The sequence below is a fragment of the Urocitellus parryii genome, chromosome X, assembly GCF_045843805.1.
Source record: "Urocitellus parryii isolate mUroPar1 chromosome X, mUroPar1.hap1, whole genome shotgun sequence".
In the NCBI taxonomy this organism is placed as follows: domain Eukaryota; kingdom Metazoa; phylum Chordata; class Mammalia; order Rodentia; family Sciuridae; genus Urocitellus; species Urocitellus parryii.
The window spans coordinates 37,971,938-38,109,949 of NC_135547.1; the positions used below are offsets into that span (position 1 = coordinate 37,971,938).

A 138,012-nucleotide genomic window follows, 5' to 3' on the forward strand; every position below is an offset into this window, starting at 1 on the left:
GTCAACTTTTTAGTTTTGCTAATCAAATTCAAGAATTCAAATCAGCCTGTAACTAACAGTATTTAACAATAAGTACAGTTTAATTTTTCTTCATACGTTTTTGTTTTTATTGACAGTGGAATCCATTTTGACATAATTATACAAGCATTGAATATATCTTGTTTTAATTCAGTCCCCAGTACCTCTCCTTCCCCTTCCCTCCCATGACCTCCTGCTCCCTTCCCTCTATGGATCTTTCTGCCATTTACCATAGTTATTTTTAAAAAATAAATGACAGTGGAATGCATTACAATTTTATTGCACATATATAGCACATTTTTAATATCTCTGGTTGACCATAGTTATTTTTTATTAATTTCTAGTGAATGTACATGATGGTGAGATTCACTGTGATATATTCACATATGAACATAGCAAGGTTATGTCAGATTCTTCCACTGTCTTTCCTTTTCCCATTCCCCCTCACTTCCCTTCATTCCCCTTTGTCTAATACACTGAACAATAAGCCCCTGCTTATTGTGGGTTAGCTTCCACATCAGAGAAAACATTCGACCTTTTTTCAAATCATATTTACTTGACCATACTCTTAATTATTACCTTTTAAAGGTTATAATATTATGCTTAGAAAACAAAACACCCATATATGTTTCCAGACTATATAAAATTATGATGTAAAATGTAGTATTCTTTATCTTTCCGTTTATTTAAAATATAAATGTTGTTTATCTGTATTAATTTTGAAGAATGGTTTTAGATTCCTAAGTTTAAATTTTTCTTTTTTTAAATATGTTTTAGTTGTAGGTGGACACAATATCTTTATTTTCTTTATTTTTATGTGGTGCTGGGGATTGAACCCAGTGCCTCACGTAAGCAAGGCAAACATTTTACCGCTGAGCTACAATCCCAGCCCCCTAAGTTTAATTTTTTATTTAAACATTTCCTTTTATATTATTTCAGATAAGCAGCATTTGATTCTTAACCAGGACACACCAACGAATCAAGAAATTTGTCTCAAAACAAAAGGTTCTTTTCTCCAAAACCTTTGGGGAAGGAAGGAGCTTATGTAAGTGTTTTTAGGACTTGCCACCATCCCTACACAGCAGCCTGAATTGCTATGGATACTTTGACCAGCAGAACTTTGTTGAGTCATAAAGCCTAGATGACATAAATGAGGCAAACCAGCCAAGTTCTGGCAATATTTTGCCCACTGGGACAGTGTGATACCAAGGTTCCTTAGGACTGGGTTGTGATACCGATCCAGAGAATTGATCTACCTCTGAATTAAGATGGTAAGAATATACGGATGTTAGAAGGCTATACTTAGGATACTTAGGATATATAGTGAGGGTAAACAAATGAAAGTAAACTTTACTGTTTCTTGGTTACTAGCACAGAGAAAAATATCAGATAGTAACTGTATATCAGTTTCTAAGTTGTATTTATTTATTGAATTAAAGATACCCTTATCTGAAGGAACTGTTTATAATTGGAATTATCATCATGATCATGAAAATCTACTGTCATTTGCTAAGTCTTAACCCATCCCAAGTGGGGACTTAATGAAAATGTGATAAAAACTACTACCCTTATATATTTTAATTCTTTTAAGGGTGTAGTACTATCTATTCCCACCTCAAGGTTATGGACTTGCTTTGGTAGACTTTTTTTTAGTATACTAATTTTTTGGAATTTATAGTATTTCAACTTGTAGAGCTTTGAGGAAATAATGAGTTCAGTTTTTGTTCAATAAAAAGAACTTAGACCCACTCTAGCATACTAAATCTAAACTTTTCTAATAAGCATAATATATGTGATGATTTTGACAAAGTCTAAGATTATTTTCCCTTATTCCTTTAGGCTTTTGTCAGTAAATAGTTATAAAACCTTATGATTATTTTAGTATATAATATTTTCCCTTTTGGGGGTAAGGCTTTGAACGACTTCACATTGGGTAATACTGGGATCTGACTCTTGTTATAGGTCTGGAGAACAGTAGATTGATAAAGATGGGAGACAAGGAGAACCGGAATCCATTACTTGGTGTCTTATCAAGGTAGGACAAACTTTGTCATAGCAAGTGGGCTGCTTCTGCTGACAGGAGTGATTCGCTGGTGTTTTTGAATTCAGGATACTTAGTTTATTTGAAATAAACACAATGTTCCTATTCCAATACATGGAGTCTCACTTTACCCCCATAAATGCCTTAACACTCATAGAAGTGATTGGGAGGGATTGGAATTCAACTTATGTTGTAATTCAACCCCATGGAAAATTGGACACTGTGTCTGATTCTAGGTTTTGAAGTCTGACTACAAAATATAAGATTAGTTAAGGGAAGTCATAAAAAGTTCTCTATTCTTGATTGTGCCTAGAGCTGAGAACTTTAACCCTGACCATGCTACATTATTTAAGACTCCAGCACACTCAGAAATAGCCACACTGCTCCACAGATTTGATAATCATCATCAAACTCTGCTGCAGCAGCCATTTGGACTTTCAAAACTTTGCCTTCAAACTCAACTAATTAGATAAGCAATCACAGAATACCATCCTTGGTGGTCTGTTGCCAAAACTTATTTCTGGTTTAAACACTTTAATTCTCAGGAATCAGTTGTAGAAAACAGAAGTGATTCAAGCTATTTTAAGAACAAGGGATTTAATATAAGAAACTAGGTCCTTAGAAAATTGATGGAAGGGCTGGAGGATCAGGCTGTCTACTTATTATTAGAATTCTGAAAATGTATGACTTTTATTACATCAGGAAGAGGCTCCTTCATTATATCAGCAGGCCATTAAGACCAGTAATATATCACTGATGGAAGGGATCAAAAAGTCACTATTGTGGGGCTGGGGTTGTAGCTCAGTGGTAGAGCATTCGTCTAGCACATCTGAGGCCCTGGGTTCGATCCTCAGCACCACACAAAAATAAATAAATAAAATAAACATATTGTGTCCAACTACAACTAAAAAAATATTTTAAAAAGTCACTGTTGTAATAGCAATGGCCTTTTAGAAAATATTTTTAATCATAGATGTACTCGTCTTTATTTTATTTGTTTTTATTTTTAAGGTGTGTCAGGGATGAAACCCAGTGCCTCATGCATGATAGGCAAGCACTTTACCACTGAGTCACAACTCTGGCCCCGTAGCAATGTCCTTTTGATACTCAAAATATTGTTGCTGGATACTGCAATGCTGTTGGAGAAAAACGCTGGCTTTCCATGATTATATTGCTGTCAGGGGCAATATAATCAAAGCAGCAGGAAGATGGTCCCAGCCTTGCTGCCCCATTCTAATCCCCATGCAAATATGTATAATCGGAGGAGCTTAAGTTACTTAACAAATGTAGTTTTTCAGGGTGGGGATGTTGCTCAGTGGTAGAGCACTTGGTTGGCATGTGGGAAACCCTAGGTTCAATTCCCAGTACAGAAAGAAAAAAGAGAAAAAAAATCTAGTTTTCATCTTTCCAAACTCTCCAATTCAAAGAGGCAAGCTTAGAAGGATGTTGAATGGATGCTAGAACCAATTCACCATAACCACCACTTAAACTTAGCTCTCCTTTATTCTTTTTCACTGTTTATGGTATTCTAATCAAATTAGTATGTCAAATTACTAATTACTAATCAAATTAGTATGCCACTGATTGGCTTTTTGTTGCTTTTATTTTTTTCAATATTTCAAATAGTACTTTATTGAATATACTTGTTAACTGTCTCCTTCAATACATGTATGAGAGTTTTGCTAGAATGGTATCTTATTCTGCCACTGCTGCTATAACAAAATACCACATAGTGGTAATTTATAAATATTAGAAAGTGATTTCTCATAATCCTGGAATCTGGGAAGTCCAAGATCAAGGCATCTTCATATGTCTACTGACATCTTCTGTGTCTAGTGATGGGTCACTCTCAGCTTCCAAGATGGCACCTTATTGTTGCATTCCTACATTGTAGAAGGTAAAAGAGCAAAAAGAAACTGAGGGACTTGCTTCAGTCTTTTTTTTAAGAGTAATAATTCCATTCAGAAGGAGCAGGAGGGAGTGCTTATGACTTAATCATTTACCAAAAGGTCCCATCTCTTAAAACTTTACTTTGCATATGAGGTCCTAAAATATAAAATTTGGAGGGGCACATGCATTCAATCCCTAGCTCATGGATACTTAAAAGTAGAATTCTGTATCAGAGGCTGATGTGCATTTTCAACTTTGCTAGTTACTGGCAAAATCTGCTGTCCAAAACTGTACTGGTTTATGTACCCTTTAACAGCATGAATTCTAGTTGTTCTTTGTTCTTACCTATACTTGTTTTCCATGCTTTAAAAATTATATCAATTTAACGGTTGTGAAATATATAATTGCTGTTTTAACCTGTATTTCTCTAGTTATGTGTGAGGGTGAGCTTATTTTCACATATTTGTTTGCCATTTAGAGTTTCTTTCTCTATGAATAATTTGGACATTCCCTTTGCCTATTTTTTATATTGGAGTTTACCTTTTAATGATATTATATAACTTTATATATATGTTAATATATATAACTTTATATATCTAGTTGTATGTATATAACTTTACATATGTGTGTATGTGTGTGTATGTATATACACACACACACACACACACACACACAGAAACACTAATCCTTTATCAGTTATATATGTTTCAAATACTTTAAGTCTATTGTTTTTTTTCAGGCTTTTAAAATGGTTTTTATTTTTTAAAAGTTAATATGTGCATTACAGGAAAAATAAACACACAAGCAAAGAACAGTTATCCAATCACAAGCAGCTTAGTTAGATGTGTCTCTCTAGGTTGTGCGTATATATACACAGTATCTCATTTTGTGTGATTGAGATCATAGTGTGTATCATGCTTTTGCATAAGGCTATTACTTTTTAACATTTTGATTCTTTTTCCTTCAGAAGCTTAGAATTTTTACTTAACCAAATTTACAAATATTTTCTTATAAGAGTTTTGCTTTTTGTGTGTAAGAAAATCTTTACCACAATAATTTAATGATAATTTTTTAAAAAATTATTCTAATACTTTTAAAGGTTTTGTTGTTGTTGTTGTTTGTTTGTAGTACCAGAGATTTAACCCCCGGGTGCTTGACCAGCGAACCACATCCCCAGCCATTTTTATTTTTTATTTTGAGACAGGGTCTCACTAAGTTGCTTAGGGCCTCACTAAATTGCTGAGGCAGGCTTTGAACTTGGGATCCTCCTACCTCACTCTTTGGTCACTAAGGATTACAAGCGTGGGTTACTGCACCCTGCCTTAAAGTTCTGTTCTTTATATTCAGGTGTTTAACATATCTGGAAATTATTTTTATGTATGATGTGAGGTGGGTTACTAAAATTTTTTCACATGAAAGTCATGTTAATACCATCTACTGAATACTCCATACCTTCCTTACTCTACACAATTCAACAAAGTGAAATTCAAAAGAAATTCACCAAAGTAAATTCAGAAATTTGGAGTGCTGTGTTGGGAGAGAAGTGTAACTTTATTTTTTTTCCTTTAATTTTGAAGTATAACTTTAAGTAGGACAATCTTGGTTGTCTTGCTCTGAGGAGTTGACCTTGGGGGAAGTCTTGGAATAAGTTGGGGAGTTGGAATGTGAATATTTGTAGGATTGTTAAAGCTAGTTTTTATATTATGCTTAATATGTGTTAGGGTCTTTTGTATATTTGTTCACTTAATCTTCAACACAACTGAGATAGGTTGTTATTTTCATCACTCCTGTGTAACAGATGGGTGAACTGAGGCACACAGAGATTAATTAACTGACCCAAGGTCACCATCTAATAATTAGTAGTCAGAATTTGAACCCAGGCAGTCTGGCTACAAGTCCAGGCTCTTACAATTATATTATTCTATAGCAAGATGCCATTGATGTTGATATCTGTTCCATTCCATTGATCTGTGTCCTTTAGTCCTACATCACATTACCTTCATTCCTAAATTTTATAATAAATCTTGGTAGGGTAAATCTCAACTTCTAATTCTCCCTTTTTATAATGGGCTTGATTGTTCTTTGAGTTCTATATTATTCCATACAAAATTAAAATTCCATAAAATTTTGACATCAATTTTGAGGTCTCACAAACTCCTGTTGGAGTTTTTAACTGGAATTTCTTCATATTTATAGACTTCTTTGGAAATAATTGATACAACATTGTATCTTGCTATCCATTCTCATTATCTGGCATTAATTCACAGCGTCTCTTATGTTCTTCAGTAATTTTATTTTGACAAGAAAGATCTTACATATTTTTAAATTTATTCTTAGGTTCCTTGTAGTTTTTTGATCCACCTAAAAAGTTTATATATTGTTCTTACCTCTCTTGCTATTTGCTTAGTTGCCACATAACAGATCATACTCTGTTCTTCTGATATGTTACAATAAACTAACACTTTGTGTGTGTGTGTGTGTGTGTGTGTGTGTGTGTGACAGAGAAGAGAGAGAGAGAGAGAGAGAGAGAGAGAGAGAGAGAGAGAGAGAGAGAGAGAGAGAAGGTTTATTTCCTGATCTTGTTTGTTGGTCTGAGTTTGATTAACCCAGAATGTAGCATGTCAAGAGAGATCTAAGCCCTTCTCCTTCATGATTTTTGCAAGGCACATAGTTCTGTCCTGTCTTCTCCATGTGTCCTCAAGCTTTTCAATGGGTAGTGATGGATGTCTCCTACTCTGTATCTTGCCTGTAGTATTGGGCACATAGTAATTACTTAAAGGATCTTAGTGCTGCATTTCCCACAATGGTTTTCTATTCTTTTCCTTCAATCTGCTTACTCCATTGAGCTTTTGACAATGACTCTTCCTTGGTCCTTAAATTGATTTCCATATTTAAATGCACTTGAGACCTTTTCTTCTGTCAGTGGCCCTTTTCTTCTGAGGAAGTGAAGAAAAGGGCTTTAGTGACAGCTGAGAGTTCTTTGAGAAGACATATCTTTGTGAGATAATCTAGACCAGTTGTTGCAAAAGTCCCCCCCACACACACACTAATCATTAGATTGTGGCATGCTTGGTGGGAAAATAAAGGTTCTGATCTTAAAAAAAGAGGGAGGGAAGGCTTTTATACTAATTTTTCATCCTAGAGAATGTGCCATATTTTAAGTATGTTAAAGGCTCTGATAAGTTTTATGATAAAGAAAAGTAACTTCATATTTAGCCCATCACTTTTTCAACATTTTTGACCACAGATTTTGTTTTTAAAAAAATGTTGGTCTTGTCTATCCCTGTTATATATAAAGCAAAGTCATTTATCCTAGGCTGTCTACTAAAGACATCAGTGGCATCTAGTGTTGGTGCAAAGCCTTTATCATGAGGAAATTGCCTCTACAATCTATTCCAAATCATTCATGTTTAAGTTTTATCATCTCATCCATTCTTATATCCTTACCGGAAATAAAGCCATCTTGAGTTCTGATGCAAAATCAGTTGCAGCATACTTACTTGAGTACATACAATGTGTAAGAAAGGAGTTTTAAAGCACTAACTTTGCTGGGATTCTCATATTTCATGCTCTTATTCCTTGATATTTCTCTGCTCTTGACCTGAATAAGTCTGATTTTTCAAGAGGTGTCCACAATGTAAGGCAATTTCATATGAAAGAGAAAAAGAAAGACACATGGACTCCCCTGAGATTCTGATAGAATAACCAGGAGACCAGCAGCAAGGTGTTAAGGGGACTCTAACTGGATATGATGTTGCACCCTTGAGGCTGTCCACCTGACTTACATACATAGTTTAGGCTTTTCTGAGCTAATAGCTTTCAGAGAAGAAAGATGATCATTTTTTAAAAAGTCTCACTTGGAAGCATGCTTTTAGAGCTGAATTTCCTGGAAGCCAAGCAAAAATGGAACCAGGATAGTTTTAGCCTTCTATACATTAATGTATGTAGTCTCAATTGTGAATATGATAGCACCCCCCATTTAGTTTCTCATCTTTCTCTTCTGTATTATAGTTTGGCTTGATCAAAGGAGTTCAGTTTTGACGCTTCCTTGTTCTTGACAACATACATGATATAAAGAAGCGAGTTAATGACATATAGACAGTTTGAGGAGAGACTTGTTAATATTTATGTTGTAGATAACAGATTCACTTCCCATGGAAAGATCTATGGGTTGGATTTGAACTCTCAAACTCTTAAAAGAAAACAAAACAAATTTTATTAAACAAATTCTTATACCAACCAAAAAGGTTTTAGGTGTCCTTTTCCACGTTTACCTTCCATGCAATTCTACAAATATTTTCTCTTGTCATTTTCCTATTTCCTCTTAGTCTACTTCACTGAGTTCATATTAAAAAACAATCAGTTGTTGGATGTCTGAACTAAAATGCCTTAAAGAATTTGTAGATTTGATTGTTGTCTCTCAATAGGGTAAAAGGAAGAGAGCTACAATTTCTATGAAGCCTGGTTTGGCTGTCAAGTCTGGCCTCCAGGCAGATTAGGCCAAGGTTTTGGCCAAGTGAAATTGCCAATTTTCTAAAAGAAAGGGCTAGCACATTGCTCATTAGAGCATTCTGAACTTGCCTGTGCAATCTTTTTTGCTACCCTGCAATTTCCTGTTGGTTATAAATGAAACCTTTCTAGCTGTTAATGCAGGCTGTGAATTGAAAAAAAAAAGCATGTAATTAATCATAGGAGGTTGGTGGGGGGAGTGGGATTCACTAAGCCTGAATAACAGGGGAGAAGCTGGACAAGGCACTAGGACCTAGAAGGCATCTATCCACCCTGGCAGGAATTTCTTGCTTGGAGCTCAGACAACAAAGGCATAGAGAGATTGGTTTTCTTTCTCTCAGCATCTCCACCCAACCAGCAGAAAACCGGTGAGTGGGGCTTTCGAGTGATTTTCAGCAGAATGTAACAGATGTCAAAGGGGGAAAAGCACAAGGCAAAGTGCTCTCTCTCTCTCTCTGTCTCTGTTTCTCTCTCTCTCTCTTCTCCTTTTTTGCCTTATTCTATTGGATTTTTTGCCCTAAGCTTCTACCTGGGATTTTTCCTTTGGAAAAGTGAGTTTGATATTCCTTTGTTTTCACTATAATGTTAATATAAGATAATATCATCTCTGATCCTAAAGCAAAGCAAAGCATTATTGGCTCACCTGGGGAAATGCTTACTACTTGTCTAGAGGAGGTGGGGTCTTACTACTGTAGGTGGTCTGACAGAGACAATGCTGAGCTCAGCGTAGGTCACGGTGACATTGGAAAAAAAAAGGGGACTGAGCCTGACAAGCCCACTAGGCACCAGTCCCCCTTTATCTCCTGGTCCCTTGCAAATATTTCGATGTGGCAGTGTATAGCAGCTGAGCCCTGCTTGCTTTGTGAGTCCTTTTATCCCCATCTGTGAGATGCATGTTAATAGTTTGGTTCCTAGAATGTAACTACCTTTTCTAGTGTTTGGCTCTTTGGTTGTGTTTGGTTTCATGTTTTCATTGTTTTTTTTTTTAAATATTTTATTTTGAGGTTTTGTTGGGGGGGAGGGTTCAACAGAAAGGGAAAAATCAAAGCCTGACAGATAACCGTTTTTAACCTTTGCAAATGCACCTGGGCAAATAGACAAGTTTGGGGTGAATTGTCTACTATGAAAGCAAAATGCCCCTTCGGTCAGGGTAGAAGCCCAGAACAATGAGAGGTGTGCTTGCTTCTAAAGTCCCATATGTTGTTCAGGGACTCGTTTGAGAATCTTTCAACAATTAAATTATTCCATTAAGAAATATTGCTGCATTGGTGGGGAGGGGTTGAAGCACCTGGGGTGGGGGAAAGGGATTTTGTGACCAAATGGTTACCAAGAGGAAAGCAGAGCTAAAAACTTGTTAAATAACTGATTTTTTTAATCCTTTTTTTTTCAGCATATTTCTTCTTATGAATTTTGATAACTGCACCAGCTTGGTAGGGAGAGGGTTTGATGAATAGCACAAAGACACTGGGTATTCCCTAGAGGCTGTCCCTTTAAAAGAGAATTCTAGTTTATTCTGGGGGAGGGGATGCACACATTAGAGTAGGAAAAGGGATTTGGAATAAAATTAAAACACCCCCTTCATAGTCATTGTACTGAGGTGTAAAGACTGCTTCTTAATCTGGAGATGCTAACCTTGGCTAGCTCCTTCTGTTGTCTTCAAGGGGAATTTTGTCAGGCTATGGATTCATTTACAACTGTTAGTCATGTGGGCTTGTGTGAGGAAACAGATGCCAGTTTTAATGTATTTAGCCCGAAGTTACAATTTGATAGGAGCCACTGTTAGTAAGTTCCAGGATTTTAAGCTATTTCAAAATCCCTCCCTCTTCTCTGTTTGGAATAGCGCCAAAAAGTGCCTCCCTTTCTATCTCTTAGTCCCAACCCCCACACCCACCAGCACCCCCGCCCAGCCCCTCCTTCTTCTCTATTAAGATCAATATTCCTGCAGGTCAGGGGCAAGCAGCAGATGGGTCACAGCCTCCCTTCAACCAGTTCTTTTCACAAGCAGCAGATTGCATATCTGAATCTGGCTAATATTTGAATTCTCTTCTTTTTTCTCCTTACCCCTTTTTCTCTGCCTCTCCTTATCCCCACCCCTTTCTCCAACACTCAGGTCTCTGAGGTTTTTTCAAAATATGGAACTTGATTTTGGACACTTTGACGAACGAGATAAAACATCTAGGAACATGAGAGGCTCACGAATGAATGGGTTGCCCAGTCCAACTCACAGCGCCCACTGTAGCTTCTATAGAACCAGAACCTTGCAGGCATTGAGCAATGAGAAAAAAGCCAAGAAGGTACGTTTCTACCGCAATGGGGACCGCTACTTCAAAGGGATTGTGTATGCTGTGTCTTCTGACCGTTTTCGCAGCTTCGATGCTTTATTGGCGGACCTCACGAGATCTCTGTCTGACAACATCAATCTGCCTCAGGGAGTGCGTTATATATACACCATTGATGGATCCAGGAAAATTGGAAGTATGGAAGAACTAGAAGAAGGTAATTCAAGTAGTGGGTGGTCGTCCTTAGTGGGAAAGGGCATCCTTGGTTGTGATTACATTCCTGGATTTCATTGAAAGAAATTAGGCAATGTGTTTCTCCAAACATTGGGCTGACTGATGCTCAGACTTCTGATCCTATAGGCATCAACAGAGCCATTAGCTATCACTATTCATGAGCTTTAGTCTCTGCTAGCATTGAAATATGTAGATGGTGGTGATAATGTGTGGTGCTTATCTGCCAGTCTATACAAAGGAAAATCTGAATTGTGGCATTTAGTGAATCTTGTTCATAATTAACTCTGAGTGGCATTATTAAGGCAGACTATGATATCATCAGGGGAGTAACAAGGAAGGACACATGGTTGGGTTAATAGAGAAATTATTATGTCCAAATTTCCTTTGAACTACTGTAAAATTATTTGTGAATTGCAACTCACTGGAAATATACACCCTAAAAACAGGACTTTCTGGACATACAGAAGATTATACTTTTAGGTAAGTTGTCACTGCTCAGCTGTTGCTTCTAAAAAGCCCACTTCAGGGTGTGTCCCTAAGGCTGAGATCATTGGGAGAAATACCAAAGGAAGCTGTAGGTATGTCTGGTATTTTAATACAAAAAATTCCTATTAGAATGGGAACTGACTCACTGTACCTCAATCCTTTTAAATCCTCTCTAGATGTGGGTATTGCAACTGAATTTTCTGACTAGATTGCTGAACATGCTGACAACCTGTGTATCCACCTGAAAACAGGGGGAACCCCAGCTCTTTACCAAAACTTACTCAGCCATAAAGTCTTCTTTGTGATCATTTAGAAAATAGATCGCAGGTTATGTTGTTAATATTACATTATTGGATGAATTATATTGATGATATTTCCCCACCCCTACTTTTAAATTTGTGGGTATGACATATGTTATTAATTTGAGCTGATACAGTGCATTAGTGCATTAAAGGACAGCTTCAAGGAATGATGATAATGAAAATATTCCTCCTCAAACCCCTCCCCCATTATCCAGTCCTCCCTCCTCCCTCCCTTCATTCCCTGAGCAAAGGTGAGTTTAGAGCAAACAGATCTCTAGGGAGACCATATTATGAAATGGCCAACAAAGCAGGAGAAACCACATACTTAATGACTTGGTGTGGGAATAGCCTGCCTCTGCTTCACTGCTTCTAGGTTTCTTGTGTTCCTAGACAAAGGAGCATGAGAGCTTCCCTTGTACAAGATTCCATTTCTCTTGAGTAGCTGCTATTTCCCAAGTAGTCAGGCAAAGTGATTTGGGCCAGTTACTTAGAGAAAGAGAAAGTGTCCATATGGTTGTGACATCTCAGTCTCAGGATTCAAGTCTGAGATCATTTACATAGATGACCTTGAAAAGCAATTCCAAGGAGGTTTAGATCATTTGATCACATGCAGAATGGGCAGGCAGAGGTTAATCTTAGGCCTTTCCTGACCATCAAGGGGTTGGAGGTTCTAGTACATTTCTTAAAAGAAAGGTGAAGCAGGACAGACTCAAAGAGCTTGAAGCTAGGTTGAAGGAGCTGTCCAACTGAGTAATCAATAGGATGTGTGTCTTTGTTACTGTAAAATTCAAAATTCAGTCAAATTTGAGGATTTCTCTGTAATAACTTTCATGAACAAAGCACCCTGAATCATTCAATTGGCTTCATTTCTACTAGCTATGATCTTCTAAAGACCATCATAGATGCTAAGGAAGAATTCTGAACCAAGTGATACTGTATTTGGAACAAGGATTGGAAATATTGTTTTACCTGATCTTAGACAGGTGTTAGGCACAGATTTCCCCCCAAAATCCATTTTCACATTTTTTTTTCTTTCTGGATGTGTGTGTGTGTGTGTGTGTGTGTGCGCGCACGCGTGCGTGTGCACACGTGCATGCATACGCGTGTGCAATGTTTTAGGAGAGGTGATAAATAATCTCAGTTCAATATAGGTATGTATCAAATGTAATTTTGAAAGGACTGCAGCTTTCTCTTCACCTGAGTCCTCTTGAATCCTTGATAGATTGGATTCCTCTCATCTATCATCTCTGGGCCACTTTGGGTGCAGTGTTACTTCCTGATTAATTCCCAGATAATGTAGACTATAAATAGGGCTCAGTTGAATTTATTCACATGTCATCTATAAACATAAGTCACGATGGATGTCAGTGTTCCTCCAGTCCTGAGTACTGACCATTCTGTCAAGTAAATTCAGGGGTATCTCTGGGTTAATGTTGATAAATGTGATCAATTTTCCTACTGCTGTAGAGACAAATGGGCAAGGGTACTAGGAGGGGAGAATAAAGAAAATGGCTCTTTTCCTCTTCTAATTTGTTCTATTCATCTAGGAAAATTGGATGCTTTCCCCTTTCACTTTATTTACCTTTGGAAGAGGTTAAATGAAAGTTTAAAAATCATGCACATTGTTTTCTGTTAGCTTCAAATTGAAAAAGTTTGGAAAGATTCCTGCATGAAGAATCAGGAGTACTGGGTTCTAGTCTTAGAGGCAGCAGGTTATAATGGGAAGAGAAGTATTTGGAATTAGATTTAGTTCAGATTTGGGGTCTTCAGATGCTAGTGTGTGTGAACTTTGGGAAAGCGTTAGAAACACTGAGCTTCAGTTTTCCATCTGTAATATAGGAATAGCTGCTTTGAGAATTAAATAAAATAATGGATATGAAGTGCTTACAGAGTGTCTCTGTGCCAGAAAGGAACAGTAAGTACTTCATATCCATTATTTTTGAGTCTTTCTAGCTTGTAACTGGTTAGCTACCTGAGCATAGATTTGCCATTATCATCAATGTGATGAATGTTTTCTTTTTCAAAAGGGTTTTTTTTCCTTAAAAAAACCTTTCAAAGCATAATTTGCATATCAAAAAACATCGTTTTAAGTTACAATTCAATGATTTTTAGAAAATTAACTAAGTGATGCAATTATCACTGTAATCTAATTTTAGACCTTTTTCATCTTTTGAAAAAGAAACCCTGTACCAATTAGCTGTCACTGCCTATCCTTCTAGCCTCTGCATACCTAGGCAATCATTTATCTAATTTCTGTCTCAATAGATTTACCCATTTTGGACATTTCATGTAAGTTAAATCATACAATATGTGTTCTTCTGTGCTTCTTTCTCTTAGAATAATGTTCTCAAGCTTTGTCCATGTTGTACAATGTATCAGCACTTTGTTCCTTTTTATTGTGGAATGATGTTTCATTGTGTATCCAGATCACATTTTGCATATCTCTTGTGAGTAATATTCATAACTACAAAGGGAGACTTGTAACACCTGCCTTTTCATTAGGGTGATTGTGAGGATAAAATTATATATGGTATGGTAGAATAGTGACAAGGTACAACTATATAAAGTGTCATTATCATTAATGATGAAAGACTAATAATAATGAAAACAATAATAATAATGAGAATAATGATGCTAATGAGGGATCGTAATGGCCAGTGATCCCCAAACCTGGCTACCTTTAAAAATCTTTCAGAGCTTTAGAAAAATATAGATTCTTGGGCCACACCTCAGACTTATTGTATAAGAATCCCCAGGGATAACACCCCAGAATTTGTTTTTACAGATCTTGATGGGTGATTCTTATGAGCACTTAGAATTGGGAAGTATTGGATTAGGTGATCTTGATAATGTTAGGAATTACTATGAATGCAGAAATCATTTTTTGTTGTTGTTGTTTGCTTTGTAGATCTTAAAGATGTTTTCAAGAGTCCACACTATTAAATCGTTAATCTAAAATGAAATGAAATAAATAGTAACTGCTTAATAATCACTGTGACCTTGTGTTCCCCTTTGTCTAGTGTCTCTAGTACACTGTCCTCTGCCAGATGCTGAAAGTATCAAGGGAAGTAGGTAGCACAAAAGTTGGGTTTTTGATGTCAGCTTTTCCACAGGTCCTTGGGTATACCAAGGGTCTTAGCAAGGTCACATAGGATGTGGCCCTAGATAACTGTATCCCCAGTAGGTCAGTGAATGAAATCCACTGATGGTATTGTTTTTTGTCTTGTCTTTCCTTATATAATCATTCTCCTTTGCTTTATATACTGTCTAATGTTTTTCTAACTCCCTTGTATATGTACCAAATCAATTGTATGGGTATATTTAAGACTAGATAGTTTTTATTAATGCAAATTTAGACAAGTTTGAGCATTATTATGCAGACGATGGGACAGACTATTTATAATTGGGACAGTCTTGGAAAATCTGAGCTGTATGGTGATGTTATGATCCAGTTTCTTTGACATAGCTTGTTTGTTCCAATGAGATGAAATCACCTTTCACTAATTTATTCTCTACTAAAACAAGCACATTGACAAAAAAATCTAGGAATTTTAAGATATCTAGGAGTGATTCATTATTAATAGGCATGATAATATAAGAAAACATAATGTAATATTTTAATATAAAATACGATAATGTATCATTTAATATTTTATTTCTTGAGTTAGGAATCCCAGGAGAGGAAAAAGTCCATGTAAAAGTGCTTTTGCTTTGAGAAGAGATAAACATATTTAATGCTTTTGAAAATGAGGTCCTTCTAAAAGTGAAGGGATGTAGACGTTAGATCATTTTGAACCCACAGCTTGTTCCATTTCTGCCCTTTAGCTGTGCTTCCATGACTTCATTTCCTCAGTCCCTCACCCTAAAGCCAGCTGTCAACTCCTGCAAATTGTCACCTTGGTTGGCTCTGAAACCAGCTTTCCTTCCAGGTTCCCAGCAGGTGGGAAGCCTCTGGAAGCTATGGCAGGATGGGAACCCAGCTGTGTAAAGGTGCAACACACCTCACCCAGCTTCCATTGCCAGGCAGCTAAATGAGTAGGAGGCACTAAGCTCTGGCAGTAGATATTGCAAGTGCTTGCAAAATCAGAATAAGAAAGCCTTAGTATAGTAAAGCAGCACATTTGATACCTTTCCAGTAGTAGAAGTGAAGGGTCCTTGGTGGGAGCACCTACTTTTTTAACATTTAATTACTGTAAAACGTTTTATTTTCTCAAATGTGCTTGGGATGGAAGAGAAGAAGAAAATCCCTTCTTATATATCTTTAGACCTAGAAGGGATTCAGGTATCTCTGGTGAAATACTTTCAAGTTGTGAATGAAAAAGCTGAGACTGAGAGAGACAAGCGGTTTGCCCGAGGTCATACAGTTCCTAAGTACCTGGTTTGGATTTGAATCCAAGTCTGTCTGATCCCCAAGTCACTACTCTTAACTCCTATAAATACTATATCCTCATTGGGAATCGGCAGTGGCTTTGCTGAGTCTTAGCTACAGATCTTCATTTGGCATTTGCGGCAATTGGGAACCCCCTCCCAAGTGGCAAGAAATCTTGCTTTTGAGGGTGGGATCCCAGCAGTGCTCAAGCTATATAAAATGATCACAGCTAAGGGCTAAGAGTACTGACTTGATGCTTTCTATTTTCTTTCCTTCAGTTCTCACTTCTCATTCCATTTTCCTTTCTCTTAACTTTTTCTTCCTCTTCCTTTTTCACACTTTCCTCCACTTTCCTCCTTGTTCTCTCCTCTATTCCATCATTTGAAGGGCTTAATAGTAACAATAAAAATTTATGAAGTGCTTATTGTGTTCTAGTCTCTGGGCTCAGCACTTTCTATCCACTATTTGATTCAAACCCACAATTCTATAAGGTATTATTAGCATCCTCACATTGCAGACAAGTCACTGGAGTCAAGGAAGACTAGGTATCTGGCCCAAGGGCAATAACTATGAAGTGTTAGGGACCCAATTCTGACTGACATCATATCAGCTGTTCTTTTTCCATTACTCAGTATTCAGGCCAAAAGGAGAGAGTGGAGTGACTCAAATGTACCCTCAAAAGGTGCTCAACATAGATTTGGCTGAGTGCTGGGCCCTCTGGAAAGTTCTTAGGTGCCATATGATACTCTAGCTGTTTGCCATCATGTTCATTTTCATCTAGGGGTAGTTAATCATACTCATAGTTCAGAGGCTTAAGAGGTTTAAGAGATGGGGGCAAAAATGTCCAGAGTCCTGATAGGGCTACACAGCTGACTCTACAGAAGAGACTGTGGATGAGGGAAATCATAAATATATAGACTTGCACATTTCCACACCACACAGTTGTCTGACAAAGTTTCAAAGTACATGACAAGTTGTGGAAAAAATCTGACTCAAAGGCAGTAGGACCTCTTAGAAGGTACCCATGAATCTGGTGAAGTGCTAAGGCAAGAGGCTATTTCTAGTGGGTGTGGGATATTATATATGAATATATGGGGTAATTGAAAGAGCCCCGTTTCCCTATTAATTCACAAAATAAAGACCCTAGACTCTAATCACTTGAATAGAATTGGACTAGCTAAAAAGAAAGCCAGAAAAATTAAGGTTTCTATTAGCCGGTGTCTTTGTTTCTCCCATCCTGGGTGTTCATGTGTGTACTAAGTGGAAATTGGTGTCTCTGTTTTACCTACAAGTCATCCCTTGGTTCTCCTATCAAGACAGAACACAAGCAGCCTCTCAGATCTAGGGAATTTTAGAATACTTAACCTTCCCCCTCCACACAAGCATAAATGTCCTTGAAGTTACCCTAGAGATTCTGACTGAATCTTCTCTTAGCACCAACTGAGAAATTTATTAATTAATATGACTTAAAGGATTTTGTGTTATGGCAAAACAATCGATATTTGCAAAGGCAGTGAGTTATCAGCCTGGCATGTCTAAATGTCTCGGTGTGGTTATCCTGCTGAGACCAAAGGAAGGAGAAGAGCCATCCGACTATAATTGTGTTTAATGTTTTATTTGCACTGGCTAGGGTTTATTTATTTATTTATTTAGGGTCATTACTGATGATGTACGCCTGATTAAATCAGACTGCTTCTGCAGCTCAGCCTCTGAATGAACTTCTGTATAACTTGAGGCTAATGTGTTTTACTGAAAATTTAACCTTTCTCAATATTTTCTCCCCCAGGCTGAGCCTACCTCTTTTCCTACTTTCTTCAATGTCTAGTCTCAGGTGTTTAATCCCCTCTTCTTGGCTCTGGCCCATTTCTTCCTGTGCATTAGTCTTTTCCTCTAGCCGTAAATATAAAATTTACACTAGATCTCTCCAATTTATAAATCAGACTATATGATATATTCTCACATCTGTCCTGCATTAATACGGTAATCAAGGGAAGTACTAGTGAAGATGACCCCAAATACAGAGATCTAATATGCAGTATGTAGGAGGATAAAAAGATGCAACATGGGTTATAGAAGCAGGGAAGAGTACTTTCATGCAAGAGCCAGACTTAAAGAATGGTGTGTGTGTATGTGTGTGTGTGTGTGTGTGTGTGTGCACGTGTGCACACATGTGTACAGTTTGTTATTTAGACTCTTTCTCTACCTAGATATGGGAGTGAGCAATAAAGGAAAGGACATACTTAAACACACATATAGACATTCAAAACACACGCATACACACACATTTCAATATTCCACCACTTAAATATTCTGTACAAATGATGGACTGGCTTCTTACCAAGAGTGAACTATACGCCTCATATTCAAGGTTAATTGGTTCACTTTAACTTGGAATAAAAATGTAATAAGTTTGAACTTTCTCCTTGGTTTATAATATAATGAAGGGATGGGGCTAGGAGTTCAAAACCAGTATAGGAAAATTAGAAAATAAAGACATGGTAAAAAACATCCAGTAATGCCCCAGAAGTGAATAAACATCCTAGAAACTAACATAAATGTCTAAATTCCAACAAAACCATATTAAGCTTGAGAACCCCACTAGTTAGATTAAATTTAGGAGTGTTCATTGTCCTTATAACACTTAACTTTACAGGGTTCTTCAACAAGGTATGCCATTATATTGAAGCATGTTTTGTTGATTACTTTTGAATTTGAATGAGCCAAGTTAGCCCATTTAGGAATTCTACTTAAGGTTGGTTACTGTCACCTTTTCTCCCAAAGTCCTACTCCAATGTCAGTGTATATTAGTTTGGTTAGAGTCCATATATCTGCTATTGAACTTATCACTTAACTACTTATTTCTTCCCTTAGGGGAAAGCTATGTCTGTTCATCAGACAACTTCTTTAAGAAGGTAGAGTACACCAAGAACGTCAACCCCAACTGGTCTGTCAATGTGAAAACATCTGCCAACATGAAAGCTCCCCAGTCCCTGGCTAGTAGCAACAGTGCCCAGGCGAGAGAGAACAAAGACTTTGTCCGCCCCAAGCTCGTGACCATCATCCGCAGTGGGGTGAAGCCTCGGAAGGCTGTCCGTGTGCTTCTGAACAAGAAGACCGCCCACTCTTTTGAGCAAGTGCTCACTGATATCACCGAAGCCATAAAGCTAGAGACTGGGGTCGTCAAAAAACTCTATACTCTGGATGGAAAACAGGTAAGTACCTTTTCAAAGTAGTCTTCTCATTTTTCACAATCCTTGGATAACTATCTTATAGACAAGCTATTGTTTCTGGTTGAGGGACTCTTTCTCCACATCTCATCCTTACATGATATTATATATTAGCATTTGAAGGAAAAGGTCTTTCCAGCAGAAAAAGCAATGGGCCAGGAATCTGAGGCTTTGAAATTCAATTTGCCTCAGACTTGCCAAGTATAATGGTTATTAAGCCTAAGCTTTCTTATCTGCTAAGGAAAAATTTTTCTTAGAAACTAGATCCTATAAATTCTTATAAAGTGAGCAAGTACACAATAAACCTTGATTATTCAATACATATGACTAAAGATGAGATCTTATCACTTGTTTTTTTTTTCTTAAATACCCTCATATTGGTATTTTGTATCCAGTCTGATGAAAGGAGGTTAAAGTGACTCTCATATGTTATCAAAAGGAGTCAGATATAGGGGAAGCACTGAAGCCTCTAGTTCATTGTCTTTGCCTTATACACATTTTTTTCCTCTCTCCCTTTTTACATGTGACATGGTTGTCTTAATTTGGTTCTACTGATGGTTTGTGTGAGAAAAGGACTATTTCAGGAACCTAAAATTAGCCCAAGAAAGATGGTGCCATCTGTTCCCCTCCAAATCAGGTTCTTCATGTCATTGGTTATACTACTGAAGTGCCACCTATATTAATATCTAGGAAAGAATGCAGCCAGGCGTCTCCATCAGACAGATGCACCATTCTCTTGAGCATAGGGATCTGTAAATATATGACAAAAAATGTTCCAAGAGAATTGGAACAGTGGCTGGTTCTATTGGCTCTAAGAGAATCCTGGTTCCCCATCAAAGAAGACAAATGTGGATTATTATCAGTCCATAATTCTATCTCTTAAAATACATTTTGTATTTGAACAACTATATAGATTCTAAAAAAGCATATTCACTATACATCAAAATGAATGATGAGTGTTCAAATGCAGTCATGCCTTCTCCTGATTCTGATTATAATGTGTGCTCCAAGATTTTAAATTTTAGGGAAAAATAACTCAAATAATGTATACTTAACAATATTGATAAATTAGTGGCTTCCATTTACTTCCTAGAATTATGTGATCTGAGAAATACCTAGAGGCAAGTATCTCTTGTTTGTGTTTGTTGTACCAACACAGTGGGTTTACCTATGATGTCAGGATAAGTGCCAACTTTTAAGCACCTATCTAATAAGAGTATTTCTCTTTTGAGCACTGTGTATATAATAAAAAAAGGAGCTGCTTAGGAACAGGCTTAATTACCAAAACCTCATCTGAGGGAAATAGGATATAGGAATTTTAGAATCTTTGGATCTTAGAGTAGACAATGAACTTAGAAGACATGATATTTACTCTCCTACCTAAGTTAGGGATATCCTCTTCAACCATTTCATAGAACATTCTAGTCCACTATTCAACAGTTGTGAGATTTAGAAATATTTTCTTTATTTTAGGCATGTCTACTTTCCTATACCTTCAGCCTTTTGATGTAATATAAGAAAAATACAAATCAAAGACAGAGATTAGGATTCAGAAGATTTTGTTTCTAGTCTTTATATTGCCACTTACTATATAACCTTGGACTAACCACTTAAGTGTCCTGAACTGCACAATCCTCCTTTGGTACAAATGGACCAATCCTACCTTCCCTACTCATGTTCACAGGATTCTTGTAAGGATCAAATGAAATAACAGGGGTGAGAGCACTCTATAAATCAAAACACACATACATTTTTATACAATTCATCATTAAGTGACATTTATGGCAAATTACATATATTTTAAAGTTATCTCTGCCCCACCTACTTTACTTCTATCATTATTATTAAAAGTTTCCAACATTTTGTGGAAATGTAGCATCTCTGGGCATCCTGTAATCACTCCTAATATAAAAAATGGCACCTTCATCTCCTAGGTAGGTGACTCCAATCTAATTTTCATCTTCAGCAGGCCATGCAGAGTGGCAAACCCTCTCAAATCCTTTAAGCATAAGTCCTCATTTCTTTGAGGAACACTACAAAACACCACCATGTGATATGGTGTGAATATACAGAAACATAAGGGCTTGATGCTCATTGGAGCAGAAGAGTGTCTTTTCAGACATCTGCATGTCTCTCTATATAGTTCCTTCTCCTTAAAATGTCTCATTCTGCCCACTCTGACCAAACAAGGCCATCTTTTAAGGGCTTTTTCAAATGTTACTTTTTATCTTAGAAAATTTATGTCTCCACTAGATACAGTAAAAGCAGTTCTAACCTTCCTTTTCCTTTCCTTCTCTTATCTTCTCTCTTATTTATTTATATTCAGCTCCTGATATATACTACAGATACTCTATATATGTTTGGTATTTGAATGAACTGACAGACACTCACATGGCTCAGGGAGATGTTCTGAGAAGCTCTCCTCATCCAATGTTCCAGACACTACCCTTAGGTCTATCAGAAGTGATAGGAGGTTTCCAAAGGAGTGCATATCCTACCTGGGCTCTTACATCTGGTATATTATTTGGAGGTCACTGAGGGCATATATTTATTTATTTGTTCTTTTTTTTAGATATACATGACAGCAGAGTGTATTATATACACATGGAGTACAACTTACTGTAATGAGGATTCCATTCTTGTGGTTGTACATGATGAGGAGTTTCAATGGTCATATATTCATATATGAACATAGGAAAGTTATGTCTGATTCATTATACTGTTTTTCCTATTCCTATCCTCCCTCCCTTTCCTTCATTCCCCTTTGTCTAATCCAATGAACTTCTATTCTTCCATCTCCCACCCTTTTTTATGTGTTAGCATCTGCATATCAGTGAGAACATTTGGCCTTTGTTTTTTTGGGGATGGCTTATTTCTCTTAGCATGATAGTCTACAGTTCCATCTATTTACCAGTATATGCCATAATTTTATTCTTATTTATATCTAAATAATATTTCATTGTGTATATATACCACAACTTCTTTATTCATTCATCTGTTGATGTGCAACTAGGTTTTTTCCATAGCTTAGCTATTGTGCATTCAGCTGCTACAAAGATCGAGGTGGCTGTATCACTGTAGTATGCTGATTTTAAGTCCTTTGGGTATATACTGAGATGTGGAATAACTGGATCAAATGGTGGTTTTATTCCAAGTTTTCTGAGGAATATCCATATTGCTTTTCAGAGTGGTTGCACGAGTTTGTAGTACCATCAGCAATGTATGAGTGTACCTTTTCCCCACATCCTCACCAACATTTATTGTTATTTGTATTCTTGATAATTACCATTCTGACTGGAATGAGATGAAATATCAGTGTAGTTGTAATTTTCATTTCTCTAATTGCTAGAGATATTGAACATTTTTTCCATATATTTGTTGACCATTCATATTTCTTCTTCTGTGAATTGCCTGTTCAGTTCCTTTGCCAATTTATTAATTGGGTTATTTGTGGGGTTTTTTTTAGAGTTAAGTTTTTTTTTTTTAATTTTTTTTTTATTTTATTTTATTTTTTATTTTTTTTATTGTTGGTCGTTCAAAACATTACGTAGTTCCTCATACATCATATTTCACAGTTTGATTCAAATGAGTTATGAACTCCCAATTTTATCCCGTATACAGATTGCTGTATCACATTAGAGTTAAGTTTTTAAAGTTTTTTTTTTTTTTATATCTTGGAGATTAATGCTCTATTTGAGGTACAGCTCTCCTATTCTGTAGGCTCTCTATTCTCATTCTTGATTGTTTCTTTTGCTTTGAAGAAGCTTTTTAGTTTGATACCTTCCCGTTTATTGATTTTTAATTTTACTTGGCTTCAGGAGTCTTGTTGAGGAAGTTAGTTCCTAAGCTGATATGATGTAGTGTTGGGCCTACATTTTTTCCCTAGTAGGTGCATGGTCTTTGGTCTAATGCCTAGGTCCTTGATCTACTTTGAGATTAAGGGCAGGCATTTAAATCAGTATTTCCCAAAGTATATTCTAAGGAGAACTGTCTCCATATCCTCACTCCTAGAAGTTCTTCAGGAAAGGTTTTGTAATCAGATAATGTTATAAAATTCTATAAATGTTATGCCCATCTTAGAAATTCACAGTGCTCACTAGCACATTAAATATGTTCTGAGAACTTAGACAGTGAGGAAACATTTAATTAGACCCAGGATTTCCCAATCTTTAGCCATAAACATTTTAAATAAAATTATAAGAATATATATATATATATATATATATATATATATATATTCAAAATTTAATAATGAAAGAGAACAAAGAAATGCTGTTTATAGAGAAGATGCTGAATAATTTAGAACTAACTACCCTTACTTTCAATGGTAAGACTGGTATACATTGGGTAACCCACAAATCAAATATTGTTGTGTTGGTACAGCAGGGACATTAAATAACAAAATTTGGGAGTGCATGGACCAAACTACTAATTACAAAATAGCTGCTGACTATACTGAAAGTTGATGCCAAACTCAAAATTTTGGAGCCCATCCCATTTCCCAGTGCTAGTGATGACAGACAGCTCTAATATTACCACCTGTCAGTCACTTTGATTATTTGGTGGGTATTCTCACTACTGCAATATGATCTTCTGTAGAGGCCAAAGGCACATGTGCTGCAATGGTTTGAACATACTTGGATGAGATTCCAGTGACTGTCTTTGGCTACATGTGGCACTAAGTTGGAAAGGATAAAGTACAGGGAAGCCTATTTGTTATAAAATATTTTATTCATGAAATCAAGGCCATAACTTGATGTCAGTATATTTTCTAATTGAATCCCAGATCAATCAAACCAAGTGGTTTTGTCCCCTTCTTTTAAGTAATGATCAGCTAAAAGACTCCAGTTGATTTATTTGATTATACTGAGTTGTTGTTATTTCTGTTCTTGAGTATACCAGTTGGCTAATTGTTTTATATGGATGGACAAGAAACCATAGATATGGCTTTTTTTCTGTTAGCTTTTATTTTGCTCTGATATGCTTTTGGAGTCTTCAACCTTTTAGGGCTTATGTTTTGCTGGAATAGAAGACTGGTTTCCTGACTTCTTGCAGAGGAAATATTTGTCTAAAGTTGTTAGAAAAGCAAATCGCTTGTACATAGAGGTCCAAACTGATTCGTGTCCTCAATAAATATTGAGTAGTTGGTAGGACCCTGTCTACTCCGAGAAGCCAAAATGAATTTCTAGGAGGGTCAATCAAGGAGGAAATGATGGAGGGTTGGATGATTATATGTATTACTATATTCTCAGATGAGGCTATTCTTTTGATTTTTTGACTTCAGAAGTAGTTGTGGCGTTTTGGCAAAATTATCCAAATATTAATTTCCCTGTCAAATGACATATTAATCTTCATGCATAAAGGTCATGGATGCATAAAAATTGAAAAACAAATTTCTGGTTCACTTGATAATAGTGGTTTAATTAGATACATAATCTAGCCTTAAAATCAATTCCAAAAGCAGAAAACATGATGCTTCTGTTAGAGGTACAGAGCTTTAATAATACATTTCCAGGTTTTTGGCATTATACATAGGAGTGCAGCTGGTCTTCACACTATCCATTTTCATGCTACACTGATTGGCATCTCTAGGTTCAGTTTTGTCCACACACAGGATATGTGAAAGAAAAGATTCATTATTGCCTCAAGATATGTACCTAAGACATAAGCATAGCTTTACTATTTATGTTAGCTTTGTTAGGCAAATTTTCAACTGGATGAATTTATTTCATGTTTCTGTTTGAATCTTTCTATTAGCCACTACTTGGACCAGGGATTTTAAGTCTCAGAATAATAGGAGAGGTTTAGACTGATTCCAAGAGATTATATATAGCCTTGGATCTCTAGAATAGGAAGTTTGGGGGGAGTACTGGGTATTGAACTCAGGGGCACTCAACCACTGAGCCACATCCCCAGCCCCCTTTTATTTATTTTATTTATCGCTAAGTTGCTTAGGAGCTCGCTAAGTTGCTGAGGCTGGCTTTGAATTCAAGATCCTCCTGCCTCAGCCTTAGAATAGGAATTTTAAGAAAACATATGATGCACAATAGGAAAACAACAGCATGAAGGACATTTTAGCTGCTGCTAAATATTCTAGGAAAGACTTGAGACTTCCATCTTACCATACAGAATGATTTGGTACCATGAGCACAAAGGCAATTTCAGAACTACAGGAAGATGGGTGGGATTTAATCTTGGAAATGTTGAATGCATTTCCCAAGATGGATGTATCTTTTGTCCATATAGCTAGTTTTTCTCTCCCTTATTATCTCTGCCTGCTATAGTTACATCAGGTCTTACATACATTTTTTGGCATTTAGCTCTCCCAGAGCCAACCTCTCTCTCTTTCCAGTTTTGTGACCCTGTCAGTCAATGTTGGACTTAATAGATAAGGTCATGTGGCCATAAATTATGCCCCAACAGGAAGGTCATTTATCATTGACCTTCACTTAAGAAAAATCAAGGCTGGGAACGTATGTATATTATGAAAACTTCCCCTCCCCAACCTGTCATAGGTTCCTGGAGACAGGCTTTGGGAAGACTGACTTGAGCATACAGTAGAAAAGAATAAAGGTGGAAAGCCAGGTGGGCTCTGTGAAAGGAAAGAGTTCACAAACTACTTCCCCATATGTTGCAGTATTTTGCACTTTAAAAAGAGGGCTTATGGACTGAGGTTGTTGCTCAGCGGTAGAACGCTCACCTCACACATGTGAGACCCTGGGTTTGATCCTCAGCATCACATAAAAATAAATAAGTGAAATAAAGGTGTTGTGTCCAACTACAACTAAAATATAAAATTTAAAAAAAAAGAGGACTTATGATGGAGGTGGTCAAACATTCTGCCCTTACAGAAAAAAGGGCCAATTTTACCCTGGCAATTTATTATTTCTTCAGTGATTCAACTTCTTGGAGTTTTGTTGTTGATGTGATGGTTCTGGTTCTGGGCAGTTATGAAGGTAGGACTTGGATATTTTAATCAAAAGCTGTGACTTAGTATTCCTATTTCCCATACTGACTAATTTGTCACTGTCTAACATTCAGCAAGTGGAAAGATCCCTAGACAGAATCAGAGACTTGAGTTCTAATCTTCACACTGTTCTCTACTAGCTATGTGATGTGAGACCAATCACATCTCTTCTTTGAGTTTTTGAGTGGATCTTAGTATATGACCATAGCATATAATTTTAGGATAAAAGAGTATTCATCTCAGAATGTTGTTTCTGTCTGAACATTTTTCCCACCAGGCTACTATTTTCAGTGCACTTCACTTTTCTATGTTCCTTGGATTGCCAGCATGATGTTTTACTCACTTTGGTGGATATGTTGTTTTCTAGAATGGCCCTTAAATGGTATTTGCATAGTACTTATATTCAGATCTTGTTACCTCTAATGACTTGACCAAGACATATTTTTATACTTTATGATTTTAATTTGACCTTTTCTTTCCAATGTGGATAGTATGAGGGGTAGAAAGTGAAGATTCACAAACAAGCAAGACAAAAGGCAGACAGCTAGAATTGTGTTAAATATTCGGCAGTACCATTATTAAGGCTTGTTCACTGCAGTAGTGCTATTTTCAGTGCTGGAGAAGGATGGTTGCTAGTGGGGCTGGCTAGCATTAGAGTTGACTGCATTCCTATTTCTTGAATAGCCTGAAGAGGCTCATCAAGTGGAGACTGATCTATTCAGGGATACAGAATGTTCCATTTCCAACTGTTGAAGTGGCTGACCTCTTTTTACTTAAATTTTTATTTTAATATTTGTCATTATTTCCATTCCTATGAAGTGGCACAAAGAGCATTGTCTGAAAGATACATTTTTAAACAGTTTTATTGAGATATAATTCCTATGCTATACAACTCACCTATTTTAGTATGCAAACCAATGACTTTTAGTATATTTAAACAAATTCTGCATCCATCAGCATAAACATTTTCAGAATATTTTCATTATCCCCAAAGAAACTCAAATTTAGGCATCTTAAAATTTTGAAAAACTGTCAAACTGTTTTCTAATGTGCTTTCATCATTTTTTCATCCCCACCAACAATGTATGAAAGTTCTCAGTTTCTCCACATCTTCCCCAAAACTTGTTATAGTTTTTCTTATTAGAGCTATCCTAGTCAGTGTGAAGGTACTATCCCAATGTGGTTTTGATTTGCATTATCTGATGACTAATGGTTCAGACATAATTTTGTATGCTTGTTGGATACATGCATGTCTTCTTTGGGAAAATACCTATTCAAATCCTTGGCCCACTTTTTAAATTTGTTTTAATTAGCTATACATGACAGTAGAATCCATTTTGACACATCATACATAAATGGAGCATACAACCATTTTTCTGGTTGTACATGTTGTAGAATTACACTAGTTGTGTAATCATATATGCACATAGGGTAATAAATGTTTAACTCATTCCACTCTCTACTTTTTAGTTTTATTTTAAAAAAATTTAGTCATATATATCACCAGGATACACCCTGACATAATCACAAAAGCATGAAACACAATCCATTCCAATTCAGTCCTTACCACTTCTTGCCCCCCTCTACTCCACCGAGCTCTCTTCAATATATATATTTTACTTCCTTACTTTTTATTTTTTAAATTAGTGTCCTAGTGGATACAAGGACAATGCTAGGACTCACCGAACCACAACCATGTAGGCACATACAAAAATTCATTAAGAGTCATTCCACTGTTCCCTTTTCCTGTCCTTTTTTCCTCCTCAATCCTCTTCATCTACTCTACTGATCTTTCCTCTATTTTGATGAAATTCCCTCTCCTTTTTCCCCCTTCCTCTCTCTTTCTTCATTTTATCCTTCACCCCAATTTTGCATTAGCTTCTGCATATTAGAGAAAACATTTGACCTTTGACTTTTGGGGGGCTGGATTATTTAACTTAACCTGATGATCTCCAGTTCCATCTGTTTACCAGCAAATGCCATAATATTATTATTCTTTATATATGTATATATACATTTGTGTATGTGTGTGTGTGTGTGTGTGTGTGTGTGTATATATATATATATATATATATATATATATATATATCGCATTTTCTTTATTCATTTATCTGTTGAAGGGCAAATAAGTTGTGGTTCCATAGCTTAGATATTGTGAATTGTGTTGCTATAAACATTGATGTGGTTGTGTCACTGCAGTATGCTGATTTTAAATATTTGGGGTATACTGAGGAGTGGGATAGCTAGGTGATATGGTGGTCCCATTCCTATTTTTTGAGGAATCTTCAAACTGCTTTCCAGAGTAGTTTCACCAGTTTGCAGTCCCACCAATAATATGTGATTGTACCTTTTAACCCATATCTCTGCCAACATGTATTGTTGCTTATATTCTTGATAATTGCCATTCTGACTGGAGTGAGATGAAATCTCAGTGTAATTTTGGTTTGCATTTCCCTAATTGCTAGAGATGATGGAATTTTTTCACATATTTGTTGTCCATTGTATTTCTTTTTTTGAGAAGCATCTGTTCAGTTCCTTTGACCATTTATTGATTGGGTGTTTTTTTTTGGAGTTAAGATTTCTGAGTTCTTTGTATATTCTGGATATTAACACCCCATCTTAAGAGCAAGTCGTGAAGATTTTTGCCCATTCTGTTGGCTCTCTCTTCACACTGTTTCCTTTGCTGTCCAGAAGCTTTTAAATTTGATGCTATCCCACTTGGTGATTTTTAAATTTTATTTCTTATGCTTTAGGAGTCTTGTTAAGATAGTTGGTTCCTGTCCCAACATGTTGGAGTATTGGACCTACATTGTTTTCTTGCAGTCTCAGGGTTTCTATTCTTATTCTTAGGTCTTTGATCCAATTTGAGTTGACTTTTGTGCAAGGTTAGAGATAAGGGTTAAATTTCATTCTATTACATATGGATTTCCAGTTTTCCTGGCATCATTTGTTAAAAGACTGTCTTTTCTCATGGTGGCACACACTGTAATCCTAGTGACTTGGGAGGCTAAAGCAGGAGGATCACAAATTTGAGGCCAGCTTCAGCAACTTAGTGAGACCCTAAGCAACTTAGTGAGCTCTTGTCTCAAAATAAAAAGTAAAAAGGACTGGAGATGTACTCATTGGTAAAGCGACCCTGGGTTCCACCCCAGTACCAAACAACAACAACAACAATAATAAAAAGCTTTCTAAACAGAAGGGAAGGTGTAGGGGGGGGGCCACAGAAGTTGTGTATAATTATCCCAGGGTTCTAAACCAGGGAAATTTTGTTCCCCAGAGGATATTGTCAATGTCAGGAGATATTTTTGGTAGTTATTACTAGCAGAAGTGTTCTACTGACATCCAGTTGATATAGGCCAGGATGCTGCTAAACATCTTACAGTACGTAGAAAGGCTCTTCACAACAAAGACTTATCTGGCCCAAAATGTCAAAAGTTCTATAGTTGAGAAAATCTGCATTATAGATAAAGTACAAGGAAGACATGGGAGAAGATGAAGCTGAGAGGGAGGACAATATCTGCCAATGATCTTATGAACTATGTTAAGGAGCTTTGATGTTTTTCAATGGGAATAGAAGCCAATGAATGATTTTAAGCAGGGGAATAACAAGATCAATTTTGCAGTTTGGGTAGGTTGTTTTGGATTTGAGAAAAGCAAGACTGGTAGGGAGTCTAGGTAGGAGGTTTCTAGTAGTATGGTACTATAGAAAGGAGAACAGAAGGAACTAAACCTAGGCAATGGTAGTGAAGATGTTAAAAAGCAGGAAACAGATTCTAATGTGAAGTAGAAACTGGAAAACTCAATGATTAATTGAATTGGAAGGTATATTAATTTTCCATTGCTGTGTAATAAATTGTCACAAATACAACAGCTTAGAATGACACTCATTTATTATCTCACAGCTCTGTATGTCAGAATCAAAGCAGGCATGACTGGGTTCTCTCTTGAGGTATCTCAAGGCTGAAGTCAAGGTATCAAGGTGTGAGGCAAACTAGCCTCTTATCTGGAATCTTTAGGGATGAACCCATTTCAAGGGTCATTTAGCTTTGGGGTAGATTTTAATTCCTTGTGACCATATGCCTGAGGTTCCCATTTCCTTACTGATTGTCAGCTGGGAACTATTTTCAGCTTCTAGAGGATACCTTCGAACTTTTTACATGGTTCCCTCTATTTTCAAGCCAACAGGTACATCAGATCTTTGTTATACATAGTATCTCTCTAATTACTGTTCTGCCACCAGCCAGAGCAAACTCTCTGCTTTTACTGGACTCTTATGATTGGTCCCAAATATACAATATCCCCTTTGATTAACCCAGAGTCAACTAATTAGTAATCTTATATCTGAAAATACTCCTTTTGCCATGTAATACAACATAATCATGGAAATGATATTTTATCATATTCATAATTCAAGGAGAGGAAATCATATGAAGGCAAAGGTCTTTAGAGGTCATTCTCAGAATTCTGTCTACCACAGTTGAGGCAGTAGGAGGATTCAGGTAACTTTCAGGTTTACAGCTAAGGTATATGTGTGGATGATGGGACCATACATTGAGATAGGGAAATCAGGGCAAGAAGTGGCATGTAGATATGTTTAGTTTGGTTTACCTTGCTTAATCTAAATGAAGGCTCTAAAACATACTAGTATATGTTGGTCTGGAGTTCAGGAGATAGGTCTGAGTGGAGATAGAGATTTGGGACTAATCTGCAATCATGGTAGTTAAAGTCAAGCAAGGAGATAAGATCAACAAGGGTATATGTGAGAAGCTGCCACAGGGAAAGATAGTGGGGGATTTGCACTGAAGTAATGGGTGAAAGAAGGAGCCCATTGTTAGAGATAACGATGAAAAACTAGCTGAAGATGTGTCTGGAGTGGCTAAAAGAATGGTTTTGAGGCTGGAGTGGCAGCTGTGATAAATGTAGCAGATGGAGTCTATTTCCAATAGAGATTTAGGATTGTAAATCAACTAAATCCAGGTGATTTGAATGGTCATTATTGCTGGGAAAAGGAAGCAAAATTCTCTGGTAGACTAGAGGGCAAGGCCTGGCTCAGCAAGACTTTCAGAAGTGACTAGGCAGAGGGAGCCATAATTGAATCAGGCTATGGTGATCTCAAAGTTTCTGTCAGCTCCTAATGCTCCAGATCTATCAAAACTTGCCTATCTTGGGCTGGGGATGTGGCTCAAGCAGTAGCACACTCACCTGGCATGCGTGTGGCCCAGGTTCCATCTTCAGCACCACATACAAACAAAGATGTTGTGTCTGCTGAAAACTAAATAAATAAATAAATATGAAAAAATTCTCTCTCTTAAAAAAACTTGCCTATCTAGTGTCCCATTTTTTTAATCTTCTATCTTTTGTGTGTTATATGTGATTGGTTTCTAAAATGCCTTTTATGTATAACTTATGTATGTTAGACCTTAGTCTAATAGTACTCTTGTTCTATCTTATCACTTAAAGCCCGGTTCCTGGAAGAATCAGACTATTTCTGGGGTCATATTTTCTCAGAGGCTTGATCTCAGCTCACAGATTCAGTTGGTAAAGTTCAACAAATGAGTCCTCAAGGTAATATTAGTGTATCAATTTTGAGTGCATTCCCCAAATTGTGATTGTGTAACATCAATCTGATCAAATTCTTCAGTTAAATAAGTTGAATAATAATGCATAGTATATTTTCTTCTTAGAAAAAGTCTCCAATAACCTCTCTATAAAGGAATCTGCTTGATTTTGTTTAGATCAATAATTCCCCAAACTTACTTGGACAACAAACCTTTAAAAAAATCTATGACCATATGGTATAATGCACTTTGGGAATTATTGGCCTCTGCTTCAGGTATTTATTTGCAATTTAATTAGAGAATCTCAAAAAGGAAAAATCTTCAAGGCCCAACAGAATAATTAAACAGGCATCATTGCATTTTGACAGGGCTTATAAACTGGAACAAGAAGGCATTTGTTGATATCTTTGTACCCCAAAGGTAATACCTATTCACCCATGGCTTGGGGAAGGCTTGAGGGCATCCATCTCTGATACAGACTCTACAATGAAAAGAAACTGAATAAAAGGAGAAATTTTATGGAAAACATTTCAAGAGTCCTTCAAAATTGTAAGAGATTTGAAAATCCTTTTGGTTATAATAATTAAAGCTTAGTTAACCCTAAACACAATGGTAAAGAGGCAGCAATATCAATCGCCATGTTTAGGACCTTCACATTAGATTTATTTCAATACAGACCAGTTCTCCTTCCAATATTAAATGCTGCAGAGTTTCACTGGAAGAATCAGACAGGTTTGTTAATTATACTTAGCTTTCAGAAGTAGTGCTTACCATTTAAAATAGACTATACACTTTTTTTTCTTTTTTTTTAAAGAGAGTGAGAGGGGGAGAGAGAGAATTTTAATATTTATTTTTTAGTTATCGGCGGATACAACATCTTTGTTTGTGGTGCTGAGAATCGAACCCGGGCCGCACGCATGCCAGGCGAGCACGCTACCGCTTGAGCCACATCCCCAGCCCAAGACTATATACTTTCTATTGCACCAGGTCCATGCTTCTTCAACTGGCAGCAATTTGACAGACTCTAGAGGTCCAAATGGCTCTCCCAGTACAATATCATCCCTTAAAAGAGATTTTGGATTAGAAATAAGTACCTCCCAAAGTCTCTTTGTGTCTGCATACACACACTTGTGCTTCTATTTCTTTTAAGTATTGGCTGTCTCATCTGATGAAGTTGTATATAAATATTTATATGTCAGGACATTTCTGGTCTTATTCACCAGAGGCATTAGAGCCTTGATATAAAGCTTCCCTTTGGCAGTATTTGCCTCCGCAGTTTATTTAATATAGCAGTTGATAGGTGAACTTCCTCTTGCTGTTTGCAAAGAGGATAGAGCCTTGCCTTGCTTAGAGTTCCAAGTGTTTGACTTGCCACCTGCTGGGAATTGATGTTTGTATTTTTCCCAGATTTCCCTGATTAAAAGAAGTATGGGTTCTCTAGTGGGCCATCCCTTGCCCTTTATATTTCAGATCTTCAGAAATAATTGATATACTTTAGAATGCATCATGACTTTTGTGGGCCATAGACACTTTTGCCTTTGTGAATCCCTTCCTCCATTATAAGATGCCACGGTGTTGGCATAAAGAGGACTATATATAATTATTATACATTTAAAATTTTCTCTTTTTAAATATTTTTATTAGTTGTTGATTACATTTTAATTTTATTTATTTTATTTTATGTGGTGCTGAGAATCAAACCCAGTGCCTCACACATGCTAGGCAAGCACTCTACCACTGAACCACAATCCCAGCCCGTAAAAATTTTCTTCAACCTAAAAATTCACTTATATTTCTGATTTCCTGGGCCCATAAAAGTATTGTGGGCCTTAGGCATTGTACTTAATGTATAACGAACTCTGGACATACTGGGATTTCTGATACCTGGGCTGGTATTGTGAGTTCATATGTACTAAGCAGTTAATTAAAATGCTATGTCCAAAGGATCACTTCAAGAGAGTGATGATTTCTTGGAATTACCAACTAATAATTGATATATACCTAGAAGTTTCTTTCCCCTAACATATTTTACCCACTGTACAAAACATGATAAAATGTTGATGATAGTTGAATTTTTTCTGGCTTGAAGGACTCCAAATTGGGATAGAGATTTGCCTCCTCAGCATTTTCCATGAGCAGTTTCTGGAATTGATGAATAGCATCATTCATTTCCAGGCTGAAACTGCTTCTGTCATTTAGCTGGTAGCCCTGCAGAAAGCAGCTGTGAAACTGGAGTGGAAATTGATTAGCAAAGAGGTAGTTTACTGCATTTCATCCAGAGAAAAAAGGGTGGGGTTGGTTTAATCAATGCCTTTATTTAGTGATAATTAATATAAATACCTCTACTCAACCCCTACCATAATCTTCCTTAGCAATAGTCACTTACTCTTGCATGGGGTTCTGAATGTTACCACTGCTGTTAAATTGACTGTTTGAAGAGCTTTTTTGGCTAAAGTTTTACCATCTGGAAGCTGGTAGTTGTTGGGTTTAGGGACAAACTGATATAAAAGATGAGAATTTAAATGGGAAGCTCTTATGGGACTTAAGTCTTAAGCTGCCCTTGATTTTAGAATTTCCCCCAGCTGGGACTGGGGATAGAACTTGGACTCTCTAGGGACAACAGCTATTATTGTGCAGGCTAAAAAGTTCATACATGCAATCCCACTCTGCTTAACAGCCCCGGTTCTGGTTCAGTTCAACGAGTGGTATGGAGTTTGGCTACTCCACAGAGACCTTGTAGAGACCTTGAGGTCAGACAGCAATCACTCCCCCTCCCTTCTGGAAGAGTGAAAAATATGTTTAAATCAATATGTTCCCACTCACCCCCCAGTTGAATGTGGCTTTCAGGGATGACAGCATATGCTCTGTACTGCCCTTGCCCTTGTCAAATCTGAGCCTGAAACAGAACAGAATAGTGTGGGTAGCTGGGTTTGTATATGTAACACATGCATAAATGCAAAGGTACAGACCCTGGAAATCTTCAGACAAAAGACAGGGCTAGTGGGGATATAAAACAAGAGTAATCAGAGTGAAATATAATTAGAAAGAATTAAGGCTGATCAGAGTTTGCAGTCTCTAAGTACATGTCCCTTAGGAGAACTTGATTTTCCATGACTCACAATCAGAGGTCATCAAACTATAAGATTTAAAAAAGGAAGAAAAATATGTGACAGAGACCATATGGGACTGAAAAACCCAAAATATTTGTTTATTTTTTATTGACACATAATAATTGCACATATTTATATGGCACAATATATTTTGAAATGTGTATATCTTGTATAATCAAATCAGGGTAAATTAATATACTTATCACTTTAAACATTTATCATTGTTGGTGAAGTCAATGGAGGCTAATTCAGGATGGCTTTGTGGAAGAGAGGGTATAATGAGCTCAAGAGAGGAAGGCAATAACCAAGGGTGATCTTTATGAAATGTTGGATTTCTACAAATGTATATAGGCTAAAGTCAGGGTTATGAACCTTGGCACATAAAATGTATTCTAGATAATTCCTAATCCAAAATATTCATTTAGGGTTTTCTTTTCCAGTTCTACTAACATCCCACTGTAAAATTTAGAGAAAAGTAACTTTGAGGAGTACTTTATAAAAGTATTTGCATGAAAAGAGACTTATTTTCTTATCAACTTCAATTGTTTAAAAAGAAAAGAACCATACAGATAGGGACACTAGGTAAACTAAAGTCTGCTTGAAAGAGAAGTCTAAAGCTTTGAAGCAGAAAGTCAGATAATTTGGTCTTTAATCCACCTTAGAACTGACTCAGTCTTTGACTTATGGTAGTCATTTAGCTCCTCCATGCTTCTGTTCACTCGTCCATAAAATGAAAATGACATCTGCACTCAGAATGTCAGACCTGGAAGAGACCTTAGACCTCATCTAGTCCAGTGAGTTTCAGTCCTCGCTGCTTATTAGAATCCTTGGGGAACTTTTAGAAGGCTCAATACCCAGGTCTGACCCCAGACCAATTACATCAAAATCTCTGGAATTGGGACCCAGGTGTCAGAATCAATATTTTTAAAACCTCCCCAGGCAAGTCAATGTTCAGCCTACATTGAAAACCATTGTTCTAGTCCAACCCTCTCATTTTATATATGAATAAAATGAAGACCAGAGCAGGTTAAGGAACCTTATTCAACTTGCCTCATAGGACCACAGAGGATATTAGGTCATAAAAATTTAGAGCTAAAAGGGACTTTAGATATCAAGATATCTGTAAAAGTGGTCTGCACAACATAACACATTATTTGTTTAGAAGGGATTATCATGCCAACAGAACGAGAAAATATTAAATTGGCAACCAGACAAGGTATCCCCTGTCATTAAATTATACGAATAGGACAATGGATGAAGTCCACATTCTTTTTCATTTTTCTGGTTTCTTCTCTCTGAGCTAGCAAATGAGTAAGTGTTCCATCTCAAAAGTTAGGCTATAGACTATTGGATTGAATACTCAGCAAATAAAGATGCCACACAATGCCCTGACAATTCGTTTTTTCAAGAAGAAATTTAAACATATTGTAAATGTAGAGGACATGGATTTATAGCAGGGGTGCTGTTTAGCTTAGTTCTAGCATAATTCTAGTCTACATCATCCTTTTGGGGCATTGTAATGCCTGGGAGTAGAGAAATGTGGCTTGGAAATTTTAGCAGAATTTTGGTTATCAGACAGTTTTGCTTGGGAACACCCTTCGCTTGCTCCTGACTTGAGTATCTTCAGCCTGCACTGAGCTTACAGATACCAAGCATCACAGAGGATGAAAATCCAGGGTAATTTCCCTTCAAGATCCATTTCCTCATTTTACCCACTTCTTATTTAATCAGATCCATGCTTTGTAGTTCATTCTTCTATACAAAAGCAGAAGGTGCATTTTCTAGTTCTCCCATTTAGCTCCATGAGTTAAATTTGTTCTTTGTCTGAAAGATCATTTTCATTGAATGATTTCCTAGGGGGGGGGAATAATAAAATATATGATGCCCTATTGCATGCCCATGGCCCACTTCTTTTGTGAAATTTTCTAATTCACAAATTTATTTCAATATTAATTATATTAAGAATTCCAGAGAGTTTTCAATTTCTTATTGTGTAATTATTTTCATTTCTAGGTCTAGCCAAGAGATACTTCTTGTATCTTCTTGTATCTCCCCCATCCTAGTATTTAGCACATTATTTTTACAAAAAAAATCAATGTTTGAGCCACTTATTTGAACAACTTCCAGTTGCTTAATGACTTTCAAAATCCCAGTAAAATACTTCTTTGTTGAACTCATTTACTACCCAAGGAAATTTCTAAAAAAGTAAGATAACAGTTTGTATATGGGGAGAGGTGGGGAGGTTGATATAAAAATATGATAGGCTATCACTAGTCTAGAGCAATGTTTCCCAAACATGGTTGTACCTCAGAATCACCTGGGAATTGAATTTCCATAGAAGGACCTGGAAATCCATAAATTTCAAAGTCCCCAAGTAACTCTGATGAGCAGGTAGGTCTGGAAATCACTGGCCACAACGTACTCTAAGCTCTTCTCAAACTTTCATTTCTATGCAACTTTTTATTTATTTGTTGTTTTTAAATATACATGACAGTAGAGTGTATTTTTACATATTGTACTATACAACTTTTGTGTTCCTAACAAGTTCTGAATGATATTGATGCTGCTGGTTAAAGACCAAAGAAAGCTAGAAGGTAGTGATTTTCAACCTGTGGTCCCTAAGCCAACATCATCAGCATCACCTGGAAATTTGTTAGAAATACTAATTCTCTTAGTTCTCACTCTAATTCTACTGAGTGCAAACTGAACTGGGGCCTAGCAATCTGAATTTAAATAATCTTTGTAGATTACTCTGACAAATTGTCAAAGAATGAAAATAACTACTATAAATAATATAGTAATAAGGCACAGGGGAAGGGGGTACAGAGGATTCAGAAAACTTGAATTTATATCAGTTCTTTTATTTGGCTATCCCTTACTCTCTCTGAGCCTTGATTTTCTTCATAAAGCAAGATAGAAGTGTAATATACATCAATTCAAAAAACATTTATTCTTTTAGGCATTTCATTAGGTATCGGGAGTATATTTCAAGATGAATAAGATACATTTCCTGCCCTTGAGGAATTAAATGTTGCCTTGTCTAATGAAAAAGTGTATTGTGGATCTTAAATGAGATCTTACATTAAGATGCTCTGTGAATTATAAGGTATGTTGAAAATATTAGTTATAACTCTGATTAAAACAACAAAATATTGCCCCCTTTTCTTACATTGGGGGCTTGTAGTAATTCTCTGTAGTACTTCAGTTTTAGCAGACATACCACTGGTAAAAGCAGGTAGAATAGAATTGAGTAGTAATAAAAATAGTTTATACTTGTAATTCATACTTTTAGATGTCCTTTTATTATTTTTTTAATTGTTACAATAACTCTATAAGGTAGCCTGGATGGATATGCTTATCTTCATTTGGTATATGCAGAGTCTGATAATTCATGATGTGACTCAACCAAGGTCACAGAGCTGATCAATAGTAGAACCAGAAGTAGAACTGAGATAGCTTGACTCCTAGGTCAGCATTCTTCTCCCATATCATGCTGATTAATCAAGTAAAAGTCATTTCCAAGACTCACTGCATGTTAATTAGGTTACTGCAAGCACAGATGTGAAACAAGCTGTAACCTTTTTTAGAAATCTTAAACATGTCCAGCTTTTCTTATCTGCTTGAGTTAAAGCATACAGCAACTGTCAGAGAGACATAGCTAAATTCTTCTGTTTTGAATTTTTATATATCAGAAACCTTATCAACTGCTGGCAGGCTGTTGGATTACATATGCATTTTAAGAATCAAAGGCCTGCATTAGATAGCTACATTAGGAAAGCATAATAATATTCTTGCATCATCAAAACCCCTTTAGAATGGATTAGAAATAAGAACCTATATCTTCTAATACAGGCAAAACTAGAGGACTCCTCTGTTGAATTTTTTTGACACATGGCCTAATTTTTAGTGTAAATGTGTGTTGAGGAATTTCAACTTTGGACAACCATAGTTACTGAGAACTTACATCTTAATGCAGACATTTCCCATTTGCAAGTAAGTGCCAGAGAATGACATATTCTGCTTAAACAGACAAAAGTGAGGGATAAAATATGTTTGTTTTTAAAAGAGGATTTCTTTGAAATAGGTTCTGGACAGAGTTGTCATCTTTATAGAATAGGCAGAACAAATGGATGCCTGGCTTCAGTTGTGAAGGCCATTCTGCACTCCTCCATGCCAACTGATCCACTCCCTTCTGTAAAAGTCTAACACCCACACTGCTCTACACAAATAATCTTCTACCACATAAAATTCTGTTAAAAGTTCTCCCATTAGATATGTGTTTTTCTTGTAGTACTTTGTCTTGGGTCATGTACTTCACTGGTACTGTCATTCAGCACTGTGTCCTGTCCAGTCTTTTGCACTACATTTTGGATTTTGCAGATATCTTTTGATCCAGGAAACAAATGCTACACAAATATTTTAACCTTGTTAGATTCTGATAAAATAAATATATATGTCTGAAAATATAAGGACATTGAACAGGCACAGTAAAAATATCTTATTATTAAAGAACACTTTGGAAGAAGCAAAAGAGGAAAAAGTAGAATTATGTTCCAATCATAAAAGTAACAATTCTTTCAAGAACATCTTTTCTGCCATTTAAATTTTTTTATTGGTTGTTCACAACATTACACAGCTCTTGACATATCATATTTCATACATTAGATTGAAGTGGGTTATGAACTCCAAATTTTTACCCCAAATGCAGATTGCAGAATCACGTCGGTTACACATCCACAATTTTACATGATGCCCTATTTTTTTTAAGAAACAAAGAAAGTGGGCTGGGTTTTGGTTTCAGCTCTACCAAGAAGTCAACTACTTAAAAAATGAGGGAAATAAATGTTCTACTAAATCACAAGTGTCAGAAGGTAGTTTTAAAAAGGGTAAAACCAAGTATTGTACTGACATAATGTAGATCAATGGAATAGAGTTGAGAGTTCAGAAATAAACATTTACAGTCAAATGATTCTTTTTAAAAAGTCCCAGGGTACAGGGAATAGGAAAAGGGAGGAACAGTGGAATGACACTGACCAAACTATCCTGTTTACAAATATGAATATACTACAGTGAATTACACCTTTATATATATCCATAATGCACTAATTTTAAAAACTATAAATAAGTAGAAGACAGACCAGTCGAGTAGAGGAAGGGGAATGGTGGGAGGGAGAAGGGAAGGGAAAAGGGGAAGTACTAGAGACTGAATTGGAGCAAATTATATCCTGTGCTTGTATAATTATGTCAAAATGAACCCCATATTATGTATAACTATAATGCACTAATAAAAAATGGGAAAAGAGTTCCATGAGAATTAAGTGGGGAAAGGGTAGTCTTTTCAAAAAATTGTGCTGTAGCAACTGATTATCCACATGAAAAAGAATAAAGTTAGATCTCTACTTCACACCATACACAAAAATTAACTCAAAATGGATCTTAAAGGAGATACATATATATCTTGAATTTAGGAAATGGTTCCTTAAATACAACACTCATACTGCAAATAATCAAAGAAAAATCAGCAAATTGGATGTCATCAGAATTCAAAAATCTTTGTTCTGTAAAGGACAGCATTAAGAAAGTGGAAAGACAGGTCATGTGCAGTCTGTAATCCTAGTTTCTGAGAAGGCTGAGGCAGGACGGTTACAAGTTTCAGGACAGGCTGGGGAATTTAGTGAGACACTGTCTCAAAATAAAATGAAAAGGGCTAAGGATGTTGCTCAGTGGTAGAGCAGTTGTGAGGTCCTTAGTTCAGTTCCTAGTACCAAAAAGAAAAAAGAAAAAAATGTTTGAAAGACAATTCATAAAATAGAAGAAAATATTTGGATAATCTCAGTGGTGACTTACACCTAGATATATACATTAAAACAAACAAACAAACAATCAAAAAAAACCCCAAAAACCTCTGGCTGGGTGTGAAGACTCATATCCATAATCCTAGCTACTCAGAAGACTGAGGCCGGAGGATCAGAAGTTCCAGGCCAGCCTGAGGAATTTAGTGAAACACAATCTCAAAACTTTAAAAAAGGGGGTTTGGCTGTGGGTGTTACTATGTGGCAGAGTGTTTCCTAGAATGTGTGAAGCCCTGGGGTTGATCCTTGATACCTGAACAAACAGAAAACAAACAAAGAAAAGACCCTGCAGATTTTGTGGATTCCCCACCCCAGACCTACTAAATCAGATTTGCTAGAGGGTGGGACTCAGAACTCCAAATTTAAAGTAGCTGACTAGGAGGAAAGAGAGAGAGGGAGAGAGGGGGGGAGAGGGAGAGGGAGAGAGGGAGAGGGAGCGAGAGGGGGAGAGAGAGAGGGAGAGGGAGAGAGGGAGAGGGAGAGAAAGAGATAGATAGATAGATAGATAGATAGATAGATAGATAGATAGATAGATAAGAGAAAGGAAAGAAGGACCCAGTCATCTGAGACATATTGAAGATTGAAGGAATGCTCCATTGTTAAAGAATAAAAGACACATACTCCACACAGAGTGTTTGACATCTCTGTGAAACATCTTTATTCCCATCCTCCCTCAACTCTCTCATTTTCACATCTAGGAGTGACTACTAGAGCACGTAGAGGTGACAGAAGCCTGAACCCAAGCATCCAGACTTGAAAACCAGGCAATTGGTTTTCAACTGGAAGAGGCTTCAATTCCCGTTATCTTCTCTCACTTGAGCATAGTATTAGACCACAAGACAAAGCTCAGATTGATGCAGTCCCCACCCCACCCTTCTTCTCCTGGCTTCTTTTCTATAAGTCATGTTTTCAGTGTTTGGAGTCTGGCAGCTGCAAGGCCTGGTTGCTAGGTAACAATTTCTCAGCACAAAGAACCCTCAGCTGGGAAGGTCAGGTCTGTCAGTATGAAACAGCTGTACAGAATTTTTATTTGTCTTCCTCTTGTTTTGGTTAATCACAGGGCATGGAACCAGAATGAAACTTTTCATAGAAATGAGAAATGCTGGAGGGTACCAGTTCAGCTGCTGCTAGATATTTTTTTTTCCTTTTCAAATTACAGCCTTTCTACTCTGGCTCAATAGAGCCCCCAACAAAATGGGCAGACTAGAACAGGAGAAACGATGTGGAGGGATCAGGTATTCCTTAGCTTCTTTAGTGCTTGGGCCATGGAGGGCATAGCTAAATCATGAACTAAATTAACTCCTTTTTTTTCCTAATTGAGTGGCAGAATTTTAGGATTATGATTATCAGAATAAATGCAGTATGTCCAATTAAATTTAGTTTCAGATAGACAATGAGAAATTCAAATTTAACTGGGTATCCTGTGTTTTTATTTGCTAAATCTGGCAACCTTAATTAGTATGTAATAAATATGCTATAAATTTTGTATGGGATCAGTACCAAAAGAGTAAGAAAAGTAGAGACAGAGATGATTCTAGTGCCATTATGGAGAGGTAAATCTCAGCCCTGGCTTGTCATTGCTTTGACCAGTACACTGAAAGTTGCAGTCAGGAGTTTGTATAGAGTCACAAAGAAAAGGCAGAATCCATTTCTGTTGCTGCCAATTTTCCTTCTAGTTATTCATCAGATGCTAGTCTAGTGATTATACTGGAGTGTGGTACAAGATGATGGTCACTTATTTGCAAATCAGAAGGCCTGGACTGTAGGATTGGATAGGTGGACTTTTAACCAGCTGAGGGTTCTTGGACAAGTCAGTGCTCTTTTGGGACTCAGTTACCTTTCTTAGGACCTAAACGAGTTTGAATAGAGTGTTTGCCCAAGATTGACCCCTCCTTTATCAGCATCAGCAAACCTGGGTATTTATTATAAATGCAGATTATCAGGCCACAATTTACACCTTCTGAATCGGAAACTAGGGGTTGGGTCCTGAAGTCTGCATTTTATTTATTTATAAAATGATTTTCATTACTGGGGATTGAACCCAAAGGATCTCTATCCTCATCTTTTTTTTGGGGGGGGGGGGTTCGGGGATAAGTTCTGGCAATGAGGTGGCCTTGAATTTGTGGTGTTCCTTCATCAGCATCTCACATGACTGGGATTATAGGTGTGCATCACCATACCTGGTGCAATCTGTGTTTTAACTATCCTCCTGGTAATTGTGATGCAAACTCACATTTGATAACCTTTGAGCTAAAGAATCTTCAATGACTGTTTCAACTCTTACTTTCATAGATTCTGCTAACCAATTGGCAAGCTCCAGTGGTCAGTTGGTTATTTGAAATGGTATGTTCTTCTCATTCCCACCCTCTCTAGGGATTTATTCCAAATTAGTTTGTTGAGGGGCTCTATGTCATAACAAAGAGTATTCCCTTATATTTCCACCTGTGGCTTCTCCTGTTTTCATATACCCCCTCTCCTCCTTAGTCCATTCTTCCAGCAGGCCAATGCCAAAAGGTTTATGAAAGGATGAACAAGACCCTGACAGCTGAATGCATGCTTCATCTCACCACTAAATAAGACTGAGTGTAAATGTATATTTATATTACTGGGCTAAGAACACATCTCAGTTTGCTTTTGTTGCTTTGAACCACAGCTGCCTTCAATTCTAATGTTTCCTTAAAAACCTATGGTGTCCCAAAGTCCCTTCCCTACCTTTTTCCCGATTCTTGCTATAAAGCAGCATAGAAACCTAGCCCACTGCCTTCATAAATATCTGATTAATAAAGAGAGGGAAGCAGAATCAAGAGGGGAAAATCATGAAGGTAATAAGCCCAATAGCCTGTTTTCCACAATAGCTGGTATTGTAGTGTTGTCCATGGTGCTGAATGTGGTTGTTGATCCTGAATTTAAAAATCTCTGTGAGAAACGTGGATAGGCAAAGGGAAGAGAAGCAGGATTGTTGTAATAGTTTGTCCTTTGCTTGTTTCATTTCCCCTCGGAGACAACATAATGAATTTGGCAATCAAATCATGCAACTTAGTCAAGATGAGCAGGACAATTATGTTGTTTTATAGGTCAGTGCCTTTCTCTGGCGCTTTCCTACTGGAGTAGCAGAGAAAGGCACTCCAAGCTTGGGTAACTGTATTTTGTTCTGACAAAGAGTGTTTGATGTAAAGCGTGTGTTTACTTAAGAGCAACGGATCATTGCACAAATGCTGCACTAAAAATATGAATGAGTGAGGAGAACACTAAGAAGTTAGCAATCAAAGCCTACAGTAGAACTCACAAATCTTCTTAATTATCTAGTAGCTTTAAGTGTGTGCAGACCCAAGCATGTGTCTTTAGTAATTTCCAGGCTACTTGCAGAAATCTGTTTTATTTTTTCATCTTTTTATTTTGAAATCATAACAGATTCATAGGCAGCCACAAAAATACAACAATGAGTGTACCTTTTATCTTTCCCCAATATTCTATCAACAGTAACATCTTACATAACTATGGTACAGTATCAAAACCAGGATACTGACATTAGTGCAATGCCCAGACCTTATTTGGATTTTACCAAGGCTACTTACATTCTTTTGTGTCTCCATGTATATACAGATTTATGCACACATAGTATTTTTTAATCATGTGTAAATATTTGTGCAACCACCTGTATTCATCCTCTTTTCATTACTATACTAAAATATCTAACATAGGTTAATTACGAAGTAATGGAGCTTTATTAAGTTCACAGTTTTGGAGGTTTGAAGTTCAAGATCAAGAAGGGAACCATTGATTTATCTTCTGGTGAGGGTGACAGATGGTGCATCATGGTGGTCATGCATGTAGGAACAAGCAGTATATCAAATAGGAAGCCCAAGAGGATGGGAGGAGCTCAGGCTTCTTTTTAAACAACCATTTCTTGAAAACTCAAAGGGGTCCTATGAGAACTACCTTACAAAACAGAAGCATGTCCACAATGACCTAAGAATATTCCATTGGGCTACATCTCTTAAAAGTCTCACTATCCCAATAGTGCCACCTTGGGGACCAAGTTCCAATCACATAACCTTTGATGGTATAACAAGCCATATTCAAACCATAGTAATACCACTGCAATCAAAATGCAGAACTGTTTCATCACCATAAAAATATCTCATGCCAACTCTTCACAGTTACACTCATATCCCATACCCCATCCTACCCTACCTTTGCTTTAACCCTTGGCATCCAGTAATCTGTTCTATATCTCAATAATGTTGTCAATTCTAGAAGGTTATAAAAATGAGAATCATATGATAGGTAAAATTTTGAGACTGGCTTTTATTTGTCATAATTTCCTTGAGGTTCAACTAAGATGTTGCATGTATCAACAATTTGTTCCTTTTTATTGCCACATAGTATGGTAACCAATAGGTGAGAAGCCCAACAGGAGTCAGTGAGGCAACCATACATTAATAATAGCAGCAAGCTGTTACCAACGCTTCCTAGGACTGGAGAAACAAAAGGTTAGTGTCATTAGAGCTCAGACCAGGGTCACCTGGTAGAAGGTAGAATCATGGTCAGCTCTCCTGTGGGAACAGGACTCATGCAAGAGCTGTGGTCACCATAGGAAATGCTATCTAAGATGGGAGTAAGGGGGTGGTAGTTGAGAAATATCCCGGTTTTTACTTTCCTCTAAATCTTCTATTCTCCCTCCATTGCTTGATTCCAACTGGAAGCTAGACAACATGGACACCAAAGATAGGTAGCCTGAAGCAGTCACTCTGGTGTAAAACTGAGCATATCCGGAGATAGATTTGAGAGCAAACATGCCCAAAGCCTGCACAGTAGTATATGTGAGTGTTCAGTATTATAACAAAATACTACACTGATGTTCTCAACAATTTGTATATATATATATATATATATATATATATATATATATATATATACCCATAAGCAATATTAGAAAATGATCCCATGGATTTATATGCTCTTCAACAACTTGGATTGTCTATGGATATGTTAACAGGAAGTATCTCACAGAAGCTACTGAAGGCTATTCTCAAATGGTCAGATAGTGGGACCCAGAGAGCTATCACAGAATAAATAGCCCAAACCTAACAAGCCTGCCAATCTTTCCCACTTTCTTCTCCTCCTTTTGAAGATTTTTTAATGGTATGGGCTCCCCTTTAATAACTTTTAAAGCAAATTCTTAAGTGTCCTATGCCCTACATGGACACCTACTCTGATTTCTGTGTAATCTTATAGAATCTCTAATGACCTATGGGATCAAAATAGGAAAAGGGGAGACTGAGGAAACCCATATCTGTTGTTCTAGGGTTCTTGGGATTGTGTACAAGAGAAAAAGGGAGTATGCATCCAATTCCAAATTTGTTTAAAGTGTCACATTCAATTATCATTTCTGAGCATAACTAAGTTACTGAGCTTCAATGGAGCCTTATATCAACTGTAAAATGGGTTCAATAATACTGAACAAATACTGTTTATTGAGTATATGTCAGACACTATTCTTACATCACAAGGCTCTTGTAATAATTAGATAGAATGCTTGTTAAGTTCCTGGTGCATAGTAGGCACTCTTTTGAGTGTCATCCATTAATATTATTGAAAACAAGTATTTACTTCTAAGGAGATCTGAATTCATTTGGACCATTCATGGTAGATCAGACTCTCTTGTTGACCATGAGCAACCTAATGTTAACTCTTAGCCTATCTGACAAATGTATCCCAGGAACCACAAATATTCCTGGAGACAAGAGTAAATGCAACTAATTCTTCCAATTTCTTGATGCAGCAAACACTATTCTCATGTACTAATAATCCTGAATAAGGATCAGAGCCATCCCTAAAGTATTCGATTCTTTAGGTTGAAAATCAAAGCATCCACATGAGCAAAGTCTCTTAAAGGGCTGGGCCAATCATTGCTGGCCAATATGCACACAAATACCTTGCATCTCTTCATGGAATCAGACACAAGGGAAGGAATTTCTTGTGAATTAATCTTGGCCCTTAAGTTTCTTGCGCTCTATATCCAAATGAACTGCACAGCCCCTTTGGAGAGAGAAGGATAGTGATGGAAAGGACAGCTTTGCTATGTTTGGGCCACAAGTCCAATAGCTCAAAGTTTCCAATTATGGCAGTGATTACACTGGGGACATTAACTCCATGGGTTCTGTGATAATGCAACATTGACCTCCCTAACAGAGAACCACATTTCACTGCATTGTTATCAGCTTTACTCTATTGGAAAGCATTACTTAATTGCTGACTTCATCATAACCCCAGGCATTCATTTTGCTAAATTGTCAACTATTTCCCTTCCCTAGTAGAAGGGTCCCTAATAAGCCTTCACATGATTAAAAGAAGCCTGGCAGGCTGAAATTCCAAAGGAGCTACTGAGCTTGAAGTCTCAGCACCTCTCTTTATTCTTTCCCCACTCTCTCTGCTGCCTGCCTGCTGAACTGAGATTCCAAAGCTTTGAAATTGATTTACCAACCATTTGTAGGCTTCCTGGTAGTGATAAAAGGAAGCTCTGTTCTGTTTTCAGCTGTCACCATGCTTCCTTCTTAATGCTCAGCTATAGATTTTTCTACCAGATATTCATCTGCTGCCCTCCCCAGAGCATGCCACTCTTCTCTTTGCCAGCCAACTAGTATCATCTAGCCTGTAAGGACAGGCTATTAGACTGAGTAGCCCAATAGGGGAGACTGAGGGACAAAATGGCTTCTTGTAGTGCTGCCTTAGGAAGAAAATGGCCCCTGATGTGCATAAACAGCCACCTTGAATGGAGTGTGGATAATTGTCCAATTTAATGGGATTTTCATTAGGGGGAAGGGTAGCATAATGTAGCTTAAGTGAGCCCCAGCCCTGCCCATTCTCTGGTTCTGTGGAGATGTTAATCATGCTGCTCCTGGCAAGTCTGTCAGAGCTGAAGCTGATGATGTAACCGATTTTCCAGCAAGCCCTTTGTCTGAATGACTGCAGCACAGCTGCAGAATAGAGCGCCAGGGAGTAGAATGTGTTAATGGAAAAAACGCTTTCCCCAGTTCTTTCTTCCAGACAGATCTTGTCACTGGGAGCTTTGTGTGTTGGTCAGCAAAACTGTTTTGGTGTGTGTGTGTGTGTGTGTGTGTGTGTGTGTGTGTGTGTGTATGCTGGTGGCCAGGCTTATTGCAGGCATTTTTCAAAGTTATGATGGGAAGGGCATTGTTAGGAACACAATATATACAAATGCTCATACCAAGGTGCTGACCAGACAACATTGGGCTGCTGAGGTTTCTAGGCTTTTTCTGTGTTTAGATGAGAGACTCCATACCATTATTTTGATGAGACTGAATAGATTATATAATGGGTACATATATAAATGGATATGTATATGTATATAATCTGATGTGTGTGTGTATATATATAATGAAATGCATATAATAAACATATAGCATTTTGACCTCTCTGTGTCATGCATAGAGAAGGAAGTGTAGAGTTGACAGTATGGGAATATGGTCCTTAGAGTCAAACCACTTTCAGATTATATTCTGGACCTTCCAATTATTAGCAGTATGATTTGGGACAAGTTACGTATTCCTTCCAAGTCTCTTTTTCCTATCTGTTAAGGAGATCCTACTAACAGTAGGAATGATTAGATGAGATAATTCATACTATTAGCTTAGTTCCTAACAAAATGTAAGCCTTTAACAAACATTAACTTTGTTACTAATATAATTATAATATGTTATTTAAATCTCTCAATTGACCTTGTATGGTAAGCACTATTATGATCCTTATTTTATAGGTAAGAAACTGGTATTTACACAGATTACCTTACCAGAAATCTCACAGATAGCATCGGTCAAGCTGGAATTGGTCTGAAATTTGTGAATACTAGAGTTGTTAGCCAAAAGGCAGTACAGCCTCAATTACAAAGTGCTGGGGAGCTGAAATGTGCCTGTTTCCCTTTAAGAGATTCTGCTCCTTGGTTACAAATTGGAATCACCTGGAAAAAATCAGCGCCAAACAGTGATTGCCTCTCAAGGGTAGGGATGGGTGTTTACTGAAAAGATGCATGAGAGAATTTGCTCCTTCTTGATATGACTTTGGCATTATCCAGTTTTATACATTTGTCAAAATTCATCAAATTGCACACTTACATTTTGTGTATTTCACTGTGTACGAGTTACCTAGTAAAAGAAAATTTAAACAAACATTGGAGTCTAGTTAATGGCATGCCTTCAGAAGTATTTAAAGGTGAAATGCACTGATGTCTGTAAGCTATTTTGAAATGTATCAAAAATAAGTGGATAGAGGGAGGGATAAAAGGATAAATAATAAATCAAATATAGCACATATTAAATGTAGAATCTAGGTGACACAGACTTCACTACATGTTTGAAAATGGTCATTGAAAAATGTTGAAAAGAAATTTGAATCACCTTGAGGAGATTTTTATAAAATACTGATGTCTGGGTCCCCTCATAGTTTCAGAAATGATTAGTCTGGAGTAGGACACAGATATGTTTTTTTTCAAAAAGCTCCCTAGATGATTCTAACACATAGACAAGGTTGAAAAGCATTGCCAGAGTAAGACTGCTTTTGGTCTGTGAGCTTCCTAATGAGTAATGTTCCTTAGGTCTTCACAAGAAACATTGGGCCCTCAAAGCCAGTTCATAATAAGTAACTCTGGGTTCCAAACTGAAAGTGTTCTGACAGACTATTTCTGAAACTCTAACAGATGACAGGTACAGGTTTGTCCATCCACACCCTAAAGAAAGAATTATCCAGCTCAAAATGTCAGTAGTGCCAAGGTTGAGAAATCCTGCTATAGACCAGTGTTGTTCAAACTTAAAAAGTACCTGTGAGTCACATAGGAGTTTTGTTAAAATGGAGATTCTGATTCAGGAAGTGTGAGGTGAGGTGAGATTATACATTTCTGACAAGCCCCTAGTATTGCCCATGCTGCTAATCTATAGCTCACACATTGAGTAACCAGTACATATAACTTCTCTCTCTATCTGTTCACCAAATTCTGCCTGAGTTTTATCCTCTCTAGAATTTACTCTGGGATTGGCTCTTCTGAAAAACTAGGAAGGAGTCAATAGCTGACAATAGATTAATATGTTTCTTGGAATTAGTGTGTCCCTCAAAGTCTGAAACAGAAGGCAAACATGGATGAGAATTTTAGGAATGAAGCATAATTAAAAAGACAGATGCATTTGTTCTAGGATACCTGTTGGAGGATAGGGCAGCATTTTAATTTTGTAAAATATTTTTTAATTGTTGATAGACCTTTATTTTATTTATTTTTATGTGGTGCTGAGGAACGAACCCAGTGCCTCACACATGCTAGGCAAGTGCGCTACCACTGAGCCCCAGCCCCAGCCTGATAGGGCAGCATTTTAAAGCCGAGTTTTCCACAAAAACCAGGTACACTAGACTGGGTTTATGGAAGCAGTCTTATTTATTTTCTTGTCCCTGGTTTCCAGAAAAGCACCTGGCTCATAGTAGATGTCCAAAACATATTTGTTGAACCAATTGACAAATTACCCATTGCTCTGAACATAACTGCTAAAATAACAGAACAAAGGTATCTGCTAAGACAGGAAGGACACTGTCATGGATCCCTGCAAAGCTGGGAAACGATGCACCTCAGCAACTTTTCAGGTGCTCTAAAATTAAAGCATCCTCAGGGAATGCACCCTTCTACCCAACTAATGGATAGCAGCAGGATCAGTTAAAGTGCATGTTCTCATTCTCCCTTGTTCTAAGTTAGAATCATATAGAGCAGGGTAAGTGGGGGAGCAGGTTGTTGGGCACTTGACGTGTCCCTTTTCATTTCTCAGAAAGGAAACTTTGTGTTAAGGACTGAAGACTCAGGCTCTGGAAAAGGAACTGGACTGGAGAAAAAGAGGCATCATCCAGCAGTGCTGGTGTCTTCTGCTGTCAGTGTCCCCTTATCCTCTACCTCTGACTCTTAGAAATGTGTGCTGATAGATGATGTGATTTAATGTGTGCAAGCTATATTGCCATCCATGCTCTCAATGTGCCATGTCATGGGCCTGTCAAAGGTATCTGTAATCACCTCTTTGGGACTATTCCCTTAGATAATTCAGGTTTTCTATTAAAATATATGGGTTTGAGACTTTGGTTCAGAGGTAGAACACATGCTTAGCATGTATGTGGGTTCAATACCTAGCACACAAATAATTTGATTATATGGGTTGCTAGGTACAGGAAAAGTAAATAGTTTGGTTGCCCAGGGCTGGGAGGATTAGAGAAAATGGGGAGTAACTGCCAAGAGGTAGGAGGTTTTTTTTTTGGAGCAATGAACCTGACTTAAAATTAACCACAACTCTATGAACATACTAAAACTCATTGAAACATACTTTAAATAAGTGAATTGTATAGTATATGAAGTATATTAAATAAACTTATAAAAATATATGGATTAAATTAGAGGGTACATATTAACTTAGTGATAACTGGACAAATAATGGAGTCACACATGTTAGGGGGAATGGGTGAGTCCACCAAAAGTTGGGGGAAACACAGGAACAAAACATACAAGGCAGGAATTAGGATTCATCCTACATTTTCAACTCTCCATAAACCCCTTTCTACTCTTTCAGATCGAATTGCAAATAATCTCAGCTGTTATCAAATTGCACACCATTAGATTTTTTTTGCTTGGAAAGACAGGAAATGCTTGAATACCGTAAGTAAAGAAATCCAGGTCCCTTAAGATAAAATAATCATAACATCATTAATAAACCATAGGATCTGACACTACCCAAGGGTTCTGGAAGCTCTTTAAATTAGATCAGGCATCTTGGACCACTGGTGCTTACTACAGAGAGCTGCATAACTTGAGGCCTGAGAAAATTGGATTTTTTTTCACTGAAATGGAGCCTATGGTTTTGGAAGAGGTGGTGTTAAAACCACAATTCTCTCATATGCCCTGTGGCCAAAGGCTCCAAAGCCACAGAGGGAGAACCCTGTCTCTCCACAGTGGTTTTCCATGAACCCACTGTAATTCCAAGTTGGTATGGAGTATAAATAGCAGGGCCAGGGTCACTTTAATAACCTGTTTAAAGAAATGATAGAGACTAGAACCCAGAATCCCTGCTTCTAGGCCTGAGCTCATATTAGTTGAATACCTAAGAAATATGGTTTCAAAGGTGGTAGAAATTTTTTCACCCTCCAACTTGTGACTCAAAATGCCTTGGGAAGAAAAATCGCAAAATTAGGCATTATATAAATGCTCTAAGGAGTAGATTATGATGGTTTGGCTAATTTGGGAAAAGAAAGACCCCCAAGTCGGGGAAGGGGATGCGAAACAGAAGATCATGGGTTAACAATGACTTTGTATTTTGTTTCATTTTGCTCTAGGCTTCCCATTTGTGTCTGTGTTTAGAAATTCCTGGACTTATAAATTAAGGACCCAGAATTATAACACCAGCCCCAAAGAACCACTGAGTGCCCATTATTCGTAACCTGTCACTCCTTTAAATCCTCCTAATGCCAGAGAAACCCAGAACAAAGGAAAGGCTACAGGAAGACAAAGGGAATGGCATTATTAAATATGTGTTTCATAGCAAAGCATTATCTCTATTGGATGCCAATTGGTGGTAGTATTTGGCCAAATGCATTTGTCCAGTGACTGACTCTGGATACAATAAAACCCTAATGTTCAACAAAATATTGTGGAAACTCCTCTGATTGAATTCATCTGATTTTCAGAGGATCATGGGTTATTTTCAAGGCATAATGATATCCTGCAATGCTCCCTTTCGTGCTAAGAAGAGACTTTATCATCTCTCCAGATTTCACACCAGGGTCAGTCTCACTTGGCTCCATTTCCTTGTGTCTGCAGACTTCAAATAATCAGGGAACATCTTGTCAGGAAAAGGCCAGATGGGCAGACAGGGAAGCGATCCAGCCCCTGAGGAAATAAAGTATTCAGCCTATCTGCTCCCCTACGGCACTGGCAAGTGAGGAGCCAGACAGAGATGCAAGAACGGGTACCTCCAACTTAGTTCAGAGCTGCAGAAACCTGGAGCCAGATGAGCAGTTTTTGGAATTTTGGGAGCAGGAAATTCAAAGTTCCATATTGTAAGCTCACACGATGAAATCTAATACCACCCTTCTTATGCTATGGAAATGAATTAAGTCCTTTCCTTGAACTGAACTCTCAGAGCCACAGAACCTCACAAGGCAATTTTTCCTCCCCATACCTTGTGCAAATGGGAAGTGAAATATTGAGAACATAGGCATGGCTAGTGATACATGATCTAACTAAATGCTCAAAATGAGGGGCATTCTCATTGCTTTTACATTTGATTCCTAAGAGATACTTTTCTCTGGAGATTATGTGGTAAATAGATTTTAGACTAAAATATTTCAGAGTCATATGTGCATCCCCAGCAGGTAGAGCATGTGGCAGCATTAAATATTTCCTTAAAGAATAGGCCTGACTTCTGACATTAAACTCTATTTCTTTGAAATATTAGGACACTGAGGTCTCTATTTCTTTCTTTTGTTTTAGTTGTAGTTGGACACAGTGCCTTTATTTTATTTATTTTTATGTGGTGCTGAGTATTGAACCCAGTGCTTCACACATGGTAGGCAAGCACTCCACCACCAAGTCACAACCCTAGCGTAGCCCCTGAGGTCTCTATTTCTTGATCTCATCATGCAGGTGCCATCCCTTCTATGACCTATGTCTGCCACCTCGATTGACTATGCCCTGGGATCCTGGATAATATCTAGATAAAGCAGACAAGAATGACGGAAGCATTATTAAACCAAGCAATCATGCATTTGATTGTTCTGAGAGCTGATCCTGGGGTGAGCTCTGGTTGGCTTTCTCTTCTCAGCCTTGACCCCTTGGCCCCATGGCTTTGAACCACAGCTGTGTGTCTGGACTGATTAGTTTCTGCAGTCTTATTAGGTATCTTGATTACTGTCCCTATTCCCTGACCCATGATATGAATATTGGTCCACAGATGTCAGGAGAAGAGGCTTGGCTTTTACTGTTAATTGCTTTTGTGGTGATGAGTCAGAGTACAGTTCTGGATTGAGGAATCCCAAACCAACTAATTTAGAAAAGGAAGTCAGAAAGCAAGGCCAGTTTACCAAAGCCTATGTTAGATTTATACAGACTAGGATCTAAGAATAATAAAACAGACACAATACTCTGGCATTAAGTTTGGAGGCATGGATAGGTTATAAAGATTCATATCATGATGCTGTGCTAATTATGTTTTCAACTAATAATTCTCAACCAAGAGCAATTTTCCCCACCAGGGAACACATAACCATGTCCATAGACTTTTGATTATTACATATGTGAGGGTGCTACTGGCACCTAGTGGGTATTGGCCTGGGATGCTATTAAACATATTATGATGCTAAGTTCAGCTCTCCACAGCACAGAATTATCTGAATTAAAATGCCAGTAATGCCAAGGTTGATAAATCCTGTATTAAACAAAAAAGGAAGATACAAATTATAGATCACAATTACATAAATTATGAAGATGAAGAAAAGACTGGAAAGTTACACACCACATTAATAATAGTGGATATGCCTGTGGGGCAGATATATGCATTTTTTCTTTTCCTCTGGCTTGTAAACTTTCTAACATAACTATTTTACCTTTAAATGTAAAAATTGTAATTATTTATGTAATATGTGAACACATCCCTCTTGCAAATATTACAGTGTTAGAATTAAGACTGAATATCTATTTGATGAACGCTGTTTTTTCCCCCTCAGTCTCCTTCCCAGAGGAGATGAAAAAGTCTGCAGACCCATCCAAGTTTTGTGGATGTGGTTTTTAAAAACTTTATCTATGCATTTACATATATTATGTACAGCTATAGAAAATATTTACTAGTACAACCCTTTTAACAGCTTCAAAGTACTCTGAAGTTTGTCAGTTTTTCTACTGAAGAACATTTAAGTTGCTTCCACTGTGAGGCTATTACAACAAATGCTGCATTGTGGATGTGGCCTTTAAGAGCTTTATCCACGCATTTACACATATATTATGTGCAGCTTTAGAAAATATGTACAGGCACATCCTTTTTAACAGCTGCATGGTACGTGCCTCCTTGAATATGTTTGCAAAGCCATCCTAAAGTGAATGTGGGAATCTAAAACTGCTGGGTTATGGAAAGTGCACATTTAAAATTATATCAGTTACTACCAATTGACTTCCAAAGCACCCACAAATTTAATTTCCAGACACCCTAACCAACATTTGATAGTTATCTGTGTTTTTTTTTTTACATTTTCCAATTGGGTAGATATAAATAGCACCTTTTTGTTTTAATTAGCATCTCCTTTGTTACTGATGAGGTTGAGCACCTCTTGATATATTTGTGGTCTCTTCTGTGAACAGTGGTGTTCACATCCCTTGCTTACATTTGGATTGAGATACCTTTCCAATATTTTTAAGAACAAGCAAACACAGAATCTGGTTTGTATCAAAACAGAAGTGAGCCTACCCAGCTTCTTGCCTATCCTCTCTAGTCAGAGCTTGAGCCTCACCAGAACAAAATGACCATTTCCTGCCATTACTAAGAACCCAAGAAAACAAGCTATATTAGAAAACAAATTAGCCAGACCCATTCCCACCACTGCTCCATGTTTCTCTGGACTGTGAGCCTTTACAATGCCAGCATCTTGACACAAAGCAGCCATCAGGTACTGCCAGTCAGATTCGCTTCAGTTACATACAAATCTGATATGTGGTAAAGCATAAAGGACCATGAAAGGCAGCGTGTGAACTGGATGGTATCTGCAGCCCATGCAAATGGCAATTAGTACCATTAAATTTCACTTAATCTTCATTAAGAACATCTGTTGTCTAGCCCACATGAGAACATGGGGGTGGGTGATTGTGACCACTGAAAGAAGTAGTTTTATCAACTAGTTTTTCCCTACCTTGAGCATAAACTGAAAGAGATGTGGCAAGGAAATTTTATAATATATGACACATATGGCTAAAATATAAAACTAGATGGAAAGCTTCTTTAGATTTTCAGTGTTATTTGAAACTAGGGGACACGTGGACTATGTTCCTTTGTGATGAAGATGGTTAATTTTGTTGTGGTGAATTTCGGGTTCAGGGGAAAGGATTGCAAAGACTCAATCAAAATTCAGTCAGTTTGGATATGGCAAAATTGGGCCATACCAAATCTCGCCTTTCTGTCCCCCTGTAGTCCTTTTGGTTACCCCATTCCATACACCTTCCTACCCTTTTCCCTTGGGGCCATGTGGTCTGCTAGAGGACTATAGATTTAAATCATTACAAATTTCTGCAGACATATTGCCTGTCTGCCACCCTTCCTCTTGCAGGAGCAGGACATCTTCTGCCTGATCACCCTTGTGTTCCTTGGTGGAACAGAGAGCCTAAAAAGCATTTATATCATTTCCAGAAGGGATGTTAGGGGAAGGGCAGAGATTTCTGTACATTGCCCTGAGTGTAAACAGGTTAGGCTTTATTCGATAATCAATTCATTGATGGTCTTTCTTTCTGAGTGAGGAGTTGGGTGGGAATTAAATAGGTAAGTAAGTAGTCTAAATTCTGTTCTTTTGTTATACGCACCAAGTACCTCACTTTGGTAGCCTTACCACAGTTGTAATTCTAAAATTTATTTGGGTGACTGGTCAATGTCAATCTTCCTTACCAGACTATAGCAATATGGGAGTAGGAACCACATCTTTTTGTTGTTGTTGTTGTTGTTGTTAGTCACCGAATCCCCAAAATTTATCACAGGTCTCTGCCACATGTTAAGTGTTAAATAGCATTTGTTGAATAAATAAATAAATAAATGGCTGTGGCTCTGATGTTCTTAGAATAGAGGAAATTCAGAGATCCAGGCAGGTGGATAGGGGAAAGGCATTTGTGAGGGGTAGGGCATCTCACCTTTCCTCTCACAGAGAGATATTTCACTCTGACTCCACAGTTCACTTTTGAATAAGGCTATCCAAAGTCACAGGCATCTCCTGAATCTGCCAACAGGATTTGGAATGACTGAAGGTGAAGCATCCTTTGATAATTTACTATTTCCCAGTAGTCTCAAAGCTACTGTCTTCTTCGGGGCAGACACACATTTCTTATGGGGGACTAGAAAGAAAATTATGCCAGTAGGTTGTGAAGCTGATATGGCAGGGAAACTGAATGATTTAAGGACTGTATTTCTATTAAATTTGAAATACTTGTATATTTCTTGTATTATAATTGCTCCAAGAATCTACCAGTTTATCTGTCCCTTGCCTGTCAAAGAAAATTGACATGGAAGGAGAAATGGATGAAATATCTCACAAAGATGCTGGAAATAAAACAAAGATAGCATTTTGAAGAAACTTTAACTCAGGCTTTGATTCAAGAGAATATTTATGAACTGAAGCAATGATTCTTTCTCCACCTCTTTTCAATTATTCCTTTTCACCTCCTTCCCCATCCTTGCTCCTTTTTCACAAACCTTCTCTTGATTTCTTGACTATTGCCCTGAATTCTTGCAAGACCTTGTACCTCTGTCCATTAATAGCAAAAATGAGGTTCTAACTGAATCCCTAGCCACTCCTATATGACTCAGGATTCTCATACAGAAATGAGGAGCAAGCTGAAAAATCAGATGCTTTAACTACCTCAGCTCCAAAGTTATTACTAATTGGAATAGTTTTTATTCATAAAACCAAACACAGAGATTTCCAATGCAACCATTGCTAATCCCATAGACTCAGGAGCTAGATAAAGCAATTGGCTTGGGTATCACTAATTTCATCTTCATGTTTATGTTTGCCATCATTCACTGAAGGACAAGAACAAGTCAACTATGATAAAGAACATACCCTGGATTAGTGCTGTACATTGTTGTTGTAAATGAAATGTACAGATAATTTAAAGACAGTTATAGAGGAAATAAGAAGCAAAAAATGAGACTGATGGAAAATCACTTGGTTATTAGCTTAGTTATGTATTGGGAATTGGTTTATTTCTCATGTTTTACAAGGAGATAGTTCCCTATGAGCCTGAAAGATTGGATTTATAATAACAGTTTAGGAGCTTACTGGAATTAATAAAATAAAACTTCAGAATGTGCTGAAATAAAAGTAAGAGTCCCTGGCTATCTTAATGATACTAACAATTTCTCCTTTTAGAAACATGAAACATTTTAGGGCCAAAGAATAAACTTTATGGGCTCATCCAATCTCACCTCTCATGCAAAACAAAAACTCTCCTTAAAGTAATCCTTTAAACTCTGAACATCTCCAAAGACAGAAAGCTTATTGCTCTTTATCATCATTTAAAAAATTCATAGTATATTACCCAATTTTCATTTTTAGGTGATTCTGGCAGTGCAAATGTATAGAGAGAATATGTGAAAGTTCTGTCTTCTCCCTTTCCCCACTCCCCCTTTTTCTTTCCATAGTTAACCACTCTTAACTGTCTAATGTGTATCCTTCAAGCCCTTTTTTTATACATTTACATCAGTGGTTCTCAACAAGATCAGTTTTTTGCCTGCCACCCCAGGGGACATTTGGCAATGTCTGAAAACATTTTTAGTTGTCACATCTGGGGGTAGGATGCTACTGGCACCTAGTGGGTAAAAGCAAAGGATACTGCTAAACATCTTACAAGTGTCAGGACACCTCCTTACAAAAATGAATTATTTCATGCCAAATGTCAATAGCATCAAGGTTAAGAAATCCTAATTTACACATTTAGAAATACATCTTCTATTCTTAAGTATATAAAATCTCATAATCTTCATATTTCTGTGGTGTCCTTAGGCATTATTCAGAGTTCTGTCTATATGTGTGCACATATTTCTATTGCATTCATTTTAACAACCACACACTGTTTTATGGTATGGATATATTTTAGTTTGTTATATAATCTCTTATTGGTGGATATTTAGGATGTTTCCAATTTTTGCAATTACATTCAATACTATATTAAGCATTTTGGTACAGATATCACATCATACATCCCTAGAAGAAAATAAGTATATCAAAATTTATATACTCTATTTGACTATTTTGCCAAATTTCCCACCCCAAAGATTTTATAAATGCATACTTCCATTCATAGTGATTAATAGTGCTGTTTTCTTCTACCTTTTGTGGTACTGTTTATTCATCATTTAAATTTTTACCAGTCTGAGGGGCAAGCAATAATATACAGTCACTATTTTCATTTGCATTGCTCTGATACTATCAAGATTGAATAAGGGTTATTTCCAGCCATTTAAAATTAATTAATTTGGGCTGGGGATGTGGCTCAAGCGGTAGCGTGCTCACCTGGCATGCATGCAGCCCGGGTTTGATCCTCAGCACCACATACAAACAAAGATGTTGTGTCCGCCGAAAACTAAAAAATAAATATTGAAAAACTCTCTCTCTCTCTCTCTCTCTCTCTCTCTCTCTCTCTCTTTAAAAATAAAATAAAGTAATTACAGAATTACCTATTTATGTATTTTGCCCATTTTTCTGCTGGATTTTAAAAATATAGTTTTAGAAGTAATCCTTTGTTGAACACATTGCAAATATTCTGTCATACAGATTGTATTTTACATTTATTTACATTTTTGTACAAAAATTTTAATTTGTGCATAATCAATTCATTATTCCTTTGTTTCATGGCTTCTGTGGTTTGAGTCTTGCTGAAGAAAGTCTTCCTTACCCAAAGATGATTAAAAATTTCTATGTTTTATTCAAATATTTATTTTCCTTTTATGTTCATCTCTTTTTTCAGTGTTTGCTATGAGCTGTGGAAGGTCTACCTTCTTTCCAAATACACAGTAATATCCAAATCCAGTTTATAAAATTATTTTTTCTTTACTCATATCACCTTGGTCATATATACACTAAATTCCCATATACATACTGTTCTGTTTCTGGGCTCTATGTTCATCCATAATCTCTATGCCATGGACTCATTTCTGCCTATTTATGACCTAGTACCCATATTATTTTAAGTACTGTAGTCTAATTTGACATCTGGTATTTGAAGTCCTCACTTGTGAATTTTTTAAAAATATGTTTGTTGTTATTACACATTTCCCCTCTGTGTAAACTTTAGGATCAGTTGTCAATTCACAAAAGTACTGTTGAGATTTTTATTCTGACTACTTAGAGTTTTATATGTAAGTTCAGGTAAATATTTCCTGAACTTACATATAAGATATTTAAATATTTTTAAAATTCAAGCATTTTCATTTTCTTAAGTAAAGATGTTTATATGTTTTCACCAAATGGTTCTAATACATTTATTGTAGATTTATTCCTATATGTTTTATAATTTTGCTTGCTATTATTAGTGTGGTATTTTTCCATAACCATTTTTACAGTTTACTCTGGCTGGTTATGTAGGAAAACTAGTGCCTTTGTATGTTGATCTTTTATGTGGTCACCTAGAACTATCTTAGTGAAGCAATTTTTATTTAACTCATTTTCTGAGATTTGATGAGTAGACAGTATGAAAAGAGTGATACTCTGTTCCTTTTCAACTCATTACTTTAAGGTTAAGAAATCCTAATTTACACATTTAGAAATACATCTTCTATTCTTAAGTATATAAAATCTTTGTAAGACTACAAGTTTAAAATTTTCCTCTTGTGTTGAATTAAAATATGCTCTGAAATTTTTCTGCCCAGTAATTCTAGTTTATTTTTCTACAAGATAAACAGAATAAGGCAAATTCTTTTTATACAAGGTAGCACTTCAAATATTTTAATATTATTAATATGATCAAACACCCATCTTCTATTTTCCAGGATATGCCACTCTTACTTTAAATCTGTGGTGCGACTTCTGTGACTCTCACCCTTGTCATCTTTCCTAAATGAACTCATTTTGTCAATGTCTCTCTTAAATCAAAGTGTCCAGACTAGAAGAAATTTCAGGTATTGTGTGAACATTGCATAATATAGAGAAACTAATTTCATTAATATACACATAATACTCCTACCCAGGTAAGTGTAAGATGGCAATGTTTGAGCTAAATTGTTTAAAATATTATTTTTTTGCACTGGAATTCCTTTATAAGTGAAATCTTAACCAGAACTCCAGTTTTTAAAATGTTTAAGAGTAAAATCTCTCTTCTTGAAATGAAAGGAGGATGAGAGATTACAGAATCTTCATCATCTTGACTTTTGTCCTGTCCCACAAGGTAGCCAAAAGAAATCCTAAGGATCAGAAGAACAACTTGAAAAACACTAATTGCATTCAACTTCTTCAGAGGACAGTATGGCCCAGAGAGGAGAAATGGAACATACCAATATCACACAGTTACTTAGTGAAATAGACAGAACTAAACTTGGGCTTTCTAACTCCCATTTCAGAGATCTTTTCACTACATTGTGGTATTTCTCACTATAAATGCCCCACTTACAAGATTCTTATTAACCTTGAGATCAACCCAAATCCTTCAGCTTCAGTTAATATCCATTTTGCCCCATCTTATACAGTTGAATTTTGAAAATGTAAATGTGGAATCTTAAATTTATTAAATATATTAACTACAATATCCCAGAAATCCAAGAGACATTAAAATGTATTACTTTGGCTCTTCAGTCTTACCTTTTAAAAACTTTCTGAATCTTGATTATGTCATCCAATACTAATCTTTTGATTAATTTTTATTCTTTATGGTAAGACTGTGCAATTAAAATTGTTCAATTTACCAAGCTTCAGACTCAGTTTGTCATTTCTTTTCTTTACCTGAAGAACTCTGAATTCTTACTCAATAACTGAAATCATTTCAAATGTCACTTCCTCTGTAGAAGTGTGCTCCTAAGTCCTCAGTTCCCATCTTTGAAGCAGAACAGATAGATCCCATTTTTGTACTATAACAGAATTATAATATTTAATACTCTTTCTCTACTATGTGGTGAATTCCTCAAGAGTCTTATGCATTTTCTGCATCTTCAGACCCCGAGCACGAGATGGCAGGTGGACTATTGAGAAAAGCTATGTGGATGGGTAGAAAGTGAGGGGCAAAGAGTGCTTTAAGGGGTTAATGATTTCTGTCATAGACTATGGAGGAGATATTTTGCCAACCCTGACCTTGAACATAGTCAGTACTCAAAATATATTTTTCAATGGACATTCACCCACTCCCAGATGTCTAGTAATTTTATCAAAATAAAAGTTATCTGGGTATGGCTTGTGTCAACCCTTTTTTATGTCTACTGATTGTAATTTCTCTAGAGTGTTCACAAACTACATTCTAATAATAATTTTTAGTTTTTCTCTGAGAATCATTATAACTTAATTATTGGTTTATATTTTCTGAGATATACTTCTTCCCCTTTGCAAAAATTAGGACAACATTTCTTTGTCTTTAGCCTTCTGGCACCTGTTCCATTTTCCAAGAACTTTCCAGGTGGTGGTGACTCATTTGGAGAAAATGGTTTCTTTCACTCGGACCTTTCAACAGCATTGTTTGTAATGGTCAGGGGCCATGACTAGGAGAGCTGTTTCTTGGAAAAAATATATTTAAATTGGGCAAATCAGAGGCTGAAGTCAGGATGGCCAATAAATGTGTTATTGACAGAGGCCTGGCCTAGAAAGAGAGCCAAGTTAGGAATGCAGTTTTCTCTGAACCATGGTCCAACAAGCATTTCAGATGGCCCTCCCTGTCCTTCCCTTCCCCTTCTCTTGGCTCTGTGTTCTCTTCTTAGCTGTACTTTATCTCCTCTGAGCTGAATTTGGATGGCTAAAGTGTAGCCTCAGCACAAAAATGAACAGAAGAATGCACATCTGCCCTTGAATTCCCAATTAAGGCCTAGGTCAGTAACTGTGACAGAGATAATAAGAAAAACAGAAAACAATTTTAAAAAAGTAAAGATATCAGATTAATAATTGGTTCACTTCTGGTTACGTATGTTTGAAAAAGAGAGGACATCAGGTATTATAGATACTTAAAAACACAGTAAAAGGGTGATTTTTTTCAATCCTAAAAGCAACAGATTTTTTATTACTGCATTTTAATTATACAGAATAGTGGGTTTTTGTTTGTATAGTCATTATGTGTAAATAACATACTTTGATCATATCCATCCCCTACCAACCTCCCTTACTCCTCTCCCTTCTTGCCCTGATAAGCAATAGGTATGTTGTGAGTCTTATGTGTGCCCAGTCTTGTGCTAGATACTAGGAGGGTTGCAAAGACATGATCCTAAAAATGTTGCAATAATTAATTTTTCTTTCTGTCTTAATAAGAGAATGAAAAACATGGGTTCGATTTTTTAAGTCTGTTTTTAAACAAGATTTGGAGCAAAAAATTAAGTGAATTTTTAAAAAGGCTAGCCTCCAATGACCGGAAAATGAAATTCATCCAAAATCTCTGTTCCAAATATGTATTAGTTAAGTGACCCTTGATCTACTGTAAATGTGAAGAGAATGAGATTGCAAAGACTGCAGCTTGACTCCCCACCCAATACTGTGGGTTGCTTTGTAAAGTTTTCGACAGGCATGGTTGTAACTGGGACTGGGAAATCTCATCATGCAGGTTCAGTACAACTGAGGTCCCTGTCCCTTCAACGTGGATGGTACCACTTATTTAGGAGATACAGTGGGAAAGGGGCCTTCAACCTTCCAAGGGGTTGTCTTGCTACTGTATGCCATTGAGAGGTAGACTCTTGATCAGCAGCCCATGCAATGGGTGAATGTAAACAGGGGATGCTTTGCTCGAAGTGGAAAGGTTTGAGTTGAGCTGCTTCCAGGTAATCACACTGGTTGCCATTTTATACAGTCTATTTCTGTCTTCCTGTACACATCCCTCAATTTGCATTCCTGCTGAAACTTGCCACTAGTCCTGCCTGTGTGGGAGGTGGAATGGATTTGGATGGTAAAAGAAAGACCTTTTTGTGAGGGGCGGGGGGTAGAATCCAGAACTTTCACTAGCTATTTCTCCTATATACCTCCAGAGAGCATTTTGTCCCCTGGCCTCTTTTGAGGGTTGTTATAGAAACTCTCTTTTAGCCCAGACATCAGCCTTAGTTCTTTATGTATTTGACTTTTGGTTGATCTTGAACCAGTTTGTCTCATTATAAAAAGTGATTGGCTTAATGGGAAGATGAGCTCAAGGGAGGTAGAAACAAAACTCTAAAAATAGTTTACATGCATAGGGTGATTTGAATGAACCATCATAGGCCTTCACTATTTTTAATAAGATTTTAAGGGGTATGAGATATCTGCTATTAAAGCTTTAATCCTTCAGATTCGGTTCTGGTCCTCTCTAGGCATCTACTTCCTGTTTGGGGTTGAGGCAATACCTAGAGAGGTCCAGAACTGAACACAATATGAATTAGCATTTCAAAAATTTGCAGTCCATTCGACCTTTCCCAGAAACCAGTTGTTGTTCGTGGCCAATATGTCAAACCTAGACTACTTTTCCCTCATTCTTAAGGGAAACAAATTTAATTGTGTAAGTACACAATCTTAACAGGCTTGAAAAGCAATTGGTATGAGTCAAAACTTGGAACAGCCAAGAAGTTTAGATAATTGTATAAGCAAGGTCCAAAAGTTAATTTTTTGGAACATTAAATGTAGGTTAGATGCAAAAAAGAGAATTAAATTGTGACAAAAGCAACTCAAATGAGAAATTTCCACTGGACAAAGAACTCTTTGAGGATAGGAGCCATATCTTATTCTTTCCTAAACCTCTAATAGTTACCATGTTGGGTGAATTATCATAGAACTAAATGAAATTTATTCAATAAGTGGATCATCTGAGAAAAATTTTCATGACTAAATGATGGATTCTGGAGTATATTAATAATTCTTGGAGATCCTTTTTCAAAAAAATAGAGATTTTGTAAAATAATATAATAATAACAAAGAGAATTACTACTATGTCAAAAACATGGAAGTCAGGTGCTCTATAGGGACAGAAAAAAATAAAGTGGATTTCTTTCTGATTTTTGTTTTTCACATTTTGCCAAACAAGGATTCACTTTTCCAGCTCTTATTGGTCTCACCTTATTTGCCTTTATTTCTCTTCAGATCACATATTCTTGCAAAGTAGTTATAACAATCTGTATTCATATAGAACTGAAGATTTTCAAAGCACTTTCATTTGTACAATCTCTTTCTGTTCTAAATTGAAAAAAAAACTATGTAAGGAGGTTAAAGTAGTATTTACTCAATTTTTCAAATGAGGAATCTGAGTTACAGACCAGTTAAGTGACATGTCCATGATCATACTGAAGTGTGTGACTGAACAAAAATTAGAAGCCAGCCCCTTTCCTCAAAACCACCCAAACTTCAAAATTCATGTCGTGTATGACTAATTAGAACAAATAAAATAAATAAGTAAATAAATAACTGATAATAATAATAATTCAGGAATGAAGGTTTGTTAGGGAAAGAGCAGTTAGTTCTGTTGCTTTCATGGTCATACTTTTGTTGTTGTTTTAAATTCCTTCTTCATGCTCTCTTGTAGGCATATAAGGCTGACACTTGAGAAATGATCAAACCAGACATTATCTCAACAGTAGTGGTGGGGTGTCAATTTATTCTTTGAATATGAAATTGATGCTTAACTGACTCTAAATCACCATTGTGTAGGGCATCTTTCTATCTCTGCTCAAGAAAACTGACACAGAAATCTTCAAAAATGTGTAACCCCAGAATGCATCTTTCTCTTTCATAGCTTTTTATTTATTTTTGTCAGTCACTGCAGGAAGACCTCTTGTACGAGTTGATAGTTCATTGACTCATTTCTTTCCTGGTGCTGGCACCTTCCTCACAGAGATTCAAGAGGAAGCAGGTCCAATGAAATTACCAGCCCAAACCCTATTTGGTGTCCCAGAATGGAATGAGTAAAGCAGTGTTGTAGTGGAATCATGGATGAAGTTGGACCTCAGAGCCTGGGAAGGATGCCAGGACTAGAAGAGTTTGCAAAAACTAGAGGTCACAGAGTTGCAGGCTGTGAGTCATTAACAAGACCAGCAGTTTGGAACTAGGAAATAAGCTTCTATTGGGGTTAAAGCAGGGTCAAGGGTCAAAAAGTACATAGCAATGGACAGTAGTGACAACAGTATCCTGGAAAATAGGATAAATTCTGTTTTAGCCTAGAAGTCTACTGAGATCTAGCTGATTCTAGGAGTGGAAGCCTGGGACCCACAGTGGGAGGAAGGAAAACCATCTGTAGAGGTGAGGAATGAAGAATGAGGTGCCCAAAGGTCAGGTAGTATCATGATTGTCACCAAATGTCCTAGAGCAGGGTTTCTCAACTGTGACATTATTAATATCTTGCTCTTTGTTGTAGGGGGTCATCTCATACATTATAGGAGCACCCTTGAGCTCTACTCATTAGCTGTCAAGTAGCAACCTCACACACATGTTACAACAAGAAAATGTCTCTAGATATTGTCCGGTGTCCCCTGGGAGGGAGATGTTGGAGGGAAGCAAAATGGTCCTTGGTTGAGAACCACTGCTCTACAAGCTGTGAATTGTGAAAGCTTATTGGTCTTGAGCCTTCTGGAATTTATCAACATCTATATTATCTTCCAAGCCAGGAGTCTAAGGTAGCAGGAAAATAGGCATTGCAATATCATCCTTCCCAAATGTTCTTTCATATCTGGTGCCTGGCTCATCACTTCCATTAGGCACTATTGCAGTTCCTAAAAATACTGAACTCAGGGCTGAGGTTGTGGCTCAGCAGTAGAGTGCTTGCCTAGCATGTGCAAAGCCCTGGGTTTGATCCTCAGCACCACATAAAAATAAGTAAATAAAATAAAGATATTGTGCCCAACTACAACTGAAAAAAATTATATATATATATATATCTCAGAATTTTCTCCAAATACCACTTAAGTGCAAACTCAAAGGTGGATTTCCTCATAATTTTGATTTTTGAACACTCAATAGATGATTTAAATGCAAATTGAAACAAAAGTGAAAATACTTTTTACTTCTGCAGCTGAATTCTAGTACACATTGTTTCTATTTTCTTATTGCTTACCTTGAGTTTGTCATTTCTTTATTTCCATTTCTTCCTTTATTTTCATTCAACAATACATTTTTTGCACTGAAAGTATATAGTTGATAAACTTGGATATAAAGAGGCCAGGAAAGCAGTAGAGGGAGAGAGGATAGGAAAACATTACCAAGGCAGTTTGCAAAAACTGAGTCTAAGAAGCTCTGCTTTGAAAAGTAGTATAAAGAATATTATATGAACTTACCTATCTTGCAACTTGGCCTGTTCCCTCACAACCCAGCACAATGACCTTTTCTTAAAAATGTAAGGAAGAAGTTATTGCCCTTGCATGTATTTTCATGTCTGTCAGAAAAAACAGGAGTCCTTTGAAGGCCTGTTTGAATAGCTTTGTGAACTGAAACATGATACAGAGGAAACAATACAATACACTGGAAATGGTCCTAGGACCAAGAATTCAAACTCAAGTTCTAGTCTCTGTTCTTTTTATACAGACTAGAACTGATCTTGCATACCATCTAACCTTGGATGAACCTCAGTTTCCTTATCTCTAAAATAGGCTTACCTGTTTGCCTACATGATAACAATATGGTTCATATGAGACAATGAGTTAAAATAGCATGAAATATATATTTTACAAATGCAAAAGTATGTTGTTATTGCTCTTAATTGTTACACATGCCTCCTCTATATTCTGGGCTATAACAATAGTCCCTTCCTCTTGCCTAAAGTAGCACATGTATTCCCTAAGACTTTCCCTCATATATACTTTTCACTTTCTACTCTATTCCTCCTTGCTCTGTGCCCTTGGAAGCTGACCCATATCAATGGCTCCCTTGTCTTCTAGATTTCAGTTGTGTTTGGCTAATGTAAAGTTCTGACAGGGAGGAGAAAAGTGGGATTAGGGTATTTCCTGGCACCCTGCCTGAAAGATTGTTGGACATCCCTTGAATAAAAGTCACAGGTTCTACCAGGGATCCCTGTCCATATAATTGCCTTTCTCCTCCTTCTGCTTCTGGTAACTTGTACTTCCCCTCTCTCCTTCAGCCTAAGATTGGTAATGGAAATTTATCCACTCTAAAAATGCCATATGTTTTCTACTGAGACCCTGACTGAGGTACCTATCAAACCTCTTTCTTTACTTCTCCCCCTGGCCCCTTTGGGCACTAAATACCTACAAAGGAGGAGACATGATACAGGTTTATGGCCTTTTGTATTCTGTACAACCATGTTGATAATTAGCTCTGAAATCACCATGTCAGAACATTTACAGCAGAGTTGTATGTTCTTTACCAATTGAGCAATCATGCTTTATTGTACTATCCCTAACCAACCATGATAGAAGCCATGACTCTTGCACCTACCCTCTTCTGCAAGGTTAGTGTCCTTGGTAAATTACAACAACCTTGGAGGCAAGGGTCTGATGCATACTCAAGTCTCTGGTTTGCTGTAAATCAGTTTGCACTCCTTTGCTTCCCTTGGACCCAGTTTGCAGAGAATGAGCTTACATCCTTTTGCTTCCCTTGGACTGGAGTCTCAGGAAGCCTGGGAAGGGGGGTACAGTTAAGCCTCTGGGATTCCACGACAGCTGCCAGCATTCTGGCCTGAGTGTCTCTGTTCATTAACTGTGTCCAACCTGGAATGTTTCATAGATTGTCAGAGCTAGAAGAGACCTCAGAAATCAACGAGTCCAGAGGCTCTTAACTTAGGATCTATGCATGGGCTTCAGGGAAATTCTTAAACCCCCTAGATTATATGGAAAATTATTTCTGTATGCACACATATGCATTTTTCCTGTGAGAGAAGATCCATAACTTTCATTCTTTAATTAAATTCTCCAAAGCTTGTGACACAAAACAGACATAAAACTCAAAAGGCCCAGACCACCTTCTTTACCTTACAGCAGAGGAAACTGAGGCCAAAATAGAAAACAGTGAGTTAGTAGCAAGATTGAACTCAGAATGTAGGTAGATATTAACTTACTTAAAAAAAATCTTTTCTTCCCCCATTGAATTCCAAAACCATACCCCCACCATGCTTTGTATGTAGCAGATACCAGATAACTGTTGCATGCAATAGATAACTGAAATGGGCCCTACAAACACACTTTCTTATTTTAATTGACCTTACTACACAGAACCTGGAGTTGTGTGGGGCCCAGGGCCAATCTTAGAGCTTAATGGTGCCAAGGGATCAAGCAGGGTTTTTCCACCCCAGTTCTCTCTGATGAATGGAGTTCTGTCTTGTCCCTGTTTCTCTGAGCCAACTTGTCCCCAGGGCCCTGTGGAAGGGCAGGTGTCAGTCCTGGGCATGGACTCAGCAGTCCAACTTCAGCGCTTTTGCAGCTGTTCTCATCCGTGAGAGGCCCCCAGTGGGAACTGACACAGACTCTTGGAAAAATGGCAAAGGAAAACTAAGGAAAAAACACCCCTGAGCATTGAGGGGTTGCCAGGCTTCCAAGGGGGCTGGCACTGCCTAACTCGGTTATTAAATCACAACTAGCTCCTGGTAAAATAAAGTAAAAAGCCTTATTCCTTCCCATTTTCCCTGCATATCCCCTCTTTCTTGTACCAGTGGTATATTCATGCTACCCAGAGTCCTCTACTAGCTTTCCTTACCTAGGTCTCCCCTGTCAAAGATAAGGGCCTTTGACACATACCTTGAGTACACAGTGTGTCAGAGTAAAATAAGCTATCTTCAGTTCTAGAATCAGCTCTGTCACTAAATAACAATGTGACGTGTAGGAATCACTTGATTTCATGCTTCATTTATTAATATTAAGCTAATGAACCAAATGAGATAATGGAGGTAAGAGCACCAGACAACTATAAAAAAGCAAAAATAATGTAAGATTATTATCATCTCTCACCCAAAACAAATTGTTATAAAGATTGAAGCTGACAAATGCAAGGGCCAATATCACAAGTGAAATCTGACTGCTCAGATTTCAGTATAACTCTGTCTTGAGGAAATTCCAGAATGGGGTTAGAAGAATGTTTTGGTCAGTTGTTTCATCTCTGTGACCAAACTACCTGACAAGAACAATCTTGAGGATGAAATGTTTATTTGGGGTTCATGGCTTCAGAGTTTGTGGTCTATACTTGGCTGACTCCATTGTTCTGGGCCTAAGAAAAAGGGACCATCAAGGAAAGTTGCTCAGGTCATTCAGAGAGAGAGAGGGAAGGAAGGTGCCACAGGAAAGATGGACCCTTCTAGGGCATGCCCTCAGTCACCTACCTCCCCTGGTCATGCCCCACCTGCCTACAATTTACCACCCAGTCGATCCATTCAAACTAATATGGACTGATTAGGTTATAGCTCTCATAATCCAATTATTTTACCTCTGAATATTTCTGCATTAACAGGAACTATTGGGGGACACCTCATATACAATCCATAGCAGAGAGTCACCATTGGTTGTGAGACTAAGACCAAAAGTGGAAAGACCCATTGACAAAATCGCAACCTCATGGTACTTTACCCATGAGACCTATAAAAAGCATTTTTGAGAACTAGTCACTATTCATCAAACAAAGATGGAGAGGGACCCAAATCAGGTCTAGGGCTGAAGAATCACAGGAAGTCAACCTCAACATGACTTATCATAGGAATAAGTAAACTGCTATGGGAAGTCCCAGAAAATGACAGAAATAATGGAACATGATATCAAATCTTATTATATTTCAAAATAAATCTTAATATGAATCTAAGATTTATGTTTTTATATTTTAAAAAATATTTTTAGTTGTAGTTGGACACAATGCCTTTATTTATTTATATGTGGTGCTGAGGATCAAACCCAGGGCCTCGCACATGCTAGGCGAGTGCTCTACTGCTGAGCCCCAGCTCCAGCCCTATGTTTTTGTATTCTTACTGTTATAGTTACTGAAGATAACATTTTAAAATATGTAACTTTTTACTTTTAGAGTTAGTGGACATATAATATTGAACAAAACAAATGGGGTTTCCACTTCTGTGGAGCTTGATTCTCATGGTGGTGGTGTTAATTCTATTTTAGATTAAGCAATAGAGAAAACCTCCTTGGATAGTGAAATTTGAGTTCTGCTTCTGTAATACAGCAGACCAAATATTCTAAAAAGCATACCTGATTCATTACAACTGGATCCTATGAATTATGATAAATATTTCTTTACATTTCTCCTTTTTTAGAAGCTTTATGGTTCATAAACCATACAACATACCTATTTAAATTATATAATTCAATGGTTTGATATTTATTAGCATTTTAAATTGGGTAAAATATATAATATATAAAATATATCATTTTAATAATTGTACATGCACAATTAAACAGCATTAATTACATTGAAAATGTTGTCCAAGCAATATTTAGTTCATAACATTTTTAACAAAAAATGTCTCTATCAAGACCTCAGGTGAAAACAAAATAAATTATTGCTGCTGCTGTGGCTGCTTCTCCTGAAGTATATTCTTGAGAGTTTGCAACCTAAAGTTTGCTTTTAGTTCAAGTGTATACTACTCATGTGGCAAAGTAAATCATAGTAGAGAAATTAAAAAGTGGTTTTCCATTGTTGGTAACTCCTGAAACCTGGCAAAAGCAAATTCACATATTTTTAGAGGGCAGCACCCCCAATCTAGGTCTATCAAGATTCCCAGATATTTAGTTCAACCAAATATAAACTCACAATAAAAATGTAATGAACACTTAAATAAACAAGTCACCATGAGGAAGAATTAGTAGAAACAATAGATTTAGAGTCACAAGGTCTTTAACTATTAGAATTATAAAAATATAGGACATAAAATAACTTTATTATGGGTTGTTAAAAGAAACAAAACATGAAATGAAAATAGTATAAAAAGATTATCCTTTGTGAGCAGAAAAGAATTGGGAAGAAATAAATATAATTTCTAAAAATCAGAAATATAATCATTGGACTGGGGTTGTAGCTCAGTGGTAGAGTACTTGCCTAGCATGGGTGAAGCACTGGGTTTGATCCTCAACACCACATAAAAAACAAATTTTTAAAAAGGTTAAGTTCTTTAAAAAAATATAATCACTGAAATTTGAAGTTAAATGAATGGGTTAAAGAAAAAATGAAACGGGCTGGGGATGTGGCTCAAACAGTAACACACTTGCCTGGCATGTGCGGGGCTCTGGGTTCGATCCTCAGCACCACATAAAAATAAAATAAATATGTTGTGTCCACTGAAACTGAAAAATAAATATTAAAAAATTCTCTCTCTCTCTTAAAAAAAAAAGAAAGAAAAAATGAAACATAAAGAGAGGCAGAGTGAACTGACAGATTTTGAGGACATTTTCCAGAATGCCATATCAAGAGATAAGCAGTTAGAAAATGTGAGAGCAAGAGTAAGATACATGGAAGACAGAATGGGAAGGACCAATATGTGGCTAATTTTAAAATGATCCCAGGAGTAAGACCTGAGATATAACGTGAGATATGGTGAGAGGGCTGGGGATACAGCTCAGTTGGTAGAGTGCTTGCCTTACATGCACAAGGCCCTGGGTTCAATCCCCAGCAAAACACACACACACACATACACACACACACACACACACACACACACACAGAAGTCATGAGAAAATAAACTGGCAAATATGTAGGCAAATCTAGACAATATTGACTTTATATTATAAAATAATTTAAGTAATAGTGCCTAATTTGCATGGTTAAAATAGCACAATAACATGTAAATCATAGATTGCTCAGTCTTTGTGATATTTAAGATTTAACTGTGTAGAAAACTAGTCCTTTGAATATCTGGGAAGGGAACCTTCTAGGTTGAGGGAAATACAAGAATGAAAGCCTTGAAGCAGGAAAGGTCTTTATGTGTTTGAGGAACAAAAAGATGGCCAGTATGGCTGGAGCAAGCTAGCATATTTGATACAAAGGGCTGGGTAACACAAAATCAAGATAAAAGCTTTGGAGGGTTTTAAGCAGAAGAATTAAATACACAATTGAAACTATAAAATATGGGCTGGGGATCTAGTTGGTGGTAGAGTGGTTTTGCACAGCATGCTCAAGGCCCTGGGTTCAATCCCCAGTAAAGAGAGAGAGAGAGAGAGAGAGAGAGAGAGAGAGAGAGAGAGAAAGAAGAAGAAGAAAAAGAAGAAGAAGAAGAAGAAGAAGAAGAAGAAGAAGAAGAAGAAGAAGAAGAAGAAGAAGAAGAAGAAGAAGAAGAAGAAGGAGGAGGAGGAGTTGTAAAATTCTACTGGGACTGCTATACGGAGAACAGAATAATTGTTATGTTGGAGCATGGTGGACATATGGAATGGACATATGGAGACCAGTTATGAGGTTACTGTAGTATATCTCAGACTATGACAATGATAATAGAGAGGGAGAAAAGTGATTCAAAAATGACTCTCAAGTTTCTGATTGGGCAACTGGGAGAATTGTGGTACCATTTGTTGAAATGAGGAAAATGAGAAATAGTGTTTGGAAAGTGGGGGAATAAAAGTTTAGTTTTGGGGCATATTAAATTTGGAATGACTTTCTGATAACCAAGTAGAGAGAGTAAGCATGAAATTAGATATATATTAGATATATATTTCTAAAATTCAGGGTAAGAAGGGTTGGGTAATATCAATGTGAGTCATCAGTATATGGATGATGTATAGTGCTTTGGGATTGGGTATGACCACTTAGTAACAAAACACGAATAAAGAAAAGTGACCTGAGAACTGAACCACTACCAGGGTTTTCAAATATTGAGAGGTCTGGAATAGAAATAGAATCCAGCAAAGGAGATTGAGGCAGAAAGAATTCCAAAAGACCATAGTATCCCAAAAACTGAGAAAGGAAAATATTTAAGGAGAAAGACTTGCTTAACTTATGTCTATGTTACTTGAAGGTTTAATATGAGGTCAAAAAGTGACCATTGGATTTGACAACATAGAAGTCACTATTGACCTTGACATAAGCAGCCTTACTGGAGAGATGGAAATGGAAGCCCTTGGATTGGGTTGACAAGAGAATTAGAGGTGTGGAAGAGAGTATACAATATTTATAAATATGGAAGGATTTTTATGCTTTATATTTATATTATGCATTATAGTTATACAAAATAGTTGTGTTCATTTTGGCATAGTCATACATTCATGGAATTTAGTTTATTCCATTTCAGTCTCTGGTGCCTCCTTTCCCTCACCTCCTCTTTCCCCCTGTTCCCTTTCCTCTGCCCTAGTGGTCTTCCTTTGTGGAAGTGTTTTAAAAACAGTAAAAATATTATAGCAATGCAAGTGGAATTCCTCTTATTTCAGCAGAGATTGTTAGGAAGTTCAAGGCATTCAATAACAAGACTTGTGCCAAAAGAGGCACTGCAGAACTAATGAGCTGCTTGCCCAGGCCAAAAAAAAAAAAATGTTGTCATGAGAAACCCACAACCAAAATTATAAGATAAGCCCAAGACAATGGGTTTGATAAGAAAGCCAGGGTTGTCTCATAAACATTGCTGCAGCCCCCCAAGCTAACTCAAAGCCAACCTCTGACTGGAGCTAGGAGATGTTCCATAATGAGAATGGCAGTAACTTTTAGAAAAAGCCTCAACTGTAATGTTCACTGACTTTTTCATTAACTCATTTTTGCAAAGCTTGCTAGCCATTCTCTACGGGCAGAACACACTGTTGGCAAGATTGGGATATTAGTGTGGTTTGTCTTCCTTGCCACAGGGGTTACCTCTTCTTCACAATGGGGGGGGCACCCTCCCCGTAGACATTCTTTGCCCTCCTCTTCACCCTGAATTCTACCAGTAGACAATTGTATATTTTGTCTATGAAGAAGGTTGGCAGATGGATCTGGGCAATTGTGCTGTGCACAGCCTTGGAGGGTGAGAATCTGTAAGTATAGCCAACAAGATACAACTCTTTTTCTCCAGGGCTGTTAAGAAAAAAGGCATGTTCTTAGCATGATAAGGAAAAAAAAAAAGAAAAGCAAAGTAGAGGATTTCTATCAAAATAGAAGAAAGATCAGTGGAGTAGAAGAAGTAGTTTGAGGGGAGAGAGGAGTGATGGGATAAGGGAAGAACTGTGGAACGAATCTGATCTAACTTTCTTCTGTACATATATGAATATACCACAGTGAATCTCACCATCATGTATATCCACAAGATGCTGAAGGGAAGGGAAGAGGGATAGGAATAGGAAAGATAGTGGAATGGTTCTGACATAACATTTATATGTACATATATAAATACAGCACAGTGAATCTCCACGTCATGTACAACCACAAGACTGGGATCCTAATTAGCATTAGATATACTCTGTATAAATATGTCAAAATACACTCTACTATCATGTGTAACTAAAAAGAACAAGTAAAAAGCTATAAGTAAATATCAGAAAGAACAATAGAGAGTAGGGAAGCAAACAGGGGGAGGTCAAAGGGGAGAGCCTGGAGAAGCACTAGGAACTGAATTAGAACAAACTATATTCCATGCTTTTATAATTATGTCAAAATGAATCCCATTGATAAGTATAACTAAAAAGAACCAAGGAAAAAGAAAAAAAGGCACATTCTGGCCTCTCTGCCTTTGTTCATGCAGTTATCTCTGCCTGGAACATCTCCTATCTCCAGAAACATATATCCCACCCATTCTTCAACACTCAGTTATTTTTTTATCATCTTCTCTATGAAGCCTTCCCCAGTTCTCATTGTTAGAATTGTTCTCTTTGTCTTCTGTGCTTTCCCCTTGCTTTTTGTGCCTCTACAGTAGTGCTAACAACAGCCTGCCTTGTATTCTAATTATTTGTGTAGTACTAACTTGCTTATTATGTTGTCAACTCTGAAGACGGGGTCCCTTATTGTACATTTCTGTGTCTCTCGCATAATTCCTTTGCCCCAATAATTGTCTGATGTATCAATACTAGTGGAAGGAAATTTTCAGTGAAAATATTTTGCATATTGAAAGTGAGCCACATAGATTTCTAAGACCTTACTTCCTGAAGTAACATTCTTTCTGAACAATTAGGTAGTAAGTGAAATGAGGAATCTAATAGCAGCAGGCAGGTGTAAGTATCTGTAATATGTGGCTGGAGAATCTAATCAAGCCTAAATCAAGCCATGGAGTAAATTTTCCGTTTTTCAGCTAATAGATTCAAACTGCTCCCACAAAGTGATCTGTTATCTCCATTTCTCCATTTATACTTTGACATTTAAGACATTAGACCATCCATATAATATATTACTCATGCTAATGCATAAGCAAGCTGGCCTCCCTTTGCCCAACACCTGACACTTTTTTTTAAAGAATAGGATTGAGTTAATGGATCAATGTTAATGTGAGTTGATTTTATTGATTTTGTGCTCAAAGTTGATTAGTTGTGAAGATAGGTGTCATGCTTTCATGTTCCCTTCTCTGACTTAAATACCCAAGTATGACTCATACTGAAGCTGATGTCAGCAAAAACTTTACTCTCTGAGGATGATGTAAGTGGTATTACAATGATTATTATATTTACTACTTTTGTTGCCTTGTGATGGAAATTTTATTTCAAAACAGCGAATTTTGAAAATCATGCTTTTGTAATATAAGCCTGGGTGGACTTTGTGTCATATTATCTCAATTGAATTTTTTAAAAAGGCATTAAATGAGTGTGAGCTTTATTTGAAAATTATATTTTATACTCAATTCTTCTCTTCTTCCTCTCTTCCCTTTTTCCTCCTCCTTCTTTCTTTTATTCATCTTTCTCCTGTTCTTCACTAAATACTCAATTGTTAGTAAATTTTCTCTTCCATAGATTAAGAATATGATTAATAAAGAAAATTATTTTTTTTTCAATTCAATAGTTGTGATGCATATCAAACATCAAATGGGACAATGGAGACTCTTCTGCCTGGCCTATATATAAGCCTTTCAATTCAGGGCTTTATTTTTTTTCATTAAGCCTACAAGCATTTATTATATATCTATTGTGTACCAAACACTACTGTGGGGAATACAAAAATGAGCTGGAGAAAATACATGTCCATCAATGGCTGTAACACAGGCAGAATGCAGTATGGGAAAAATACCAACAGGATCTGTAGGAGCTGAGGGAAAGAGAAAACTTTACAAAGAACCAGCAAAGACTCCATGTAGGGGTTCTTGGCCAATTTTATCCCATGGGATCCCTCTGGAAGTTTGATGAAGCCAATAGATCCAAGTCAAGGCTTTAGAAAGCCCTGAATTATTTTGTCCTGAATTGAAGCTGGACAAATGAATGCTAGTCTCAAGTCTGCTATGAGCCAGCTGTGTATCCTTGTGCCATTTTGACTTTTGTGCTTCGGGCTTCTCATTTAAGATGGAGAGTATTCTATTTTCCCAACCTATGAAAATTATGAGGGCTATTGTGTCTTGGTATCTAAGTACTTAGGAAAGCTAGGTGTCCACATTGTTATGGTTTGGATGTGAGATGTCCCCCAAAAGTTCATGTGTGACATAATGCAAGAAGTTTTGGAGGTGAAATGATTGGGTTATGAGAGCCTTAATCTAATCAGTGCATCCCCTGAAAGGGATTAATTTAGTGGTAACTGTAGGCAGATAGGGTGTAGTTGGTGGAGTTGAGTCCCTAGGGTCATGCCTTTGGGGTTTATATTTTGTCCTTGTTGAGCAGAGCTCTCTCTGCTTTTTGGAGCAAGGTCCTGAACCACTTTCCTCTACCACAGTCTTCACCGTGATATTCTGCTCTCCCTGGGCCCTAAGGAATGGAGTAGGACATTTATGGACTGAGACCTCTGAAACTATGAGCCCCAAAATAAATTTTTTCCTCCTCCCATTGTTCTTATCAGGTCTTTTGGTCACAACAGCAAAAAAAGCTGATTAAAACACACATATGTTGGGCTGGGGATGTGGCTCAAGCAGTAGCACACTCCCCTGGCATGCACGGGGCTCTGGGTTCGATCCTCAGCACCACATACAAATAAAATAAAGATGTTGTGTCCACCTATAACTAAAAAAATAGATATTAAAAAATTCTCTCTCTGTTTAAAAAAAAAAACACATACACATACGCAATGTGAATTTTTCTATGTTTGTGAGCCAGTAAAATATGGGATGGAATCACACAAGAAATCTGATGCCAAACAGCTGCATTATAACATGAATATATTTGAAACCATTGTGAGTTTGTCAGAAGCATAAGAACTTTGCCTTTCTTAGAAGCTCCCCAAAGGAGGTTTTATCCAAAGGCTTTTTTGAAAAGCCTGGCTGGAGTTGGCGAGGCTTGGGTTGGTGGAGGGTAGGTAATTGTAACAGCCACCCCCCTAACAATCTTCAAGGCTTTGTTATCCTACATTGAGACATCATGTAAAAATCATCCATTTAAAACTAATTATTTTATTATATGAAGAATAATTTCTCAACTCAGTCATTTCTCCTTTCTTATTCATAAATTTTTATGGTTTTGTTACTTTTTCAAAGCTTCTGCATGCTAAACTTCGCTGTCTGTCACAATTGATTTCTTCTTCCTGTTCCTTCTTCTCTGTCCTTTTATATCTTTACAAATCCTATGAATGTTCCTCTTTATGTCTTTTTTGCATGCAGTAGAAGCAGAACTGGGGTTTGGCTAAATTCTCATTATTTCTTAAGCTCTCTACCATGAACCATGGGGAGAAACAGAGAGAGAGATATACTTGATCTTTACATTCAGAAACCTGTGATCTACTGGGGAGAGCTAGCTGAAATCTATGAAGGCACAGGCAGGTCAGGAAACAAGTACACAATTCCTTGTGACCATTATCAGAGGGACATCCAGGGTTGAAGTTTACAGTACTCATGACCAAAACTAAAAGCAGCTACTCAGGGGTCAAGGACAGTCTCGAACAAGAAGATACAATAGAAATCTTCAGGGTTAAGGAGGTAGCAGGTGGTAAACAATGAAAACACACCGGTGCATCAAAGTTAGAGTCTCTAGGTTGTATTAAACCAAGGTCTAAAACATTAGCTTGAGGTCTGTAGTGGGGCTCAAAGCCATGTATCCTTCATTATTGGATCTGCTATATAGACCATATACAATGTGCCTATTGAATGAATAGTGTCAGCTAGAGACTGAGTTGCTTGGATGTGGCCATCAAATCACTCTCACAGCACCTACTGATTCTCCCATCCTAGCATATAAAGTGAATTAAATTGAAATACTCTGTTTCAATGTATCTTACTCCATCAGACTTTGAGCTTCATGAAGTGATGGTTTCAGTCTTACTTGTCTCCCCAGTATCCAAACTGTATGTGTTTTGTATTGCTAAGTAGTTTAAAGCAAGGCTTTGAAGTCAGATAGATCTGTATTTGTTTGGATTTGTTGGTTTCCTTCTGGGCAATTTATTTATTGTCTCTGGGTCTCAGATTTCTCATTTCTAAAATAGCGATGACAATAATACCAACCTCTAAGGATTTGTTGTGAGGGTAAAATGTGATGACAGATTTGGAAGCAGAGTACCTGTCACAGAGTAAGCATTCAATCAATGATTGTCATTAAATGATTGTGGAATGAATAGGTGAGAGACAAGTGGGTTGAAGAAGGGTGTTAGTTTATTTGATGAGGTTGGGACTCAGGACTGGGAAGATGCTTAATAAGAGCGACCCGGGCAGTCCTCCAAGAGTCTCTCCCTTCTCTGAGCATCTCATAGATGATTGGAAGGCTAAAACAATGGGGATAATCTTTAAGCATTTCTCCCTTTGTGTAAAGCTTGCAATCATCTTGACTGGGAGAACAGGGACTGAATAGACCTTGGGTGGGGGTGATGTTATTAATATAAACAGTTTTCAAATGTAACATATTGCTCTCTGCACCCGGCAAGCTGTTGTTAGTTTGTGAGCACTATGTCTTTGGAAAGCCATTGCTGGCAGCTTGAATGGGAAGCTTAGAACAATTAGAGGCTTTGAACACTTACAAGCTAAGGATTTGGATAAGCATGTTTTGACTCTATAGCTTCTCCTGGGGTTTCCCTGATGTGTGCTGGACTAATTATCAGTTGTAATTAGAAAAGCTGAGAAGTGGGGAGACTGCAGGGAGCAGCATACTTTCCCAGGGACCCTCATTTATTTCTGCAGAAAGGGGGCTGGGGAGACTGTATTGTGAAGAAACAGGCATGCATAGGGTGCTCGAGGACAGGAAGGTACTGGGAACATGGTTTTACAGGAAAGACTCAAATCTACGGGATCCATTGCTCCTGATGAAGTTTCAAGTGGTCAGCAGTTTTCCCTTCTTAGATTCTCAGTGAGCAATGATATTCTGGGCCAAGACCAGGTTCTAGGCTCATTATAGCCAAGGTCCAATTTTTGTAGGTACAAAGCAGTCAAGAAGTGGTATCCTTTAGAGCTCATGTACATGAAGAGAGGAATTTCAACTTCTGGATCAGCTCCAGGTTTTATCCACTGCAGGTTGCAGAAAATATTTCTCATGTGCCTTAGCCTAGATCCCTGGCTCCAGAATTGGGCCAACAATAGTTTGTATTTGAAAGCCTGAGAAAAAGTGACATTTGTAGGACCAACTGACTTTACTTTGGTAGGGGCCATTCCATTTAGATATGGTTCTAATCTTACTTTAGATGCTATGGAAACAAGACTACCATACATGAAACATAGAAAACAATAGCACTTGATCTTCACTTACTGTGAATCATAGTGCAGACTATGAGTGTGATAGGTGTTTTGAGGAAAAGGAGCTCCCTGGTTGAAAGAGACAATGGCTTTCATGTGAAGCTTTCCACACTGCCAACATGGCATGAAGTTCATTGTCACAAGAACACCAAATACAAATCTAGTGTTTCTGTTTTCTCCACAGGTAACCTGTCTTCATGATTTCTTTGGTGATGATGATGTTTTTATTGCCTGTGGTCCTGAAAAATTTCGCTATGCTCAGGATGATTTCTCCCTGGATGAAAATGGTAAGCACAACCATTGGGTTTTTAAATTTTGTTGGTTTTGCTTTTTAGCCATTGGGTTTTATTGCCCTATTTTTCTCCTTACTTCTATTCCTTACGATTTACATGAGTTTATGTTGGCCTGGAGAACATCCAAGCATGGCCCCTCAAGGGCAGATACTATTAGTCTTTCTCCTATATATTTGAATACATGGGCCACTAAGTGAAAGTATGTCCCAGAAATCTAGCCTTCAAACTCAATAAGACTCACCATCTTCCATAATAGTGACCATATTTCTGGAAATGCATATTGTGTCATATGGGCTAATAGATACCATTAGACTGCAGGAAGGAAAATTTGGAGGAAGAAGTTGAATCCCATGTATACACTTTTTTTCTAGGTAACATCCTCCAGCTATTTGGTCCATGTTAATGGGCTCATTTTAGAAAGGTTTTCCCATGATATTCTTAGTCTCAGACCCTTTCCCCACCTTTGAGTTTGCTGTAATGTTCACCTTACTTTGTGATTCAGGATTCCAGAAGAATCATCTCAGGAAGGACCTGAACATGTATCTCCTTTGGTTAAGCTGCAGGTGTAAGATAAAGGTGACTTAGCTCACTCAACAACAGGGTTAGGATATGATCTTGATGGAAAGACACATTCAAAACATGTTTTCCTTTTAAGAGGAGTAAAGTATTAAAAAAGCAAAGGCAGTTTTACTAATATAAACTTTACAAACAACTCAAGTGACAAGAACCCTAAAAAATAGTATTTCTGCTGTTGTTCCTTTGAGAGGAGGCAAATGATCAAATAGCTAAATAAATACAGGTTATGTGCAGTTTCCTATGGCTTTCTACATCTCTAACTCTGGGCAGTGATTACTAAAGTTCATCAACCAAACAAGAAATGAAGCAAACAAAAATGAGCTTTCCACTCAGTTCAGTTTCCTAATAAGCTTGATTTACCAGAATAGCTCCCAAAATCTTTATGGTTAATTTACATTTCAGTGCACCTTTAAATAGCAGGCAAAAGGAGGTGTCTAAAAGAAAATACTATCCTCTACCCATCTGTATGATTCCACTTTTCATAAGGCTTAAGTACTTTCTACCTTCCTCAGCAAAATGAATAGAATGATCCTCCTAGTAAATCAGCACTATCAGTGCCCAAGTTTACCATAACAGAGGAAAGTAAGTGACCTGTCTAGAAAGAGTGCTACAAATATGTCAGATTGGGGCTGGGGTGAATGCAGGAATATTTGGCAGACTGTACTATACTCCTATGAGCATTCTGAAGTTACAAGGGGCAGTCATTGATGACTCATTTATTCGTTAAACAACCATCATAAAGGGATTATGATAACTTGCATTGAAAATCAAAAAGAGCTCTGTAAATGTAAGATGGTGGTGGTGGTACTTATTCATGTAAAATGACAAAACATTCGTAATGTGCCATTACAAAGTGTGGTATATAATAGACAATAATTCTTACTGCTTATCCTGCCTATAAATTACTCATGGATGTTTCATCTGTGTAACTATAACCTCTGAGATGTCAACCTCTACTCCAAGGAAATGAATTAAACATTATATCCAAAAGTACTATTCTGAGACATGGCTAAGTCATCCTCAAATGACTGACTTGACTTATTACTTACTTGACCTGCTTCTAAACTCCTGTCCTTGTTCCACAATCTAGAAATTTAAATGCCTTGTTTAGCCCAGGTGACTTTTGGAAGTTTTCCTCATGCATCTCTCTTCAGGGACATAATTCCTACAAACAATGAAGACTGCCTTGTAGTCCTGAACCATTTAAGTGCTTTGGCCTGTGCTGTTTATCCCATTTTCCAAAGGCTGGTATAATATGCTGAGCCTGAGTTTTACCCTCTGCTAAGCTCTCTGTGTCCTTTTGCCCAGAATGCCGAGTCATGAAGGGAAATCCGTCAGCCACAGCTGGCCCAAAGGCATCTCCAACACCTCAGAAGAGTTCAGCCAAGAGCCCTGGCCCTATGCGCCGAAGTAAGTCTCCAGCTGATTCAGGTAACGACCAAGACGGTGAGTGCTCTTTTCTTAACTGTGCACGCTGACTTCATTTATGGAGGCCAATACCTTCTGCATGCAGAGAAATGAATTACTCATGATCATCACTGTGTGTCCATGATTATCAATTTTTTAAGGGAAAAAACTCTCAAACTTGGTTGGAGTCATGGAGGCACAGTCACAAACCCTCATTCCACTCATAATGGACACAGACCAGAAATCTGGCCTTTTTGCCATTCTTGCTATAATGCTTATTGTCATGGTTATCATTATTGTCATCATCTTCAATATCATCCAGCCAAAACATATTCAATGAAATAATCAAGGCAAACATAAATCTGGAATTAAAAATCAGAATCAAGGACAAAAGCCTAAAAATCGACACCCAAAAGTATCAACTTAGCTGATGCACTTGCACTTCAAACTTGACTCTGAACTAATTAGATATCATAAAATAAAAAGAGAGACCAGTACACAATACATATTTATATTTTTTTTAAAAAAAAAGGAAGATGAGATTGCACGACTCTCACAATAGGAAAAGACAACACAGGGTTCTGAAAACATGCAAAGAGATTTGTCATAAAGCATTTTATTTAGTGGATTGTGAGTAATCTGAAAATTGTGGTGTATGGATCACTGCCAACTAGTGAGCTGTTTGTTATCAGTCAGTCTGTGATGAGATTAGGTGCTTGTGCCAAATGTAAATTAACTATGCCACTAAGCAAACCATTTAGATCAGCTGACTTTTTTTCTCCAGAGCATTATTTCATTGAGAAAGGCAGCAGTGTGCTGATTTACATTCTGGCAGAAACTCTTAAACTTGTCTTAGAGTGGCACTGATCTAAAAGGAAATGTCTTCCATTCTTTTATAACAGATGCTATTAAAATTAAAAAGCTACAGAAGTCCAAGCTGAGAATACAGTAGACTTGCACCCAGATAATTTGATTTCTTCACACTAAGACTTACACATTTGTCCTCCCAAGGCTCAGACAGGACTCATCATGAGAATCCTTCAATCCTGAAAGACTTGGGGAATCACAAGGGCCCTTTGTTTATATGTTTATTTGGTACCCAGCATTGAAACCAGAGGCACTTAACCACTGGGCCACATCCTAGATATATAAATTTAGAGATAGTGCCTCACTAAGTTCCCGAGGCTGGCTTTGAGCTTCTGATCCTCCTGCCTCAGTCTCCCAAGCCACTGGGATTACACGCATGCGCCACTGCACCTTTAATTTGGGGCAGCTTGAGTAACCTCTTGGCTTGGAAATACCTTTTCCTGGAAAAATAGCCTGTCCTGCCTACACCACACTGCTACGAGTATGTACATGACCAGCCATCTCTTGGTTCTCAAGCAACAGAAACTAAAGTATAAAAGGTCATCCCAGGCTTTTCATACCTCAATGTCTTTGCACACTGTTCCCCCACACCTGGAATACTATCTTTCCAACTCAGCACTCTTCACTTGAAAATTCCTATTCATCCTTCATGATCTCACATAGAAATCATTTTTCCATTGTCATGCAATATCATTGCATGCCGTTTATATTTCTGGGGTAATATTTGCAGCCTGTGTTGTAAAGTATGTGTTTGTCTACTTCCCTAACTATTGAACCCCTCAAGAGCAAGGTGTCACATTCGTTTTTGTCTCCTCAGTGCGAAACAAAATGTATGCTCCCTAGTAAGTGCTCAAATAATGTCATTGAGTGAATATATGCACAAAATGACCTATTTCACCTAGCATAGTAAGACTTTAGGTAATTTTGGGCTGGGGTTGTGGCTCAGCAGTACACCACTTGCTTCACATGTGTAAGACCATGGGTTCAATCCTCAGTACCACATAAAAATAAATAAACAAAATAAAGACATTGTGTCCATGTATAGCTAAAAAATATTTTAAAAAAGAATTTAGATAAGTTTTCCTGAAGGAATAAAAATAGGTGTGTCTTGATGACATCTTGTTCAAGTGTACAAAAGGGCACATGAATTTATCTAAGCACATTCATATTGCTGAAACTATTAAGCCTCAGGTTTTAACACTTGGATGGGGAATAAAATTATTTGGACAATTTGTAAGCAGAGACTTGAAAAAAATTTTCAAAAGAACTTTAAAACATTTGGTCAAGATTTATAAAATCTAACAATAATTGCTTACCTAATCATTTTCCAGAAATAGCACTAGATATTTCTAGGGATTTCTAACTGTACTTATATCTTGCTGTGAAACAAATTATCCCAAGACTTAGTGGCTTAAAATAAGCTTTTATTATCTCACAATTTCTGTGGGTTAGAAATTCTGGAGTGGCTTAGCTGGGTGGTTCTGGCTCAGGGTCTCTCATATTGTTGTGGTTAGGCTATTGGGAGGGGCTGTGATCATCTGAAGGCTCCACTGGGCTGTAGGATCCACTTCCAAAATGGCTTTTGGCAGGATCTCCCACTCAAGTGAAAGATTCAAAAGAATGAACAAAGAAGATGTAGTGCCTTTTATTATCTAGTCTTCAAAGCCAACACTGTCACTTCTACTTTATTCTAATAATTAGAAGCAGTCACCAAGTTCAGTCTGTGTTTAAGGGGAAAAGAATTAGCATCCACCCTTTTGAGGGAGCTATTGCAGGATTTGTGAACCTGTTTTTTAAACTGCCACATAAACTATTAGTTAGAAATATTCAGGGTGCATAAGCTTGAATTTAAAAAGATTCTCTTTGTAGACTACATATAATTGGTTACCTAGTACACATGAACACAACCACCTGTAATTAAACTGTTTAAATGTGAAATCATTGATCTCCAGCATGCTACAGAACTTCCCTTCTACAAAATATGCCTCTCACTGACAGAGACAGAACAGGAATATATTAGGACTCAATAAATATTTGTCAAATTGAAGAGTTGTGGTAGATTCCAGTCCAGGCCCAGGCAGCCAAGATATGCTATTGCTCCTTCAGAACTCCCTTGCTAAAGAAAAGAAATGAGAATTTATTCACTCTCACCAGGCAAATAGAATAATAAATGTGTGTGGCAGGTATCAGATTTACAAACAACTTCTATTTCTTACCACCAAAGTAAAGTGGTGTTTTTGGTAGAGAGAATTGGAATCCTCATTGCAGATAGTTCATGGACATAAATGAAGCCAAACCCTAGTATAGAACAACTTTCATGACAGTTTCCAAAATATTTGAGCTCACCTTTTTTGATATGTCTAGAACCTCTGCATGATTACACCCCCAAAAGGTAAGAAAATCCATGTAAAATGATTATGCTCATTCCATAGCAGTTTGTTTAGAGCCAAGTCCAACGTATCCACTCAGTGAATATTCCAGAGGGACAAAGTTGATCTCAGACAAAACAGTATCATAGGACCATTCCAAATGGGGAGGTCAAGTGGGGGATGGTGGTAGATAGGATATGGAAGAGGAGAGGGAGACATCTAAGAAGGCCCAGCCACATCACTTCCTACTTTTGTGATCTTGGGCAAATTTCTTTTCTTCTCTGAGATTTGGTGGACTTATTGTCTTATTCCTTATTTGGAATAAGACAGGATTTGCATGTTTATAGTTGAGAATAGTTTTCCATTATTAATATTATTAGTTATTTATTTACTTATTAATTTATTTTATTTGTTCTTATTAGTTATACATGATAGCAGAATCCATTTTGACACTTTGAAGGTAAATGAATGGAGCTGGAGTTATTTATATTTATAATTTATAGCATTATAAAATAGCACTCATGGGTTCAGAATCAGATAAAGAAAATAATGAAGTATAGACAATCTATAGTTTTCAGTTTGCATAACTTTTTTCTAAAAGATATTATTTGAGATTCAAGAAGAAACAATCATTTCATAAAATGTTAAGAGTTTTCTGAGCTGTTATCAAGGGACATATGAAGGTTAATATACATTTAACCAAAGAGTAAGTGGTGTTGGGTGAAACTGAAAGTCTTTGTTCTTTTCTAGGACATAGTAGGTAGTACCACCGTGTTTCCAACTTGTATTGGTCTATCTTGGATCTGGAACTCATGGATAGATTCACATACCTTCATTCCAACTGAAAAACTAAAGATTATAGGAGATAGGCCATTTCCATGGAATTTTAACTAACTTCCTTCAAAGGCAAAAGAAATCCAAAAATGTTTCTCTTTAGCAGGAATTCAAACCAAATGAAACATTAGCTCAGTTCAAGTTCAGATAAAGGCATGTTTTCATGTTCTAGTTCATTAGAAAATATATAGGTTTGATTCTGGTTTGAACAAGTTTGCTAGGAGATTTATATATATATATATATATATATATATATATATATATAGAGAGAGAGAGAGAGAGAGAGAGAGAGAGAGAGAGAGAGAGTCCAATTTATGGTTCAGTTAATATCTTTGTTCAGTTTGACTTGAGATTTAGTAAATTGATGCTATGTGGCCTGTAATTTGCATCATAATTTCCTTCCTTAGTTCATAGTCCTTAAATTGTGTCTTTCCTATTCTACCCTATGAATAAATCAGAATCCTTCTACTTTAATTCCTTCAAGTTCAATCCCTACTCCTGCCAATATTGAGTTTGCCCCATTGAAGTTCATAACCCACTTCAATCTAATGTATGAAATATGATATGTCATGAGCTTTGTAATGTTGTGAACAACCAATAAAAAAAATTGAATTAAGAAGGGATTTGGTTGTCCATATAATATTCCTGTAAGGAGATCATTCTCACTGAGCAGAGCTGATGGACTCTTGGAACCCAAGTCAGATTAGCCATATCTGTCTTTAAATAGGCCAGGGAATTGTAGTAAGCAGATAAAATCTGAACCCAGGATAGTCCAATGGGATACTTGAAGAAAATTTGTGTAGTGCCACATTTTGATTAACACAGGACTTGGCGTTAAGATAGGCAAAAAGCCTTGCTTCAGAACTGAAGGAAGACATTTCTAGTGTATGTCTCCATTTTCATTTTAGCCTTTAAAGTGTTAATTTTTCCTTCTGTAATTTTTCTACCAATTGAAGTGAATTGAATTAAAAGGACAAAATAGTTGCTGGGAAGGAATCTTTTTCTTTGTTTTTTTTTTTTTTTTTTTTTTTTTTAGGAACTCCCATGGAAGCTAATTACCTACCATGGTAGGCAGAGAGAATTGTAATGTGATAATTAGTTTGCTATTCTTCAACAGTAAGCCACTGTAGCAACCCAGTATTCTCTATCTCCCTTCCCCCAACTCATGTGCACCTATTTCTGCAAAATCAATCTTCTCTGTTCCTAAACTTCCAAGAAAGAGTGTCTTCTCTACCAAAATATACAGCCTTTAAAAGGGAAGGTCAAAGGACACAAAACAGTAGGGGGTCCATGAGAGAATTTATCCCAGGGTCCTTTTCTGAACCTGCACAGCGTGCTTTGGGTTGCCCAAGATGGAGGCGTCTGGCTCTTCTGACTTCCCTGCATGTAACTGCCTAGATCAGCTCTGCTCAACAGAAATACAATGTTGAGCCACAAACGAAAGCCACATATATAATTTAAAAATTTCCAGTAGCCACATTTCTAAAAGTTAAAAGGAAAAGACTAAATTTTGATGCAATTTATGTAGCAATACCTTCAAAATATTATAATTTCAACATGTAATCAATGAAGAAGTTATTGAGATATTTACATTCTTTGAAATTGACATGTAGTTTACACTTAATACCACATCTTAATTCTGACTAGCTACATTTTGGTGGGGGGAACTGGGGATTGAACTCAGGGGCACTCAACCACTGAGCCATATCCCAGTCCTTTTTTGTATTTTATTTAGAGACAGGGTCTTATTGAGTTGCTTAGGGCCTTACAATTGCTGAGGCTGGCTTTGAACTCACAATCCTCCTGCCTCAGCCTTCCCAGCCGCTGGGATTACAGGCCTGCGCCACTATGCCCAGCCTGACCAGCCATATTTCTAATGTTGAACAGTAATATATGACCAGTGGCTATTAAATTAAAAAGTATAATACCTTTCTTTTCTTGCTAATAAAGGTTCAAGATAACAATCCTTAGCATGAATTAAGTGTTGTGCACTTTGCAAAGCATTTCCTGGACCATAGCTATCCCTCATAATAGCACCATGAATTAGTTTGGAGCAGCATAATTATCCAAGTTTGCTTCTAAAAAATCAGGGAACTCAAGAGCCAGAACTCAGCTCGTCTCACTTCCTGGCAGGCATTTTTGGACTACCTGCCTGGCATAAGGCAGGGTGTGGGAGATCCAGTGTGGTGAATGCAAAGGTCTGTTTTGAATTGTCTTTGCTTCTAAGCTTCCTTCTTCCTTCCTCCATCTTCAGGTCAGAGATTTAGGATGGTGTGGTGTCTGTGTCATTCTCTTTGTGCTGCATTGAACCCAGCACCAGAAATAATTAAGTGCCTTTGTTTGGAGTGCTCTGGCGTAGACATTCCATCAACTCTCAACTGTCACTCCAAGGGGAAGTGGTGCCCTTGGCAGAGCTATGGGAAAATAAAAACTTCCTTATCACCCTCACCCATTTGATTCTTTCTAAACCTGCAGCTCTTGTCAAGTTTAACTGCAAGAGCTTCCCCAGATGGAAGACAATTTTTCTATCACTATTGCAGAGCCCCTTATAAAATGGTTGGAGTAAGCAGCATAATAGAGGCCACTGAGGACCCTGTAGTGTATGAATATAGTGTACCTCCCTACAACAGGAGTCTTATCAGCCTGCCTTGCCTGGGACTTATGTTTAAATACAGTTGAATCTCCAAAGTTTGGCTGGAGTATCTAGAAATTCTAGGTGCTATGAGGAAAAACAGTAAGACAAATATTTGTCACTAAGAAGATTGGTGGTTTTTTTTTTTCAGGAACCAGTGTATATGTAAATTTCAAAATACTTATATAGTTCTTATTATTAGTATAGTATTGCAGACTAATTTAGTCTTTACAGCAACTTTATAAGGCAGGTGCTATTATCCCCATTTTGCAGATGAAGAAACTGAGGCATACAAAAGTTGAGTGATCTGCTCCAGGTCACACAGACTTGCTCCATCAGAAACTTCTGAACAGAACCACCTTCAACAGTAAATAAGCATTGACAGCATTGTCAAGCTTAAGAAAACAACTCTGGCAATTCTAGCCTCCTTACAGATGTGCTTTTCTTAAAGGAAAACCATCTGTATTAAAATATTGCAGGATTGGATACATAAATTTGTTCTACAGTAGGGAATAATCTTACTTTTTTTCCCTTATTTAAGATTCATGAGTGTATGCTATATAAGACTCTGTAGGATATAGATTTAAAATTCAAATTTCATCTTCTGAGCTACAGTATCTCACAGCCTATGATGGAATTTGGCCTGAGAAACAACCCAATGACCAAAGCATTGAGGAATTGTTTCTGGGCCCTCAGTTCTTGCTTTCCTAATGAATAGGTCTGTGGAAAGGGACAAAAGCTTTTCTACTGAGCAGAAACAATTAGTCAAAGCAATCTAGATACCCTACCCAAACACTCTTTGGAATGGATGTGTGAAAACCACAGGGTCTGTCTTTTGGCTTTATTCTGATGTAAGTTGAAACCACCTTGGTTTCACTTGGATGGTCTTCCAGAAAAACTTCTTGTATGTGTAAAGAGGAAACAGGGTATCTTTGGACTAGAATAAAGAAAAGCTTAGAGTGTCTCCATATGAAAAAATGAGGAAGTGAGTGACATAGGAGTTAGATAACACATGACAGATAATGAAATCACTAAAAGATCACAGTGGCTGATATATGATATGCTAACCCTAAGGGAATTTTGAAATGGATTCTGTGAGCAAATTCTGGAAGCCATCATCCATGGAATAGAGACAGTTTATACCAGTTAAAAAAAATCATACCCTCTCTGAACCTCTATCTTTGTTGTTTAAAAGAAGACTAGTAATTTCTGGTCATCATGTTTTAGGATTATCAGGAGTATTATGTGAGTTCTGGTATTGTAAATGATTTGAAAATGTAGAAATACAATTATTAAGGAGGATCTGAAATTATTATCATGACTTTTTTGTTAGACTGGGGTTATTTTCAGGGAGCAGTATTTCAGAAGAGACATCAAATCAAAAACAAAAGACTTGATTTTGAATTGGGCTGAAGTATTTGGATTAGGATGAGAAGGTCAGGGCTAATTGAATGAGCATTTAATCAGTTTCGTCTCCATCAGATGTTGGAAGAAAAGCAGATGCCAAATTGACCCTTCTTTTTCTGTCCCATTCTGGTCAAGAAAATTTGAACCCAGAGTGTTAATGACATGTCTAAATTACTTCCCAGACAGCTCTTCAGTCACTAATTCCTGAGGCAACTTACACCCAACTTCTATTTTTTCAGGATCAGTCTAGCTTCCAGGCAAAGGAATCCACAGTCTGAGAGCTCAGCATCAACTCAGCCTGACTGGTGATTCCATACATTCTGTCCTTGACAATCTATACCAGAAACTGGACTCTTTCATTGGTTTTTGGAAACTAGCCCCTTGCTACCACCACCAGCATTTTATTCCTCACTCTCAGGAGACCATTTTCCCACATATATTTTCAATCCCTCTAAATCTAAATAATCAGCCTACTTGCCCTAACAGCCATCCTGTTGAGGCTTGTCCCTTTCCATTCTGACAGGAAAGTCTGACAGAGCCAAGGAGCTGAAGATAAGTATAAGGGCAAGGACAGGAATAATCATTGAGAAAAGCCAGTGTGCCAAGACCGCACAGGGCCAGGCTTGGCAATTGTACGGCATAGCTGAAGGGCACCAACTAAGGGAGGAGACAGGGCACAAATACCATCTTCCCAGAGCACTCTGTGGCATGAGGGTAGTTACATGGCATGCTGGCTTGTCTGCCTTCTATTGTTTCATGACATTGTGTATGCACCCAGCCAAATTGGTGAATGAAAAAGAGCTCTTGCTAACCACTTTCAAATTTAAATCCGATCAAATAGGATAGAAGTCTTAAAGATGGGTATCAGCTCTGGTGTCTGCTTTTAACTGTTTATTCCTTTCTCTTTTCTCTGCCAACACTATATAGCAAAAGCTGGGGGTGGGAGAATATATGAAAGCTTCAGGGTTTGGAAAAGACCTAAGTTTGAATCCTGACTTTGCTTCCTGTAACTGGAGTGTGTGTGTGTGTGTGTGTGTGTGTGTGTGTGTGTGTGAGAGAGAGAGAGAGAGAGAGAGAGAGAGAGAGAGAGAAGAGCGCGCACATACCTGACTTACCATAGACACTCAACAAATAATAATTATCCTTTATTTGTTGAAAAGGTTTGAAATGTTTTTGACATACCTTGTTGCAAAGGGGGAAATGAACTGTATAAAGAGAAGAAAGAAATGAGAGGATTTGGACTATATATAAATAAAAGGTGAGAATAGTGAGAGCTGTGGTTCTGAGGTAGAAAATGAAAGACACTAACTAGTCAAAGAGGGAGAAGACGCCCCCAATCCCAAGGCATTTTCAAACCACCAGAGAGCTAAGGATATTTAATAAAGAAGAATAAAGGAAAATGAAGATCAAACAATGGTGCCATTTCCATTCTCACTCAAAATGAAATGTGACAGCCTTTCTACAATGGGTTTACCAATCCAAGAGCACACAGAATTCATCAGATCCTATTTGCATTATTTCCTGCTGCTTCTTTTAGTTGACATTTATATGAATCGACTTCAGAATCCATATCAAATGGCACTTTTCCAGATTTTTCCCCATAGAATCCAAATGCAAAAATGTGTATATGAATATATTTTTACCTACGCTCTAAATGAAGGAGCTCTTTTAGCTTGTAAGGAACCTACTTTTGCCTGTGCATGTCTATGTTTTCTCATTTCTCTATGTCTATCTTTGGATTTCATTCCATCAAGGAACTCTGGGAAAATATTGTGAAGTGTCTGCATTTTTTCAACAATGCAGTGCATGGCAGTTAAATTATTAAAAACTGATCTTCAAAATGCTTGTTGAATGCTGATGACAAAGTAAGATCCTTTATTTACAGCTAGCTTAAGATTGATTCTCTGGAGGTAGCAACCTGGAGAGCATATATAAACATTTACACATATGCAGATAATATGGAGAGGCATATATGGAACATGCATTTATATACTGCTTCTAAAGTTACTGGGTGAAAGAGTTTTAGAATATATTGAGAAAAAAAATCTGGAACTTATGGAAAAACCTATATGTTAAGATCTGTAGCCAATAGAAACTAACTCACATGTAGACATGTTTGTGACTAACAATTTCTCTTATCTTGGCAAGGCCAATGGGTTCATTCTCAGTTAAGTGTGTAGATTTTTAAAAAGACAGTTTTAATACTTGGGATATAATAGTCACCCTTTTGCATCGTGACTGACAAGTGCTGGGCAACTAGAATCTGCAAACTATATAGTGACCTTGTAGAATAAAGCACCAGAACTTACCCAGGGATGCCCACATCTGAGAGACCTCACTCAGGAGGCTGATACCAGGGCTCTTTTTGGAAACTTCAGGTGTCAGCTCACACAGGTCTCTAAGATTGTTCCTTAACCTGAATGCTAGGGACCAGGTCCTGATGGGAAAGCCCTCAGGCACTGTAGGCAGTCCATTAACTCTTTCATTAATTAACTCCCTCATTTCTTAAAAAGAGCAGCTGACTGCTTCAAGCAGTTGTGACTCCTCAGACTCTTGCCTTTCCTACAGTGCAGCCTTTGTTTGCCAGAAAGCCAGATGCTTTGGCAGTCTGGCACCCACATTCTCTGTGCTGCCTGGTGCAGGTCATGTTCTTTGGGTGGCTTACATGGTATGTATACATAGCACTCTAAGCTTATCTGGCCTCTAGGTCCCTCTGTATTGCTGAGTCCCTTCTTTCTCTCCCCATTGCCTTGGTTATCACCATTATCATTATCACCTAAGCAACATCTCTGTTTCTTTTACCCTTAACCCAGCCCACTCCAAACCAGTATTACCATGGCAGCTGAAGTGATAGTTCTAAAATTCAGATCACTTTCAACTTAAAATCTTTTTGTGACTTTTTTCAGAAATCAAACCCAAACTTAATAGGCCCCACAAAAGACTCTGAAGGTCTGGCTCTTATCTTCTATCTCCAGCATCATCTCCTTGAACTCCCTGCTGACATTATAAACTTGAGCCATTATAAGCTACTTGCACTTTGTAAGCTCTATATTCTTTCACATTTTCATGACTTTGCCCATTGGTGCAATTCTAATGTATAGAATACCCCTTCTGTCCTCTTGGTGTGGCTGGTTCATCTTTAAAAAAAAAAAACAGCTTTATTGAGGTAAATTCACATAACATATAATTCATTCATTTAAAATGTGTAATTCGATGGGTTTTAGTTCAGCCACAGAGTTGTGCAACAATTACCATGATTTAATGCCAGAATAACTTTGTCTCACCAAAAGAAACCTCCTATGAATTAGCAGCCACTTTCCATTTCCCTCCAACTTCATTCCCCACCCAACCCTAGCAACTGTTAATCTGCTGGCTCTCTGTATAGATTTGTCTATACCAGATTCTTCTTTAAAGATTTCTCAGGTGTTGCATCTCCCTTCCCACCCCACCCCGGGGCTTCAAAAATATCCTATGCATGGCTCTGTCTTCAATCTTACTCCATGGTGTCCTTACCTGCCTCCCCACAGGAAGTTTCTTATTCATCTCTGAAACCCTTTATCTTTATCTTTATCACTTTCTAGTACTTTGCCTGACTCATGAGCAGTACTCTATAACTATTGGCTAAACAAATGAATGATGAGGAGGGAAGCCTCTCAAAAACCAGACAGCGGTGGGAGCTTATGTGCTCATTTTCCAACTCATTTGCACTTGGATAAATTCAGCAACCACCACACTGATATATTTTCCATCTCTACCATTGCTATGCATGTTCCAGAACCTAGGGAAACATAAATATAAATAGTGTAGAAGTATATCTTCAGAAAATATTCATGATAACACAGTTTAAACTTTATCTGTTGGACTAACAGTGGCATTCTCAGGTCATCTTTCTACTTGCTCAATTTTCTGTTTATTCTTTCTCTCTCTTTCAATATTTTCTCTCTCCTTCACTCTCTAAATTTGCTTTTTTTGAAAAAAAATTTTTAGTTGTTGATGGACCTTTATTTTATTTGCTTATTTATATGTGGTGCTGGGAATTGAACCCAGTGCCTCACACATATGAGAAAAGAGCTCTACCGCTGAGCTAAACTCCAGCCCCTGCTTTTTTTTTTAACAGATTTCAGAATATCTCTGTTTAACAATGTAGTCCCTAAAATTAAAAAAAAAATCACTTCAGTATGAGATGTCTGAACATGAATCCACTTTGAAAACTGTTTAATTTTTCCATTTCAATGCAACACATTTCTTTTTTCACAATTGGATATTAAAAAACTCATTAGCAAGGGAATATAAAACAATTTCAAAGCAAAATGGAATATAAAGATGTTCAAAACTAAATCAGCATTTTATTGACTAGAGACAAATGAGGATATATGCTGACTCTGGCCACAGTTGTCTACCTTTGTCTCTATGCCTTTCTCCCAGTTCTCATTCTTCTTTTAACCAATATTTTTCAACCCTTCCTCTCCCCTATTCCCAGCTCCTCCCTGCCTCTCTAATTCTCTCCCCTGCCCCATTTTTCTGTTTGGGCCCTTCTTTATGTTTCAATTTCTTTTTCTCCTCTACTTTCCCTTTCATTCTTCTTCTTCCTGATTAGCCTACTTTCTCTTTCTTTCCTTACGGTCCTTTTTTTCCACCTAGAATGAGGTAGCAAAGGTGGGAGGAGGTGAACAGGAAAAGAGAGGGAAACAGATCTACATCGGTATTGTCCCACTCCTACCCCATCATCTGCCACCAAAGTGGATGCACCCTGGTCTGAAGCACTTATATTTCTTGCCTTTTATGTAAGGCACATAACCTCTCTGTGCCTCACTTTTCTCCTCTCTAAAATTAAAGTAAACTAATACTTGTCCAGACTACCTCCCAGAGATGTTAGGGTCAGACCTGGGAATGAATATGAAAAGGTTTGAAAAGAAACAGGCCCCTGTGATTGGGAAGCACTCAGAGAGGGCTCTGGTGGGAAGGGTGGGAGGATGTCTGCCTTGCACTGCATAGGGACCTAATTAACTGAGGATTGCAGTTCTTGTCCTTTTCAGGAATGTGTTTCTTTTCACCTTTGTTCTGCTCATCAAATCACTTGGTTGTCTATGTGCCTTGTTTGAATGTTCTTAGTGTCTTCGGAGGGGTCGGATAACTTGCTTCTTTGTATGCTGTTGATTTTTATCCCTTCCTTTTCTCTTGCCTTGGGCTAGCAAACGGAACCTCCAGCAGCCAGCTCTCTACCCCCAAGTCTAAGCAGTCTCCCATCTCTACGCCTACCAGTCCTGGCAGCCTCCGGAAGCACAAGGTATTATGTCTCTTATACCTTACTAAACTCCTTTGCACTCAGTTTCTTGAATGGCAGGGTGGAAGTTTTCTCTTCCATTCTACTTCAATGGCATAGTAAAGCCAGAATTTCCCTTCATCTGGCTCTGCTAGCTTGATGTCCTGAGAATCCCAACAGGGATCAAGCTTCTTGTCACTTTTATTTATTCCTCAGACACCTGCTTTTTTAGATTTCCAGTTGCATCTATATCTTTTCCAAAAGGAAGAAGTACAAAGATCCCATGTACCTCCTTCTGAGGTAATTGTGTAACCAAACAATGTCTTGGGGGATGGATTGAACATTTGCCTCCCCAATTCAGAAACATAGTAAATTGATACCCTTTGAGGGCAACACCAGGTACCAGTCAAGGGAAGTAACATAAAGATAGAAGTCAAGAAACACTTGCACCAAGTTACTCCCTTTAGATTTGCTGGACATCTATGAATAGACTCTTGTTTTACTCTGTTTATTGTGTGGCAGATTCTGGTGCAGTGTTTCAAGAAAAGACACAAACATATTGCAGTGGCTTTGGCACCATTTGCACCTCTTTAGCTATCCCAAATAAATATATCATTAAGATAATAGAAGTGTAGGGGCTAGGGGACTAGCATGGAACCTTCAAGGACCTGGGTTCCATAACCAGAACCACAAGTAATAATAGAAGTACATAAATTTCCTAGCTGTACTTTCCAAGCAGATTGCTGCCCAGAAATCTCTCCTGTATAAAATATGCAAGGTGGTCACTGCCTTAAATTTCTTATACCTGAAGAATGTGTACATGGTTTCACCTCTGATGACTACACTATGAAGCAGGTTCCTCTAAAATTCTCTTGTTTTCTTCTGATTCACAAGACTTGATGTGAGATTAAGAGAGGGAAAAAAAAGGCTAACTCCATCACAGACCCATAAATGGTGACAGGTGGTGGAAGACCCCTCAGATGGAGATGAATTCATTTCATTTGATTCTTTTGCCATTTTACAGATGAGAAAATTGAGACCTAAATGGCTAAGTTACTTACCAGGAAAACATAATTAGCTATGGGACTGGTACTGAGGTCACTACCAGTGTAATGCTAGAGTCAGTTCACACTAGCTTTTGAGAGCTGATTGTGTATATCACTTCCTGTGTTCAGTAACATCATGTTGGTAACTTGAACTTGGCCACAGTGGGAATATTTACACCATGAAAATCAGTTTCTTTTCCCCATAGAAAGTCAGTTGTTAAACATTGAACAGCATGCTACTGCCTGACATCCATTTTCATTTTATTTTTTCTACATCAGACTTTTAATTTGTCTACATCAGACAGCTGTTGCCTGTCCTATCATTCCTAATGTCCATTCCATTCCCTTAATTACCCTTTAACTTCTGATATTGATCCTGACAAGGACCTTCTGATTATCCTGCTGAGCTATTTGGTTTCAGAATTTTCTGACCTGTCTCAGTAAACGTTTACTCAGAGACTGTGAGATGGATGAAAGTTACTTTTACAATTAGCTTTCAGTTATTCTTTGCTGAACACCAAAGCCTGTTAATATTCACATTCCAAAATGGGAGCAGCCTTTACTGTTGTTCTGCTGCCCATAATGAACCTCCTACGCTACGCTGCATTTTAGTATATCTTTGCCTTGTGCCTTTCTGCCCCTGCCTTCCTTCTGGGAAGTGTAATCATTACCTTCCCCAAAGTGCTAGAGGCAGCTTGGGTATTTGTTCTGCACACTTGAGTCGTTCAACTTTTCAACTGACATGTCTGGTTCATTTAGGCTGAAGACCCATCATCCATAAACCCATTGAGGTGAGTGTTGGTATTGTTAAACCGTTTCTCCTGGTTGGGCTTGCAGGAACTTGTGGCTTGCTCGTTTTTTGTTTTTTTTCAATATAAGTCTAAAAATGATTTTAATTATTGAAGGACTAGAACAAGCTCACAAGTGGCAGCATTACAGGGCCTCACTATTTTCTTCACTGTGGAATTTTCAGTGTATCATTTTATTAAAATTATTCTTCCTTAAGACTGTTTAAAAAACAAACAAGTAATAAATCATAGAATTTTCTAGAACAAACTGTAAAATAAAATAAACATTTGAATTTTTATATAATGCACTATTTAAAAAACTTGCTATTTTTATATCTTTTCAAACTTACAAAAAAGGTTGAAGGATTGGGCTGGTGTTGAGGCTCAGTGGTAGAGCGCTTGCCTAGCATGTATGAGGCACTGGGTTTGATCCTCAGCACCACACAAAAATAAAATAAAGATGTTGTGTCCACCTAAAAACTAAAAAAAAAATAAATATTAAAAAAAGTTTTAAGACTAATAAATGCTTCTGTATTTCCTTTGTACAGATTCACCAGCTATTTTTATTTTTCCCAAATTATTGAGGATTCCCTTTGGAGATAAAATCACCTTTTTGTGTGTTCTCTCTCCCTAACCTCACAGACATACCTATATGCATTTTACTATTTTTCTGAATCATTTGAGATTAAGTTGCAAACATCATGCTCCTTTACGCTGAATGCTAAAGTGTGTATTTTTTAAGAACAAAAGTATTTTCTTTCATAACCACAATCAGGAAATTTAACACTGACATAATACAGTCTGTATTCAAACTTTGTCAATTCTCAGTAATGTTCTTTTTCTGGTTCAGCATCTAGGATAGAACACATTGCATTCAATTACACTTTCCTTGTGGTCTTCTTTAATTTGGAAAAGTTCCTGAGACTTAATCTTTTGGTACAGTATGTTATAGAAAGGAAGAGAATAGGTCAGTTACTTGGTAGAATGTCCTTCAATTTGAATTTGTCTGCTATTTCCTTGTGATTAGATTCAGATTGTGCATTTGGAGCCGGGCTATCATAAGAATGATGTTGCATCCCCCTCAGTGCATCCTATTGAGGGGCAATAAGCCTCATGCTTACACCAGTAATGAAGCTTGAAATTATTTTTCTGTGTAAGCTAAAATGTGTCTTGTGACCTTGGCTCAATCTCCCTGGGTCTCAGGTCCCAGCTTCATACCCCTCCTTTCACACAGGTACCTGAGCCTTAGAACTATCAATATCCCAGGGCAGTGGGCCTGAGCATATCTCATCTGAACTTCTATCCAAGTGAACCTGAAAGGTGTGAGTCATGGTGGAGACAGGAAGCAGGTGGCTGAGGCCGTGACTTTCCTCCTGCACAATTGGAAACAAACTTGGAGTCCCAGAATCCCTTTGGTAAATTTTGATGGCTGTGATGGGGCCCTAAGCTGTAATCAGCCTTTTGGCTTCTCCTCTTAAGCAGCTCATGGAGAATCCTTAATGCAGCTGCAATGGGGTTAGCCAAAGTCCGCATACTCAAATGCTACAATATGGACACAAAGTAAATCTTCGGGTACTTAATGAGAACAACATTTTACATTTCTATAAAGGTTCAGCCTTTTCCATAGTCATTTCTCCTTTTCCCTTGTTATATTCCTGTGGAAGAGATAGAGCAGATAGTATTCCCATTTTGTAGATGAGAACAAAGAGGTGCAGAGATTAAAAACAGCTTCAGTACGATTCAACAAAAAAATTATTGAGGATCCCCTTTGGAGATAGTACCACCTTCAAGATCTTAAAAAATTAAAATCAGGGAAACTCGTTCAATTAAAAGTTTTCCCAGATTAATAATTGCACCCATGGCTTTAAATTTGGAGGCATTTTGTCTGCAAAGTATCTAAACATAACATATTATCTGAATATATATCTAACATTATTTAAATATACATTTTCCTTTATGTTTCCAAAAATTCTTTCTTCTTTCTAGAAGTGGCCAGGGAGATAGCTGGATGAATAAAACAGAGTCCTGACCCCTAAATCACAAGGGCAAAAAATCTAATATGCATGGCTGTGCATAGTGTAATGGAGACTAAGAAAATTGACTGCAAGAGGACAAAATAGGGTGGGAAAGACATCAGACTGGGGGAGGGTGGGAGATGGGGAAAGCTTTTCAAAGAAGTGACATTTAAGTGGGGCCTTGAAGACTGGGTAAGCTTTTGATGGCTGGTAAAGAGAACAGGCATTTCAGCTTTAAAAAAATAAAAACCCAGGAAGAACAAAGTCACGCCACCATAAAAGTACAGCATTCATTTGAGAAATAGCAAACTCAAACTAGAAGCCAGTTTTTTCAAAACTCTTTCCTGATTTCCTTTGGACTATAAGCTCCTTGGACCAGAGACCAATTTTTTTTTTTTTTTTCTCTAACGCAAGAGTATCTCCAGCACAGCTGTATTTGTTACAAACATTTTGTTCTGTAGGGCTCCAAGGGACTAAGCAAATGAATTTCAGGTGCAAATTATTTGTATTGTTAAGCAATATGTGTGTTTCTGTATTTCTACATATCAATCAACAAAACCAGAATGTTAAGATAATTCTTTTTCCTGAACATTGTTCTACCCACACAAGAAAACACATTTTGAATGTGAAATAAATTGATGAAGGTACAGAGGTTCAGAAGTTCATGCCTAGCTCTGGTCTTGTGAATTCTCTTCTTAGCCTTTACCTCTAACCCATTCTAAGTCACAGCAGCTCCAAGTGAGTTGCCTCACAATTCTACCCTATGCCTTCACCCATTGTTCCAATACAACTTCACTAAAGTATCTGTTACTTGAAAATTAAGAGCAGAGATAAACAGTAAAGCCCAGTGAGTTAGTATGATAAGACTCAAAGTGACCTTCATATTTTTAAGAGCACTTTTGTACTGCCTGAGAAATATCCAGGGATTTTGTTAACTTGGCAGTACCCATCTCATTCTTGTGATTTAGTGCAACTAAAGAAAAAAATGTAATTATTATATTTTATAGAATTTTAGCACCAAAAGGAACATTAAAGGTCTTATAGTTTATAAGTTCCTCAATTTTCAGATGTAGAAAGCAAAGGCTTGGAAGAGGAAGTTAAATAGCAGAGTTGGGCCTAAAATTTGAGTCCCATGACTCTTAATCCTGTGCTTTTTCTACTACAGCAAAATTTCATTATATGCAAATTTATATTATGAAATTCATCAGTAGCCACAATAGAGTGATAGAAAAAGCTACTACAAAACTCTCTCTTACATTTATACACATCATTACATCCTGAGTATTACTATATTAATTATACAACTATACATACTGTGGTGTATGGTTGTATTCTCAGAAATCACATGAGCAGCATTCTACTGTTAATGTCAGGGTTTTTTTAAAGTATATTTTAAAATAACATCTCATTCACACATAATTCACATACTATAAAAACCACCATTTTTTTAAAAGAGAGAGTGAGAGAAGAGAGAGAGAAAAAATTTTAATATTTATTTTTTAGTTTTTGGCGGACACAACATCTTTGTTTGTATGTGGTGCTGAGGATTGAACCCGGGCCGCACGCATGCCAGGCGAGCGCGCTACCGCTTGAGCCACATCCCCAGGCCAAAAAACCACCATTTTAAAGTATACATTTTAGCAGGTTTTAGTATAGTAACAAAATTGTTCAACATTTACTGTTTCCTAATTTTGGAACATCTTTATCACTTTTAAAAGAAACCCCATGCCCATTAGTAGTCACAGCTCCTTCCCCTGGCAACCACTGTATCAATGGGTTAGCACATTTAGAACATTTCATATAAATCTCTCTCTGAGAACTGCTTTAACTGCATCCCATAAGTTTTTACATGTTGTAACTTCATTTTTCTTTATCTTAAAGTATTTTCTAATCTTCCTAATTCTTTAATCAATGGTTAGTCAGCAGTGGGTTAATTTCCACATATTTGTGAATTTCTCAGATGTCTATTATAACTTTCTATTTTAATTACCGTAGTTAAACAATATACTTTTTATGATTTTGACCCTTTTAAATTTATTGAGACTCATTTTGTGGCTTAGCATATGATCCATCCTGGAGAATGTTCCATGGGCAATTGAGAATAATGTGTATTCTGCTGTCCTCCAGTATTCCATAGATGTTTGTTTGCTTATAGTATTGTTCAAGTACTCTATTTACTTCTTGGTGTTTTGCCTAGTTGTTCTATTCATTATTGAAGGTGGGGGTATTAAAATTTTCAGCTAAAATAGTTGAATTGTTAGTATCTGCTTTTGATTCCATCAGGTTTTGCTTCATGTACTTTGGGACTCTATTGTTAAGGTGCACATACATTTATTACTTTGTTTTCTGGAGTCATTGACCCTTTTAAAATTTATTTTTAGTTGGGTATGGACACAATACCTGTATTTATTTATTTGTATGTGGTGCTGAGGATCGAACCCAGTGCCTCACACCTGCAAGGCAAGCACTTTACCACTAAGCTACAATCCCAGCCCCTCATTGGCCCTTTTATCATTATAAAAAATTCTTTGTCTCCAGTAACAATTTTTTTTTGTTTTAAGGTCAGTTGTTTTCCAATATTAGTGTAGTTATTCTAGTTCTCTTTTAATTATTGGTTTCATGATAGATATTTTCCCATCATTTTACTTTACTATTTATGTTTTTCAATCTAAATTGTTTCCATTAGCATAAGACTGGATACTATTTTTTTAAGTCCATTCTTCCAATCATTGTGACTGAAATTAAATTTGAGTGTTTAATCTACTAGTGCTTAAGGTAATTACTGGTAAAGTAGAAATTACATCTGTTATTTTGCTATTTTCTATATGTCTTCTGTCTTTTTGTTTCTTTATTACTCAATTCTTGCCCTTTTTTGTTGAATATGTATTGTCTAGTGTACCATTTAACTCCAGTGTTGATTTTTTTAACTGATTTTATTTTGAGCTATTTTCTCAGTGTTGCCCTAAGGATTATAATTAATATTTTACTACAATCTACTTTAGATTAATAGCAACTTGATTTAAGTCATACATAAAATTTTTGCTACAGTGTTCCTGTTTCTTCCCTCTTCCTTTGTGCTGTTACAGACATACAAATTACATCTTTATGCACAATAAGTCCATCAACACATTTTTATAATTACCACTTCATGCGGTTGTCTTTTGAAATAAGCCAGACACAGAAAGAAAAATATTACATGATCTCACTTATATGTGGAATCTAAAAAGAAAAGAAAAAAAGGTCAAATATGCAGAAGTGGAGAATAAAACAGTGTGTTACCAGGGGAACTGCAGGGGCGGGGTGAAAAAAATGGGGAGATGTAGGTCAGAGGATACAAAGTAGCAGAAATTTAGAATGAATAAATATAGAAACCATATATACAATATATGTAAGAACTATAGTTAATAAAATTGTATTGTATTAGAGAGTAAGTAAATTTCAGCTGCTCTTGTCACACACAAAAAAATGTGAGATCATAGACATTAATTTGTTTCACTATGGTAACCACTTACTATCTGTATGTATCCCATAACACCGTGCCGTAAACCTCAAATACTCAACGTAAAATTTATTTTAAAAGACAAGAAGAGGGGCTGGGGCTATAGCTCAATGGCAAAGTGCTTGCCTTTCATGTGTGAGGCACTAGGTTTGATCCTCAGCACCACATAAAAAAATCAAAGATATTGTCTCCATATACAACTAAAAATTTTTTTTTAAAAAAGAAGAGGAGGCAGGCATTATGGAACAGGCCTGTAATCCCAGCAGCTCAGGAGGCTGAAGCAGGAGATTGCAGGTTGGAAGCCATCCTCAGCAACTTAGTGAGGCTGTAAGCAACCTAGTGAGACCCTATCTCAAAATAAAAAATAAAAAGGGCTGGAGATGTGCCTCAGTGGTTAAGGTACCTGGGTTCAATTTCTGTTACCAAAAAAAATAAAGATAGTTAGAAAAAAAAAGAGTTACAAACACAAATTTGTACTGTCTCTAGAACCCGGATCCATTAAGTCTCCTAACCTTCGCTAAGGGGGTCTGTGCATGTGTTGGAGCAGGTTTCAATGCTCTGACAGGAAGGTTACTACTCTACCTTAACTCTTCACTTGCTGCTTACACAGGGCCTCAAGTTCAGCCAAAGGCGAGAGATTAGGGCCTTCTTCAGTCTTTTTTAGGATTACTCTCAGTCCTTGACACATGCCTCACCTTCTAGAATCCCAGGAATATATGTTAGAGCATTTCAAAGTCCCTTATGGAGAGTGCTAACCTTTTCCTTGTAAGTTTTTTTGTTGTTGTTTTTATTTTTTTGGTACTGGGGATTGAACCCAGGGGTGCTTTACTGCTAAGCCACATTCCCAGCCCTTTTTATTTTTATTTTTTTTTATTTTGAGACAAGATCTTGCTAAATTGCTATGGCTGGCTTTGAACTTTCAATCCTCCTGTCTTAGCCTCCCAAACCATTGGGATTATAGGCGTGCACTACCACGCCTGGCTCCAGTAAGGTTTATTTTCCCCTACTTTTGCTCCCACGTTAGGCAACTGCAATTTTTTGAGGGGTGGGGGTTGGGTACAAGAGAGTGAAACTCAGGGACACTCTACCACTGAGACACATCCCCTGCCCTATTTTGTCTTTTATTTAGAAACAGGGGGTCTCACTGAGTTGCTTAGCACCTCGCTTTTGCTGAGGCTGGCTTTGAGCTCACTATCCTCCTGCCTCAGCCTCCTGAGCCATTGGGGTTACAGGGGTGTGCCACCGCGCCTGGCAGGCCATTGCAACTTTTAAACAATTGCATGATATTAATGCCCCCTGAAAATACTGTTAACAGCAAGTGTGCTCTGTCACGCGAATAAAGAAGAACTCTGTAAGCAGAAGTTTCCAGGGAGCTCCCACACTGGTCAAAGATTTGGCCATTTTCTTTCAATAAACACTTCTCAGATTGTTATAAATATTTGATCCACTTCCAGGGTTTTGAAAAAGTTGTTTTGCCAATGTCATTACACTTATGGAAGAAAAGATTTTCAGTCTTAAGCCATATTTCTGGATTTCTGCAGCTTAAAGCTACCTTTGATTATGTTCAATTTTCAGTTTTCTCAAGTATTTGAGAACTAAATCCTTTAGAGACACAACTCCATCATATGTCACTTTGCCTCAAATCAAGTTCACAAGTTTTTGTTGTAGTTTTATTATTCCCTCAGTTTTATATTTAGTGTGTATTTATTAGTTTTCTAATTAACTTTAAAAAAATATTTTTAGTTGTAGTTAGACATAATACCTTTATTTAATTTACTGATTTTTATGTGATGCTGAGGATCAAACCCAGCTCCTTGCACATGCTAGGTGAGCGCTCTACTGCTGACCCACAACCCCAGCCCCTCTAATTAACTTTCATTTGGTAGTTTAGAATGGAAGTGCCAAATCCTACCAGGGTCCTGGCTCTGTTTGCATAGATAGCTCACTCATATAAAAATGGTTTTTACATCTTTAAATGATTGTAAAAGAAACAAAACCCTAAGAAGTGTATGTGACTGAGATCATACATGGTCATCAAAGAAAGTCTAGAATATTTACATCTAACCTATTATAGTGAAGATTGCCAAAGCCTGATTTACAGGGAGGGGATGGGGGATGGTAGGTTTAAAAGAAGTGGGTCCATTTGCTACAGTTGCCTTTGTAGTGTTTTTAAATCATTTAGTTTTCCTTTGAGAGTCCCAGATTATAGTCTCAGTACTGGAAGAAACCTTACAGATTGTCTTCTCCAAAGTCTTACACTAGTGAAGAAACCAACATTCAAAGACATTTCAGTATCATATTGCAAGTTAGCCAGGTTTAAAACCTTAGGTTTCTGAATGTGGTTTACTTTTCTTTCCATTCTCAGTAGCCTAAAATTTTTTTCTGCCACATCCTTCTCAATAAAAGTCATTCTTTCTCTGATTCTATCTCCTCTTTCGTGTGTGTGTGTGTGTGTGTGTGTGTGTGTGTTTGTGTGTGTCTGTGTGATAATGAGGATAACCCAGGGCCTCATGCATGCTAGGCAAGCACTCTACAACTACTCCCGGCCCTTTTCATTTTTTATTTTGAGACAAAGTTTTACTAAGTTGCTGAGGCTGGCCTTGAACTTGTGATCCTCCTGCCTCAAAGTCCTGAGTTACTGGATTGCAAGCATGTACCACTGCACCTGGCTGGCAAAAATCATTATTTTTTATTGTTGTTGTTTGCTTGTTTATTGGTACCAGGGATTGAACCCAGGAGCACTTAACCTGGGTTAAGTGCTGAGCCACATCCCCAGATCCCCAGGCCCTTTTATTTTTTACTGTGAGACAGGATCTCCCTAAATTGTTCACAGCCTTGCTAAGTTGCTGAGACTAGTATGAACTTGTGATCCTTCTGCCTCCGCCTCCCAAACAGCTAAGATTAGAGGTATGTGCCACTATGCCTTGTAGAAAGCATTCTTTTCTTTATTGGTTGTTCAAAACATTACAAAGCTCTTGACATATCATATTTCATACATTAGATTCAAGTGGGTTATGAACTCCCATTTTTATCCCAAATACAGATTGCAGAATCACATCGGTTACACATCCACAATTTTACATATTGCCATACTAGTGACTGTTGTATTCTGCTACCTTTCCTATCCTCTACTATCCCCCCTCCCCTCCCCTCCTATCTTTTCTCTCTACCCCATCTACTGTAATTCATTTCTCTCCTTGTTTTTTTCCCATTCCCCTCACAACCTCTTATATGTAATTTTGTATAGCAATGAGGGTCTCCCTTCATTTCCATGCAATTTCCCTTTTCTCTCCCTTTCCCTCCCATCTCATGTCTCTGTTTAATGTTAATCTTTTCTTCCTGCTCTTCCTCCCTGCTCTGTTCATAGTTGCTCTCATTATATCAAAGAAGACATTTGGTATTTGTTTTTTAGAGATTGACTAGCTTCACTAAGCATAATCTGCTCTAGTGCCATCCATTTCCCTGCAAATTCCATGATTTTGTCATTTTTTAGTGCAGAGTAATACTCCATTGTGTATAAATGCCACATTTTTTTTTATCCATTCATCTATTGAAGGCCATCTGGGTTGGTTCCACAGTCTAGCAATTGTGAATTGTGCTGCTATGAACATCGATGTGGCAGTATCCCTGTAGTACGCACTTTTAAGGTCTTCAGGGAATAGTCTGAGAAGGGCAATAGCTGGGTCAAATGGTGGTTCCATTCCCAGCTTTCCCAGGAATCTCCATACTGCTTTCCAAATTGGCTGCACCAATTTGCAGCAGCAATGTACAAGTATACCCTTTTCCCCACATCCTTGCCAGCACTTGTTGTTTTTTGACTTCATAATGGCTGCCAATCTTACTGGAGTGAGATGGTATCTTAGGGTGGTTTTGATTTGCATTTCTCTGACTGCTAGAGATGGTCAGCATTTTTTCATGTACTTGTTGAGTGATTGTATGTCCTCCTCTGAGAAGTGTCTGTTCAGGTCCTTGGCCCATTTGTTGATTGGGTTATTTGTTATCTTATTGTTTAATTTTTTGAGTTCTTTGTATACTCTGGATATTAGGGCTCTATCTGAAGTGTGAGGAGTAAAAATTTGTTCCCATGATGTAGGCTCCCTATTTACCTCTCTTATTGTTTCTCTTTCTGAGAAAAAACTTTTTAGTTTGAGTAAGTCCCATTTGTTGATTCTTGTTATTAACTCTTGGGCTATGGGTGTCCTATTAAGGAATTTGGAGCCCGACCCCACAATATGTAGATCGGAGCCAACTTTTTCTTCTATCAGACGCAGAGTCTCTGATTTGATATCAAGCTCCTTGATCCATTTTGAGTTAACTTTTGTGCATGGCGAGAGAAGGGGATTCAGTTTCATTTTGTTGCATATGGATTTCCAGTTTTCCCAGCACCATTTGTTGAAGATGCTATCCTTCCTCCATTGCATGCTTTTAGCCCCTTTATCAAATAATTATATATGTGGATTAGTCTCTGTGTCCTCTATTCTGTACCATTGATCCACCTGCCTGTTTTGGTACCAGTACCATGCTGTTTTTGTTACTATTGCTCTGTAGTATAGTTTGAAATCTGGTATCGCTATGCCGTCTGATTCACACTTCCTGCTTAGAGTTGCTTTTGCTATTCTGGGTCTTTTATTTTTCCATATGAATTTCATGATTGCTTTATCTATTTCTACAAGAAATGCCATTGGGATTTTGATTGGCATTGCATTAAACCTATAGAGAACTTTTGGTAATATCGCCATTTTGATGATGTCTTGATAGTAGATGAATTTCTCTTTCCCAGTGTTCTTTTTCCTTCCTCAGTTCCACTTTTTCCTCTACCTTGAGCAGAAGGTGTTCTCCAATTTTCTTAGACAATCCTCTATTGAAGTTATTTTCTCCCATTTTACCAAATATCCACATCCACATCGTTGATTCTAGATTTTCTATTCTCTTTGGTATCTTGCTAATATCAAGCACAAAAATAGTGGTTTTCAAACTTTGCTATATTTGAAAGTGCAGAGAAAGATGGAACTGGGTAAAAATCTGCCACCCCACCTTTTCTCATGAATGGGATTTCCAAGTAATATTTCACTTAAATATAGGGGTTAAAAAGAGGAAAGAGCATGAGGGAGAGGGAGAGGGAGAGAGGGAGGGAGGGAGGGAGGGAGGGAGGGAGGGAGAGAGAGAATAATTTACAGGAGAAAAAATTGATAAATTGCATAGGTTGGACCTAACCAAAATTAGAAACTTTTGCTCTGCCAAAGACCATGCAAAAGTTATGAAAATACAAACTACTCACAGTGGGGAAAATATCTGCAAGTCCACATATCTACAATAGACTTATTTAAAGAATATATAAATAACTCTTAAAACTGACAAGAAAAAATCCAATTAGGAAATGAACAAAATATATGAAGAAACATTTCACTCAGAGGAAATACAGATATCATTTAAATACATGATGAGATATTTTATTATCATTAGCCTATCATGGAAATGCAAATTAAAATCTCAATGAGATATTACTACAAATCCACAAGAATGGTTAAAATAAAAAGTAGTGAAAGCACCAAATGCTGGTGAGGATGTGTAGACACTGAAATCACTAATATTTGGTTAGTGAGAAGGTAAAAATGTACAGCCATTCTGGAAAACAGTATGGTAGTCCTTATAAAACTCAATATGCATGTGGAAGACCCTGGATTTGATCCCCAGTACCAAAACAAAAAAATAAAAAAGGAAAAAAGAATAAAGAAAACCCTAAATTAAACATGCAATTACCATATAACTCAGGAATTGCTCTCTTGAGCATTTATTCCAGAAAAAATGAAAACTTACATTCACATAAAAACATGTACTTGAATATTTACAGCAGCTTTATTTACAATGGTCCCAAATTGGAATCATTCCACATGCCCTTCAGTGTGTATATTGTTAAGCAATCTGTTTACTTCTGTACCATGGAAGACAACTCAGGGATACAAAGGAGTAAACTATTGATATATTTATACATGTAACAACTTGTTTGAATCTCCAGGGAATTATGCTGGCTGAAAAAGATCAATCCCCAAATCTTATTAACTTCACGATTCTATTTAGCCAACATCCTTGAAATTCAAAAATTACAGAGGAGGGAAGCATCTCTGTTGGTTGTCAGGGCTTGGGGAAGCAAATGTGGATAGATATAGTTATAAAAGGGTATCACAAGAGAGCCCTGTGCTGAGAGTTCTGCATCTTGACTCTGGTGATAGTCACACAAATGTGCATGCAATACAATTGTATAGGATTATTCACTCAAACAAATGAGTGCAAATAGAACTCTAAGATGTTATGTTTGGGGAAAGTTGGGTGAAGGCTATATTAGCATATGGTTATCTCCCTATGCATTTTTCTGTTTCTTATGAATAAATATTTAAATATAAAAATTAGGGAAAAACTAGTTATAAAAACTAAAACAGTCATTCCAAATCTCAAGATGTCAAGAAAGGGAAAGTTAACTTTGCCTCTTCTCTTCTTATAGGACCTGTACCTGCCCCTGTCCTTGGATGACTCTGACTCTCTTGGTGATTCCATGTGAAGGAGGACGGAGTGTGTAGAATCCAGAGTACAAATCCAATCCTACCACTAAAGTAGGATACTTCACTCTGAAGTGTCCAACAGGGCTATTGGTGCTTTCAATTTTTCGTTTGTTGTTGTTGTTATTTTTCAAAAACACACTGTAGTATGTTGGGTTTATTTTCCTGTGATTTCTCCTCTGGGCCACTGATCCACAGTTACCAATTATGAGAGATAGATTGATAACCGTCCTTTGGGTAATTTTCCAGGGATGCCAAATGTGCTAGTCCATGACCTTTCTACTGAATATTTAGGCGCCTTCATTATTTTTCCTGTCTCACTTACTCATACACTATAGCAGTCTTCCTTCTGTAGAGGGCTGTTTACATACTTAGCACTTAAAATGTTTGTGTGGGGAAAAAAATCTTATTGGCGCATCCAATAGTGACAAACACAAGTGCCCCTTGTCTCCGGATCTTAATAATGCTGGAGGCTCCCAGGAAGATGGCAAGGCGGCTCCCCAGCCTTGCCCTTTACTCCTGGTTGAGCCTTAGTTTGTTGTCTAGCACCAATCCTGTCTGTCAAGGGGTAGAAACACCAGCAACTAATAACTATGGCACCAGATGCTTAGGACTGTGGGGGCAGGACTAGCTAAAAGAGATGAAGCAGAAACTTCTAAGATGTTTCAGTAGAAGTTAAAAAGCACAGTCAATTCTTGGTCAACTTCTCCACTGGGGCAATTTGGAATCAATAAATAATTGATAAGACTTTGGAATAAAGGATGTTATATATTTGATTCATCTAGAAAGCTGTCCAACATACCAAGTTATTACAATGAACTGTACGGTATCCATCTATCTCTGTTCTATTGAATGCCTTGTAAACAGCCAACACTGAAAACACTGTGAGAATTTGTTTTCAGGTCTGACACCTTTCGGTCACTTTTTATAGCAAGAAACCAATATCCTTTTTATAAAAACTCATGTCTGTATTTCAGGAGCAAACTCTTCAGGCTCCTTTTTTATAAACTGGTGATTTTTCTTTTGTCTAAAAAACACATGCAGAAAATTTACCAAAAAAATGCAGAAGAATAATGTAGTTTAGAAATCATGCTGTCACTGCCAAACAGTAACCTCCAGGAGAATATGAAATGAATAGCAGAGGCCAATTCAATAGAATCAGTCTTTTGATAGCTTTTTAACAGTTATGCTTACATTAATAACTTCAATGTGGACCAGACATTCTAATTATATTTTAAATGAAATGTTATGGCATATTTTAAGCAACTCTTTTTTATCTATAATCCTAATATTTCATACTGAAGATACAGAAACCTTTCACTTTAACACTAGAAAGGATTTCTCTTTATTAAGGACTGATCATTTAAAATAATTCTCAGTCTTTGAGGTACAGGTTCATAACACTGCTTTTTTGTCTGTAATCATAGCCCATAATGGCAAAGACAACTAAATTTAGGTGAAAGCCATGCATGCTAATTCTGTGTTTGCTTTGAGCAGATATGAAGATTTCCTTTATTGCTTTGTAATTGTTCAGATATTTTGAAAGGTGCATCATTCAAAGCCAAGCTATTGTTTGGCTACTGAATGACATGCAGTTGTCCCTCCCATGAATGGAATGAGCTTGCTGTGTGTGTCTGTGTGTATGTGTATGTGTGTGTGTGTGTTTGTGTGTGCACGCACACACATGCGTAGACATGCACATGCTCCTTTGCAGCTGATTCACAATTAGGAAATATACTATAAGACAACCCAACATGGATTGATGGCAACTTGATGGCATTGCTGATGTGCAGGGAGAAACACCAGGTGGAAGGGGTAGCTAGAGGTCCCTAGACAATTTCAGAAGTTCTTAATTACCAGAAACAGTTTTGATTCAGGAGAAGTGAGATGATGGTAATACTGGTTTCTGCTTCTTCTGATCGTTCACTGAAGAACCCCCAAATTATGAGGATCTCCTTTTGATCTCTCCTGCATTTGTAGATCCATTCAAAACATTTGAGAAACTCATTTCACCTAGTCCCTATTTCTTTCTAGAAGCTCACAGTTTTCACATTGCCTCCTAAAATAGTTAAAAATTAATTAGAAAAAAAATGGTACTTTGGAATGGGAGTTGGGGATAGAGAATGATGGGGGGGTCTATTTTTAAACTTTATACCAGGTCTTTCTAAAGACTCCATCCACTGTCTTTCTTAAAATTTCATTTAGTCCCATACCTTCATTTTAAGATAAAGAAATAGAGAGGCAGCTTAATGACTGCTGGGAGAGTAGGTAGGACCAGAGGAAGAAACCAGATTTCCTCATGCTCTACACAAGCTGAGAACTTCCTTGCATGTGGCTTATGTACCACTAGAAAATACTAAATGGACATATTGTATTTATAATAATCTTGGAATCAGAAGTCTTCTGTAACAATAGTATAGTTTCCATCTTTCTTTTAATTAATTATAAGGAAATGTTTCTGTATTGCCACTTTGAGGGTCTTGGCATAGTTCAAAATTCAAGCCTCCAATAATTGCATTTTAAATTAGCCCATTTTTTCAAGGCAAAAAAAAGTGTCACTGAGCTCATTTACCCCTATTATTTGTTCCCAATTTATCCAGTTCAGTTTTACCACTCTAGTCCCATTGTGTTGACTGCTTCATGGTCAGCAAACATCAAGTCAGCAAGCATTTGCCACCACTCCCCCATAACTTCTTCCTTCTTATACACTCACACACACACACATGTGCACACACACAATCCATCTGTTGCTTGTTCCTACCTCCTAATTTTTCTTCCCTACATAAATAGAAATAGGGACAAAGAAGGGGAAATGTATATATAGGGGCTGGGCTGAACAACTAACTTCATAAGTAGTGTTAACTAGAGGTAAATTGAGAGAAAATCTCCTTTTCTCTTCACTGTTTTGGAAAGGATAGCCATTAGCATGACTGCTTTGTGTCCTTATGGACTTTAGTATTAGCCTAGATTGAATCATAGAGTTTTCTAGCTGGAAGGAACCTTAAGATCACATCATCCACTCCCAAATTCCTCATTTTTTTCAGGCCAGGAAATGGAGACACAGAGGTAAAGTAATTTCCCTGAGGTCACACAGCTGGCTAGGGGCAGGGTTGGGATTAGAACCCGCATCTCTTGGCTTTTATTCCAGGGCCTTTTCCCACTAACCAGTATTGCCTTCCATTAGGCTCCTGAGAATTCTTTCCCAGGGTCATGTTGCATCTTGGAGCCATATGCTGCTGCCCTGATCTCAGTGGGAAATCCACCCAGCAACTTAATATGGCCCTTTCTCCCCACATTCACATGGTTCCCATTCACATGGGCTGCAGATGTCCCCAAAGAGAGGGAGGCATTTAAGACCAATAGGAACAACAGTCTATCTAACTCAGGGGATGCCCCATCTTGAGGCGCCTTTGGAATAGTCCTCTGAGCTACTTACTCTGTTAAAAATGGAATAAAAGAAAACTAGTTTTCCCTATCTGCTCCACACATGTCACCACATACTGATTTGTCCTCCCAGGCAAAGGACTAAAGGTTTCTTGTTTCAAGAGCAGGGAAAGGAAGAAAGGAAGAGTGAAGTAATAGCTTTGTTCATCCTGATTTTCTGAGATGGCTTTTCAGCATTTTAAAAACTAGTGCAGCTACCATTGCTACTGGTAATGATTGCTTTTAAAATAGCAATGATTTCTTTCCACTAGACCAGCTAGAAAAATAACCTAGTCTTTCTGTGGTTGTCCTCATACACAATGTCCCCATAGCCATCCTCCCCTGATGGGGAGAGTTTCCAGGTATAAGCAAGGGGCATTGTGACTAAAATGTTCCCTGGTTGATGTTAAACATTGGTTCCTTGTGTTTTCACCAAAATAGCAAGCAGTGTGCTCTATGCACCATACTCATCTTCTTGTGTACACTTGCTCCTGTGGCCTTCCATGGCAGAAACCAGGGAAACAAGGTCTGAACATGCAGCAAGGCTCTTCCTGGGAACTAAAGGGTATTCATTAATTGAGTTCTAAGAGACCTCCTACTAGGCTTACTCCATTCCTCAGGTACTTCATTCTTCTTCCTTTGCTCCTCCTCAATCAAAAGTAGCCAAGGAATCTTAATGTAGATATGTAGCTATCCTCTTAGATCCTTCTTAGAATCACCTAGCCCAGGTCACAGACAAGGAATTCAGCGCTTGCCTTGGACAGAATTGTATCTCCAACCCTAATCTCTTCAATACTCGGGGTAGAGATGCACCTACTCCCTCTCAAATTTTATTCTAAATGTATTTTCTTAAAAAAAAAATCACACATCTCCCTGGGATTGGAGAAAGAACATACCCATGTCCTCAGAATGAACTTCAGCATAATACACACCAGTGGGAATTTTTCAAAATACAGCGCACGTCAGAAACATCTATGTCAAGAGACTTCCCTAGACAGAAGCATTAGAACAGTGTGGTTTGAATGACTTCCTTCACAGTTGTCTATTTGTTATGGAAATAAAAGGCACTGGGTATTATTTTTTGAAGGTGACTAAAACTTGGTTTTGGCTACATGGAGCCATAGGATTCATGGCCAGGCCTCAAGCATGTTTGTCTTTGATGCATTAAGACACTTGGCTTTTAGACACAGATTGTTTTCCTGAATAACCCATCAGCACTTTGCGGAGTGGGGAAGGAGCAGGAGTTCTATGTTATGAGACCTGGAGCCCAGAAAAGGAAGAAGCTGAGCACTGGCCCAGCCTTTGATAGTATGTCAGGAGTGATATGGGATCTTTTTTGTAGCAATTGAGCCTTGCAAATCTCCTGAGTCTCTTTTCTAGGATGGAGTTTAGAAACTGTCATATTTCTGCCTCTGCCCTAAGAGGACTTCATATAAAGCTCCATCCACTGTTCTATGAGTCCATGCAGGTTTTCTTCTTCCTTGCAGGTATGACCACCTGAAGCAAGGATAGTTCATTGATTTTCATGCCTACCTTTTGGCCAGAGAGGCATCTGTCAGATTTTCTGGCTGTTGGTGGCCCAGAGTCAGTCTAGTGCTATTACCATTCAGTAGATTGCCATTAGTTAGCCCTTAAAACCTGTGATTACATATAAGACAATATGGGTCATTTTAAAAAAATGAATTCCCAATTTTATTCTTCTGGCTAGCAGATCTCACTTCTTTGGTATGTAAAAGACAGGTGGTTCTTGTTACACAGCAGCAAAGACACAAGTGTGGAGAGGTAAACAAATTTCTAGAATCACAGAGCAATGATTTCAGAGGGCAACCTACTATGGGCTGAGACTATTAGCAGATTCTCCTAGCCCCTTCCATTTTCTCTCCTCACAGTCTAGAAGTCTCACTCTTCATCAGTCTATCTTTCAGTATGCCTGACCCTCTTATCCCTTCAGGAAAATGGGTGTTTCTTCTCTATCTCCTCTACTCTGCTTCCCAGAGCTTGCTTCCATTCCCAAAGCTCTGCTGTGGTCTTCACACGCAGCCTCTTGATGTTGCTTCCTGCTTGTTTTCTTGTTAAGGATCCATGCAGCCCTCAACATTAGCCAAGCTTGTTGGCATAGGCTACCATTTGTGATGACTGACTTTTTATCCCTTAGTTTATTGGCTTCAACATCTTCTGGAATTAGAGGTGAATTTTTCTTACCTTGGATGTCTGGGGCTAGGGGAGTATAGGATGCCCATTTGGAATTAAGGCCTCTTCCTTCTCCTGATCACAGAAGGTGGGTTAGTTGAGGGAGATCAGATGACATAATAGAAGTCAGAATAAACACCTTGTAAACTAAGGCGAAGACTTGAAGGCATAGGAATTTCTCTTTTCTGGGAAATAACCTGAAGAAATCAATGGCTTTTTGCCACTTTACCTCCACCATGCATCACTTTTTTTTCTTTTCTATTTCCCTATATTTATTCTCAGTTGATGCTCTGTTATCACTTTCTTTTTACTGTGCAATTCTTTGATCACTTTTTGGTTTTTCCTCCTCCCTGTCTAGGCACTGAGCATATGCTTTTTCTTAGCCTGTGATTTTTGCCTTGGAATTGATGCAAAATTATTTCCAGACTCAACCAGCCCTAGTCTTACCCCAGTATAGTCAGAAGCATGTTGGTGGGAACTAACCTGACCCTGGCCCTTTGTCTTTTCCATTTTCGGTCTCAGCAGACCTCAATCATTTTTCTTAGAGCTCATTTATCTTTAGGTCGTTGCCTTCCAAGCACTGTACAGAATACTTTGTGGTTCCTTTGTAGTCTGCCATTTTTGTGGAGCAGTGAAGTGTGCTCAGAGAAATACTCAGCTGAACAGAAAAAATCCACCCATGGATTCATATCAGCTAAATACTATTAGTTGATTTTGTTTAATTTGCTCATAGTTGAAAAAGCTGCAATATAATGAGAGACCACAGGTGATTTCTCCTGCCATTTGGTTTGGCTGGGTGGGGATGGGGGGCAGGAGCAGTTTGTTTAAACTTTTACCACTACTCATTAAGCTCTCTGTAATAACCTTTTGTTTTGCATTTGCCAACTGTTGAGTTGGTCAAGCTCAACTGGTAGGCAACTGGGGTTAATTTAAATGAAAAGGTATTTAACAAATCCATACTATAAAAAGAAACATTCATTTAATTGAGATGTAGTTTTCCCTTCTGTTACAGATTCACCTCAACCTTTTATTTTTGACACCAACTGCACAGGCAGTCCCTATATATGTAATCAGTGGGCCTAGAGAAGCTAACTTGTTAGGTGTTCATTTATTCAGCAGAGTTCACAGCCCCTGGGAATGTCACTGCTTGGCAATATCATATGGGATGCCAAAATTTCCAATGAGTTTCTTTATAATTTCTCTTAATGGGGCTTAAGCAAGTAGGAGGTTATACCAAAATGTCTCCAGTGTATGGTCCTGTAATATATTGCAGCTTGAAGCCAATGATCCCTTATGACTTGTACACAACTAATGCATGTTTTGATTGAATTTTGCATTTCTCATATGTGGTAAGTTCTTTAAAACATTTTGGTCACCTTTTTGTGCCATTAAACTTGTATAGAAAATGTTTTTATGGCCATTTTCAAAGGGAGAAAGTTTAAAATGGAAACAGCCCACCCTTTGTGCCCTATAGCTGTAGTTAGGATTGAGTAACTGTAGCAAAACAGCTGTAATTGGTGGTTGTAGTGTTAGAGGCGTTAGCTTGCTAGTGACTAGCTTTGGAGAGTAAATGCATGGTATTGTACATCACATTTCTTAACTAACTCATTTTAACCTCTGAAAAGAATATATTCTTCCTTGTGGCCCTTCTCCCCTCTCCCGCTCCCTGCTCCCAGGTATCTTCCCTGCTCCCAGGTATCTTGTAAATAAATGATTTAGGGGCCAATCATTCTTGCCAAGTAAAGTCAGCAAAGAATAAATAAGCCAAAAGGGGAGAAAGACATTTCTCAGCAGTTATTGACCATTTCTCAAGGAATGGCATAGTGATCAAAGACTCAATTCCCTTTCACATAAAAATCAGTGGCAAATTGGGAGTGTCTTTGTTTGATCACATTACAGAATTGAATAGTTCTCAGAATCACATGAAATCCAAAGACAATAGACAATGATGTCCTTATCCCTGCAGTAGTTTTGGGGAATTTGGAGACATCCAAAGACCAATGACCAATAATTATTTGAAAAGAAAAAAGAAAATAAAAACAGAGAAATATAACATACTTATGAGTTTTAGTCATCTCTTTAGAATGGTTATTATCGGAAAAGACGAGGACCTGGGTTTATATGCATTGCTGTTTCCCAGGTACTGCCTAGCCCACTCTTAGATTGCAATTTTCCTTTTTGGTTTGCTGTTACCTTTGGACTGGTAGGTTTGGTGAGGCCCATGTAAAACTGGTTGGGGCAGACCCTTTTTATCTCCTGTGCCTGTTAACATCCCTTTCCCCCCTCCCCCTTCATACTTTGATGAGGGCTCTTTGGTCAGAGGACTTCAAGGTCGTCTAGAGAAGTTCCTCATGCGTGTAAAGTGTTGTGAACTGTGAATGCTGCAGATTCACAGTGTTCAATACTATGCAGCCAAAGAGCTGCTCTTGCAATCATTTTGGCTCTCAAGCTCTGTTCTCCATTGCATTCTCTTTTTTGTGTACATTTGCAAGATGGGTGTAATGTCATTTTCCAAAAATAAAATTTGATTTCAATATTTTTGGCTGACATTCTATTTTTTAACCATTAAACAAATAATCATATAACCATAAAATGTCCAAGCGGGCACAAGACTTGGACAGTATATTGCCCAACCCTTTAATTTTACAGAAAATGAAGCTGAGGATCAATGTATGATGGAAAAACCATGATTGACAGCATCTCCCTCCAGAGTTGAGCAGCAATCAAATGACTTTTTTTTTGTATCTAAAATCCTTTGCCCAGGGTCAGTCCGTGTCTTCAGAATAGGTGGTCACTTGTAGTACTCTGCAGAAATCCAAGAAAGATTTGAAAATATCTCTACCTGCTGCTTGCAATTCATTAAACAGTGCAGCTTTCCATTCTCAATAGGTTATGGTGCAGCTACTCTCTGGGAGAGGGAACACATAAATATTTTATTCACCCTAAGGCATAAATAACTAGTTAAATATTTTTCTCAGATTGGGTTTTAATGGGGTCAAGAACACAAGGAACTGTATGTGGGAAGAGGTTGATGTCAAGGGTGGGAGGAAACAGCACAGAAAGAGGAGGCTGAGATCTTGGGAAACACTTTGGTCAACCCCACAATTCTAAAGGCCAACACTGTAGTTCCTATCTGACCTGTGTTTCCAGAAGCAAAGATGCCAACATACACTAGGCATTTCCAAGGACTGAGGTAAGTTGGAATGTCTCCTCCATACAATATTTTAGCAACCAGACCCATCAACATCACTCTGGTGAGAACAAAGAAAGTAGATGGAGATGGCATTTCTTGGTGTGCCTAATCCAAAGGAAAGTTGGATGCAACAATCAGACTGGCTAGACCTCTGTAACAACAATTTTGTAATAAATTTTTCACAAAGGACTGGGTATATATTATAATAATAGACTACTAGCCAAGCAAACATAAGTTCTTCTCAGTTACCAGCAGCGCAGAACAAACAAAAATCACCAGACTCTGGTGGAAAGCAAAAACTGTGCCCCCTTAAAAAACTGTAGTGTTTTCCTCATAGACATAACATACTTCATATAAATGACAATTTTTAATTTTGAGATTATCTATTTTACCTTTTGGTATTAAAATTTCAATTCCTTTTTATTTGTTCTAATTAGTTATAAATGACAATACAATGCATTTTGACATGTACATAAGTGGAGTATAACTTCTCATTCCTCTGGTTGTACATGATGTAGAATCACACAGGTCATATAATCATATATTCACATAGCTTAATATCTTATTCATTCTACTATCCATTCTTTTATGAAATTTTGGTTACAGTAAAAGATAGGCATGTATTTGTTTTTAATATCTCAAGTGACTAATCATGGGAACGACTCAGATAAATCTTTTTTTTGGGGGGGTGTACCAGAGACTAGGCTCAAGGGCTCTTAACCACTGAGCCACATCCCCAGCCCTATTTATTTTTTCTTTTTAGGCAGGTTCCCACTAGATTTCTTACAGCCTTGCTAAATTGTTGAGATTGACTTCAAACCTATCATCTTCCTGCCTCAGCCTCCCAAGCTGCTGGGATTACAGGCCTGCACCAGCATGCCCAGCCTATTTTTCTTTTTGAAATTTTAAAGATTTGGAAGTCTAGAAATTTTGAAACCACTTGTTTAGACTAAAAGAATGGAGATGTGGAGAAACAAGTATGGGTGGGGTTATAAGAAAAAAAAAGGTATTCAACAATGGAGTTTAATTCAGCCATAAAGAAGAATGAAATCAATTTGCAGGAATATGAATGGAACTGGAGAGAATCATGCTAAGCAAAATAAGCCAGACTCAGAAAGTTAAGGGTTTTATGTTCCCTCTAATATGGGAAGCTAGCTATAGAGAAAAAAAAATCAAAGGGAATCTCATAAAAATAAAAGGGAGACCAGTAAAATAGAGGACGTGGATCGGAAGAGGGGAGGGAAAAGGGAAGTAGTAGGGAATGAAATTGATCAAATTATGTTATGTGCATGTACAAATATATCACAGCATATTTCACTATTATGTATAATCATAATGTATCAATAAAAAAGAAAAAGGTTGTTTAGTATTTGAAGGAAATTCTTCCTCAGCGTATTTGATCTTCTCCCCTTCCACCTCTCCCTTCTCTTCTAGGCTTTCCCCATTCCTCTCTCATTCTCCCTTCAGCTTTCCCTCTTCCCCATGGTATAAGAAGCACCCCAAACAGTGCATAGGCACCAATTAGGAACCTGTCAAAAATGCACATCCTTGGGCCCCACCCCACATAAATGGGATTAGAAACTCTGAAAGTGAGGCTTAGTGATTCCTGTGTCAACAAGCCCTCCAAGGGAATTCTGAAGCCATTTCTTGTTTAGGAATTCCCTGCTCTGATGAATTCTACTTTCTTTCCCCTAGGACTCAGAATTTATGTAACGGGTATGATGTGGGCCATTTGGTTTAGAGTTTGCATCTCTCCTCAAAGAACTTACTCAAGAAACTTACTTCTAGAGAGATCTCTATATATTTAGTTTTTTGAAAGACATCTTTTTTCAAAACCAAACTTGTGTAGGTAAAGACACAAGGTCTTCACAGCTGTTACAAAGGCCAAGATGGGGATGTAAGCAGATCATGAGTTAAGGCCAGAGCTGGTGGACCATGGAACTGCTGATATAGAAGTGCAAAGATTTGGTGGGCAAATTGGATGTAGGGAAGAAATACGAAAGAGGGAAATCCCTAACTTGAGCAATTCAGCCTGAGCTTCTCTTGGCCCCAGACCCTCATCTGCTCTGGACAGCTCAGTAGCCTCTTGCACACCTCCTCCCCTAACTTCAGCCCTGGCTCTGCAATGCTCATTCACACTTCACCCTTGCTGACAGACTCTACCCTTCTTTCCCTGCCTAGAAAAATACCCTCTGAATGCCCTTCCACATTCTCCCCACCTGTCTAAATCTCAGACGTAGCCAAAACCTACCAGCAACGGAACTTAAGGCATATTTATAAGAAAAACAAATCCAAACATGGAGAAAAACTGGCAACTTTCTATTCCCGAACTTTCCAGAGCAGTCCTGATCTTGTGTAACTTTTTTTTTCCTTTTCCAAATAAAGGTGATTTGTTAAACATATAACTAAATGTGATTTAGTTTTTATATGTTTCTAAAAAAGAATCCATATAAATAAACTCACAAATCAGAAAACATCCCTTGTCAGGCCACATATCCATTCTGAGAGTTTGGAAAAATAGGATTGATTTCAGGGAGAGGCTTCCCCTAGGTTTTCTTGTCAACTTGTCCGCCTACCACTCTCCTGCCCTACTTGCCAGTATGGGAGAGGTGGTACACCCTTCATTTCTCTTCCCCCTTTCCCAAAACTCATTCAGATTGCCTGATTATATCCTGATTGCTTTGAGGAGACAACTTTGAGTAAGCAGGTAATTTGTCTTTGAACCCCGGAGACTGCTGATTTTCTTCAAGCAAGGAGACCCCTTGCTTAAATTTTTTTAATCCTTTCTTTCCCTGCCTGAATAGATGTGGCTGATTCTGCAAATGCTTCCCCCAACTGAGAGAGGGATAAGTCCCAGAGTTCTGAATTAGGTACCACTATTTACTACTCTCAGAAATGAACCAGTGCATATAGAATTGCAGAATGTCAAAGGCAGAAAAGACTTTCATAAACCACTTATCCAATGTTTTCCAAACTTCACGGATATGAGTCACATGAAGTACTTGTTACAAATACTAACTCTGGGACTCCACCTTAGTCTCACTTCATTAGAGTCTCCAGGACAACAACCTGGAAAGCTGTATGTTGAACAAGAGCTTCAGTGATTATTTCCTCTGGGAAGTTTACAGTACTTCCCAAACTTTGCTGTGGACAGTATCACCTGGGGAACTTGTTAAAATAGAGTCTGATTTCAGAGATTTAGTTTGGGACCCAGACTGCATTTCTCACAAGCTACCCACCCCCGCTCCATGCTTAGGCCACACTTGAAGCAGCAAAAGACTAAGTTCAAACCTCTCATAGTTCAAGAGGAAGAAACTGAGTCCCAGGGATGGAAGGGAGTCACCGTGTTCCAACATTTGGATAAAGGCAGAGATGGTTAGTACTGGGGACTCCTGAGTCCTGGTTCAGCACTCTTTCCATATGACCAGGTTGCCAATCACCAGCAAACATTTAAAGCAGCCCAGCTGTAATGGCACTATTTCCAATCAAAGGCTAATTGGAAAAATGATGCTTCCTGAAAGGGAAGCAGCCCTGGCTTGTCTCAATAATGAGTGGGCATACTGGCAGGGAAAGACAAAGAGTTGGGGAAGGACAGAATTTATGTTTCATTTTAATTGAAGAAATGAGTCAAGGTCCCCTTACAAGAAGCCAGGGGCTGGGGGAGGAGTTAAGGTCATACAATGTCCTCCTACAACATGGAGGGCAGGATGGGGTGGGGCGGAATCTAAACTAAACAAACAGAAACCCATCCCCCAAAACCTTGTGGAAGTGCTGTGACAGAGGTGCTGCAAGGAGCTGAGGGTGCAGAGGAGGGGCAGTGTAACTGCTGGAATGGGGTGATGAAGGCTGCTACATATTGGAGTTAGTATAATAAAGTATTAATGATGAAGAATGAGCTAAGAATTACCCTGCCTAGAATAAATCCTTATTTTAATGGTCCCCTTCAAGCACAGACTTCTCTGAGGAGGTGAAACTTGAGCTGAGACTTAAACAACAAGTTGGAGTTTGTTAGAAAAAGGGGGAGAACAAGGGCATTTCAGCCAGAAAGACAAAGACAAAGAGGTATGATCCAGGCCCAATATGTCTGCAGATGAGAAAGGCCTCCAGTGAGGTAGGGGAGCCTTAGCTGTGGAGTGCAGGGGAGTGAGTAGAAGGAAAGGTTAACCAGGATTCCTTCACTTGACAGATATGCAACACACTCTGTTCCAGGTACTGTAGTAGACTCTCAGGAGTAAGTAAACATGTCCCCTCACCTCCCAGAGCTCCAAGTCTAGCTAAGGTAGATGGTAATTATGACACAGCATGTCCAGTGCTAGGACGTGAGGAAGCATAGGCAGAGGAATCACCTAATTCACTCTCAGAGACATTTGGAGAGCCCTCCCAGAGGAAGTAACATCTTAACTGAGGCCTAAAGTTAGCTGGAGGGAGGAAGAATGTTGTAGGTGAGGGGAAAATAACATGTGAAGGGCCTGAAAAAAGTGCTATGCTCTTGAGCAACTAAACAATGTGGCTCAAGTGTGGAGTGTGATAGAGGGAAGGTGAAAAGTGATGTTGGAGAGGCAGACAGAGGCCAGACCACGTGGGGCCTATAAGGCACAATTAAGAAATTTGAATTTCCCTCTGAACAGCACCCGGGGTCATTAAAGAGTTTGAAGCAGCTAGGCACAGTGGTGCACGCCTGTAATCCTAAAGGCTTGGGAGGCTGAGGCAGGAGGATTGAACCATGCAGTCAAAGTCAGCCTCAGCAACTTAGCAAGGTGCTAAGCAACTTACTGAGACCCTGTCTCAAAATAAAAAATAATAAAAGAGCTGGGGTCATGGCCCAGAGGTTAAGCACCCCTGAATTCAATCCCCAGTACCAAAAAGGGGAAAACAAGTTTGAAGCAGAAGAGTGAGATGAGCTGATAAAAGTTGTAGATAGGCCACTCTTACTGTTGCCATGTGAAGACAGAGCCACAGGAAACCCGAGAGCCAGAGACAAGGTGTGCACTAGGGGCTGATGTCATGAACCAGGTGAGAAATTAATGAAGCTTGGATAAGGATTGTGGTGGCATAGATGGGAAGAAGGTTATAAGCTCAAGAGACTTTCAGGAGGTGGCATCAACAGTGCTTGGTGAAGGATTAAATCTGTGGGAGGATGAGGAAGAAAAGGTTTATCTCTGGCAGAGGGAAGTGAGTCAGAGAATAGGAAGAACTCTGGGCTAGGAAGAACTGAGGGCCACTGGTATACTTTGGGCCTCCTGCTGGGCAGGGGCAGGCTTTCACTTTTCCTGTCCCTTCCACCACCTCCATTGTTGTGCTGTTTCTGAGTATAACAGGCTTTGGCTGCCTGTGCTTCATCCTGACTGAAAGTCCAGGCCCAGTAGGAGGAACTACCAATTGCTGAATCTCCCCCATTATGTGACAGGCACTGTGCTCAGCACTCAACATACTTTACCAGAATAACCATTAACAAACTACAGCAGAGTGGTTGAAGATAGGAAACTAGGGCCCAGAGAGGTGAAGTGACCTGGAAGTAATCACACAGCCAGAAAATGATAGCCTGGCAATCTTTCCATTAAACTGACTTGCCTCTTTATAAAAGTTTGTATTTAAAATGGCTTTCCTGGGGCTGGGGTTGTGGCTTAGTGGTGGAGCACTTGCCTAGTATGTGTGAGGCCCTGGGTTCTATTCTCAGCACCACATACAAGTAAATAAAATAAAGGTCTATAGACAACTAAAAAAAAAAGAATATATGAATACACAACCAATGAACTCCACAGCATGTACAACCACAAGAATGGAATCCTAATTAGAATAAATTACACTCCATATATTATAATAGGCCAAAATATACTCCACTTTCATGTGTATCTAAAAAGATTTTTTTTTTAAAATGGCTTAATACAAAGTCCTAATGCTGTGGATTTACCATCTTCTGTACCTAGAATGGCAAAGAATTTACAAGTAGATTTGAGGTTTCCAGATCTGAAAAGGTAGATCACACAAACATGGTGAAAGCAACAAGGAAGTTGTAGGTGTTCAAGGTAAATGGATGGTACTAAGAATAGGGCCCTTTATCACTAGAACAAGCCTGGTGCTGATTGATTAAAGACAAAAACAAAGAAGTGTCTCAAGGCATCAGCAGGAAGGAACTCAAAAACATGAGTCTCCAAGGACTTGGAGAAATCATTTAATCTGGCATCAATCATTCTTTTTTTTTTTTTTAGTACTGGTGATTGAACCCAGGAACACTTGACCACTGAGCCACATCCCCAGCCTTTTTGTTTTGTGGTTTTTATTTTATTTTATTTATTTATTTTTGAGACAGGGTCTTGCTAAGTTGCTCAGGGCCTCACTAAATTGCTGAGGCTGGCTTTGAATTTGTGATCCTCCTGCCTCAGCCTTCTGAGCCACTGGGATTACAAGCATGCACCACCAAGCCTGGACCTGGGCATCATTCTTGATGTGCTCTTTTTTTTCCATTTTAATGAATTTTGCTTATTTTTAAAATGTGGACTCTTCTAGTGTTCTCACCAAAAAAAAAAAATGATAAGCAGAGATGACTCATGCATTAATTAGCTTGACTTAACTACTCCATGATGTATACATATTTCAAAACCTCATACTGTATAGCATAAATATATGATTTGTGTTTTTCAATTAAAATTTGTTTTAAAATGTGAGCTGGAGCATCAAAGGGCATAATCAACAGACTGAACACAAAACTTGTAGAATAGCAGAAAATACTGAGAAAATATATATTTTATAAAGGATTACTATCTGGAATACATAAAGAATTGCTATAACCCAACAGCAAGAAAATGAATAACTTGATTTAAAATGGGCAAATTACTTGAATAGGCAAAGGTATACAAATGTCCACTAAGTATAGGTAAAGATGCTCAACAGCAGTAATCATTAAGGAACTACAAATCAAAATCACAATGAGATATCACCTCACTCCCATAAAGAAGTTTATCATTAAAAAAAAAAACAAGTGTTGCAAGCATATAGAGACATTAAAACTCTTGTGCACTGGTGGCAAGAATATAAATAAAATGGTGAAGCCATTATGGAAAACAATATGGTGGTTTCTGAAAAAAATTAAAAATAGAGTTATCATATACATACTTCTGAGTATATATAAAAAATGAAAGTGGGATTTCAATGTTATATTATATTATTATATACAACTGTGTTCTTTGCATTCACAATAGCCATGAGGTAGAAGCAACCCATCACCATCAACAGATGAATGGATAAACAAAATGTGATACATAAGTACAATGGACTATTATGTAGCCGCCTTAATAAGGGAAGGAATTCTGACACATGGATGAACCTTAAAGGACATTATACTAAGTGAAATAAACCCATCACAAAAATTTAAATACTGAATAATTCCACATATATGAAGTATTTGCTGTAATCAAATTCACAGAAAGAGAAAGTAAAATGGTAATTACTGGAAACCAAGGGAAGGGAGAAATGAAGAATTGCTGAATGATTTAGAGTTTGAATTAGACAAGATAATAAGGTTCTGGAGATCTAAAATATGTGAACATATTTCACACTGCTGAACTGTACACTTAAAGATGGTTAAGATAGTAAATTTTGTGCTACATGCATTTGATCACAATTCTATCTTCAAAAGTCTTTTTTAAAAAAATGTGGTTGGGATCAATGTTTATGGGAGTTCCTTCTCTCTCCAGAAAATCTTAGCTCCCCCCACCCCAAGTTTTCCAGAGCACTCCTCCTAAGCCTCCACCAGAAAACTTTTTTCAGGCAATGGGAAGAAAGGGAAGGATTCTCTCTGACCAGGCTCCATGAAGACCCCTTTCTGTCTCCCCAGTCTGAGGAGTCCTCCCTCCTTAGCCCAGTGGATAGTCTTAGTCAATTTTGCATGTGTTCGTGGAATGTATGTTCTCAGAGGTACTGGACGAGGGCTGTCAAGGAGAAGGAGAAAGGTGTGGACAGCTTGTTCCAGCTCTGTAAGTTATAAGGAGCTCTCTGCTTGTCCGGCAATGGCATAACTTTGTAGATTTCAGGCAAGCCTGTGCTTCCTCTGAAACGTTCTTTCACTGCAGGCAGAAAAACACAGTAAACCGCGATCCAAAAAAAACCTGTCCACCCGTGAATGGCGCTTTGTAAGCAGGTTAATGTATAACACTTTAGAAAGCTGGGCAGGGAGCATGTTTGCTTTTCCAACAGGAACCACATCAGGGGTGTCAGATGCCAATAATCCCAGGATTCCGTGGTCACAGGCTTTGAATCTGCAGCCAAACTTTGGCATCCAGACGTGGAGGCCAGTGATTTCCAACCTTTTACCACCAAGGATCCCTTTTATTATTTTTCCCCCTGTGGGCCCCACATTTGGAAAGATTTGTATCTAGCAAAGCTACATTTATTATGGAATAATTCATTTCCCCAATTTTTATTCATTCAGAGCTTCTAATCCACATGAGATAACCACACCAAACTAATATAATTTCAGTCAAAAGTAAAGAAATATGATATTGTACTTAGTTCTCTGTGGCTTTGTCTTGGCTGAGTTCACAATTGCTATTAGGCTTTTTTAACACTGAAAAATAGTTTAATGACACCAGTTACTACCTTCAGAGACCCCAGACTGAGAACTGCCAGTACAAAGCAGTGAAGCATTGATAGGATGACTATCAGTTTAAGAAGCTCCAAAGTCCACAAACCACAAATAGAACAAAATCTGTTCAGTAAGATCTGCTTTAATTCACTAAATTTTCCCTAGGTTGAGATTGCTTTTCCATGTAAAGGGAATGATGAAAGAGATTGTTTCCAAAGTAAAAATAATACTTGTTTATCAAGCACCCATTAGGTACTTGATATTGCAACAGATCAAGTCCCAGATATATGGATCTGCCTCCCCCCAGACCTGACGCTTCCCAGATCTAATGCATTCTCCTTCTAGATCATGGATCTTAAGTCAGAGGCTCATCTAATCCAAGCACTCCTTACCACTCTGAATACAAATGGAGGTCAATTATTTTCTGTATGTCTGCATACCAACGACCAGTGCAGTGCAGTACCCAGCATCAGCAAATGCCAGTAGAATTAATGACATAAACCTCTAGGCTTGATGAATAGTTCAATTGCTCAGAATTTTCTAGAAGTTAGACTGTGAGCTTCTTAGGAAAGAGAGTCATAATCAATTAACTGTTTCCATTGCCTGGCACAATGTGGTCACTCAACGAATGCCTGAGTGAACAAAGGAATGGATAGATTCCATTTTCAAAGAGCTGGTACCCTGAGGCTGAACACTCAGTTATTACAGGCACACAGGTCAAGGGACACAGATATAACTTATTCCTCACCATTTATTTTTGTGAGTTGTCACTGAGTCCCCTTCTGTCTTTGGCTAATAGTTACCCACCACATCCCCTTCTTTGAGACTCAGAATAACTCCCCTCTCTCCCACATCTCATCACCCTCAACCTTGCCATTGTTTGCATACATAAACCCACACACACTCATCTGATAAAAGAACATGGGTCAGAACCCTGGCACCCCATTTTGGAAAGATTGCTGACCCTTGCTCTAAAAGAAGCTCAGAAAGGACAGAAAATGAGTGCAGCCTAGACATGTCTCTCCCTGTGGTGTCAGTGGGTGTAATTTAAGCAGAGGCATTCCTGCAGTTGTTACACCCAGGCAAGTGTGGGGAATGAAACAGTTGTCTGTGACTGATTTAAACTGTGGTTTTTTGACAACTGTGCCCTGGATTGAAGTGTCCCATCTGTTAATTTTAGTGTCCAAGGGAGCTGTGAACATGAGCTCCAATAGCAGCAGCTTCAATTCTGTGGGGTCCTTGACAACTCAGGAAAAGTTTCTATCCCCAAACCAAATTGAGCATTTTTTCTACATCTAAGTGCTGTTTAATTAATACAGTTATTTCTGGAAGGCTCCTGCAGGGCAGAAACAAGGTGGGCAGAACATGAGGGAATCGAAAGAGAATGGGGGGTCTCTTTTCAAACATTTATGAAATAAGTAAGACTATTCTTATGCAAAGGTCACCAAAAGGCCCTCTTCTCAAATTTCCACCCTTACTTACCCCCATCTTCACCCCATCCCCATCCCCCCATCTCTAAGCTAAAGTCCCATGACTGCCTCTGTTTCTAGCAAAGGCATTGAAGGCTCCCATTCATATTTCAATATTATTAAGACATTACCAACTATTAACATCTACTATGACTTTATCATGTTTGTGCTCAGGAACATAAGTGAAAATGGTAGGATTTGGATAGAACAAGAAAAGGGGATTAATAGGGAGACAAAAAGATATTTTTTAGGAAATGTGGTACTGTGTGAGATTCTGCCAGTGACAGAAGATGAGGACTATGTGCCAAAGGGCATAATGGAGGTAATGAAAACCAAGGAGACGAGAGAGCAAAATGTGGAGGTGAAGTACCCAAGGTACACAATTTCATGATAAGTGGACCCTTACTTGCCATTTCCATTCCAGAGGAACTTGACAAGAAAGAAGTTTCAATTATATTATCCACCCCCAGTGGCAGCCTTCCCAGCTGCCCAGTCAACTAATCCATGACTGTCTTTATGGCTATATTTGGCTAGGCAGGCTCCTGTGTCTCCACATACCAGTTTGTAGAACTCACGTAAACTCTTAACTCCAGATTTAGGCTCTACCCAGTCTGATCTTCCATTATTTGCCAACATGAACTCTGAAGTCAGATCCCACCCATCCTCCTTACACTTCTTCTGTAGGACCCATACAAACACACATCCCGTTTCCACCTAATGCAAGACCTTCAACTCTAAAGATCTCTTTTCCCCATGCCTCAAATGCTTGCTTTCTCTCAAAACCTTATTATCCTTCCAGGCTTAGCTCAAGTGTCACCTGTTCCACAAAGAAGTTTCCCTTGCAACCCTTAAGAGGAGACTTATAAAGTCTGGTTAAATTGTCACACTTATCTTAGAAGTGTTTGTGGATGCCCTATCCCTGTGGGTGTCCATGCTTTTCTGAATGGGGTGTCTCAGGATTTGAAGCTTCTGGAGAGTGAAAAATGGAAAGAAGGAAGGAAGGAAGGAAGGAAGGAAGGAAGGAAGGAAGGAAGGAAGGAAGGAAGGAAATTAGTGTAAGAATGTCTCCATACCCCAAACTTTGTTCCAGCTAATCATTGCACCATGGCACAATGAAATTGGCCAGGCCTTGTCATGAGAAAACTTAATTTGAATCTCAACTCTGCTTCTGAGAGATCTATTTTATAGTATGAAGACTAGGCAAGACAATATGCAAGAAGCATATTGCACATGATAGGGGCTTGATCAAAGGGAGATTAATCAGAAGTGCTAAGAAAGCGCTCATTTGCTGTGTGTGGTACATCAGTTCCTTTGGAGAACTGTGCGTATGTTCTTTCTCTGAACCTGTCCCTCCAAGTGCTTTCCAGCAGTCCAAACTGCCCATCACTCTTGTAACCCTTTTCCTTTGTTCTTTACTTAAATGATCCAAGATTTAGCCTAACCTCAGGGTGGGAGCAGACCTCCTGTGTACTTCAAAGCAATTATCAGGTCTGCAGTCTCTGGGCTTTGGTTTTGTCATTGCCTGGTAAGTCTACTGTGTGCCACTATTTTTTCTCACACCCATTCCTTATCTACTTCTTCTTCTCACTCATCTTACCAAATCCAGGCTGAAACTTACAGACCTAATTCAATATCCTCATCTTATGAATCCTATACCCATGCCATATCATTTTTAATGTATCCCACACATATTGATACTTGATTATACTATAAACAGTTGTACAAAATGGAAATCATTTCTCTTTGTCTTGTTTACCCCAAGCAGAATGGAAGCAATCTGAGAGCTAGGGTAATCATGTCTCTCTTTTTTTGTATTCTTGAATTCCTTTGAAAAACAAGCTCTATGCTAGGTACTGGAGCTATGGAAATGAACTTGACATAGACCCCATCCTCAAAATGAGAAAAACATCTCAAAGATTTGAAAGGACTGCTATGCCATTTGAGGTAGCTGGCCAGGGGGAGATATTCAATATGTAGTAAAGGGCATGTGGAAAAGCCCAAGGAAAGGAAAAGTCATGCCATGTTCTGGGATGATTAAAAGCTATGTAATATGGCTGGGTGACTAAGTGGTAGAGCACTTGCCTGGCATGTGTAAGGCACTGGGTTCGGTTCTCAGCACCACATAAAATAAATAAATAAATAAATAAATATCCATCAACATCTAATTTTTTTCTAAAGCTATGTAATACAGTGTAGGCTTTGGTCACACAGTAGAAAATAAGGCTGAGGGTGAAGTGAAGTTACCTCTGAAGTGCTTAGAAATAATGGAAAACCCAAAGAGGTTCCTCTATCAAAGCAGTTATCACATTCTATATCAATTATTTGTCAACTTGTCAGTTGACTCTAAAACCGTGGTTCTCAACTGGGGGTGTTTTGCCACCCATTGCATCTGGTCATATGTGTGGAAATTTTGGGTCGTCATGACTTGGATAATGCTAATGTCTTCTAGTTGGTAGGGGCCAGGGATATTGCTAAACATTGAACAAGCATAGAACAGCCCCCCTACAACAGAGTTATCTAGTCCTTTATGATATGTCAATTGTATTGAGGTTGAGAAACATGTCCTACAAGAACGTTATATGATTCTTGAGGGCAGAAACTGTCTCTAGCTCCAAGACCCACCAAGGTCCTTAGACATCATGAGTAATTGGGAGCTTAATGAATAATAAATGAATGAAAAGCTGACTGATGCAAGATCCTTTTCTGGGAAAATTATGTATCTGAGTAGATACTCCTCTACTTAGTTCCTCTTTTCCCCCAACACGCATTCCCTGTTATCTCTGACTCCACCTATTAGAACATAATGCTATATGAGGACAGAGATTCTTTCTTTTTCCTTGTCCTCTCCCCAGCAGCTGGATGAATAGTTGGCAAATGTTAGGTGTTCATAAATGTTCATTGAATGAGTAAATGGTAGACTTCACGGTTGGGCCTAGGGATAGAGGACAGAGAAAGTCAGGGCTTGAAGTGAGCTGTTAAGATGCTGAAGCTAGAGACTGGTAGCATACCTTGGCATGGATTTCTTTTTTTAAAATATCTTTATGTTATTTATTTATCTTTATGTGGTGCTGAGGATCGAACCTAGGACCTCGCACATGTGAGGTGAGTACTCTATCGCTGAGCCACAACCCCAGCCCTCTTATTTATTTTTTAAGTTGTCGATGGATCTTTATTTATTTATATGCAGTGCTGAGAATCAAAGCCAGTGCCTCACACATGCTAGGCAAGCACTCTACCACTGAGCTCCAACCCCAGGCCCTGGCATGGATTTCTTTGAGTTTATTCTATTTGAGGTTTACTTGGCTTCTTGAATTTGTAGGTTTATATCTTGACAAATTTGATGGTCTTTTAAGCTAGATTTTCTTCAAATATATTTTTGTAATCTTTAATCTTTCCTTCCATAACTTCAATGGTACAAGTGTTAGTGCTTCTGTTATTGTCCCACAGGTCCCTGAGTCCCTGTTCCCTTTTTAATGTCTAAGTTTTTGGGTTTCTTTTTATGTTGGATACATTTTATTGATCTGTTCTCAAGTTCACTGATTCTGTCTTCTGTTATCTCAGTTATTTCAGTTATTGTGTATTTCAACTTTGTAATTTCCCCTTTTTAACATTTTCTTTGCTGAGATTTTTCACTTTTCAATTTGTTTCAAGATAATTAGTAATTGCATGCTGAAGTCAATTAGCACTGCATCATCTTGTTCAGTCTTTTTGCTGCTATTGGGGGTGAGGACTTAGCTTACTGCTGGACTAACACTATTTTGATGGGGGAATTAAAGCATCATTTGTTTCTACCAGGCAAGGCATAAAGATCAACTCCCCACTTAGCCCTACTGACAACCTAGAGGAGTGGCTTACATTTGTTCCATTGATGTTTAGTTACAATAGGATAAGTATTGCCAAAAAAAGATTTTCCATTGTTAAGTTACTCTTTTTCCCAGTTATGTGACTAAAGGGAACAGGCCTTCCTTGGAACAGTTTTGACTGTGCTTGCAGGAAGTTCCAGGTTGGAGGTTTCTACAACATCCTGTCTGAGATATATGGGGGGGAAAGCCCCAGAGAATTCAAAGGTGTGTTATTTTTGATTCTTAGACTGTCTGCCTTCTTCCAAACTTCCAATCTTCCTATGCTTCTTTGTTGTGTTATGCCCAGCATTTTTAGTTTTAAGAAGGAGGACCTGGAGGCTGCAGAATGCAGTTCAGTGGTAGTGCACTTGCTTAGCATGCATGAGACTCTGGGTTCAATCTCCAGCACCACAAAAAAAAAAAAAAAAAAAAAAAAAAAGGTGGACCTGGGCTCAGGGGTGGAGAGTGGCACTACTCTCTCTTGTTCAGAACTGGAAGTCTGGCTCATGCATTTTATTCTTACCTTCTTTCAGACATCAGATCAGGCCAGCCACCACCTGCTGGGAAAGGCTTAGGGGTACATGTATAAAAATCAGACTGGCTGCTATTCTGAGATGTCTTACATTTCTACCCGCCATGAGAGTTTCTACAGTGTTTTCATATCCATGATTCTATTTGATTCTCAAACAATCCAATGAGAAAAGTACTATTGTTATTATCTCTATCTTATAGAAGAAGAAACTGACACATTAGAGATGAATTAATTAGCACAAGAATGGGAAAGTTTGCATATGAGTCCAGGCCTCAGGACTGTAGTTTAGTGCTCTATGTATGGCAACACATTTAGCCTGAGCTACTTCTCACCAGCCTCCCTTTTGCCAGCGGGCACCAGATTTTTCCAGCCTGCCTTCTGCTTCTGGGCTCTACCCTCTCTTATTCTGTATCTGGTCTATGTGGCAGCAGTCCATTCCATCAGTCAGCAGGGATTTTTGACGTACCCATCATCAACGCTGCACAGTGAATAGGTCCCAAAGGGCCACTTGGCCCTCAACCATCTCAGTGAATCCAGTAGGGAGGGGCTGGGAAGGAGGTGATGTTCTGCTTTCTCTAGATGTTGCAGCTGTGGGGATTTATCATAAATATTAACTGGGGCCAGGACATGTGTAGTCACGCAGGACTCTGTGCTTAGAGGGGCCCCCCGCCTATTTTAATGTTCTGTAGTTGCTGTCATGAAATTCCTAATACATTTTGGACAAGAGGCCCCACACTTTCATTTTACACTGGGCCCAGCAAATTATTTAGCTAGTTCTGGCTGAGGTCTATTGTGGCCAGGTCTCTGGAGTAGAGTTCATTCTCCAGCAAAGAGCAGAGGAACAAGCAAAGTTACAGCCTTGAAGGAAACGCCCCAAAGCATGAACTCTCCTTTGAATTTCACACCACACTCCCATTTCCTTGCACTCAGTCAGCTCACATTCCTTCCAAGGCTTAGCTAGACTCCTCAAAAATACCAGACCATTGTAACTTCACCTTTTGGAAAATATGCCCATTGGATTAGAGAGAATACATTTGAATTATAGATAAACCTTCTCACTACATATCATCTCTTAGTTTTGAAAATTTTAAGGTAATTATGTATGCACACCAAATTGTAAAAAATAGTACAGAGATCCTGCTTTATTCTTTTCTTAGCTTTCCCCAGTGGTAACATTTTGCAAAATTCTGGTACACCATCACAAATAGGATATTGACTTTGATATAATTCACCCATCTTATTCAGATTTCTCTTATAGTTATCTCTGTGTATTTATTTTTATACAATTTTATCACATTAGGTTCATGTATTCATTGTCACAGAGCCAAGATATTCAACAGTGCTATCATATCAGGGATCCATCATGGTATTGCTTTCCTTTTTATAACCACACCCACCTCCCTCCTGCAATCCTCACTCTCAACCCTTGGCAAACACTAATATAGTCTTGGTTTCTAAAACAAGTACATCTGGGCTGTTTCCAGTTTGGGGTTATTACAAATATCACCTCCATTTTTGAACATGTGTTCTCATGAATTCACAGCCACTTAAATGCTTAATAAAACAAGATTTATTTAAAAAGTTTTTGAATGCTCTATTAGTCAATGCTTATTTTCAGTTAATAGGCAACCTGCTCCAAAGAAAAGCAGGAGAGATTTGGAGTTGGAATAATTATTTTTTTTTAGAAGTGGGGCTCCACTATTTCCTTCCTTTGTGGTCAGAGGCTTGTTACTTAACAACCCCTGTCACACATGTTCCCTCCAGGAAGAACAATACCTCTGCCACAGAGTTGTTTTTGTGATGATTAAATGAGATAGCATATTATGGTTCCCAGTACTTTGGGGATTTTCATTCTATAGTCCTTTCATTCTTGGCTCCAAATTGAAGAGGAGAGACGAGTCTAAGAGACTGAAAAGTCAGAATTGTAGGGGTTTTTTTAAATGCAGTTTTAATACTCCTAAGTATTTACAACAAGAGAAAATAGGACAATAATACAACAGGACGTATAATTAGCTTAATGAGCCTTCTAAAGAGCTCTAGGAGGGAACTGGGAAAATTTATTTTAACTGAGTAAAACAAGACCTCTATCCATCCCCCTGCTCCCTCTGCCAACATGGAGGATGCTTAATTAGTTTAGCAGCTCTTTTCTTCCAAGATCCTTTTATATCAAGCAATAGCCTCCCTTAGTCCAATTTTTCAAAAATCCCAAATTAGAAGAGGCCAGATGAATGACATTTTTCTGGGATTGAAAAGGAGTCTTTTCCCTATGTTGGAATTTTTTTTTTGTATAATTCTGTTTGTTTCTAGCCCCTTCCCTACCTTTATATCACCTTCAGATTTAATGACAACTCAAGGCTGCCTCCTCCCATGTTTTCCAATTCTATCAATGTTCCCAGCTCTCAAAGGACTGTTTATGCACATGCAGCTCTGGCAAAGAGATACTATAATTCCTCCCAGACCTTCCCATTTCTAAGTTTTTAAATGCCAAAAGATAATTTTACTTGATTTTTTCAGAGAGAGAGAGAGAGAGAGAGAGAGAGAGAGAGAGAGAATGAATATGAATGTGTGATTCACCTTTCTTGCTTTGTTGCTACTGACTTTCCTTCTGAATATCTCTGGAGTTCATTGCCAAGTATTTATTGCATACCTACTGGTTCCTGTCCCTGTACTTCATACTGTGAAGACTGTAGAAGTGCAGAAGCCAAAGATGCTATCCTCCAGGAGTTTGTAGACTGAAGAAATTAAAGTATGTGCACACTACATGGAAGAATAATTAACCAGACCTCTGAGTGATACTGACTCAAAGTGAGATGATTACTCAAAGAGGTTGGATCAGTGAGAGAGGAAGAAGACTTTGCAGAATTAATAAGATTGCAGAATCAAAAAACAAGCAAGACCTGTGTAGATAGAAAGGTGAGAAAAAAAAGGTCATAGTTGGGGGACAACTTGAATAAAAGAGGCAGGGTTCAATCATGCCAGCCTTCGAACACTCACTTATCATGAAGTTCATGATGTTTGGCTTTGTCTTTCACTTTTCCTTTTAGTTATTTGGCTCCATCCCATCTTGCACATTGCTTCGTGATCTGTGAGTTCTGGATCACACTAATTCTTGCCTTTTTGCCTCAACTTCTGACTTTGCCCACTCACTGCTCAATTCTCTGTGGCTGACCCTTCCTTGATTATAATTTATACCTAAGGCTTAGATGATATCTATATCTAAAGTGTCACCCCTATGCAACCTTTCCCAGCCCCAAGTTTTGTGGCTTAACACCAGCCCAGTGGTGGTTAATTTCCTGAAAAATTCGTCTAGCCCTTAGAAAGAAATTGAGCAAAAAGACCAGCCAGACCAAGTAATGTAGAAACCAATCCCTTGGTGGAGAAAGGCTCCTGATGACCCAACAGAGCAGTATGAATATGATATAGTCAGAGATTATCCACCACTGTAACCATTTGTTTCCATTACTAGAGACAGAGGTTTTGTTTGATTAATACTGAGAAATTAGAGCCCTTTCGATGACAAGGCAAACAAATGCTTCCCTTGATTAAAGGATGTGGAGCTCATGATGATGGCCCAGTGAAGCATATTTTTGTGTTAACCAGGCCAAAGGGAAAGACATCCAATTTACCCCCTTTCAAAATATTAATTGAACTCCACCCTATGCTGGCCCATGACTACTTGGTTTGGAAGCTGACAATCCATCCTCTTTGTGGCTTCTGTTTACACTTTTACTGGCCTTGAGGGATTGTAAAGTCAAAAAAGCCAGGGACTGTGGCTAGCTAGCCAAAGCCAAATGGTACTACCCTACACTACCCTACACTACTGAGCCATACTACACTAGTATACACCTCCCACCACCACCATTAGCATACCAGGTACAGCTGGAATCCCCTTTCCAACATAGGGAATTCTATTTTATAACCTAGAGATGGAAAATGCCTAAGATAGGGAATTGATTGAGCTAGGCATAAAGCTGGAAAAGGCAAAGGGGCAGAACCCAAGACTCAAGTGAAGTCTGAGATGAAATTAATGAGAATCTGTAGCACCTTGGAGAAAAAAGCCATCAACTTGTTCCCCAAGCCCTAGGCTATTGGGTGAAAAGCCTCTATTACTATTCCCACAAACTTTGAAAGAGGTTGGTTTAAGATAATTAAAATGTACCACTTTATCCAGATAATGAAATAATGAACAGTGAAAACTGAAAACTTCCACAAAATTAATTAATGGCTGATCTTTAATTTATTGAGAGCTGAGATTCATGGTTCTTGTTGTTCACCATTATATCCTCAGCACCTAGCATAGTCTACAACACATAGTCAGAGCTCAGTAAATGCTTGTTGAATGAATAAATAAATTATAGTAATAATGACAGCAAGTAACATTTGTTGAACCTTAATTATAGGCCAGACACTCTTCTAGGTACTTTACACATATTAACTAGCTCATTTAATCCTCACAAAAACCCTCCAAAATAGGCCTATTATTATTCCTATGTTATAGAGCAGGAAACCAAGGATCAGGAGAACTGTGCCTTGCCCTAGGGTGTTTAACTAGTAATCAGCAGAGCTTGAATGACTAGTTCTTAAGGAAAGGTTGGAACACTCTGGTTCTCTCTTGACCATTTGTGGCCCCTATGTTCATAATGATCAACCAAGTAGAGTCTGAAGCATACTCAAGGTGCTTTATTATTTTTCTTACTTCCCCCACCCGGGATGCCATCTCAGTCTCCTCCATCATCGCTACCAACATATTCACACATTCCTTTGATCTATTCATTCTTTAAGATTCAGCTAAAAGTTTACCTCTTTGATGAAACCTACCTTGAAAATTCTTGTTAGACAACCTCTCTCTCTGACTTCGGAATTCATA

The 138,012-nt window shown here is 37.8% G+C and overlaps 1 protein-coding gene across 1 annotated transcript; it reads left to right on the forward strand.

Annotated features, from left to right (window-relative positions):
- The first annotated feature begins 10,590 nt into the window (after nucleotides 1-10,590).
- Nucleotides 10,591-98,955, forward strand: Dcx (doublecortin). Its single transcript, XM_077793615.1, has 6 exons — nucleotides 10,591-10,954; nucleotides 19,000-19,340; nucleotides 80,550-80,652; nucleotides 82,543-82,680; nucleotides 95,943-96,037; nucleotides 98,875-98,955. The coding sequence occupies exons 1-6, from the start codon at nucleotides 10,591-10,593 to the stop codon at nucleotides 98,953-98,955; spliced, it is 1,122 nt and encodes a 373-aa protein (XP_077649741.1).
- Nucleotides 98,956-138,012: the final 39,057 nt, after the last annotated feature.

What these genes read in the sequence shown, in the direction of transcription:
- Dcx (XM_077793615.1), top strand. Translation starts at nt 10,591, where the DNA reads ATGGAACTTGATTTTGGACACTTTGACGAACGAGATAAAACATCTAGG. An exon ending in TATGGAAGAACTAGAAGAAG is followed by an intron (nt 10,955 to 18,999) that starts GTAATTCAAGTA and finishes TTCTTCCCTTAG; the next exon opens with GGGAAAGCTATGTCTGTTCA. An exon ending in TTCAGGTAACGACCAAGACG is followed by an intron (nt 82,681 to 95,942) that starts GTGAGTGCTCTT and finishes GCCTTGGGCTAG; the next exon opens with CAAACGGAACCTCCAGCAGC.